Below are 124,284 nucleotides of genomic sequence, written 5' to 3' on the forward strand. Positions count from 1 at the left end.
ACCAATAAAGGAACCATATTGTGAGGGAAGCCAACGCCACATACCACCAGGGGACAGTGCTGGAGAGGAGGTGGCTCAAGCAGCAGTGCAAATGCCCGATGCACTCCGGGACGGTGGCCAGCCGGGAAGGCCCGCCGGGTCCTCTGCCTCGCGCCTTCAGTGGTGAGCCCTCTGCTTTCCTACTGCCCTCACAAAGCCAAGCCCTCCCCCCACTCAGCCCTGGAGAAGTTTTCAGTCCTCTTGTTTATCCTTCAACAATGCATGTTCTAGAGTAGGGATCCTGCACTAGTGCAAAAAAGAAGGACCTGACAAGAGGTGAAGCGCCTTCTCGTATCCCCCGAAGTTCTGACGACACATCAGAAGTGATCGGTTTCTAAGCTGCAAAATTATCTCCTGAAATCTCCCGAATGGAAAATATGTTAGAAACAGACACATGGCTTTAGAGAGAAAATATTTATTCTATTTCTTGAAAAAAAATGTACAAAGCTTAAGAAAAGAGGCATTAGGCTTCTGATACAGTATAAACATAAATGCATCTTGTTTTCTCTGATCACAGGCTGTACAGCTCTCCCGAGCTGGTAACCAAGGCCACCGCACGCTTCCTCCAAATGAGCTTCTGGTTAATACATATGCTTGAAAGAGTTACCGAAGATAGTCTTGAAGTAAAGGTAGAAACTGTGCTGTATAAAAATATATTACTCTATTGGAAACGCTTAGAAATGCAAACTGATAAAATTCCTTTAGAACCAGACCATATTGAAATATTAATAGATGAACTTATAAATTAGATTTCATTTGGGTTTTTATCTTTAGAGAAAAAAAGCACGATCAAACTTTTGGAATGACAGATAATAAAATTGGTACAAACAGAACAACTCCACTCTGAGAAATAAAACCATGATTTTATCCATACAAAAGATGGTAAAAGAATGTTAGTCTCTAAAATAGAACCATTTATGATATGTTAAAATTTGAAAGTGATTTTATATACAGATATAAATATAAGCACATATGTATACAGATATAACACAAACTCTTCACACAGCAAACTCTGATTTGTCCAGAATTCACACCTACAGTAACGACAGCAATTAAAAACATTTCTAAACTGGCTCTCAACACAACACTGACAGTGAGAATTTCATAACAAAATACCAACCTATATGAAATATAACTAGAAAGGCATACTGCAAAGTACGTGGAGAAATTTAAAGTCAAATATTTTAAAGCATTCTTTAAACATACAGTATCTTCTTCCTATGGAAATTGTGATATTATCAAAAAACATTTTTTTTAATTACCATTTGTGCTCTCTCTCTCTTGCTTATGTAATGGCCCAGTCATTTCTCACTGGAACTTCTACAGAAGCTATGCTTTTCTTTTTTTCATTTGTGTTTTGGGGTCAGACTGGGCACTATTCAGGTCTTATTCCTCCTGGCTCTCCACTCAGGAATCATTGCTGGGGGTTCAGGGGTCATTCCAGATGGGTCCTGGGGATTGAACCCAGATTGGGTATTTGCAAGGTAAAAGCACCTTAGGCTGTACTATCGCTCCAGCCCCTACCCATGTTTTTAAAGAGAGAGAGGCCGAAGATGTGGTAAGCAAGTAGAAGCATTTTCTTAGAGGTAAATTTGGATGACAGGTCATACAAGCTAGCAGTACATTTAAACTCCATACAAGCAAAATCTTGTTACCTATTTGGTATAATGAACACAACATAGAATGAATATATTTCTAGTGCGACTAAAGATAATGACTATACATTCTAAATATGGAAAGAGAATATCATGGTAGAGTGCCTTTAAATATTCAGAAAAGCACCTGTCTTTTCCCTTCATTATAATAATCATCATCTAAAAAGCCTATACGCCTTAACAAAGATTGCTTATGAGTACAGCACTCCAGATAAAGAATTAGACAAATACTGTTTTAATTGGACATCTTTAAATCTCATGGCTTTCTCCCCACTATTTCTCAGTACTGGGAGGTTTAATTTCACTTTATTTGAAACATAAATATGTAACCAAGTTTTAAAGCAAATGTTAAAAGCAAATGGTAATAAATTCTATTTGTCTACTGAATGCATAGTTTGGAGTTTCAACATTAAAAAAAGGTCAATTTTTTTTTCTTAATTCTATTACTGAAAAACACCAGGTCTGTAAGTTAGTTGCTATTTAAAAAGGAAGAATTTCATACTATGTCCTGACCGTTAGGAAAATGCTTTGGAGCATGTGGCTGCTTTGTGCTCGTTAGTATACAGATCCTGATATAGGCAGTGGAACAGAGTAGAAGATGCTTGGGAGTCTTTCGTCTGTTCCTGGGGTTTCCGAGGGGACAATACGTCCTTTGGGTGCACTCAGAGCAACAGGCCAGCAGAGAGGGACACGCCAAGCAATGAATAACTAGCACAAGGCAAACATTCCACCAGTGCTGAGGGTTTTCACGTCCCAACAATAATTAAACCAAATCAGCTCATTACGAGACAGAGGTGAAGCCAAGGAGTGACCAGACGGTGCTGTGTGGCCAGCGGGCTGTCTGGCTGGAGGCCGCTGCCCAGCCAGCAGCTCAGAGCGTGAGAGGCCATGCTCAGCTGCTCACGGCTCTCGCTCTCTCTCTCTCTCTCTCTCTCTCTCTCTCTCTCTCTCTCTCTCACGCACACATTCCCTGAGCTCCAGCTTTTAATGTCACACTGTGTATTATCCTCTTGCCAGAAAATTGAGGGGGGGGACATGGGGAGGGGGGAACTTTGAATGACTTAGGACAAAAGAATGACTGGGTTAGTGTGAATTCCTTAAATAAACTATTGTGTGATAGGAGAGGAGGAAAGGAGAGAAATCTTGATTCATGGTGAACTTTAGTTCTGAAGTAGGACACTGCCAATACATTTTAGAGAATACTTCATTTGGGAGTTTAGAGTAGAATTTTGTGGCTAAATAAAGTAATTCTAATACTACTACTTAAATGAACCAAGGGGGCGGTGGGCACTATTCTTGATCAATGGCATTCAGCACTTTTATCCTTTTCAGGAACTGTGCTGGGATAACAGATTGACCTGGTGAAAATCTTCCCTGTTGGAGCGGTGTGGATTGGAATCACCGTGTGACGGAGTAGTGGTGAATACACCACTTGGTTATTTAGGAACCAAGGACTATGGGCTGTGTGTATATTTAAGACTGAAGAAGCTCCTTAGACTCTGCCTCAGCCTTGTGCTAGAAATTCAGCTACACATTATGACACTGTGTTTTAAAGATCAATGACATGAACATTGTTGCAGCTAATCCTCAAAAGCTATTTAATTCTTGAATACATTATTTTCCCGAGAAAGCCCTCTGGATACTATGTGAATTTCAGAAGGAGTAGAACCTCCTAATTTATGGGAAAGGAGACACAGACCTCTGCAGTTGCTGAAGGACAAGCATATATAATGCGAACTCCAAAGAGATGGATGAGGAGGTCCTTGGATTAGTGATTCTAGCTACACTAGGAAAGATGTCTGGAAGACGGACTTTGGGGGGCAATAAGGAAAACAACAAAGCAACTTCTCTGTACTCTGTCCTTTCAGAAATGGAGCTTCTGACTGTGCTGGTGTAACTGCTTCTAACTTGCGTGTGTCAAGAGATTCCTCACCAGGGAACTAAGTAAAAGATGACCTCATAATGCTGTGGTGAGGATAAAGGGAGTTGATATGTATATCCATCACTTTATTTAAATACTGCCACGGCTTAAGAAAGTCTTCCTAAGAAGAAAGAAGCACTTTTCACTCCACAGTTCGTTTTCATTTGACATCTAGGAGTAGGACCAGGAATAAAGTCCGTCTTCCAGACATCTTTCCTAGTTGAGCTAGAGCAACGAATGTGTCATTAACATTCTGAAGCTGTTTTCTCAGCTGTAAAATGCTACTTGTCTCATTTATTGATTACTCTGATGCCCCAATAAGGTGAAATGCAAGAAGGCACGTGGAAGATTTTGTAAAGCACCAGCAGGGCACGGTCCAAAAATGTGGTTCTGGGAACGTAAGTCTGGATCCTCTCAAAAGAACCTTATCACTCAAAATTCCAGGGCTTTACACTTAATCATCTACATATAAAACCTTAGGTATGGTTTTTTATTTTAAAATATCATCCATAATAGTGACATGCTTTACTATAAAACTGTCTTGAATTCCAACTTTAGGCATATTTTTCATAGATACGGGGCCTGAAAAGAAAATGCCATTTCAGTTTATGGAAGGTCGTAAATTCTTACTATCAGTATTACTAAGCCAGTCACCATAGCCATTTTGCTAATTACTAAATGCTTCACAACCCTTTTATTGAAGCCCTGCAGCACATTCCATAAGATGGGAATACCAGTCCCATTTTTTAGGGTGACTGGCAGTCAGGTGACTCCAGCCCACGGTAAAGTGTAAGAGTGAGCCCCTGTACCCAGTAGTTTCTGTCTTTACCAAATCACACACTTAGGAAAACTAATAGGCCAAGAGGATCCAAACTATGTTTTGATCTTTGGTAATAAATGTGACAAGTTTTTATTATACAGTAGGCCTTCAATATTCAATTCATTTTATCATGAAAACAAAAAAACTATCAATTTCGGGGGTCAGAGACAGTACATCAGGTATGATGCTTGCCTTGCGTCGGCCAACTGGGTTCAATTCCCCTGGCAAACCAGATGGTCCCCAAAGCACGCCAGGAGTGATTCCTGAGTGCTGAGACAGGAGTAAGCCCCAAGCATCGCTGGGTGTGATCCACAAACAAAACCCAAGACACCCTGTATTTTGGAGGGTGAGGTTAGGGACTTATTTGGAAAATAACACAATGCTCGTGAAAAAAAAAAAGACCTAGACCTGAGAAACAGAACTAAAATAAGAGCATCTGCAATTAAGCCTGAGACTCTCATTTTTCCAACTGTAGAGTAACTTATCTCAGAGACGCTATTAGTCAAAAGCATATTGACCACGAGAGAAACCTGTCTGAGATGTTTCTGGTTGGTCTTTTCATCTGTGCATGTGTAGATAAGTATATTTACAGACACTTGCCCACACAAATCAAGCTTTGGGGAGACTGTGTTAAGACTACAAGTTTTCTGCAGGCCTAATTATTATTATAAATATATTAACAGAATGGTTAAAGAATTTTGTTTTGGTTATTGAACTTTGCCAAAGGTACAGTTAAGAGTCATTGGAGTACCAGATCTTCCCTTATGAATCGATGAAATATTTGCTTATGACAGCATATCCAAGATAGGTACTTTCAGGGATCAAATCAATCTGAGTATGGATTCTGAAAGAAAATCTCTATTATTTGTGAAATGATTATCACAAAGGTATCATTTTTGTGATATCGTTGGGGGGAAAAAATGACTGCCAAGCCAAGAGGAAAATTTAGAGCCAAGAGTGAAGGTATTATGCAAAAGTGTATATGATAGAACATTACTGGTATTTAGGTGACAGTTATTAAAATCTTTTTTAAACTACCAGGGTCACAATTTATGTAGCACTGTCGTCCTGTTGTTCATCAATTTGTTTGAGCGGGCACCAGTAACGTCTCCATTGTGAGACTTGTTACTGTTTTTGGCATATCGAATACGCCATGAGGAGCTTGCCAGGCTCTGCCATGCAGATGGGATACTCTCGGTAGCTTGCCAAGAGGGATGGAGTAATTGAACCAGGATTGGCCGCGTGCAAGGCTAATGCCCTACCCGCTGTGCTATATCGCTCCAGTCCAATAATTTATGTAAGATAAGTAAAATTTAAACTAACATTACAGAACCAATATCACAGAAATAGAAGGGAAACAAAGATCGAGACTTTACAAAAAAAATAAATAAATAAACTCTAGTCCATATAAATACTTTTAACGTAAAAGCAATACAGACTGGTGATTGGGTAAGAATAAGAATGTTAAAAAGAACTACTTTGATATAGTCAAGAAAACTATAAGGTTTCAACTATCCTAAAACTCTTGTTCAGTCAAAGGGAATGTTATTAGATTCTAAAAAATACTTTTGATATATATAATACATAATGTATCTATATGCATGTTTATATATTAACATATTATCTGGTATTTCTGAATTAGTATGTTAAAACAGTGTAAACTTTTGGAGTCTGGGAAGGTTTAGGATGTTAAATAAAAGATTAAACAAATATTCTCATCCCGTCCAACTGGAAATAAATCAAACTAGATTTAAAGATGACTATGGTATGCTCTCTTCAAAGAGAATATTAATGTTATACAACCTTTTTTTTTCATAGAACATACTTTCCGTTGAGAGAAAAGGCTTATGAGGTAATTACATATAACTTTAAATAGAAATTCTTTCAATTTTACATTAGTGCATCTCTTAAAAGTAGGTTTAGCAGGACACAAATGAAATTGGTCATAAGATATGCATTTTCTTACTTCAGACATTTAGCTAATTCAAATGTAATAAGTATGTCAAATCTATTTTAAAAAATACAAGAGAATGGTAGAGATGATGGTGTTGGAAAATAACACTTGAGATTTAATACTGTGTGTGGAGAATGACTTATACACCAGACTGTCTATAAATATTTATTGGGTAAATAAATATGGTTCACCTGGTGTTTTTAAAATCTTGTATGCTGACTACATGATAAACATGATGAATTAGTTCTAGTCAAAACAAAAAGATGCTTTTTTTTTTTAAAAAAAGAGAAAGTATGACAACAATAAGAGCCATCACTATCTTCTAGTGACTTTTGGGGTGGGGAATAAAGACCCCTCACCCATCCCCACAAATAATATCATCAAATCACTGTATGTTCCAGCCTTAATACTTTAAAGAATACTGTATCAAAATAAATTTCACCTACCAATGGTAGAGAAATGTTCCACACTGAAATTTGAAGGATTTTTTTAATTGTGAATTTTGAAATTTGAAACTTTGAAGGATTAAGGCTTAGATGTGATTGAAAGGAAGAAGGTGGGACCTCCCAGTGGTGCTCGAGATCCCTCAGCCTCCACTGAGCCTGGTGGTCAGGGGTGTTTGTTCGAGCTAGGCTAGCGAGGGTGTGGGCTTTACCTTGCCCCGGGACCCTGCAGGGCGTGGGGAAGCTGTGGAGGGGGAGGGGACTGGGGGATGGGATGGGAGGACACACAAACTTGGAGGTGTTGGGGTGACAGCCCGGCCCCCTAAAGGTGACCTAAAAAAAATCACAATCAATGATTTTGGTTTAAATTCCAAATATGGGAACAACAAAAAGAAACAGAGATCCAGCCAATCCACCCCAAATTCTTACAAGTGAAAAGTCAATTTCTAAGTCAGCACACATGTTCATCGACATCGTTTTCAACAATGAATCCATCACTTGCTAACATCACGGTAATGTGTCCCTGAGTCCCACTGTCCTTGAAAGGCACGATATTTTGGGGGACTCATACATGATTTGGTAAAGACCATTCATTCAGAAAATAGTTAAAACATGAGTCTCTGTGTCCTAAACTCTATCTTTAATTTTTTCCTGTATTGAGTCATAAGGCATTACTAATGGTATGTTAAAATAGCAAATAACTTATCATAAAAATAGACTGAGATTCTCTTTTAAATATACTTAACATTTTTTGAAACTGTTGTTTTTTTTTTTTCCTTTTGGCTTAAAGCAGACCTTGAATGCAAGTGTCCTTCTATCAACATATGGAGTAAATCTTAGGCTAAAATTACTGTGAAATTTATACACTGAAGTGTGATGCTTGCTATTAATAAAAGTAGAAAAAGTGAGGTAAAATATTTGGTATCATTTTTGTTCAGTAATTTCTGTAAATCACAAGGTAATATACACCATAGTTTGTGTGTGTGTGTGTGTGTGTGTGTGTGTGTGTGTGTGTGGGTTAAGTCGTGTGCCAATAGCAGCAGAGATTACGTTAGCACGGTTCAAATGATGGGCAATGACTATCTGGCCCGTGGCCAGGTGAAGGTGTTTGCTTGTAAGAAATAAGCAGATGAGGAGCATGGCTTTATTAGAACCAGCTGCTGGAACTGAGCAACACATTTCTTGGTCCGCAGAAGCAGAGGCGCCGTTTCTTCCCGTCAGTCAGAGGGATGGGAAGTGAGGGTGGAGGCCAGGTGCTGCGGTGGCGGGGCTGCTAGCGAGGCAGCTAAAACGCATACCTGAGCTCTGCGGGGGCCACGCTGCCCTGCTGAGTGTCAGTGATTTGCAGAGGCTGCCGGAACAGGACTGCCTGCATCATGCAGGCGCTGCTGTCCGCGCTGCAGTAGTAGAGAAACACGCTGACCGATAACACAGCCTCCAGGGGCAAGCAGGTGCCAGGGAGCTCCAGGGAGATTGTTGGCTGACGGGAAAGGTCCTCAATTTCCCCGGAAGTCACCTGTCCTTGGAGAAGCCATTCATTGCCTAGGAAGTGAAAATGTATGAAGGCTGTGAAAAACAGGCAGGAGAGGAGAGAACTAGTACGGAGACTCGCTGCCTTCCCCACCAAGTGCTAACTGAACACACTTAGTGCCAGCCTTGTGCTCGGCGTGAAGGACCTGCGCTTCCCACGGCAACGCTCCTGGCCTGATGCTGCGGCAGAGCGGGAACACCTCTCCTTGCCTGAATATTGTCAAGCGTGTAACTGTTTCTCCTGAAATCAAACTGAATATTTAACTAGGATTAAAACTGGGGGAGAGGGCATACCAGGCAGTGCTCAGGGGCTAGTTCCAGTTTGATCCCTGGGTGATGTTCCCGGCAGTTTGAGCAGGGGTGGGGCGGGGGGGGGGGGGAAGAGTCCCTTTGGTGCCCCGGATAGAACCCAGGCTTCCTGTAAGTGAAGCTGTGCTCAGCCTGCTGTGCTCTCTCCGGCCCTGCTATATGTTCTTTTTCCTCTCTTTCTTTCCCATTTCCCTGCTCTACCTTCCCTTCCCTCCCTCCACCCGTCTATAAACCCCTTACTTCTAAAGTTAAAATGAAATCTATTAAATTCTTGAAATCATCCAGCTTTTTCTTTTTTCTTTTTTTCTGGCTGAGTCAACCTTCTCAGAACATCTGCCTCTCTACTAGTCTGCTCCATCTCTCCTTTTATTTATTACCTCTCGTACTCTGTGGTTTAAAGAAGAGTTAGGTTTGGGGAAAATATGTGAAATACGAGTAAGAGGGCGAGAAGCAAGGCTCTAAAGAGCTAAGTGCGGAAAATTTCTGCAGTAATTTTACTTTTCTTCACAGTTCTTGCCTTATTTCTAGGCTAAGAAATATTAATTATTTAATATTTGGTTTTATTACATCACATTTTAGCAGGGAATTTATTCTATTTCAACTCAAAACAGGAAAATAAAAACTATGCAACGTTAATGCTTAATTCTCTATGGAAAACAGAAAGAATTTCCTTTAGAAATAGTTCAGATTCATTACATATGCCAGAATGACTCATCTGTTAATAATTTCTTTGGCTTAAAACCTTTACATGAAAAGGTCATTCTAAGATTTAAAGATTTTTTCCATCTTTAAATAACCAGTCAGGGAGAAATAAACTGTCCTTTAATCACAGGTCGACAAATTGTCCTGATACAATAACTGTCAAAAACCTTGAATTGTTAGGATTCTTCCCTTAAAGTTTATTGGCCCTTATATAAGAAAAAAGGGGGCGGGGGCTGACATCCTCAGCAAATGATAAAACAGCTAAGAATATTCTCTAGCGACAATGTCACTTCTCCTGAATACTATCTGCACTTTGGAGCCCAAAGACTCAACAGACTTAAGTGCTTGAGAGTTGCGTATGTTGATTTGTGAACAGGCAATTTTAAACAATCGAAATGCAATTTTAAAAGTCGATGCCGTTACTTGCACAGAGAAATTAAACCAGCAGTAACATCCCCTGATGTTCTTGGAGGAAAGACCCAGACACCCGCTGCAGTGAAACTCCGGGGACCAGGACTGCCCAGGACCCGAGACTTCTGGCCACGCAGACAGCTCTGCGTGCCTGCCAAGGAACGTGTGGTGCAGCCCTGGGACTGGAGGTGGCTTGGCCACAAGCTCAGTCACCCCAGGGCCGGCCTCGCCCGAGGTCACGCTGGACCCTTGACGTGGACCCTGAGATGGGGCCGCAGTAGCGGAGGCGCTGCCGTGAGAACGAGCGAAGGTGGGGAGGCAGACGATGGGGACCCGGGGAACGTGGCAAGGACAAGCGTGTGAGAGGGAACGAGGAGAAGTCAGGGAGGAAATGGAAGATTGAGTGAGAACATGTGAAAGAGCGTGGGAGACTAGGGGAGGAGATCCCGAAAGACAAGAAGTCGGAATCTCGTCCGGCCACGGATGCCACAATTGAAACTCGTCCACTTTATTAGAGATATTAGAAAGCACTGCTCTAGGGACAGCAGGAAGCCGATTCCCTTTTGAGAACTAATAAAAGAGCTAAGTTCATACTGTGATTCAAACACACACACTTAAAATCTTTACATAATTTACAGTAACTGAATACTTTTGAGAATAGCCTCAAACAGGAAGTACTTTTAGATTAAAAGATGGCAAATTAGTGAGTGAGGACAAAGGCGCTGCTTGGATGCAGCCCATACTAATTCATTTGTATTCAATTACATAGCCTTCAACAATGTTTTATTCTTCTAGTTCAATGGCAAACTTTGAAGCTATGGTCTGGCACCCAGTTTCTTGTAGTAAGCAAGTAATGGGGCTCAAATTCTATGCCTGGCATCTCTAAAGAAGAAAATACAGCTCCAGGCTTAAGAACTGGTAAATCAAGTCTTAATGATACCACTGAAATAAAATAAACAGAAATCGAAAGGTCCTAGGCATTTATTTGATAGATGCCATGTGGAAAAAAGGAAAATGCCACTTAAAAAAAGCTCCAAAGAACCGAACTGGAAAGAGCCAATGTCAGGTTTCTTCAGTAGAAAGACAACAGTGTTTGTTTCATTGTTCTTTAAAAAAATACATGCTGAAAAGAAAAAAGTCAATGTAATTCTTTAGAAAAGAATCTGTGAAATTTATGCCACTTGATTAACGAGGAAGGTGTAGTGGCAAATACAATTAAAACCGAAGTAGGCAACAACCAGGGACGTGGTCCAAGAAAAGGAACTCTCATTCGCTGCTGGTGGCACTGTGAGATGGTTCAGCCTCCGGGGAAGACAGTGTGGGGATGTTTCAAACAATCAAGACTGACGCTTCCACCCCACGCTGAGATTCCACTCCTGGGCATCCCCCTCAAGAACAGAAAACCCTTTACTTGAAGGGACACTCACACAGCAGTGTTCACTGTGGCACTGTTTATAACAGCCAAGACCCGGAAACGAGAGATAAGTGATCAAGAAACCGCAGCCTCTGCCCACCACGGAACACTATGCAGCGAGGAGAAAAGACCAACTTTTGCAGTTTGCTACACCTTAGATGGAGAAGTCAGGCCAAGTGAAGGGAGCCCGGAAGAAAGATAAAACAAGCATCCACGATCCCACTCCTACCCGGAGGATACAGGAACAAAGCGCGGGACTGACAAGCCCCCAAGGGCACAAACCCTGTGACATGACCACCAGACCGGGGGACGGAGGAGGCTAAGGACAGGGGCAGGAAGAGCCCTTGGGAGCACAGAGGGACCAGGGAGCCCGGGGGCCGGCCTCGGTGCGGCAGCAGTGCAAGCGTAAGGCGACGGCAGCGACACTATTGTAAACTCTGAGACCTCAAGCAAAACGATTGGGAAGGGAGGAAAGAAATCTCTGCAGCCTTTTAATTGGGGGGGGGGGTGAGGAGAAGCAATGGACGGTTTGTTTCACCCAATGGAAGCAAGTTAAAGGGGCAATTTCTGGGCTGCACCTGGGAGCATTTCCTTCCTCTGTGAAGAGGTTAAGTGAATGACATTTTCTTCAACCCTTGAAACAACCGAACAAGCAGAACTGGACGGGGACCCCAGATGCTGACCGACGACAGTCTCCGCAAGCCCACACACTGCAGCAGAGAGGAGCTGCCCGGCGGCCAGCCCGCAGGCCTCTCCTGCCACCCGCTCCTCCCTCTTCTTATTAGGCTGCTGCCTTTCTGTGCAAGGGCTGGGGACTGAGCTCCCGGCCTCACACATGCAAGGCAAGTGCTCAACCCCTGAGCTAAGTGCCTGGGCCCTGAGCCTCTCCTTGCTCTTTGGTCCTCCTTCAAGACACCCTCACTCTCTCTCCCTCTCTCCCTCCCTCTTCCTCTCCCCTCTCCCTACACTAATGGGCTTATTTCTGGCTATATGACAAAAACAGAGGTATTCAGGAAGAGCTTCCTGTTTAGACTTCTGAATGACACCCCAGACTCCCTCCTGTCACAGCTGCCCACATGCCGGCAGACCGGCCGTGCCTGGTACTGCCAGCCACCTTCTCTCGGGTTCTGAAAGATCCCCACCCCTACCACCTACCATCGGTTCTTTTCTCTATTGGACCTTGGCCATCAAAGTAACCCATATGCTGGTCTCTCAATTCCATTTTTCTCCTTTTAGCAACTGCTCTATTTTCTCCTTTTAGCTAAACTGAAAGAGTTGTCTCTGCTGTCTTTCGTTCTGCTTCTTATGTTCTATTAAAAAACAAAAAAACCAACAAAAACCAAACCTTAAATAGGTATTTCCGCCATTCCACTCAGCAAGTTCTGGTTGAGGACATCAATGAACAATGCCATTAAATCAATGATGGATTCTTTGTCCTTCTCTTACTTGATCTACCATTAACAACCCGACACAGCTGGGCACTCGTCCCTTAAATACCAGCGCTAAGACATTCCAGGAAAACTATACTATCTTGGCTTTGCTCCTTGCATACTCATTCTCTGGTTTTCATTGCTGGCTCCTCTTCTCTTTGCTCTCTCAACTTGGAGTAATCTATGGCAGATTACTCAAGGTAGAGTCTACAGCCAAGCACAGAAACACATCAAAAGGTTTAGAAACGTTAGTGACACCCAGCTGTGTCATCAGTAGCTTTGCATTTTATATGCCACTAAAAGTAACTTGATTTTCAGGGTAACACAATTCTAGAGATTGTTTGGGATGGAGGAATATAATGGAAAACTTGCTGAACCAAGAACCAGCAGAAAATGGGTTCAAATTCCACTTTTCACTAAACTCAGGATATGCATTTGGGTAAATCACAATCTCTCGGAGTCATTAAATAAAGGGTTTCAAATAGGGTCTTTTGGTCCCTTTGGCTCTAATATTCAAGTTCCAGTCGTTCTGTAACAGCAGCACTCTGCTGCATCCCATACCGAGTGTGTCTAGGGACCCCCAGATTAGCACTGGGGTGACCCACACTGTTCTTTAATAAAACGAGAAAGCATTTCAGAGAGTACAGAGAAGTCAAGTGGGGGCTTAAATCTGCACTAATATATTTTTTTTCCCCACTTAACTTCCTTAAAGTGCTGTCAAGCTACAGAGTAAATACATTACATAACAAATGAGAATAAAGATCAAGAATTTATGGAATTCTAACATAATCTGTCTCATACCTTCGGCGTTCAGAAACCAGGAACTGGGGGCTCCTCCAGTTAGCTTTGTCCCCGGGGGGAGGTCGAGGCTCAGCTTGAGCTGAAGTGTCTGGCCTGGAGATGCAGCCACGGGGGAAAGTGTAACGCTTGGAGCAGATTTAGGTAGTTTGGGTAATGTCTTTGGTTTTTCTACTGCTAACGGGCCATCTACTGTGACGTTTCCGGATTTGAAAACTGGAAGCTAGGAAATTAAAAAAAAAAAGTTTATGAAAACAGAAGTACTTGATAGTAAAGAGAGTTTTTAAAAAGATATGAATAGAAAAGTGAGTTTTGTACCAATGAAACCGAGCTGTCATTCTAGCCTGAATTAAACTACATGGAAATGTCCTCGTGATTATTTTGTGGATTCAGAAAAATTATTTCCTGGGCACAGGTGATACACCAAGATGTGGTCTAAAACTTCTGTTAGAGGACATGCCCTTTTCTTTAAACGCTGACAAGAACATGGACTTAAGCTTCTTTCAAGCATATTTCCCATGGCTCAAGAAAACGTGGCTTCTAAAGCCTCTCTGGGAATTTCATTAGGTAGAAGCTTCACTGTAGGAAACAAAGGCTGCACATCCAGGGCCAGGGGGTGATGAGGGGGCGGTGTTGGGGAACAAGACCCGATCACACAGCAGGAGTCACCGAGTGCGTGGACTTGTGTGCATTTAGAAAGAGATCTCTTCTTTTTCTCCACAAAGTTCAGATTCTCTCTAGCTTCCAGAACCTTCCTTAATTTCTCGCCACCAATGAAAAGCTTTACTGTACAGATAAACCCTCCTGGAAGGAGGCTCTGTAACTCCCTGCTCGACTGTCACCCCAGGGATGCTGGGCCTGGGTATTCCTGCCTTGCTCCGTGGCTGTCAGCATCCCTCTTCAAAGGATACCCTGTAACTAAGATTACTCACCACAGACAGGGTTTTTGTTTCCAAATCCATCACTTTAATCTGGTGGTTGTTGGTGTCTGCTACATACAGTAACTGACCATTCTCTCCAATACATAAGCCTCCAGGCTCATTAAAAGTTGACTCGGTGAAACAGGAGTGGATAATGTTACTGGCCTCTCCAGTTCCTGCTAATGTTGTACAGTTTTTTGTTTTTGGATCCACAACTTTAATCTAAAAGAGAAAGGAAAATGTATATACTTGAAGGTCAATCTTATGTTTGTGCAATGAAAAGTATACTATCAAGTCAGCTAGCAAATTCTGCATTCTTTATCAATCTCATAAAATTAGGCATTTCTGCATTTCTTAAACAACACAAATTCAATTTATAGTCCAAAAGGAAAATAACATATTTTGAGAACTAAAAACTATGTACAATGCTCTCTTAACACCTTTTTCTTCTAGAATCATCTTTGATGACATTACTTATGAAATTAAAATTTAAACTATTTTTCCTTTATGATGGGACACACTTTCACAGCTGAATTTTCTTCTGAAGAGCACCTAACATTGAGAATTTTCTGCTTATGCTGTTAGGCTTAATGATCCCTTGTTGTGTCTCCATCATGCTAACTTTATGATCTCTTGGCACAAAGCATTTTTCCCCACTAATTATTTTTTAAAAAAGAATGCAATCAAATGGGTAGCTTAATAGTCAATGCATTAGAGACAGCATGGAAATGCTTCCTAAAATGGATCTGCAAGCAAGTCATCATAATAGTCAAAAATGTTCGCCTGCTGGTTGACACACTAATTTCTCTATCTGCTTTCCCTTTCATTTACTGAATGTGCAGCTTTGAGAGGTTATAATTCACAATCTGTAGCTACGGTGATTTGAAATTTTTGAATCCTTTGCCCGGCTGACGGTACCACCATCATTTCAGGAGGGAGAAAGCTTCTAGAGAGAGCTGTCAAAGTCTGTTATTCCTCTATTTCAGAGTGGCAGCTGGAGGAGGCTCACAAATTATTTAGCATTTTAAATACACATATGGAAGAAAGGCAGGCTGTCACGTGACTCCGCCAAGACTCACCTTGTGATTATAAGAGTCAGCCACATAAAGCAAATTCCTTTTTTTATCCCAAGTGACTCCAAGTGGGTGCTGAAGCTTGGCATTGATTCCTACTCCATCAACATCACCAAAAGCAAACAGATTCTGAAAAGAAAAAGAAAAGAGTGAAAGAAAGAAAAGAAATAGCATGTATTAGAAATTTTATAGTGTTTTATATGGGTGGAAGATCAAAATTAAATGGCTGTGTATGTGACTAAAGGGGGAAGAGGTGTAATCTTGTAAAATAGGGTTGGGCATTTGATTCAAATTAGGAAAGAAATAACGGCAGTGCTCTAGACCAGCATCAGGTTGTGGTGTTTGGTAGTTGGATTCACAATAATTACACATCTGCTCAGAAACAGGCCAACTCTACTCTACAGCAAACATTGTATTCGCATTCTTCTAATCTCTCGGTAATCAACATTTATCCTCCCCTTTCTCAAAGTCTCAAATGTGAGTGACGGTTAAGACTAAGTACCGTAAATTCATGTTTGCCAGACGGTTCTCTTACTTGGGTTTCTGCCTGTTCCCATTGCCTTTGGGTGGGTTTACTTTGAAATCCAAAGGCGCTCGCTCAGCTCAAAGTTCTGGGCCGTGCCTGTCCCCACAACAGCAAGCTGGCTCGGAGCCTGGGCGTGGGGGGCCAGGAAGGGGGCCCCGTACCATGGGATCGCGCTCTCCGCCCACGAGGTGCCTGACAGCTCCATCCTTCAGGGAGACGGTTCTCACGGTGCTGCTCTCGCTGTCAGCCACAAACAGGCAGCTCCAGGGGTCTTCAGAGGCCAGAGACAGGCCAGAAGGTTGGGCAAAGCCTGCCTTGTGAGGATAGGCGTTGTTTCGATTCTCCTCATTCCCACTTCCAGCAAACCGGAGGCATGTTCCCTTCTTCAAGTCACTAAAAAGGGCAAATTTCACACAGGGAGGCAACGTTGGTCTGATTAAAGCATCGGGGAAATGAACGTCCAGCGTGGTGTTGGCCCTGGTACTCTGTGTTCGGTTTGGTTATTAAACAAGTGAAGGTGAGTGAGGAACCCAAAGGCGACTGCCAAAGGGGCAGGGAAATCTAATGATGGTGACCACTGAACTCGGCCAGTCAGTTCCACTATAGTTTTTCCCACTCATTAATATATTTACTCACTATGTAGAAACCTTTCTACTTTTTTTTTTCCTTTGGCTTGTTTTTGGGCCACACCTGGCTGTGGTCAGGGCTTACTCTAGGCTCTGAGTTCAGGGATCACTCCTGGCGGTACCATATGAGATGCCAGGAATTGAACTCAGGTTAGCCACATGCAAAGTAAGGGCCCTTCCTGCTGTTCTAGCTCTCTGGTCCCCAAACCCTTCTACTTTTTTTGTGGGGGGATAAATGGAAAACTGACACTTCTCAGCAACCAGAAATGAAACCCTGACAGGGCCGGGATGCTTGGAACAGCGCTCATATCACTGATGGGAGAGCTTTTACTTTTTGGGTGTGTGTTAAGATGCCGCGTCAACCTGACCTCTTTTTAGCTGCTGTCTAGGGGATCCAGCTCCCGAGGGGTCCTGTTGCCCAGGCTGCTGCCCTCCGTGCTGGCTATCGCAGCGCCTCCTCCCTGGCCTGGCTCCTGGTCCCATCCCACTGTACACATGGCCAGGAGTCTTTGAAAAACCCCGGAAACAAGCCTCGTCGTGCAACTTCCTAGAAGCATGGAGGATAATGTTCAGATCCCTGCAAATGGTGACCTGACTTCTACTGAGGACAGGAGCGCCCTTACGTGCTTGTCAAGCCTCCACTCTCTCTCCTGCTTATTCCTCGATCAGCCTTTAGGTTCAGAGCTTCTTCCAGGAAGCTTTCCTTCTACCTCAGATCTTAATGGCACTGGGCGACCCTTATTTTCATGAGGAAATTTCTATAAAAGGACGACCGTAGGGGCCCCCTTCCCGCACAGCCCTTATACTGTCCGACAGAGTTCCGACTCTGATCGGATGCTCCCCCGCCCCCCACTGAGGGCAGAACCCCCATCTCTTTCTTTCATTTCTGATTCAGAAAGCTCATCATTTCATTCCCAGCACGGAGCATGCGTAATAAAAATCTGTGAGACAAATGACCACCTGGAATATCTGGGATTTGACACTACAGATGTAACTGCTCCTTTCCACTGGTAAAGGGTAACGGAGATGACACCCATTCCCCGTCTGTGCGGGCTGTTCTGTCTGGTCTCCGGCTGTCCCCCGTTTGCTTATTCTGCAGACACACGGCGCCAGGCACAGGCGCGCAGGAATGACGGGGCAAGGGATTGTCCCTTTGCTGGGCAGGAGGAAGCAGGGATGTCAACAACCAAGGATGCTCACAAAACTGTGGAGCCGTCACAAGGAGGAAAGGGAACGGAGCGCAAGAGCAGACAGAGCGTGGAGAGAGGACCGAGCAGGGAGAGAGAGATCAAAACAACAATGAGGTGTCATCTCACACCACAGAGACTGGCCCACATCCAAAAGAACAAAAGCAACCGGTGTTGGCGTGGATGTGGGGAGAAAGGGACTCTCCTTCACTGCTGGTGGGAATGCCGACTGGTTCAGCCTTTTTGGAAAACAATATGGATGATTCTCGAAAAATTAGAAATTGAGCTCCCGTTTGACCCAGCAATACCACTCCTGGGAATATATCCCGGGGAGGCAAAAAGTTATGGTAGAAATGACATCTGCACTTGTATGTTCATTGCAGCACAGTTTACAATAGCAAAAAATCTGGAAAAAAAAACAGAGTGCCCAAAAACAGATGACTGGTTAAAGAAACTTTGGTATATCTATATAATGGAATACTATGCAGCTGTTAGAAAAGATGAAGTCATGAAATTTGTATATAAGTGGGTCAACATGGAAAGTATGTAAAGTGAAATGAGTCAGAAAGAGAAAGACAGACATATAAAGATCACACTCATCTGTGGAATATAATGTAACAGAATGGAGACTAATACCCAAGAGTAGCAGAGATAAGGACCAGGAGGTCTGCCCCACAGCTTGGAAACTGGCCTCACATGCTGGGGGAAAAGGCAGCTGAAATAGAGAAGGGAACACCAACCAGAGGATGTTGAGAGGACCCATTCGAGTTGAAAGATGTGTGCCGAAAGTAGACTATAGACTGAACGGGACGGCCATTCAATACCTCTATTACAACACCCAAAAGGAGAGAGAACAAAAGGGAATGCCCTGCCGCAGAGGCAGGGTGGGGTGGTGGGGGATGGCGTAGGGGTGGTAGGAGGGATACTGGGAACATTGGTGGAGGAGAACAGGCACTGGCAGAAGGATGGGTAAACAACCACTGTATGACTGAAAGTTTGTAAGTTTGTAACTGTACATCACAGTGATTCACTAATAAAAAATTAAAAAAAAAAAAAGGAAGGGAGGGAGAGAACAAACTGCCCGATGGAGCCAAAACTACAGACGAGCTGCCAGTTCTCCCCGAAGCATCAGGAAGGTCCATGGCAGAGTTTCCCACAGTGGACAAGGCTGCCCCCCGAGGGTGCTGGAACAATGGTGCGGGGTGGCGGCAGGGTGGGGCGTGACAGCAGCTTCAGGTGCAGATGTGGGGGTGAGGGTGGGGTTCTCTTTGTCGGCTGCAAGAAGGTGGATTTCCAAGGAGGCGCTGTGACTTTTTTCCCCCCTGAGAGGATCAGAGGGTGATGTAACTGTGGCACCTCTGACCCACAGCGAAGACGACCAGACCCCGTGGAGAAATGTTTTATCTGGTGCATCCCCACCAGAGGCAGCCAAGTTGCGGACTTGGGTTGTGTTCGTCACACACGTGATTGTTTCTAAGACGGGCTCAGGAGGATGAAAGCAAGGAATCGACTCAGAAGATACCGCGACTCTCCGGGGCAGCTCAGAGGCGGTGGCGGTCCGGGTTCCAGTCTCAGGCCCGAGCACACCGCAGAAGCCCACACGGCACAGCGTGCTCAGCAGGGCCGCGCGGCTGGAACACGTGGCGGGGAGCGGGCACACGGCCTGCTGTGACAGAAGCCCCCGAGACACTCCCTGTTCTCTTTCTGGATGCTCGGTGGGGGACTGCTCTGCCCTGGGTCCTTGATGTGAGGTGTGGCCAGGAGAGCAACTGAGGAAACCCGAAGAGCAGACACTTGAGTCCATTTGGGGTCAGAAGCTTTATGTGGCGGTGAGCAACTTGCCACCTGTTCTCTCTCTCTCTGTCTCTCTGTCTCTCTGTATCTGCCAGGATGTCCGGCAGGGCTCCAGAGGGGAGACCGTTTCCTCAGCTGGCCTGGCAGCGCTGAGTGCCCGTGTGAATCTGCACGAGTGAGTAAGAAACGGTCTTGCTTAAAGTCACTGACAATAATGATTGTACAGGCGGCCAGACCTTGCCCAGACCGGCAAGAGTGTTGCGAGGGCGATGACAATGGGGAAGGGAATTCTGTCAACTCTGGAGGGAGGAGAGAGAGAGAGAGAGAGAGAGAGAGAGAGAGAGAGAGAGAGCAGACAGACAGAGAGACAGACCCCCACTTACTTCTTCTTGGGGAGGCGGCCATCGTCCAGCAGGAGGGCCCAGATCTGATGCGTCCCGGCCATGGCGATCCAGAGAACGTCCTCCTTCTGGGACTCTGAACCTTTGGAGCAAAGAAACCCAGTTATCGTCAGGACGCCTGGCTGGCAGACGCACTCGGACTGCCTCAGGAGCTGCCAGCTAGCGAGGGCGGCAGTAAGTTAATAGGTCGCTGCGGAAAAGAAAATACAGTGTTGAGAGTTGCTTTTGAAACTTTTCCATTTTCCATGCGAAGCGACTACCTTTTTTAGACTTAAACTATTTACTGCCACGATTTCCACAGAAATCTAAAGGACGTCCCTCTGTATCCCTTGGCACAGTATCTTTAAATATTTGGTTTTTTTTTTTTTATGTGACAAGGAGAATGAGCGGGCACACTTCCAAAGAAACTCTGCCTTTTAAATATCTCACACCAACCACCTCAATGGCATGCAGGCTCTTTAAGCAAACAGGGGACTGTCCGATAGCTTAAGAAATGTAGAGTTCCACCATTTGCTTTTAGATTGAGACTCATATCACGTCTTTACTCTTTCCAAAAGATAGAAATGACAAGCAAAAAGGAAAAAAAAAAAAGCTGAGTGCTGTAAATCACAACATAGCAGTTTACTCAAATTTATGATAATTCTTTTTATAGAATAATGTTACAAACTATTACGAAGTGACACTAGGACTTCTCAGATGAATCCTATTGAGATACCAAATTATTTTCATGTCAGCTACTCTAAGGTTACCTTCACACATAAGACATTTTAATTACAAAAATTTGGCCAGGAATATCGTCTGCTCAAAACAAAACTCTGCTAAGGGGATTTTATTTGCATGTTCCTTAAACTCCAGCCATTGGTTTCCAGAGGACGTTTTTCTTCCTTGCCTATGGTCAGGTCCATCCTCCAGAGGCCTCGTGACTTTCCAGGGCCACCAAGGCAGGACACAAAGGACTGGGAAGCTGAGCCCAACAATGACAGAACATCTCTGTCACGTGTCGTCTCTTTCTGCTTTCCTGTCACACCGTGAGGAGAGTCAGTCCATCAGCTCTTCCGCGGGCAAATGTTTTTATGAACGTGAACAGTTATTACAAAGAACATGGGCATCTGGAGAGTCTAGATGACTCTCCAGATTCTGGAAAGCTGAGTCTGCTGAGTCAGGAGCTTTCCAGAATTAGTCTGCCTCGGTTCTGCCCCCGCCATGGGAAGTCAGTATGCCAAGGGCACGTTCGGAAAGCCAGATGAGCGAGGGCTGGCTCCAGGCACCACCCGGAAAGGCTCCCAGGCCCCGCGCCTCCAGCCACAGGGGACGAAGCCCACACTGGCAGAGGACGCGTGTGTGCCGTCCTCTGCGGAGGCAGCTTAGGCAAAGCGGTAGCTCCCCCGCAAGGATGGACGTAGGGCAGGGACGTTTCTGCCATCAAAGCTTTGCTTTGGCACAAGGAGTATGAAGATTAGACATTAAAGTGCAATTGTCAGAAAACGACATTTGAAGACTTCTGCTATGATGAAGGAGAGCTGTACTGGGATATAACTGAGTGAAAGACCAAATCACGTCTCCACCAGCTTGTCCTTTGACTAAACCAGTCCCTGGGGTCAGAGCACCGGCACAGTCAGTAGGGTGCTTGCCGTGCAGGCAGCCAACCCTGGCATCCCATACGGTCCCCTGAGTTCAATCTCCGGCATCCCATATGGTCTCCGAGCACCGCCAGGAGTGATTCCTGAGTGCAGAGCCAGGAGCCACCCCTGAGCATTGCCGGGTGTGGCCCCCAAAGCTAAATAAACCAGTGGAGCTCCCCATGGCCTGACTGCGCAGGCAGCCATTGCTGTGCTGTGGTGAAGGGTGCAGCTCCTTCCCTCAGAGGCCCGGGGAGTTCGGAAAAGCAGAGAGGCAGAGGCGGAGGCAGGTCACAGTCCGGGTGCGTAAGACTCCACGCACCAAGCACCGCCGACCGGGCTGGCCAATGAGCGCGTCTGCCATGTTCAAGGCACTAAGCTAAAAGCACCCGACCAATCCCTTTAATAGCCTAAGCAAGCAGCACGATCGCCCCTATTATGTAACAAGCCTGAATCTCAAAAGAGGCGAAATCATTTACTGAAACGTACACAGCCGCACCTGGCCCAGGGGCCGGGAACGAGGCCAGCCCTGCAGCCAGGCAGTGGTCAGATCTGAGCGAAGGACGCCAGCCAGTAACTGGAGGCTGAGCCTCACCTTCCCCCCACCTGCCTCTGGCCTGAGGCCTCCTGGGCCCTGGCATCAAGGGCCAGCTCACACTCCCAGGTGGGACCAGAAAGAGGGCTCTGACGGGGAGGACGAGGGCTGTCCACACCAGGAGGTGAAGCCGGGCTCCCTCGTCCCGCCCTTCCCTGCAGCCTCTGAAACAGCCGATGGCTGAATAAGCCCTTGCAACTGTTTCCCGGAGTCCCTTACTTTGCCATGTTTGGCTTGGGTCAGCTCATCAACATCTCACGGTGACTTTTATGTTGAGACTCACACAGCAAACACTTTCCTAGTTCTGTGTGCTGGTTCTCAGTGCCGTTCATATGCTCATGCTTATGCTTCTCCACCATCTCAGGGTAGCTCCTATTAGCATCTTCAGTTTAGCAGAGGAGGCGACGCAGTCCCACCACCACTAGGATGTGAAGCTGGCTGACACCCAGAGGCTGTGGCCGCAGAGTGCTTCTAACTGCCGGTCCATCCCATCGTTCCCCACGCCCCGACCCTGCCACATTTCACTAGGGAGGGAGGACTCTGTTCACGCGAATAAACTGGGATTTTAAGAAAGACAAGTCTGGGGCTGGAGCGATAACACAGCAGGTGGGGCATCTGCCTTGCAAGCAGCTGACCCAGGTTCGATTCCCAGCATCCCATATGGTCCCCCGAGCACCGCCAGGAGTAATTCCTGAGATTCCTGAGTGCATGAGCCAGGAGTAACCCCTGTGCATCGCCGGGTGTGACCCAAAAAGAAAAAAAAAAAGAAAAGACAAGTCTGGCACATACAATGTCTATCAAACTAACAACAGAGTGATAATTTATACTGTTCATTCTGAATTTTGAAATCTAAAGCACACAGTTCTATCACAGAGGATAATAGTTTTGTTCCTTCTAAACAAGAATCAGACAATGATAAACATTTAAAATTAGAAGTGCACTTAGTTATCACTGACTTTCAGGAGGCACAAATGAAAAAAGAAAAAACAACACCAACCAAAAAACCAGTGCCAAAAGCACAAAAGATTTTGGAAGCATTTTAAAAAACAAAATCCTCACAATTATCAGTGAGGATTAGTGAAAGAGTTTCAGAAGGCAGGAATAACAACCAGCAAATGAAATATAAAATGAATAAAAAATTACCTGCAATCCAGCTTTTAAATATCGCATTACTTTAAGCTACTATGACCAAAATAAATCCCACTGACTCTTAAGAGCATCTGTGAAATTTTCCATTAGCGTAAATAGTTTTGTTTTATTTTTTTTTCTTACACGATTTCTAACCTTCTGAAGCCTGTTACTCTCAGGGTTCAGGCCTTGGCCTTGCTCGTGGTCACCCAGGTTTGTTCACCACATTAAGGCCCTCTGGACACTGCTAGGTTGGAGCCCTGAGCACACAGCAGGAGTAAGCCCAAGCCCCCAACCAGAAGTAAGTAAATACATACAATAAAACCCAGCCCCAGCCCAATTCTTGATAAACGGAGTCAACCTCCCATAATACTGGCAGCCGCTATAGTTCTCTGCAAGATGACTCACATATAATAAAAAATGAGAAGATGCACATAAAAGTAAGCAAAACCAAGCATACCCTCCAGACATAGCAAACTGCTGAAAACCAAAGGGGAAATCCTGGGGGCAGCTTGCGGGGGCTGGTGAGTGGAGAAAGGGGACACTCTATGGACAAAGCACTGTGGCACTGTAGCACTGTCCTCCCGCTGTTCATCAACTTGCTTCAGTAATGTCTCCATTGTGAGACTTGTTGTTACTGTTTTTGGCATATCGAATACGCCACGAGGAGCTTGCCAGGCTCTGCCATGCGGGCGGGATACTCTCGGTAGCTTGCCGGGCTCTCCAACAGGGATGGAGGAATCAAACCCAGGTCGGCCGTGTGCAAAGTAAATGCCCTACCCACTGTGCTATGGCTCCAGCTCCTATGTACAGAGAATCAGGGGGGAAAAAAAAAAAGAAGAGAGGGACTCCTTTAAAGCACCGAAAACAATCAATCCAGATTTTTATCTGGGAGAGAAAAATGAAACACCCTTTCGTGTGAGTGCTGCGAAGCGAGTCCGTTTGGATCCCACCCCGACAGGCGAGAAAGTGACATGTGAGTCCTCCCGGCAGAAGCTCTGTCATCTCAGACACTCAGAACCCCAAGGAATAGTCACTTTGGAAACTGACCGTTTCTTGTAAAATTACACACACAGACACTACCCAGAATGATGAGCAATTTCATTCCTAGGTATTCCCCTCACCTCCCTGCTTCTTTTTTAAATGCCCATGAAAAAGAAATGCCTCTGTCCCCAGTAAAACATATACGGGATGACTCTGTAAGCTGAAGGAAAGGAGACAGACCTAGGAGGCCATCCCGAGCCCAGGGGTAAGGAACAAAAAGCAGATCCTGGCTGCCGGGGTTGGAGTGGGGGGCGGGAAAGAATTCGGTGGGGTGACTGAGCTATTCTGTCCACACCTTGGATTTGAAGGAGTTACAAGGCTTTGTTTCGCTTATTAAAATTCATAGAACTTGGGGCTGGAGTGATAGCACAGCGGGTAGGGTGTTTGCCTTGCACGAGGCCGACCTGGGTTCGATTCCCAGCATCCCATATGGTCCCTCGAGCACCGCCTGGAGTAATTCCTGAGTGCATGAGCCAGGAGTAAACCCTTTGCATTGCCAGGTGTGACCCAAAAAGAAAAAAAAATTCATAGAACTTAATCCTAGTAAGATTAAAGTTTTCTTTGTGTAAATTTTGAAAATACAATCTTTTTTTTATGCTAACAAAACACATGACCAAATCCTCAAATAAATTACGTATTGTCTTTAGAAGTAAATATTTTATGGTATTTTACAGAGTACTAATGGAAGTCACAGAAGCTCATCACCTAAGCATGTAAGTACCAAGACAGCAGATTATCAGGCTGGCCGGCATTTCAATCACTAAGAGTAGTATAAATCTACCTAAAATGCTGACCAAAGAAGGTTAATGAATTTGGAAACACTATCATTCAAAAAATTTCTTTTTTTTTTTTTAAATAATGATTCTGAATGAGGTAAAGCCTAAGGTACTCTGAAAAAAACAGTGGTTTTTTACTGTTATGATAGAAAAATCTCTCAGGCCATTTATTTCTAGTATTAATGGAATCTGTCAGAGATTTGATACACATCTTAGAAACACAGCTGTACTTCTCAAAAGAATGAATTTATTGGTAGTGAGCAATTGTTTTTAGTGCATCAGAAAGCCTGACCATATTTAGAGTGATAATCCAAAATGAACAAACACGGAACAATCATTTTTGTACAAACTGCTTTATTTTTATGCTTTCATGGCCATAAGGGCATAATTAGACTACTCATTTGTGCAATATGCAATACATGGTTTTGCATATTATACATATAATGAAAACAGGCAGAGGTATTTTAAGTCTGCTTCCCTAATTTCTTCTTGAAGTAGGCTGTTTGTAATCAGTCTACTTGGTCTCTTGGTAGGATAGTCTCTTACTGTTTTTCATTCTCTTTACCTGATCTATTTTCTTTCTAAAATTTAATTTTAATTAAGCAAAGAGAGGCATGTTACATAAGCCTAAACAGGACAAAAGATCCATGTGCACACATGGCCCAGCCCAGGACTGAGAACATTACTTGCATACCTCATGTGTCCCCCTCCCCAACTATCCTTCCTGCCCCCTTTTCTGGAAGGAACCACTCATCTAAAAACTTGTTTTTCTCTCTCTTTTTTTACTCATTAAGTCTACCATTTCTGGAAGACATCCCACTGTATCGTTAGTCTTGCCTGCTCCTGCATGTATTATAAAAGAGATCATACTGGGGTCCGTCTCACGATTTCCTTTTTCCTTTTCTCAGCCAACAGGCGCCTCCAGCTGGCTACAGGGATCTCCAGGGCATGTCACTCACCTCCAAGAACATTTTATTTTTCATTTTTAAAAAATTTTTAATTGTTTTTGCTTTTTTGGGTCACACCCGGCGATGCTCCGGGGTTACTCCTGGCTCTGCACTCAGGAATTAGTCCTGGCGGGGCTCAGGGGATCATATGGGATGCTGGGAATAGAACCCGGGTCAGCCGCGTGCAAGGCAAATGCCCTACCCTGTGTGCTATCACTCCAGCCCCTCCAAAAACATTTTAACACAAAAGGACACCACACCGCCATTTGGGGGGGAGGTTCCCTTCATGTAGCCCCATCCTCTCAACTTCCAAACCATGGTGGAATTTCAGAAATATTCTCTGAAGTACTTTAAGTATTCAAAAACATAAATGTGTAGAGAACTGTTTCTCCCCTTAACTGCTTTTCCCTTCAAGCTCATCCCCACATCTGCTTAAACCATTCGTGTGTATGATGTGATTTAAATATATACAAGCCAAAATTCAAATGAAGGCAAAAAGAGAATTGCTTATAGGAAAACAAAGTTGAATATTTTTGTGAAAGACTCAATAAAGGCAAGCAGCTAAGTCGGATCTGGCATCAGCGTGGGAAGGCAGCTGGGAAGAGGAGGTTAAAATCGGTCTCAGATTTCCTTGCAGGTGTCTTAAAAATCTCTCCACAGTTTAGGGATATGGAAACACCGATTTTCAGTGGTAGGAGAGGACTAAGGACCACTTGAAGTGAATAGTCTCACAACAAAAATTGGCTTAAAATTATATATTCATGGTATGTGGGTATTTTTTTTTGTTTTTGTTTTGCTTTTTGGGTCACACCTGGTGATGCATAGGGCTTGCTCCTGACTCTGCACTCAGGAATTACTCCTGGCAGTGCTCGGGGGACCACACAGGATGCTGGGAATCGAACCTGGGTTGACCATGTGCAAAGCAAACGCCCTACCCACTGTGCTATCCAGCCCCCACCCCCCCACCAGCACCTACCCGCCAACTCCTTAGCATGGCTCAGTTCTCCCGCTGTGTTGCCCTGGGTCCTTTGTTACTAACTTCACATGCCTCTTTTGGAGTGCGGGTTCCATACCCGAAGATTCTCAGGGGTTACTCCTAGCTCTGCACTCAGGAAAGACTCTTGGCGGTGTCTGAAGTACCACATAGGACACCGGGGATCAAACCCAGTTTGGCCGTGTGCCCTGGCCCTTGCTGTGTATCTTGAAGTCCACATATGAGGGAGATCCTTCTGTATCTATCTATCCTGTCTCGCTGCCTGGCTTCACTTGGCATGATATCCTCTAGTTCCATCTATGCTGCTGCAAACTGCCCGAGTTTGTTCTTTCTTAGAGCTGCATTGTATTCCACAACTGCTTGATTCATTCATTGTATTTGGGCATTTGGGCTATTTTCATATCTTGGCTACTGTACTAAGTACGGTGATGAACATAGGTTTGCATAGGTTCCTTTGAATAAATGTGGTTTTGTGAGTGTGTGTGTGTGTGTGTGTGTGTGTGTGTGTTGGGAATAGAAGGTATGATTTTCACAGTTTTAAGCACTGTTACTGCACCACACCCATCATGAATGCCAATCTCTCATGATCCCTAGGTTGTCCCTGCTCCCCATATTCAAATGTCTTAAATTAAAATAATAAGGCATGTTTAAAGGGTTGCAGATTGAACAGCTTTTAAAAATATGAATTACTTATCATATCCAGTCATATCAATAAAGGAGTCTTCATCATCTTTTATTGTCATTTCACAAAGGAGAGAGCTTTCAAAGGCAAAAAACCCTAATTCTATGAATTCAAAACAAGAAAGTTGAAGCAATAGGACTCAGATTAAAAAAAAAAACATATACTACCATTCTAATTTTTCTATTCTGGGTTTTGGGTCACACCTCAAAGTGCTCAGGAGCTATTCCTGGCTCTGTGCCCAGCAGTGACCCCTGGTGGTTATCAGGGGAACTTTGGCAGCACGTTAAGGAAGCACCTTACCTCCTGTATTATCTCTCTTGGTTCCATTCTAATATTTTTTTTAAAAAAAACGAAGTCATGCTCGAACAGGAGGGATAATACAGTGAGTAAGGTGCTTGCCTTGCATATGGATAATCTGGGTTTGATACCAGCACCCCAGATGCTCCCCCAAGTCTTGCCAGAAGTGATCCCTTCAGAAGTAAACTGAATTAAGACTACCTGGGTGTGGCCCTAAAACAAAATTCATGCTACTTGCCCAACAAAAATAAATTAAATTTTAATTAATTAAAATTAATTTAATTTATTTAAATACATTAATAAATGTGTCTCTAAAATTTCCAGCCATCAATACAATCTGATATGATACTCAGCATATCTATCTATATCTATCTCTATATCTATCTCTATATATAGCATTGACACCAGCGCTACAATCTGTGTTAAAGACACTTCAATTTATTTATTTATTGCCTTTTTGCATCACACCTAGCAATGCTCAGGGGTTATTCCTGGCTCTTCACTCAAGAATTACTCTCGGTGGTGCTAGGGGGACTATATGGGATGCCAGGAATTGAACCCAGGTCAGCCGTGTGCGAGGCAAATACTGTGCCATCGCTCTGGCCCTTAAGGACACCTTTACACTACCAGTAAATCACAACAGCAAAACAAGTACCACTGATGAGAACCTGACTAGTTCTATCACATCTTAAATAGAATTTCTGGCGGGTTTAAGAAGTCCATCAAAAAACCTAACCGAGAATGTCTCAGGTACATAACTTGGATCGGTGGTGGAGGGCGTGGACAATCTGATGGAGAGGATGGTGCTGAAATTTTTTAAAAATGTGAAAAAAAAACCCATAAATTTTTCAAAAGAACTAAAAAGCATGCTTAGACCACGGTAGTCATTGTGATTACGGGTCACTTACCCAGTGCTTGCAAGCCATGTTCTCTTGGCCAGCACTTTGAAAGGTGTTGAGCTCAAGTGCGCTCAAGATTACTCCTTGTGCCAAATACCTGGAGGGAAGTTATTTTAACTTGCGAGTTAAATGCAGAGGCGAAAGCTATTAGTGACCTCTGAGGGAGGACTGCTTGTTTCCAAAAACTGTGCTTAATAAAAACACAATCACATCTCAGGCGGCAATCACACCACACCAGGCGGATGTTGAGGGAGTATCTGTCCATACAAGAGTTGCCTTGGATAGCAATTTGGGCGCATTTGCAAGATGAAATAACCAGAAATTCTATGCCAGGGAAATGACAGAAAATATTCAAGCGAGAGAAATATTTATGTATTCTGTGGACATTTAAAGAGCTCCAACTTAGTACAGCAAGCAGCAAAGTGCACACTGTTTTTAAAATAATGTAAATTCTGACATATGTGGCAGATTGAAGTACATACTGTTCTCCATTCTTTCTGCCCATGAAATAGCAGTTTATATCCACACCCTTGCCGTGGCCTCAACACAGCCCAAGTCTATGCATCCGCCCCATGACTCCGGGCTGAGTTATGTGATTTGCTTCAATATTAAGTAGCAGATAAACAGTTATGACTCAAGCAAGAGTTTTAAATGTGTGTGACTGGGCTGACTGCTCCTGATGTTACTACTTTTTGCCAAAAAATTATACCCCAGACAGACACTGGTTCGAGGAGGACGAGAAACAACTGGGGCAGTCTGGGCCCCTCAGAGGGCACAGAAGCCATGGGCACGCATTTTTTTTCTTGCTCCACTTTACTGCTAATGTTTTAGATCAGTCATTTCTCAATTGGGAGTCACATCAGCCCCTCTCAAGTCCTCCAGGATATTTTAAGGGGGCCATACGTGAGGGTCTACAGCAGAGAGGAAGGGACCAATTGGTAGGATGGGAGGTGCACACAAGAGGGCTGTAAGATCAGAAAGGGACCACAGTCAGGAAGAGGTTCAGGAATGTTGTTTTGGACCGCTTTCTCATCTGTAAGATTTACGCTGAAGTGACTCAATGGTTTACCAAAAGCCAAGAAGCAGGAGTGTTAAGACCTGGTGCCGTATTTTTAATCCAAATTACTTAGAATTGCTGGTACAAGGTGACAACAAAGAAAAACTGAACTGTAGTTGGCTCTATTACTGTTTTAAAATTCTCTCTGTGTGATCTACCCCCTTGTTACTGGCAGGGGAGACACAGGGCCTCCTTTCCCTCCCCATTCCATCCTCGTGAGCCACCAAAATAACTCACTTATTGGGACACGAAATTCCAAAAATGGAAATCTCAAAAATAATTTACACAAAGCATCCAAGATACATATACATATATACACACACACACATATATATATGCGTGTGCGTGTGTGTATACATACCTATATATAGTGTAGGAGTCATCTTGTGAATATCAAAGGCTTAATTGCAAAGAAAACATTAATATCTTTAAGATGAATTATAACCAAATGCCTTCTAGCTCAAAAGAAAGCTGTTTCTTTCTAGCTCAAAAGAAAGCTATTTAACGATCTTGGTTCTTATTTATTCTATAAAAATCACCCAGTCTCAGATTCCACTTTAATCTATTTTACTATTTATTTATTCATTAATAATACAAATAACCATCTCAAGGTCATAGAGGAGCAATTGAAAACAAGTGCTCCTGGGTTATCTTTCAGTCAATACCTTAAAGGTAGGCAGTCTCGTCCACAAAGTTTCTTTTTCTAATTGTTTATAAGAAGCTATCATATTTCAAGAAAAAATTTAATAAATGAAAAAAAGCAGCTATTATTTGATTTCCTTTTCAAGTGAGAGGAAGTACAAAGGACCTTTTCAAATAACATTTTCATGAATGAAGGATCTTTTGAGGTTCTGAAGCTGTGTTCTCAGGTGCGTTTGTTGTGGGTTTGGACACGAAGGCCCACTGGACAGTGGTGGAGGGTCCTGGTGTGCTGACGCTGAGTGTGATGCAGTGACACCACGGGCCTGAGCATGAAGAGTGACACTAAAAGTATAATGATTCTGACTGAAGAATATTCAGAACTACATGGACTGTAAGCTGCAAACCAAGATGAAATTCTTAACACTGAGTAATTTATAGCTATTTTGCATATACAGTATATAAAGTTATACATGACAATATAGACTCCTTCTATATGTCATTGCTGCCTTTGTCTTTACATAATTAACAAACCCTAAGCCATAGGTATAAAAGTATAAAATAATTGGAAACATTTAAGTGCCTATCCCAGGGTATTTTAAAAACCTTACTTTTATTTCCTTTTTAAAGTAAATTTTACTTTCTTTTTTTTCTTTTGCTTTTTGGGTCACACCCAGCGATGCTCAGGGGTTACTCCTGGCTTTGCACTCAGGAACTACTCCTGGCGGTGCTTGGGGGACCATATGGGATGCCGGGGGCCGAACCCGGGTCGGCCGCGTGCAAGGCAAACGTCCTACCCGCTGTGCTATCGCTCCGGCCCCTAAATTTTACTTTCTAAAGTAAAATTTTAAAGTAATTTACTTTTTAAAGTAAATTTTACCTTATTATTTACATCATGTTAAAAAAAAAGTAGATCAAAGATTTTAATATAAACCCCGTTTACACGGCTTCTGTAAGAAAACATCGGCAGAGAGCTTCTTGACATCCGCCTTAGAGGGGATATTCTGTAATTTACACCAGATAGCAAAGGTCATAAAAACAAAAGTAAAAAAGTGGAGTTAAGTGGAACTGAAAACTTCTGCCCAGCAAAGGAAACACCAAAAAGAAGCAGCAGCAACTAATAAAGGGGAGAAAATATTTGTAAATTATGTCTCTGATAAAAAAAAATTATGTCTCTGATAAGGGGTTAATACTCCAATATATTAATTGGGTAGCTTTTAATATTAATTATATTATATTATAGCATGATAAAATATAAAATATGTTATAGAATATATTTTTGTTTTTAATTGTTCTAATGGGCTGGAGCAATAGCACAGCGGTTGGGCTTTCGCCTTTCATGCGGCCAACCCGTGTTCGATTCCTCCTCGGAGAGCCCGGCAAGCTACTGAGAGTATGGAGCCCGCACGGCAGAGCCTGGCAGGCTACCCGTGCGTATTGGATATGCCAAAAACAGTAACAATAAGTCTCTCAGTGCGAAACATTACTGGTGCCCGCTCGAACAAATCGATGAGCAACGGGATAACAATGACAGTGAATTGTTCTAATATGAGTTAATTATATATTTATAATTATGTTATAATATATTTAACATAGAAATGTATTAATTACTATTTTGTTACTTATATAATTCAATAGCAAAACCCAAACAATCCAAGTCATAAATGGGACAGATGGTCTGAATAAACATTTTCTCAGTGAAGGCAAACAGCTGGCTGAGAGGTATAGGAAAAGGTGCTAAACCTCAACAGTCATCAGGGAATGCAAATCGCAACCCTGTGAGGTATCACCTCACACCTGTCAGAGCGACTATTACTGGAAAGGAAAACGAGAAATAATATGTGTCAACAAGCACGTGGAGAAAAGGGAACTCTTTCCTCCACCACTGGTGCGGCCACCTGGAAAACTGGTAATTCCTCAAAAATTCCAAAAGGGGCTGTAAGCGGCTCCGTGACAGAGCACAGGCCTTGCTCGTGGCGAGGTCCTGGGTTGGACCTTCAGTATCCACAAAAAACACAAAAAACAGTAAAAAGAGAACCTCAGTAGGACCCAGCAATTTCACTTCCGTGTATTTATACAAGTAAGACAAAAACACCAAGAGCAAAGATCTCTGCACCCCACCAAGCATTACGCCCAGGGTCAGGATATGGACGCACTGTCCATTCGTCTGGATAAAAAAACAACGTGTCATATGGTATACGATGGGACATTACCCATCCGAGTAAATGGAAATCCAGTCATGTGCAGCCAAAGGACTTAGCTTCCAGCTAAGTGAGGTCAGATGAAGACAAATGATCTTATATGTGGAATATCTAAAATGTGCTTTTTCAGCCCTCCCCTGTAAAAAAAAATCAATAAGCCAATTCACCTGAACCCATGAAGTACAGACAGATGGTTCCAAGAGCACAGAAAGGGAGTTGGAATAAAAGAAGGGGATGTAAAAAAATACAAAGTTTCGGGGCAGAGCAATAGGGAGGGCACTTGCCTTGCATCCTCCCGTATGTTCTGCCAATCACCACCAGGAATAACTCCTAAGCACAGTGTGACCCCCCTACTGTGTTCTCCCATCTCTCTCTCTCTCTCTCTCTCTCTCTCTCTCTCTCTCTCTCTCTCTCACACACACACACACACACACACACACACACACAGAAAACAAAATACTAAGGTTTCCACCACAGAATCGACTAGTCATGGGGAAGCCACAGGCCACGTGGGGACTTACAATAATACTGTATGTACAAATAAAATTTCTCATACCTGATGTTCCAAAAACTAGATCCCAAGGGGAACTGATGGGCTGCTGCTGTCCACTGGCTCCGCCTTCTTTATCTGTCCCTTGAATTCCAATGCCAGCTACGGTGCTCACCGTCTCGGTCTCCAGGTCAATCTGAAAAATCATGTTTCATGTCACTTCATACTTTTCCTTTGGAACGTCAAGATTTAGCAGGATACATAGAAAGTATTTGCAACATCAATGTTTTGTAGGGTGTGCACAAGACTCAGGTGTTTTACTTGCCCACCTGTCCACTCTGCCCCATTCCTCTTCCCACACCCTCCTTGTGCCTGTTAGGACTGACCTCACCTTACCCGCAAAAACCCTCACAAATGCACCCATCTGCATAGCACCACTAGTATTCAGATACAGAAACTTTCATCCCATGAAATTCACACATACCTCCATCCAGTCATTACTGGCCCCAGTGGAAAACACTACTTTTCCCCCTTGAAGTTTGATTTCCTGACTTCTGATGAATAACTACGCAGTATGGAATCTTCTGTATGTGAGGTTTCTGTTTTTTAACTTCCCCAGATCTGACTGTGTGTCAGCAACTTCTTTCTTACTGGGTGAACAGCCAATATTCCTCCATAGGGATATACCACAGTTGATTTGTGCATTTTTCTACTGATGGGATCTGAGCTGTTACCATTTGGGGGCCTTTAAAATTACAGATACTAGCAATATTTTTGTTGAATGAAGCCTTGCTGCCAACATGGTTTCATTTCTACACCTGTAGGACTCTAACTAGCTATGGCATAGGGTGGGTATCTAGTTGGTTTGATGAGAAACTTGCCAGACTTTCTCCAGTGCTCTATCATTGCTTGATTACCACTGACAACGCATTATTGTTCAGACTGCTCCACAACCTTATCAACCCATGGTACCATCTCCAGTCTCCAACCATTACAAACACATTTCATTGTAGTCTTCAATTACACTTCCTTTGAAACTCACGGTCTCGTTTTTATGTGCTTATGATAGTTCTCTTGAAAGATGCTCAAAGCCTTTGGTCCATTTCTCAGTAGTGGAAACCTTTCACTTGTAAGCTTATCAATCACTTGTCAGATACGATTTGTGAATTTTTGTGGTTGTTTCCTGACAGTTTGTGGTTTGCTTGTCTTTTCATTTTCTTAACAGCAAATATTGATGAATCTGAGTTTATCTTTATTATTGTTTACTTGTCCCTTTTTTTGTTTGTTTTTGAGCCACACAGGCAGTGCTCACAGGATTCTCCTGGGGTCACTCACCAGAGGGGGATCATATGGGACCAGCGAGTTCTCTCGTTGGCCCTTCCTTAAGAAACCTTTATGCTTCCCCGCAAGTCACAGAAGTATTCTCATTTGTTTTCTTCTAAAATCTTTATGGTTAGTATAGCAGATCGGGCGCAAGTTTTGCACTCAGCCAACTCAGGTTTGATCCCCAGTATCCTATATGGCCCCATGAGCACCACCAGGAAGAATTCCCGAGTGCAGAGCCAGGAGTAAACCATGAGCATCACTGGGTGTCACATAAATAAATAAATAAATAAATAAATAAATAAATAAATAAATAAAATACAAAATCATAAATAAAAGCTTTATGGTCTTTAAAAGTAAAAATATTAAAAATAAAAGATATATGATTTTAGCATTCACATTTCGGTCAGAGGATTATCTTGAACTGATGCTTATGTATTCTGTGAAGCCGGGACGATGCTTTTCCCTGACCCTCAACTAGCTTAGCTCATTGTTTAAATATTATTTGCTAAAATAACTTCCCTTCTTCTTTGATTGCACTAATGTTGCTTTGAAAATCAAAGAACTATAGATAAAAGGTTATCTCCAGATGATTTATATTTTTTACTGGTTATTCACCTATCCTTATTTTAAAAAGTCACTTTCTTGATGATGCGGGCCAAATATAGACTAGAGACTGAATGCAATGGCCACTCAACACCTTTATTGCAAACCACAACACCTAATCAGAGAGAGAGAACAAAAGGGAATACCCTGCCATAGTGGCAGTGTGGGGTGGGGGGAGATGGGACTGGGAAGGGGGGGTGGGATGTTGGGTTTACTGGTGGTGGAGAATGGGCACTGGTGAAGGGATGGGTTATCAAACTTTGTAAGGGAGAAACATGAGCACAAAAATGTATAAATCTGTAACTGTACCCTCACGTTGACTCACTAATTAAAAATAAACTATAAAAAAAAGATAAAAAAAAAAAAATAAAAATAAAAAAAATTTAAAAAAAGTCACTTTCTTGAACAATATAGCATTACAGAGTCTTAAAATCAATAAGCCTTTTAATTTTGTTTTCAGAACATTTTTTTATGCTTTGTTTTGCATCAAGATAAATGGAAACAGCATGAAGTTTCTTAAAATACTGTAATTAGATTATTTAGATTCTTCTGGTCAATATATATATCAAAGAAAGTCTGACTAAATTGCACTGAATCAAGAAATGAATTTGGAGAGAACCGATACATCATGATACTGAGTTTTCCAGTCCAACATTGAATCAAATTTTCACATCAGTGTGCTACAGTTACTAGAGGTCGTGTGTACATTTTGCTATATTTATTACAAGTACTTTATGTGTTTTGTAAACAGAACTCTAATTCCAATGAAAAATTCCTATTTCAAGTTTACCACTATTAGTATATTAAAATGCAAGTGAGGTTTTAATACTGATTTTTGTTCTGCAACCTTCCTAAATTCACTCCCTAGTTCAAGTAGATTTTTTTTCATAGATTTCTTAATATCCTATGTACATGACACATGATTGGTAACAGTTATTCCACTTTCTTACAGCCTGCACGACACCTACTTCTCTTTCTTGCCTTCATTACAATAGTTAGGATGTCAGTACAATGTTGAATAGGCAATGCTAGTGAGGACCCTCCCTTGTTCCTAGTCTTCAAGGAATAGTAGTCAATATTTTATATTAAGTGTGGTTACAGACATTTTGCAGACATCCTTTGTTAAACTGAAGACATCTGCCCTATTTCAAGCCTACTCATCTTATCATGAATAGGTATTAATGTTTTCAAACGCTTTTCTGAGTCTAGTGAAGATTATGTACTCTTTTGCTATGACTAGGATAAATTACATTGATTTCAGCAATATCCTCTTTGCATTTTAAAGAAACTATTAATATTCTAAAGAACACTCATCAATGGAACCTTTTTTTCTTGCTATTACTCCTAATTTTTGTTATCAGAGGCTGGTAAGCAGGGCAGAATGGGAGGCTACCACGTTTTCTGCTTTGTATTTTTTCCTTTGTTTCATGGTTCCAAGGATCAAACCTCAGGGTCTCATTCAAGCCAGGCATGAGCTCTACCTCTGAGCTATGTTCCTAGCCCCTTATTTTCACTGAACTCAGTTTGCAATTAAAATAGCAAAAACTAGAGATGGGAGTCCCTTGAAAGAGAGCTCCCTTGAGAAACGTATTACGGAAACTGGTATGACTGAGAATTCCTTTTGCAAAGAAGCCCATGGCCCCGGCAATGTCACCAGGGAGTTTGAATGAAAAGTCAAATATTCATTTCTATTCCAAAACACAGAAAAAGAATGAAAACAAACTAGCTCATGTGATGAGGTTTGCGTGACCTTGATTATGAAACCAGGTGAAAAGAGCACAAGAAAATAAGAGTGTTTCAACTTATGAAGATATATTTAAAAAAAATTTTTTTTTCACAGGATAATATTGACACCCTGTTTTAGGGGTATTGTCTCAGGCCTCTTCAAAGGGATGTCACCACTCCAGAATTCCCACAAAAGCACTAATATCACTCCATTACCACCCACTGGTCCCCTCCTCCTTTCCCTCCAGTAACTTCAGTTGTGCTGTCAGAATCCGTGGGTTTGTTTTGGGCTGTCAGCCCCTTTGCCTTGCTTCTCTTCCCATTTTTCTCCCGTTTGCAGTGCCAGGTGTTCAAACCCAGGGCCTCACATGAAAGGCAACTATGCACATACTGGTGCACAATTTGCTTCTGGGTAACACATAAAAGTGAAATCATCCGTGGGTGGCAAATAGCAGGATGTAATCCTTTATTATAACCAGATAGTATTTCATTGTGTGTGTGTGTGTGTGTGTGTGTGTGTGTGTGTGTGTGTGCTCTTTCTGCTTATACATTGCTAGACATTTGGACTGTTACCAAATATTGACTGTTGTAAATAGAATCGCAATGAGTTCATAGATTTTTTTCCAAAATCAAATTTCTGATTTAATAATAAACCCACTCATCTATTACAGCTTAGCAAAAATTAACTCAATTATTTTGCAGCTTATCTGTATATCAATTGTTACTTCATCTACTTCCAATTAGATGATGCTACTTTAAATCTTTTTTTAAAACTAATTTCTTTTTCTTTTTCTTTTTTTAAAATTTTATTAAATCACCGTGAGATAGTTACAAGCTTTCATGTTTGGGTTACAATCCCACAATGATCAAACATCCATCCCTCCACCAGTGCACATTCCCCACCACCAATATCCTGGGTATATCCCCCCTTTCCTGGGCTGGAGCGATAGCACAGCAGTTGGGTGTTCACCTTTCACGTGGCCGACCTGTGTTCGATTCCTCTGCCCCTCTCGGAGAGCCCGGCAAGCTACTGAGAGTATAGAGCCCGCACAGCAGAGCCTGGCAAGCTACCCGTGCATATTGGGTATGCCAAAAACAGTAACAATAAGTCTCTCAATGAGAGACGTTACTGGTGCCCGTTCGAACAAATCGATGAGCAACGGGATGACAGTGACAGTGACAGTGACCCCCCCCCATCTCACCCTCCCCCTGCCTCTAAGGCAGACAATATTCCCCATACTCTCTCTCTACTTTTGGGCATTATGGCTTGCAATACAGACACTGAGAGGTCATCATGTTTGGTCCATTGTCTACTTTCAGCATGCATCTCCCATCCCAACTAGTTCCTCCAGCCATCATTTTCTTAGTGATCCCTTCTCTATTCCAGATGCCTTCTCCCTCCACTCATGAAGCAGTCTCTAGCTATGGGGCAATCCCCCTGGCCTTGTATCTACTGTCTTGGGTGTCAGCCTCATGTGACGCTACCCTACACTCCACAAATGAGTACAGACCCTCTATGTCTGTCCCTCTCTTTCTGACTCATTTCACTTAGCATGATACTCTCCATTAAACTAATTTATTTTTCATTGAGTGACTGTGAGATAAACAGTTAGAAAGCTGTTCTTGATCGGGTTTTCACTCATACGATGTTCCAACACCCATCCCTCCACCAGTGGACATTTCCTACCACCAATGTCCCACAGATCACATGGCAGGACCTATTTAAAATTTTTTAAGAGCCTCCATGCTTTTTCCAATGGAGGTTGGACACATTTCTTAACTGTGTCCAGGGCTCCTTCGTCTTCACATGCCCATCGGTAGTTTTGCTTCTGCTCTTTTAATATAGGACATTTTTACAGGTGTGAGGTGGTACCTTATTGTAGTCTGATTCGAATTTCCGTGATTTTGAAAATGAGCACTTTGGTGGGGTGGGGGGAAGGTGGGGGAGAGGAGAGGGGTGCTGGGAAAATGGCTCAAAGATCTGGAGCTCATGTTTTACATGCCCGAGCTCTGAGGTGGATCATAGCACTACATGATCCCCCAAAGCACCAACAGGTGTGGCCCTAAACAAAAACAAACCAAAAAAACCCCAAAACAATCAAACACCACCTTTTTATTCTTGTTTGTTGTCATCTGGATTTCATCTTTGGTGAGATATCTATCTCTTCTGCCATTTTTTAAACTTTTTTTTGTTTTTCGCTATTATTGAGGAAAGTCTATTGATAATTACTTTAAGTATTTTGATATTTTAAACATCAAATATATGTTCATTTTATGTACACACATATCAATGAATATTCTTTATGATGAATTGATTGCCTTAATCCACCCTTTTTCTTGTTACCCTCCCATTTTTTCCCAGCTTGAGGTCTATTTCACCTGATATAAATATAGCTGTCCCTGTCATTCTCAGGTTACCATTTGATTGTCAGAATTCTTTTTCAACCTTGTACTTTAAGCCTAGGTTTATCTTTGGAGCTCAAATTAGAAAGTATAACATTTGTACTATGCATTTAATGGCTTTCACCTCTGTGTATTCTGTGTGTTTTTGAAGTTGTCTATATTCCTTTGTGTTTCTCTTGTCCCTTCTACTTTCATAGCTACCTCTTGAGTGATGTATATTTTTCTATATAATTTAGAAAAATTAAATCCAATGTGACTTTTAAAAATGTTCAGTTAACGGGGCTGGAGCAATAGCACAGTGGGTAGGGCGTTTGCCTTGTACGCAGCCAACTCGGATTCGATTCCCAGCATCCCATATGGTCCCCTAAGCACTTCCAGGGGTAATTCCTGAGTACCAAGCCAGGAGTAACCCCTGTGCATTGCCATGTATGACCCAAAAAGCAAAAAGCAGGAAAAAAAAAAAGTTCAGTTAAGGAAGGTTTATCCCAGGAATAAAAAGATGACTAAACATAAAGTTACCACATGAGAAATCAACCTACTAAGGTAAAAATTATACACTTATATTAATAAATGTAGATTTATATATATATACAGTTTCTATAACAAATTTATAATGCACTGCAGCACTGCTGTCCCATTGTTCACTGATTTGTTCGAGTGGGCACCAGTAAGGTCTCCATTACTGTGAGACTTCTTGTTACTGTTTTTGGCATATTGAATATGCCATGGGTAGCTTGCCAGGCTCTGTCTGCCGTGTGGGGAGGATACTCTCGGTAGCTTGCCAGGCTCTCTGAGAGGGATGGAGGAATCGAACCCGGGTTGGCTGCATGCAATGCAAATGCCTTACCCGCTGTGCTACTGCTCCAGTCCAACCTACTAAGGTAAAAATTATACACTTATATCAATAAATGTAGATTTATATATATATATGCAGTTTCTATAACAAATTTATAATGAAATTAACAAAATTGTAACAGAGTAATTCTTAGTAATGGTACATAGGAAGTTTCTTCATAATTCTTTATTCCCCAAAGCTGGACAAAATATTAAGCCTTGGGGAAAAATTTAGTTATATTTACCCTTAAGATTACAAGCATGATAAGATACCATCACTACTAATGCTTATAAACAATTGAAAATCTGACCAGTACGAAGTATAAAGTATAAAAATAAAGAGGAAAAAGTTAAAATTGTCACTTGCTTTAACTGACACTTACTAGAAATTGAGAAGAAAATTGTAGTTTTTGCAGAAATGACAAGGTAAAGCTAAAATACAGTATTAAAAGGAATGCAGAAGAGCCAAAGCAAGACTGAAAAGCAAGAATATGGAAGAATTCTTACTTCTTGATTATAAAACTTACTAAGTTATAGCAATCAAAACAGTGCGGTACTTATATAAGAAATATATTAAGATCAATGGAATTGACAAAGTGTAGCAATGTCCATGCATTAATAAAATATTAAGGTTATCCAGACTATTCAATGGACAAAGAATGGTTTTTAATAGGTAACTATGTGATATCTGAATGTCCATATGCATTTATGAATTAAGCTAGATATTCCCTTCCTACCACCATATATAAATATCAACCAAAATAGACCCATGACCCACCTTTAAAATCCAGACCTGTGAAACTTTTAAAAGAAAACAGGAATAGATCTTCACGACCTTGGATGCGGCAATGAGTTCTTACACACGACACCAGAAACATAAGCAATGAGAGAAAAACGATAAATTGGGAAACATCAAAGTTTAAAACTTTCGTGCGCTAAGAGACATGACTAAGAAAGGGAAAGGACAGCCAACAGAATGTGAGAAAGCATTTGAAAGTTGTACATCTGATAAGACATTTACGCTGAGAATATAAAAAGATCTCTACTAACCGACTCAGCAGTGAAAAATATAAGCCCAGTTGAAAGAGCGGCGAAGAGGGGCCGGAGAGCTAGCACCGCAGGCGGCTGCTTCTCCTGCCAACTAGCCGACTTGGGTTTCACCCAGGAGGTCCCCCAAGCAGCGCAACTCAAAGGATGCACCCCCGTGATGTGATGTGGCAGCTACGTCCAAGCACCACAACCAAGCAGGCAGTCTCTGGTGAGCTCTGACCCCTAATGTGCGAGCACCGAAACTAAGCTTATGCTCCCACAGCGGGCCTGGGCCCCGGCTACCCCCCAATCAAAGGTCTCCTGGCACCCGTGGTCATCACCAAGGGTAGGGGAAGGGGACATGCTTGCAATTACGCGAAGAAAGAAATGAGACACAAAACACCAGCTATTGTTCACTTCTGCGTGTTCAGAAGAGGCCAACTGATAGAGACAGTGAGGCCAGCTGACAGGGAAGCAGACGGGGCTGCGAGGGAGGACATGGGGAGTAACTGTAACCGGCACGAGGGTTCTTACCGGGAGGAGGAAAATGTTCTATAAGTGACTTACGGCTGTGGCTGTAAAACTTAAGTTTACTAAGAATTCTTGAATTTATGTATTTGAAATGTGTGAACTATGTTATGCAAAATATATCATAATAATGTTTAAAACACACAAAAAAACATATGCTTTACGAGGTCAAATACAAATAAAAAGAAATGAATTAAACATACCGGTATGGCTACATGCAGTCATGTTTGCAGAGGGGGAATGACAGGGAAGATGGGAATAGGGATAAAGAAAAACATATACATTATAAGAGAAAGGAATCACAATTCTGCCTCCTTTTCTATTTCTTAAGACAGTAAAGGTAACCTAGATTTGCGGTGATTATGGCTTTACTTAAAAAGTGTCTGAAATGCAGTCAACACTCCAAAAATCCATTAAGTTCTAACGCAAGAGAAATAATGAATGTTAAAGTACTTCTTGAATGCCTGTAGGCTGCACATCTCGTTATTTCAATAGCTTGTTAATGTTTCTGATCCCATGATGAATTATAGAAGCACAGAACCACAGAAAGATTAAAAAAAAAAAATGGGGCTGGAGTGATAGCACAGCGGGTAGGGCATTTGCCTTGTATGCAGCCAACCCAGGGGCCAACCCAGGTTCGATTTCCAGCATCCCATATGGTCCCTTGCGCAATACCAGGAGTAATTCCTGAGTGCAGAACCAGGAGTAACCCCTGTACATTGCCGGGTGTGACCCAAAAAGCAAAATAAATAAAAAAATAAATAAATATAACAAAAAAATAAATAATGACCTTGTAGGACTAAGAAACAGAAAATCCTCTTTCTGCCATCTTGGGACACGTGGAGGCCAACTAGCCCTCTGACAGACAGAAAGAGCTGGAAGGCCACTGTCCAAGGCCATTTTTGCTGGCTATAGAAAGCAGGACCTCAGGAACCTGGGGGAGCACACAGCTATTTTTAAAACCAAGGTGTTAAAAATAAAAAAAAGGTCTTAGGAACCTGAGACGTGAGCAGGGAAGGTGCTTGCCTTGCCCACCGCGGATCCACATTCAATCCCTGGCACCGCATAGGATCCCCAGAACTCCACCAGTGAGCCCTGAACACAGAGCCAGGAGTAAGACCTGATGGCTGTGACCCCAAAAACCAAAGAACAAATTAAAAAAAAAACACAAAACGGAAGGTGTTTATGTCAAAATAAAATTGAATTTTATCTGGGCAAGAGATGTGTTTACACACACAAAGCAAAGAACAACACAGTGAGTTTTGATGCCAAACCTAACAACCCAAAACCAGAGTAATCAGGTGTGTGTATGGGGGATGGCACGCGGGCTTCCTGGGAAGCCCATGGAAACTTCAAGTGATTAAACGGTTAAAGCAAATTCCAAAGCAATCTTCCTACCAATGCCTTGGGACACAGAATTCATGCAAGGCTGTTTAAACTTAATGAAAAATAAATAGGGTGTAGACATTAAAGAGAAAAATACAGATTTACAAACAATGTGCCAAGAAATCATAAGTTCCGTCAACCCATGTATGAGATCCAAGAGTTCTGTCTAAAACGGGGAAACTGCAGACACCTCCCACCAATGGGGTTGCAAGAGATTAGCTTATCCGTCTCCACAGAGAAAATTCTTAAGACTTTCAAAGAGTAAGTCTGCTTTAATGTATAAAATTACAAAATAATTTTCATATTATGAGGAATAAATACATTAGAAAATGTTTCATTATGTAGACGTTATTTACTTATAAATTCATACAACATTTATCTGGTGAACACATACAAAGAAAGGGCCAGGCAGGCCCCATGCCATTTTAGGAGTAAATTATGGTAATGCTGTATGTTTCTCCTCCTCCTGTATGTCTTAATGTTAGGAAATATTTATTCCTAATATTAGGAAATATCAAATAAACAGACATAATAATTAAACTGAAATAGTGAGGAAAGCAAACTATATCTGAAAGGGTTATGTTTTAGACCAGTGGATTATACCCAGTAATATATTAACCAAAAATATTTTCATCAAAAAGATGAATATATTATTTATAGGTATAAGCGTTTAAAATTTAAAATACTTCTAATTAAAATAAGAAAGCTTTCCAAGATCTGCTTTTCTTAAACGGAGTTGTTACTGACAGGGCAAATAGCTGTAACTATTTAAAGAACCTATAGAAATATAGGTGCTTCTGTAATTTGACACTATGCAGTTATTCATGTAATAAATATGAAAATGGTAAATTAAAGACATAAGATTATGTATGTACAGAATGGTTGCATTTAAAAAAAATTCTAAGATAGTCCTTTAAGATAAATTTATTCACATGAATAGGAAATTTCTAAAAAAGACAAATTTCAGCAAAAGTTGTCTATTTCTGAGAAGCTGAAATAGACGTAATCACAGGCTTTTAACCTTTATGTTTTAACTAACTTTTAAAATCAAAATCTAGTAACTTTTATAACAAAATAAAACCAATTTTTAAGAGTACTTACTATGTTCCAAGCAAAACATATGAGCTGAAGGAAGATGGGAATGACATCATTTTTCAGGCAGAGCCTGGCAAGCTACCCGTGGCATATTCGATATGCCAAAAACAGTAACAAGTCTTACAATGGAGACGTTTCTGGTGCCCGCTCGAGCAAGTCGATGGGCAACGGGATGACAGTGATACAGTGACGGTGAGAAAAAAAAACTGAATTTTAACTGAAAAAGACAGTGTATCACTTCCTAAGTAATCGCTAGGAAAATAACTCAAATGGGAGGTTTTGAGAGCTCAAGCATATGATTGAAAGAAAGCCTCGGGGTGGGCGGGATTACTGCTGGAGAGACAGTACAGGGGCTAAGGCTGCCTTGCATGCAGCCAGCTCTGGTCGAATCCTTGGCATCATATGGTTCCCCAAACACCAGCCCTGAACAGAGCCAGGAGTAGCTTCTGAGCACCCCCAGGTTGCCCCAACCCTCTACTCCTCCAAAAAGTCTTAAAGGGTATATTTTCTGGGACAAATACAAGCTAATGTACAGAAAAACAAGACACTTGTTTGTGCAAAGCAAGTACCCCTGGAAAAAAATCTAAATAAGGATACTTTGAAGTATTTGCTCTCATCTTAAATATTTGATGTTGCAAATAAATATCAGTTATCTTGTTTAGGACTTTTAAAACTTTTCTTGAAATAAAAAAATAAATAAATTACCTTTCTGATTAGGTGGTTTTCAGTATCTGCCACATAGATGACATTCTTCATTATGGCTACACCCTGTGGTGAATTAAAGGCTGATTCTGAAAATATTCCATCTTTTCTTCCAGGGTTGGGTCCTAAAATACAAGGTAGACATAAGACAAGTTTTCTCCTTATGAAAGTATCTCAAGAGTAAATCCAAATAATAACAATGAAATTTGAATTTAAAGCTGGAAAGGAATATAAATGAAAAATACTTCGAATTAAAATAAGAAAGCTTCCCAAGATCTGCCTTTCTTAAAAGTGAGTTGCTATTGACAGGACAAATAGCAGTGGCTAGTGCACCGAAACACAGAGGATATATCAGAAAGAAGAAAATCAACAGCAATTTAAGAACTACTACCTGGGCTAAAAAGTGTTCAAGATAAATTTTACTCTTTCATCATGTATGTGGACAAGTTTTCACAATTTCAGAAGACTTACATTTTTAACAATACAATACATGCCAGGAACCTTTTCATTCGAAAAGCACATGTGCTCACAAAATGGTGCAAACAATTCAGAGGGTTTCGCAGATCCCCAGGGAAGGCCATGCAAGCATTTCTCAAGGATTCATGAGTCCCAGATTAAGGATCCTTAATAGTGAGGCATATTATTTCACTCTGTGATAAAGTTCTGTAATAGCTCATCTAGGGCTGGAGTGACAGCACAGCGGGTAGGGCATTTGCCTTGCATGCTGCTGACCCAGGTTCGATACCTCCACCCCTCTTGGAAAGCCAAGCAAGCTACCAAGAGTATCCCACCCGCAAGGCAGAGCCTCGAAAGGTACCCGTGACATATTCAATATGCCAAAAACAGTAACAAGTCTCACAATGGAGACATTACTGGTGCCCGCTTGAGCAAATCTATGAGCAACGGGATGACAGTGACAATATCTCATATAAATTCAAAGAAAGACAAAGAACAGCCAGTCCAGTGGCCTGGGCTTTTGCAACACATGTGCCGTTTCAGGGGTGAAGACTTCATAGCCTAGCACGGCATCACTTAATCCTGCGACCAAAGGCAAGTCCACAGGGTCCTTGCCTGTGCTGAAGGACGCTGTGCCAGACGTTATCGAGAACACTGGAATGTAGTGGCAGGAACACGAATGCTAGGCTTGCCACACTTGATTCAAATCCCACTTCTGTCTCTTCCTACTGAGCCAGATGATTGGGCAAGTTCTTTGTATTTCAGTTTCCCGTCTGCAAAAGGGAACTAAACATACAACTAACTCACACTAGCACTGTGAGAACTCAGTGAATACAGTGACACTGGTGCTTAGGATAACGCCAGCAAAACACGCACTTCTTTTATTTTTCTTATCCTACTGCTATTAATGTTGGTGGCAATGCTCCCTAAAAGCAAACATGGGGTCACTTCCAATTGGAAAACACGGTGCATGGAACTCCCTCCAGCACACACATGGAAGGTGCGCGTGAGCAGTCTCAGAAGTACAGCCACAGCCCCGCCAGAAATCGGTGCAACTATACCAAGCCAGGTTCTCCTGAGCGCATCTAACTACCGAAGGCTTTTTCTAAATTATAGAATAACCACTAGGTACATCATGAGATAATCATAAAAAATGTATCTGAGAGGGTAGCCTGCTGGTATTTTCAACAGAATATTCACAGAGTGAATATTTGAATATTTAAAAAAATGTCTATTCACAGAATATTCAGAGTATTTGAATATTAAAAACGTCTAATCATTTAAATTCAACTTATTCTGTTCTCAGATCTGCCTATTATAGATGGAAATATCAAATAGTCAAAACAAAATAAGCAGTGTAACAAAGCAGCACTCAGGAACTATAAAAAATTTAAGAGTGAAGGAAATAATATCTTGGTATGCTGAGAGTAGCACCGGGGCTTAGGAATATGATTAATTTATTTGCATTAAGAATGCAGCTATCCCTACATTATTTACTAACGCTGCGTGGGTTACTACTGAAGGACTGTGGAGATAAATTACTCTCCTCTTTGACTAATTCGGATGTTCATTCGGCGAGTAAGCAGGATTAATAAGGGTACTTAATAGATCTTATTACGCCAAATAGGGCCTTTTCAGCATTAAGACCAGAAAGACAGGAACAAAACAAGCGATCCTGGTATGGCCTCACGTTCTGCTGCACCCAGGGGGCCCGACTCGGAAGGACACGGGCATTCTAGTTCTTTCCTTCCCCCACGCAAGAGGCAGAAGGACTGTCTGGACCTGTTGGGGCTGTCAGGACCGCTCTATGGCGTGAGGGGGAAGTTCACAGGCGGCCTGGGTGCCTCGGCGGCCAGGAGCCGTCTTCCGGGTCCTTCTCTCCCCGGGGACGCCAGGCAGCGGCACTGGGGGTCTCCAGGGAGCCGGGGCCCGAGGCACTGAGAGCAGCAGCCGGTCGCTTGCCAAGCTCTCTTCTCAGGCTCTCCCGGGAGGAGAGTTACAGAATGTGCAAATCAGAGGCCGTTTTCATGTCACCTAAACTTCACATTTCCAGGGCAATAGCCTGGTCTTTAAAAATCCGTGTCTCTATTTTGTATGGGAAGTGAATCATAAACGGAAAGTGCCTAAAATTAAAAATGTACATTACATATGAGTGTAAGTAAGGCAGTTTTTTATTTAAAAAAAAACAACAACAACCAAGATTGAAGATAAAACTCTAAAGAAAAATGACAACTTTAAGATGTTCTTCTGATTTGAAAGATACCTGAAGGGGTATTTTTTTTTTAAAGAAGTGTAAAGACATTAATCTAGAGACCACATATTAACAAAAGTAACTTGTGATAAAATTAAAAGTCAATGTACACCGTGCCTCTAGAACTAGCTGTTAACTATCATTTCAACTTGAATATATTTCCTTACACAATATTGTTACTGTCAAACACATTAGGTCTCTGTTAGATAGAAGCATTACCTCCAATGCTGTACTGGATTTGCCCATTCTTCCTGACAACCAAAATTCTATGATGTCCGGTGTCTGCTATTACCAGTCTATCAGAAACATCATCCACGGTCACTTTGCCAGGAAACAACAAGGGTGATGGCGGCAAAGAATCCTTGTAGAGTTTTACTCCAACTTTATGATCTCTGATCTGTCCCCTGTCTTTGTAATACTTCAAAGCAATCGATGCATACAAAAATAATTTGTCTTTGTGCCCTTCTCCAACTAAAGAAAATAACATGTTTCCACGGGGCCCAAGAATGACCAGAGTTGGCCAGCAGGACACTTCCAGCTCTTGCCAGAGGCTGGCATCTGCGTCGTTGACCACAGGGTGGGTGATGTTGTAGCGGAGAACGGCACTCTGAATGTTCTCCAGGACCTTCTCATTTGGAAACTTAGCCGAGTGAACGCCAACGATCAGAAGACCATCTAAACGGGAAAAATTTTAAATTAGATATTACAAAGTACTGAAGTTTGAATATGCTCAATCACACAGTGATATAAACAGCCCGGAGATAATAGAGCAAAACGCAGAACTAAAGAAGTATTTTCAAACACATTTTAAAATGTAAAAAAAACAAACAAAAAAGAGAACAAATCTAAATCTCATGAAAATCTTGGTGACTATGTATAACTGTACGTGATGAAAATCATACGATTATTTTAGGATTAAAGTTTTTGTGTTCTTTAGACAAAGCTGTAAAATGCATCTCCAGAACATGCAGAAATGCGGTAACATTTCCCCATCTGGTGTGTGCCCAGAAAGATACAGAACTGCTTTATGTTGGGATTCAATGTCACGCTATTTTTTAAAAAATGTATCTAACCTACAACACAACCAAAAAAGAGGATGTGACAATATACTTACATTTCTGGAATAAAAAGTCTCTTTAATTGATCTATAATTCCTGCTTATAATTCTAAGGACAAACTTTACTATGGCTGGCAGCAGTGTTGACAATATAAACATTCCTTTTCTAAAAGTTTGTTAAGAAGTGATTATAGAAAAAAACATAGATTCAGAGGGGAAAAGAAATCAAATGGCCCACTAGAGTAGTAAAGGTAATAGTGACAATATAAATATCAAATTTTCAACACTCATCAAAAACTATGTAAGTCAGCGTAAAACCATGTGCACGTGCACGTACACACACACACACACACACACACACACACACACGTACACAGAGGAAACTGCTATGTAGAGCAATGCTCAGAGTCCAGTGGAAATGCTACTGACTTTCTGGTTCAAGGAATTTGGAAAACTGAAACCGTGGATGAAACCCTGAAGGGAAGAAAGAGAGGGTGATTCCCCATTTCTGAGTAAAAAAAACACACACCTCATCTTCACTGCTAAACCACACGTGTGTGAGGCAGACCCAAACTGCTATAGCAAATGCCTCAACAACAGAGAACTGAATGACTGGGATGGCTGCAGGAAGGAGCGACACTCCGGGGAGACGAGGAGAAACGTGGCGGGAACCCTCTGGGCAGAGGACCTGCCTGCACCAAAGCTTCCCACACGCTCCCAGGCACCTCAGCAGATCTCTCCCTAACACAGCTACCACAATGCACAAGTTTGTGACATTCAAAGTCTAGGACACGGTTCCAAATCACCAACACTCACAGGGTACCACCACCAAAATGAAGCAAACGTTTGAGTGAGGAGATGAAGCTCTCCCACTTTAGCTCCTGATTTTATCAAGACTTCAGTCCAGTTTGGAAGTTCCCACATGTCGTCCCCTGTCATTGACCTTGTGCAGTGTGTGGGACAGGGTAAAGGACATAGAAGGAAGAGCTCTCGGCTCACCCCAGTGGCACTATACCAGTGCCACATGCTCACCAACGTGGCAGCTTTCTGCACGCACCGCCGTGGCTGTTTCCACACCTTTCCCATGCGGGAATGGAGATCTCTAATTCCAGAGCTGGCCCTCGTGCCCTCTCTAGAGATCAGGGCAGAAGCAGCCTAGCTCCCACTCATGGGTCCTACCAAGCATCACCTCAGAGCAAACAATTCGGCTATCACCCCAGAAATTCAAAAGAGGGCAAGAACTCTGTCTGGAACAGGGATCAAAGATCAAACTCTATAACCAAAGTGCTCTTACCACTTAGGACGTGGCAGGGGGGATTGGATCTCCTTTGCAAAAACTTGAGGCAGAAGCCAGTCACTGCACATACTTTCCATTAGTTCACATCTTTCCACGTATAAATTTTATTGATTGGTTTTGGGGCCACACCTGGCTCAGGGAGTCACGTGTGGTGCTGGGGATGGAACCAGGGTCTGCTGCATGCAAAACAACTGCTTTAACCTCTGTGCAATCTCTCTGCCTGGGCTGTCACTGACCTCCCCCTACTATCTGCTTTAACACTTGTGCATCCCTTAATGATGGTTAGTAACAACTCCACCACTGTGTGAAGGTCACCGAGCGCAACTTCACAGACCCAGATGAGGCGCTGGGCCCCACTGTTGTCCCTGGGGCCCCCTTTCTCATCCCCTTCTTTCCCTTTCATCTTTCTTTACTGGCATTCTGTCTACTTTTGTCAGACTAGATAATTTTTCATATTATTCTGTGGCCCTGGGTGACAGCTTTATATTCTGCTCCCATTTAGCTAACCTGGAATTGCTTGCGTTATTCTATTCCCTGCCGAGTTCTGGGCTATCCTGGATCACAGAGATATTCTGGGGGGGAAGGGGGGAGGATAGCACAAAAGGAAACCACAGCCCAGGGCAAAAACTACAGAGGTTCAACTTGAACTACAGTCCTCTAATCTCATCTGCTTCTTTGAGCTCCTTTTCATTCCCTAAATTTATTTCTCTAGTTTATCTGTTCCCGTCGGTGAGAATTTAAAAGCACGTCACCACATTTTATGGGAGCGGTAGTGAGGGGAAAGGCACCCCACAGACTGCCAGCCGACGCGCCTCGGCAGCCTCCTGGTGTGGAACTTGGCAACACGCACCGGGACACGACATGCATCTAGCCCTGACCCAGCAATCCCACTCAGACTTTTACTCTGAACATATGCTACCGGTAATTAAAAAAAAAAAATTAAAAAAAAAGAACATGTTATCTACAAGATGAGTCACTGGCTGTAGCTCAGAAATAGTAGGAACAACCCCAGGGCCAAAACACACCAGGAGAAAATAACTAATTATGTCTATCTCATGCAGTATTCCATATAGTTGTTAAAAGCAATCAGAAGTTCTCGATGAACTGACGTAGAGTGACCGCCAAGATATACAGTTCTATATTTTGTTTTAAAAAAGACAAAATGCATAGAAATGCCTGGAATGTTACCTTTTGTGTGAGAGGGGGGAAATGGGAAACAAAAATTAAAGACAGGGATAAAAACCTGAGCCGTGCTGATTGCTATGTGACTCAGAATCTAGGACGGGCCAACTTCACGGACCCAGGGAGGGGAGTGAATATACCTTTCACATAGTTCTGATGCAAACAGATAAAACAGGAAAAAAAATGGGGGTACCTAAAAATATACATAGAAACAAATCTACCTGTACTACAAATAATGAACAGAACTTCATGAGGGTAGGTAAAAGTAGTTTAAGCCCATTTTTTAATTAAGAACACTTAGAAGAACCCAGTAGCTTTGGGTTCCTCAAAACTGTCTCCAATACTCAGGGGCCAGAACCATAGTACAGCAAAGAAGGTGCCTGCTTTGCACGAGGCTGACCCAGGTTTGATTCCTGGCATCCCATATGGTCCCCCATGAACTACCAGGAGTAATTCCTGAGTGCAGAGCTAGAGCATCACTGGGTCTGGAAAAAAAAAAAAAGAAGAAGACAACTCCAATTGTCAAAACATGCATCATACACTACATGAAAATGTTGGCACTAACAGGAGTTTTTCAATACTTGGAAGAAGTGATGCTGATGGGGAAACCGGAACCACGTGAAGGTATTAACACACAGAGAGACCGGGAAGGGAATCCTGGGAGAGAATACCACAGCAGGGGAGACAAGATGGGAGAGACTGAGAAGGCCAAGAGACAGAGAAACAAGGGGTGCATTCAACAAAATGAGAATGGATTCCAGAGAGTGTCAGCAGGGAAGGCACAGAAAGGATTCACGTCTTCATCCTTCATGGCAAGGGTGATACCAAACATGAGAAACAAGCCTCAGAGAGATTTCAAACTACACTCGGGGCCTTCCCCTGCAAAACCCGCCCTCCCTACAGACTCCTGTCAAGGAAGGACAATGTCCCCACTAGACATAAGACAATGAGTAATTCCAGATTAATACTTACAATAATGTATCATATCATTTGTCTGAGCCAGAAAACTCTGTAATAAGGAACCTGCCTCTTCTCATTATCGGCACTTATGTCATCCGTGACTAGATCAGTAAGTGCTGCTGACCTGTGACTAGTTCAAGCTATCAATACATCCCGCAAAGAGCACAAAAACTTCCTCATTCCTTGTCTCTGACATCCATTCTTAACCACCACATTCATTTTTACCGAGAACTTGGATTAATGTTTAAAAACACACAAATCTCGGGCCAAAGAGACAGTACAGCAGGTGAGGAAGCCACCTCCCAGGCGGCTACTGACCCCAGCTCGACCCTTGACCCTTCCTAGTACCACAAGTGGTTTCCCCAAGTCCTGCCAGGAGGGAGCCCTGCGTGTTTCCAGACGTGGGCCAAAACGGAGAAAGAAAAGGAGAAATCGTCAACCTGACCAGGTCACCATCAATCTTGCAGAAAAGCAGCCATCTGGATTTCACTGCGCCTCTTATAAAAACTAAATCTCGTCTCTCCAGCAACTTCTCCCCCCCCTCCAGCCTCCCTTCAACTCCCCTGAGCATGACAGTTCCTCTTCTTTCAAGGCCCTCCCGGTGGTTCCTCGGGGCAAAGTTCTCACTGTTCTCATCCAGTAAAATTACCCTTGTCTTTCAGGTCTCAAGCTCAATTTTTCCTTTTAAGAAAGCTTGGGCCAGAAAGATTTGCCTTGCGCTGGCCCTGGTTTGATCCCCAGCATCACTAGGGACCAGTCCTGGCACCACAAAAGAAACAGCCCCTGAGTATTACTGGATGTGGATGTGAAACCCAACCCAAAAATAAAAGTAGTTCATCCAGGTTGAACATCATTGTTTTGACAATTTTCTGGGAATTGACAATTTTAAAGGAAGTAATTTTCCTTCTTAGCACTAATCAGAAATAACAAAATTATTTTTGTTATTATTTCATTAGAAGCCTTCCCCCTATAAGATTATTAATTCCTATTAATTAATTTAGGAGAATATAAGCTTTCGTGTTCATTAGCACAGTCCGTGGTATGATAGGAAATAAATGGGTAAGATAATGAAGAAGCTACCTGTACAGGATCTAAACTATATCCAGATCATCGAAATCAATGTACACACAAACACCTCTGCCTCCCATTTTTGTGTCAGGAACGTTGGAGAGATTTTCCTACAATGTTCTAGAAAACAGAATCTCATTAGGGTTGGGGGAAGCTCCAAGGGCTGGAGAATATGTAGAACACAGACAGGTCCCGGCTCATCACCAGAACCGACAGTATCCCTGGCACTGGGGGGTCTAGCCCTAGGGGTCCCGAGCACCACTACCAAAAAAATACTCTCACTAATCTGTACTTCTGCCAATCGAAATTCATTACTACCTGGCCAGAAGTCACAGTTTTAGTTACAGCACTATGAAAAAAAGATTTGGATGAAACTAATATTAAGATTGAAGCTTTAAAATAATGAATTTGGGACTGATGACATGACTGCTGAATTCTCCTAGGTCTTCGGGTTGAAATCTCGGGGGCCTTCTTGAGATGGGGTGGCCTAGGGTCCCAACCACTCCTGGCATCCTCTGATACAAGCACCTGGCTTCACAGCTCCACGACTCATCTCAAAGAGATGCCAAGCTGCTGAATCGCCCAGTTCCGGGGACCCTGCAGTGCGCCACGCCTCCTAATTTCACAGCACTAACAGCCCGGCTGGAGCACTGCTAATGAGATGGGAACATTGCGTAGAAACCCACTAAGCTCAAGGAGTAAAAAAAAAAACGCTAACACAGAAGGCTCAATTAGTGCCTAACAGCTCAGTAAATCCGCAGACAATAACTTTAGTAACACCACTGTGAGATATATGCTGTAAAAGGTAATACAAATTATCTTGTGCCTGCTAGTGGGGGCAGGGGGGACAAGGGAGTGGGGGGGAACAGGATTTGGTAGAGAGGAAGGTCACACCCACCGGTGGTGGGACTGGTGCTGGAATGTTCAATACCTGAAACAACCATATCATGAACAACTTTGTACATTGAGTGTTTTAAGTAAGTTTCAAACACAAAAAAATAAATAATAAATGAATGAACTTGTTGCTCAGAAATAATTACTGAAACTATGAATTACAAATTGAAATGGGTCTATGAAATCACTTTACTTTAGTCAGGGGGAGCCACCCGAGGGGTGCTGAGAGGCCCAGGTATCCTGCCTGTGGGTCAGTCAGTGCATATGCCTGAGGATACCTCAAGCCTCGGGTCCTCAGCGGTGAGCGACTCCCTGGGCCTCCTGGAAGGGCTGGGGGCCTCCAGGAAAGGCCTGAGAGGGCCATTCCGGTGGGAGGGAATGCATCCAGGCCCATGGCGAGAGAACAGCAGAACCCAGCAAGTCAAGCCAGCTGGGGAGGCAGAGACAAGGAAGGGAGAAGATGCTGGGAAGGTTTCAGATTTTGTACCAAGAACAGAAATAAGAAAGGACCAAAATCACTGAACAGTACACTGGACACCAGAGGTAAGTCAGAAATCCTTCTCATTTCAAAAAATTGCCATTACCCTGTATCCGGACTGGAGCGATAGCACAGAGGGTAGGGTATTTGCCTTGCACGTGGCCAACCCAGGTTTGATTCCTCCGTCCCTCTTGGAGAGCCGGGCAAGCTCCCACCCGCCCGCACGGCAGAGCCTGGCAAGCTCCCCGTAGCGTATTTGATATACCAAAAGCAGTAACAACAAGTCTCACAATGGACATGTTACTGGTGCCCTCCAGAGCAAATCGATGAGCAACGGGAAGGTAGTGCTACGACAGTGCTACAGTGCCACCCTGTATCCACATTAAACACCCAAAAAGTTTGCCATAAAATGACCAACTTTTAAAAACCGAGTAAGGACATGGATTAATACACTCAGAGAACACTAGCCAAAAGAAAACACATGAGTGGAGTTACTAACTCGGTGGGGCTGACTGCTGCGCATCCAGGCCAGGATCATGGCAGCCTGTGGCACCTGCCGGCCTGAACCAGGCACATCCTGCTTTGCAAGGAACCACGCATGTGAGGCCCCAGGTGACACTGCATGCTGGACTTCCTTTGGCGCTGAGGGAATCTGGTCCCTGATGCCAGGAAGAAGCTCCCAGTCCAAACCCTGGCCACTGAGTCTCTATTGAGCTTTCCTGGGGGCAAGAATTCAGATGTGTTGCCGTTGCTCCCTCCTCGTGGGGGAAAGTTGAGCAGCTGTGGGCGCCAGCGGTGGATGCAACCGGGCCCGGGACGCCTGTGTGTCTTTGCCCTGCCGACTCCGGCCGCTTCGTACTCCCTGCCTCTATGGAGCACGTCACAGTCCCGAAAGAACTCTACTCTGAATCCTGCGAGTCCTCCTAAGGAATTCACCACCCTGGGGAGAGCTGCGGGAACCCTCGCACACAGCAAAATCACATACTGGTTCATTTACCAGCTTATTTTCACTATGAATTCCACATACTTTCTGATCACTCTTAATAAGGTATGAAACAGAAAACTAGCGTATCATACATAACGGGAATTCTGGCATTTACTCAGTAGTATTAGAGCATTTAGATTTATGAAATCCTCATTTAAACACACATTAATGAATATATATCTCACGATCACGGTTTAAAAATATCCCAAGTTTTCCTAATAGATGTTTTCTTTTGAAACAACTGCTTTTTAAAAATCTGAGCATGACCAAAGTAACAGTACAGGTGGCAGGGAGCTTGCTTTGCATGCGGCTGACCGGGGTTCGATACCCAGCATCACATACGGTTTCCCAATCCCCATTAGAAATGATCCCTGGGCACAGAGCCAAGTGGAAACCCTGAGCACAGCCAGATGCGGCCTTCAAACCAAGAATAATTAAAATTTGAGTATAAAACATATTAACACATCTAGCAAAAAGAGGTTAAAATTTTAGAAACAGAAAAGGAAAAGAACGCACTAAGGTATCTGTCAAATCAACATAAATGTACACACGTTAACCTAGGAGCACGGGCACTTGCTTTTAAAATGACTCTCGGGCCATTTGTTACTATTACCTTGTTACTTTCTGCTTTAGACTCTGGCATTTAAATTTCTCTTAAGCTACTGTACAGGAAAGCATGACTTGTCACCATTACAAATTCGGCTTTCAAATCTGTTTTGCCGAGGAAAGAAAGTGAGTTTGAAACTGGGTCTCTTTCAGGGTGCTTTTGAATTAATAAGCACTTTCTCACTCAGCCAACAATTCTGGCTTACTGATAAAATGAACTGAATATTCCATGGAATTTTAAACAGGCTGCCGAATGTCACTTCAAGAATGCAAATCGCACGGTTGCAAGCATGTTCGGAAACATGTCAGGCAGTAAGCAGACAACATGAGAGCAAATTAATTTAGTGACAGCTTACTGACCTTCTTCGAGACTATCTTGGGGTATGCCTGCTTTGGGGAACAGCACTTGAACCTATCTTCTAAGCAATATAAAAATCTATTATTTCTAAGTTATCTGCATTTTCAAATAGCAGCATACTGTCCAGAAAAATGTTTCTTAGAAATTACAACACTGAATCCTCTTACAAGGCATTTTACCTGTCACAAGTCTATCTGTATGTGAAAATAGGTTTGTTTGGTTTTTTTTTGGGTCACAATGTATTTATATTAAAAACACAGCCAATAAACTGGTAAAGAGATTATAAGGGGTCTAAGAAACCATAAAATTTGCTTTCAGTGTAATAGTCATCAATCATATTATCCAAATTTCATCTTTTATTTATTTTTGTTCTGTTTTGGTTTGGGGACGACACAAGGCAATGCTCCAGAATTTCTCTTGGCTCTGCACCCAGGAACCACACTGAGTGGTGCTCAAGAAACTATATGCCAGGTATCAAACCCAAGTCTGCTGTGTGCAAGGCAAGTGCCCTACCCACTGTACTACCTCTCCGGCCCCCAGATTTCATCTTTTAGAATAGGTAACTTTAGGATTCTTTTTCCTTCTTCAAAAATTTACCTTTGGGAGTGGGGTGCGGGGTGCCCAGGCCAGAGGGCACAGGATCATGTGGGAATAGGAGTGGCCCCAGGGATGAAGAAGACCTCTCACTGGCCTCTGTCTAGCAGGACGGATTGAACCCCAGGCCCAGTAAAGCACCAAATTGTCTGCAAGCTCCCAACCCCAGGGTTCCTAACTCAGTCTGTAATACTTTTGGGGGGGCTACACCTGGAACTGCTCAGGGGTTACTCCTGGCTCTGTACTCGGGGATCACTCCGGGTGGGCTCTGGGGCCATTGGGGATGCTGGGGATTGAACCTGAATCAGTCACGTGCATAGCAAGCACCCTCCCCAGTGTACTATCTCTCCCCCCCCCCCCCCGCCACAGCGCTTTTCTAAATAACATATATTATTATTTCATTCTTCTACTAAACTAAAACCAACCTAAAACATTACTATTTTCAATGGAAGGAAAAAAGTCAAAAAAGAGTAAGAATTTTATGTGAAGTCCTTTACAGTGAGGGTCAGACCTCACCTACCTAAAGTCCTTTCCTGTCACTTTTCTGAGGAGTGCTTCACCGTTCCCAAGAGACCTACTTTGCCTCACGCGCCTGCTTCTACCCGTTGCTTCTTCCGTCACCACCCACACCTCTCCCCCATTTTCACTTTCAGCCACAATGATGATTTTCCAAGTTCCTTTTCTGAGGAACGTTTTCCTTGAACTTTCCTCAGGTTCCATATGCTTTTTCATTGGACTGTATCACAGACCTCCTAAGCCCTTAGCAGAATGACCTGCACGCAGGCATGGAGTATTTACTATTGAACAAACTTAGGTCATATCAGGTATGCTTAAAGAGAGATCATAAAGGAGCCAGGGAGACAGTGCAAGGGTAATTGTACTTGCATGCAGCAGCCTCTGGTTCAATCCCAGCACCCCATAGGGTCCCCTCTGTATCACCAAGAGTGACTCTTGAGCACAGAGCCAGGTGAATGCTTGAATACCATTGCGCGTAGCCCCCAAACCAAAAAACAAAGAGTTGATCATGAAAAAAAGCAACTTATGTCCTTATTCTCAAAGAACTATAGACAAAATGTTGGTGCTTGGGGCAAGGGAGATACTATATGGAATAAGGTGCTGCCTTGCCTGCAGCTGACCTCAGTTCTATCGCCAGCACTGCCAATAATTATCCCTGAGCATAACTATGTGTGGCACCACAGCAACTCCAACAAAAATAAGACAAAACAAAACAAAATCCAGAAATATAAGGAATGTTGGTTCTTAAGGAATCGTCATCAAAGTTAACTTCTTATGCAAAGTGGAATTAGAGATTACTTTTAGAATCACTGAAGTCTTGCCAAGTGTTCATTCTCCAATGAGCAAAGGAATCAGCTGCATTTCCAAAGCCTTTTTGCGCAGTCTGTTAGGAATAGATTAAATGACTGATACCTGTATCAGAATACATCTTTTCTAACGCGTGGAGATCAGGCAACAGGTGAATACAGTTTATGCAGCAGTAGGTGAAGAAGTCAAGCACGACCACTTTTCCACATAAATGCTTGTAGACAGAAATGGGCTCTTCCGTATTCAGCCATTCTAAACCTGAAATTACACAAAAACCTATGAGCACGATCAAAGAAAGAAACAAAAAAGAAAATTTATCTAAAACTTTCCAGTAAAAAGTGGCCACTGTTATTCTTACAGAAGGTATAGGGAACGGACAGGAAAGTGCTTTTAAAAGGTACCCTGCAAACAGAAAAGTCTACCAAACTTCCAGAAATTCTGATCTGCATGCAAAAGAAAGGAAAATCAACACAAAATCAAAAACAAAAGGAAATGTCAATTATTAAAAGGCCTGAAGTACATAATTAGGCATAAAGCCACTGAGAAAAGAAGTGGATTTACAAGGGAAAAAAAAAAGATAATGAAGAGAAATTAAAAATGTCTCAGCCAATTTCGCAATTTCACAAGAAAAAGAGCTAAACAGCAAAGTTAGGCAAAATGGCTAAATTATATACTGGAAGTAATATTATAATTAGTATTCTCTTCCCTTAAAGAATAAAATATTAGTATCTCATTAATCTGTATCACTGTATATCAAAATGTGTAACAACTTGACCATAAGTTACAATTTTTAACTATTACATTAGAAAGAAAGATTTTCTTTTCTTTCTTTTTATTTCCCCTGGGTGGGCCACACCCACTGGTGCTCAGTACTTACTCTTGATTCTGTGCTCAGAGATCACTCCTGGAAGGGCTCTGAGGACCCTATGTGGTGCTGGGGGATCCAACACTGGTGTAAATGCAAGGCAAGTGCCTTCCCTGCCACACTCTCTCTCCTGCCCCAAAGAAAGGTTTCTTAAACTGAATAATAAAGTACTCCTCAGCACAATCTGCTCTGACTTGCTTTCACCCCAACTCAGGATGAAATTCCCTTCTTTTACTTGCTGGGGTTCTCTCATACCCCTCATTCTCTTAAATAAAAGTACTGGAGTATAACACCTGGAAGATAATTCATCGCTTGCAGGTAAATATAGTTATTAAACTACTAATTATGTTTTGGAGCAGGTATTTTGAAATACCTTATAGACACAGAAAACAAAAGTTGGTTGGAACAAGGGAGTTACAATAGCTTATGACGAAAACTGCAGCAAAAGCTATACAATCAGTAAAGAGTTAATTTTAAGCCACATATAGTGATTATATAAAACTTATATAAGTTTTGCATATTTTTGCAAATATCTTATGCATATTTCATAATTGTAATGTATGTCTGAATCAGTCTTCTAATTTATTTTCAGTAGTCAAGAGTAACTGAAATAGTGATAGGAGAATAACAGAGAAAGTACAGTAACATCTCAATTGCTACAAGGTCCTACAAGAAAAGTAAATTTTATAATAATAATTACGGCCAGAATTTTAATTACTTATTAGTTTGGGGGCCTCACCCAGCGGTGCTCAGGATACACTACTGACTCAGCTCAGAGATCACTCCTGGTGGTGCTCTCAAGGACCATATGGGATGCTAAGGATCAAAACTGGGTTTGCAGTATGCAAGGCAAATGCCCCACAGGTTCTAACTAATGCTCCAACCCAGCTGTAACATTTAGTGAATTCACTTATGAGCCAAGAACCTTGTATGTACAATAACCCTGAAAAATAAATACTGTTTCCATTTTATAACTGAGAACAGTAAGGTTTGGAGAATTAACTTGCTCAAGCCATGCAACTAACAAATGGGAAAACTGACTTAATCCTAAATGTCTCTGACTTTACTCATTCATTACACCATTCCCCCCATAAGCTTGTATTTCCTCTAGGAAATGAACACAACACAGTTTTTGTGATAGTTACATTTACAATCCCTTGGTTACAGTCTACTGATATACCAAGAGAAATGAATCTCTAGCGTTCTGTCCTTAATAATCAGGTCTAGCTGAAAAAAAAATGAGTATCTCAAGTACTAAAACTATTTTATTTTTCTTATAGGCCACAGAGGTCAATCCTCTTGGTGATAAAATACAATCACCGTAAATACAAACAGAACAAGAAAACAAGAAACTCCGTTCTAAAAGTGGCCATATAACTTCTTACAAAGTTAGTATTGATGCACTTTTCTCTGTAACTGCTTCGTTTCTTTTGCTCATGCACTCAATTCTTTTGCAAGAATCCCAGTCTATCAAAGCAGCTCAAGAGATTTAAAAAAAAAAAAAAAAGCCCCTTTCAAGGCAGGAGGAGCAAAAGGCTGGAAAGATACACCAAGCTCTGATGTCAGGGTTGAGGTTCTGATATCCCTTCCCTGGAGACACTGAGCCGGGGCCCCATCCAACCAATCAACTACACGCGTGGTTTCAGTGTCCTGCCAGGACTGATGCCAACACCACGGGGCAAAACAATGCCAGTCTCAACCAAACAAGGTGAAGTGGTCTCATTTATCACAGCAAGAAGATGTGCTTCACAAACACCACAAATAGCACAGGGACTATCCGTCCCCTCGTGGTTCCAGGCGATCCCAGCGCCGGAATTCAAACTCTAGAGAGGGAACCTCCAGGATCCTGGAGTTTACAATGGCCAGGGGCAGGACTTGGGATGGAAGAAGAGACGGGACAAAGTCAAAGTGCAGGCCAACGTGGGGCTCGCTTAGATCTGACTCGGGCCAAAGTCTTCACCTCCGGGGCAAAGGAGCGGGGAGGGGTGGGGGGTGGGGGGAATAGATCAGTTTCCTCTTCTGTAAAACTGGACCAGAAAAAGAAAAAAAAAACCGCTTCCGGGAGCTGCAGACCCGGTGACACCGGGCCAATCCCCCCCCCCCCCCCCCGGGAGCGTTGAGAACCGCATCTCAAAAGCGATGGGTCCGTGTGGGCCGAGACGCGCCCGGGAAGGACGCGGGGGCCTCCCCACGCTCCGAGCACCGCGGAGGCGAGGACCCTTCCGGCGTGGCCATAAAGGGCCAGTCCCCAGTTCCTGGAATGTCAGCGTCGCGCGCACACGCCCTGCACGGCTGGGGACGCAGAGAGCCCGGCGCGTAGGTGTCCCCCGCGCGCGCGCACACACACTGCCCCCCCACGAACACCGCCCAGCAGGAGAGCCCGAGTCCGCGGGGCGTCCGGCGGGGGCGCGGGGCAGGGGAGGGCCCGGGAGGGGTCCCCACCCCGCGGCCGGCCCCTCACCTTCCGGAAACTCGGGCAGGGCCAGGTCCTGCTCCCAGCCGTCCACCTTCTGCAGGTACTGGTAGACCAGGCGGTCCTGCTCGTCCTGCGTGACGGCGTCGAGCAGCGCGTACTCCAGCGAGGTCTGCGCGGGGAGCAGGCCCGCCAGGCTGCGGCTACGCGCGCCGCCCGCCGCCATGTCCCCCGGCGTCCGGTCCCCCGGGCCGCGCCCTCCCCGCGCACGCCGCCGCCGCCGCCCCCTGCGCCCCCCGCGCCCCGGGAAGCGGGCATGCACACGCCCGCCTGCAAACGCTCCCCGCGCGGGCGCGCGTCCTGCCAGCCCCGGGGCCGCGGCCACCCCGCCCCTCCGCGGGCCGGCGCCGCGCCCAGGCTGGACGTTCGGGGCGGCAGATTCCACAAGCGCCCTCCGGTGTGTTTGTGGGCGGTGGAGGGGGTCCCCGGCTCCCACCTCGCACCCAGATACACGCACACCCTAAGCTTTGGAAATTGGCGGGTCGGAGAACCCAAAAGTAAAAAAATGCAACCGATCCGCGGGAGCGCCCGGGGCGCGCGTGGGGTGACGGTGCCTCCCGAGGCCCGCGGTCGCACGATTCGACACAGGGCGGCGCGGCCCGCCCGCAGGAAGCCGTTCCCGCCAAGACCAGGAAGGTACGGGACGTGAGGGTTGTGCTCCCGGGACAACTCTGGACGCCCGGAGGCCACTCGAGCGGCCGCCTCGCGCCCGCAAGGCGTCACCCCCGCGTGCTGAAAGTGCGGGCGCGAATGCCTCGGCTGCGGGGGAGGGGGGAGGGGACCGGCCGGGGGAATCGGAAGCAGCTGCAGCCCCGAGCCCGGGCGCCAGGGCCAGGTGGCAGCGGAGCATCCCCGGGCTTTCCCGAGGGTGGGGGCCTTGCGCGGGGACCCGGCTGTGCTGGTCGCCCCCCCCCCTCCCGGCTCCCTACTCTGAGCCAATGAAGGCCTCCCGGGTTATCCCCCAAAGGTAGAAGCTGGGGGAGGTGTCAGGGGCAACTCTCCGTGGGTTTGAGGCTGGTGCAGAGCCATCTGGCACTCTCCAGGGCAGACCCCCTTGTAGCCCCCCCTCCTGGGAATGTGGCCCCAGTGCTAGCACGACTTCATATGATTTGACTTGTGTTTGCTCATTGTGCAGTTGGTTTATTGCTGCCGGAGGAGGAGGTTGGACAGACGCCCGAAACTGACGCTGTTGAATATCCAGGAGTCACAGATCAAGGGCGGTTAAGCCTGTTGCAAATCCTGCACCTTTGATTATGGTGGAACTAGTAAAACAAGGTCGCCTCTTAGTGTTTGGACTAACCTGAGGAGCCAATTGCACAGAGACTGGGGATTTGTGAGTTATTTGGGCCATTGTCCAATTGAAAGAGAACTGACATGCGCTTTATAACCTATTTTCAGACTTTGTCTACAGACTACACTCTTAAGACAATACTTCCCGTGAGGGATTGATTTTCAGACTGTTACTTTTTCTTATTTTTTATTTTTATGAATCAAATCGTGGGAAAGATCAGGATTCCACTGAATGAGGTAACAGTCACCATATAAAACTCAAAGGCTTGCCCCCCCGCCCCCCATGGTGGGTCCTCTTAATTTTGTTGTATAAATGGAACAACAATTATTCTCAGCCATCAGGTCTGTAGTTTGTCAATACAATCATTGCGGGAAGTTCAGATTCCAACAGATTAGTGGCATTTTGGTTTTCCTTTCTGTTCTCAACAAAACAATTCCGTTAAAAACGCTTTATAAGAAGTGGACTCAAGAAGATTGGTGCTTTTTTAATGACAAAAAATTATTTTGCCATGTTGGAAGACTCTCCTTCAGAGGAAGAAATCTGGGAATATAAATCCAAAAGAAAACCAAAACCAGTGCACCCAAACAAGAACTCTGGGAAGATCTCAAAATCTGTTGAAAAAGCAACAGATGGGACATACCAATCGAAACGAAAGAGAAATAAAAAAAGGCCGGTAGATGCTCAAGAGACTGTGAAGGTCCCGGAAATGTGCTTGGGAGAGGCGATTAGTGAGAACTCAGTAGTTTCCGGTCAAAATTGTAGTGGTGAAGACAGCATCCCACAGTCCCAGCAGGAGGAGACCACCCCCAGAAAGCACCGTCGGACCCCCAGGAACAAGCAAGCGACACCAAAGAGTCGCCCAGTTTATGATGGATACTGCCCCAACTGCCAGATGCCTTTTTCCTCATTGCTAGGTCAGACACCTCGATGGCATGTTTTTGAGTGTTTGGATTCTCCACCTGCCTCTGACATAGGTAAGATGATAAACAGGTAGTGATCTGAAACCCCGGCATTAACAGTAACATAAATCACTGTGCATCAAACAACAGCTGAGAGGAAAGTAGATCCTACATTTTCAGAAAAAAAAAAATTTAATAGAAAAATAGTATATATGCTCTTCATAGTAACCATAACTCAGAAAAAAAAAGTTTTTACTTTATAGTTTCTCATTTTATTTCTTAAATGATTTAAGTCATTGCTACCTTTATCTGGCAAGAGCTGTAGGTCCACACTCCGTAGGGTTAGGGGGGCTATTCCCAATGTGTTGGGAGGGGTGGGGTGAGTCATTTCCAGTGTTGTTCAGAGTACCCTAGTCCTTAAGATTAAACCCAGGCCTCCTGGTACAAAGCACGCAATCCTTTGAACACTCTCCCTGGCTCTTGGGCCGAAGATCAAAGTGAAGATGCAAAGTCACTTTTTAAAACTTGCATTTGTCTTTCTTGTAAAAGTGTAATAAGTAAAAGCCCTAAGACTTAACTAGCGATTTGCTTTGAAGTGGCTTGAAAATCAGAAAAGTTGAGAGTCCCATTGTGGACAGTTCATATTAAAATGCTATTTTATCTTTTTAAATTAATTAATTTATTTTTAATAGAATCACAGTGATATACACATTCACAAAGTTGTTCATGATTGAATTTCAGTCATATAATGTCCCAACACCCATCCCTTCACCATTGTACTTTTCCTACCGCCAATGGTCCCAGGGTCCCAGTTTCCCTCCTGTCCCCCCACCCTGTCCAACCGCCTGGTCACTATGGTAGGCACTTCTTTCTCTCTCTCTCTCTCTCTCTCTCTCTCTCTCTCTCTCTCTCTCTCTCTCTCTCTCTCTCTCTCTCTCTCTCTCTTATGGTTTGCTATACAGACAATGAAAGGTTATCAGGTATATCCCTTTACCTGTGACTTTCACTGCCCACACACTCTTGTGGCTAGCTTCCAACCATTGACCTGTCTTTTTGACCCCTGTTTACCTTTACCTTGGATACTAGTCTCATCTATCTATCTATCTATCTATCTATCTATATCTATCTATCTATCTATCTATCTATCTATCTATCTGTCTATCTAATATCTCACAAATGAATGTAGTCTAAAATGTTATTTTAGAAGAAACCATCTCTCAGCAATCTTTTTCTCTTCATTTTCCATTGATTGAAGAGATTCTTGTATAGGCTCTTCTTGAACTGCATTCAGGAAGAGACTGTTTTGTAAAGCGGTTTTGTAAAGCGGTTTTAAGTGGCTTTAAGCAAAGAAGCCCTGCAATGTAAAGTCATGTTTTGACAACCTCCAAAGTTAACTTACAAGAGGCTATGCTGAGGTGCTTACAGAACGTTATTGTGAGGGCAGTACCAGTCTTTCTTTATATTGCCTCCCACATCAGCTGCTGAAACTGATGGTGTCAATTTAAAGTCCTGTTAAAGTTACATTTCGTGTAATAAGTGCATTTTAAAGGAACTCATATTTGTGAGTTATTCGTGGAAAAGAAGTGCTATTTTGGGGGGGATGTTTTGAATCAGATCCAAGGCTTTTGTTAATCTTTAAAAGTATTTTATTTTTTCAGAAAAGATTTTGAATTGAGAGCTGGAGCAATAGCACAGTGGGTAGGGCATTTGCCTTGTACATGGCCGACCCGGGTTCGATCCCCAGCATCTTACATGGTCCCCCGAGCACCGGCAGGAGTAATTCCTGAGTGCATGAGCCAGGAATAACCCCTGTGCAACACAGGTGTGACCCAAAAGCAAAAAAAAAAAAAAAAGACTTTGAATTGAGTTAAAAATAATAGTTACACCTTGCAAACCTGTACTGGGTTAGCGTTATTTAATGCTGACATTTTGATAACTACTTAATCTACCTATGGTCTAGTTACTTAAAAAGGGGCTCAAGGCCCCACATCAGGTCGTTTCACTGAATGTCAAGGTTGCAAAAAAAAATATTTAGCCACACTGAAAGACTTGTGAACCTGCAATAACTAAAATTTAATTCAAAACCAATCGAATAACAAATTCGAGAAATGCATGGCCTTGCTCATCCTTCATGTGTTGCATTTCTTGGGCAAAAGGGTGACCAAAAATGTTTAAGATTCCAAGTAGGATTCATAGGCTTTCCACAACGACTTTCCTCTGCGTGTTGGCCAGTGTTCTGAAACCTTAGTCTGGGGTTTGAATCCCTAACACTTTTGTATTTGTTTCGTTTTTTAGAGTGTCCTGATGGCCTTCTGTGTACCTCGACAATCCCTTCTCATTACAAGAGATATACTCACTTCCTGCTGGCTCGAAGCAGGGCCAGTCGAAGTCCTCCCAGCAGCTCCTCGCACCTGGCCACCCTTGCTTCCAACCACACTGACCCGGACTTGCCTTGTAGCTTTGAGGAAAAATGGTCTCTGTGTCAGAAACAAACTGAGGACGTCAAAAACGTCCTAGCTGCTTCCTCAAGGGTGACACCACCGGGCGTGAGATCTCCGTCTGCAGCTGAGAAACTTTCTTCTCTGACAAACAGCCCAAGACCCCAACAGATTCCCCTGTTTACAGAACTTGCTAATAATGACAAACGGAGCGGAGTTGGTTGGCGGCTTGCTGATGAAGTAGACAGCCCACACAACTCACAACAGAGAAATGCACCGTTGCTAGAAAAGGATGTTAGCAACGATGAAATTTCCTATTCGCCTCTTCAAAGTGAGGAGGAAGCCGACGAGATCACTAGGAAGTTGGATGATTCCCAACAGGAACTGTTCTTCACGGAAAGCTCTAAAGATGATGACCTAGAAGATAACGGCTCTCCTTGGCTTAAAAATCTCCCGTGTCCCTTACTGTTGGACCAAGAGAAGAGCCCCCCAGAGGTGAACAGCTTCTTAAATGAGAATGAATGCAATCAGGGCTTGTCTAAATGCAATACTCGAATTGATTCGTCTCCACTTCTTTTCCAAAGTGAGGGTGATGACCCAGCAGAGACGGAAGGGGATTTTCTGTCGTTTCCAGCGGCCTTAGTCAGGGGTCTTAATTCTCAGTATCAAACCACTGGAACAAAAACAGCAGAATTTCCCTCACCTCAATCAAATAAACAGAAACAGGCAATTAGAGAATCAGCTGATGACAATCAGCATTCTCTCCCCTTACTTAAGAGTGAAATGGCCTTTGAAAGCCAGGGAGGAGGGTGTCAGTCTTTCCCTCCAACCCAAAGCAGAATTAGAGAGTCGCCAAGTAAACCCTTCAGTACTAAGAACAGTACTTCAGCATGTTCCTGCAGGAAGGCAGTAGACGGTGTGCAGAATAGGAAAGTCCCAGCCTCAAGTAGAGAGAAACTTCCGAGCACACCTACTGCTTCTAAGTCTCTGCAGATACTGTCCTCTGGTAAGGCAGCAGCAGACCAACCGACTAAGGCGATGAAGCAGATGGATATCGGTGTTTATTTTGGGTTACCACCCAAAAAGAAAGAAGAGCAAGTGCCAGGGGAAAGTGCCTTCGAAGGGAGGAACTCAGATCCAGTGGCGAGTCCGAATGAAAAGAGATCTCGGCAGTACAAGAGGAAAGCAGAAAAATCTTTAAGTGACATAGAGTTTGATGCAAAGAATTTAAATGAGAGTTGCCTGGAATTATCTAATCAGAGACTGCAGCGTCAGAGAAAGAGACGGAAAAAGTCAGATTTGGTACCAGGAAGAGAGAATCAGAAGTCAGATCACCTCATGAACGAGGCAGAATTAGAAGCAGTCAGCTTAGGCAAAGACAAAGTTCAGATAAAATCAACTTGTGGCAGACCACAGAGAAGGAACATGAAAACCGCAGAGTCATATAACACAGGAGAATTAAGAAAAAGAACATGTCCGTTCTATAAGAAAATACCTGGTAAGTTGAACTGTCGATGTTCCATTTAACCGAGTTTTTTAAATGTCGCGGTCATTGCGTCTATTGTGTATGTGAGTACAAAACAATTTTGGGGTTTCCTTTACTCTTCATAATACTTCATTGGCCTATAATACAATGGAGGAGGGGAGGGCGTTTCCCCCTAATTCAGGAAACTCTTACTAATATTTCTGGATGCAGGATATTGTACTAGTTAGGTAGATTACACATTTGACAAAGATCAGTAAAGATCAGCATAATCCGGAAGGAGGTAAGACTCTAATCAAAGGCTTTCCCTGATCACTTTAGAAAAATGCAAAGTGCTGAATAGTTTAGGCGGGGAAGATATTGCAGGTTTTATATGTCATAATCCATGCCAGGTATTGTTCTTAGGCCACAACTGGCAGTGCTCAAGGTTTATTTCTGGCTTTGTGCTCAGGGATCACTCCTGGCAATTCAGGGACCGTATGTGGTACCCAGGATTGATCCTGGGTGGGCTGTGTGTGAGACAAGCCCCTTCACCCTGTCCTGTCTCTCAGGCTCTTCTTTTATTCATTTGTTCATAGAGTAAAGGGTCTGGCTGTCCCCATGACAACTCAGCTCTGAAAATGAGATTAGTTGCTGGGGAGGGGATTGGGAACATCCTGGGATCACTGGGTGTCACCAGGCTTGGGATGTCCTATATTTTAACCATATTAATGAACTTGTGTCTTACCCTTTTCGTGTTGTAGTTTCTCAGAACTTTATAGATGAGTTATAGCTGTCGTGAAATGAATTTTATTAGTGAAGAAACCATTAACTCTTCTCAAGACTGCCCAGATACACTTGGCTTCAGATGTTTTAAATGTTTTTCTATGGTTTGTTCAAAATATTCGTGTAAAGAATAACATTTATATATACTATAGTACTAGTTTTGCTTTCGATAATTATTTTTAATTTTTGCATTTTAAGTGGGCCTAAATAGAATTATCTGTGTTAATAAACCTCTTAAGTTGTGGACTTCTGCTTATTATGTATCACTAGTAACACATCTGGGTTTTTCTTTCATGAATATATTTCAAATCTGTTCCATAATCCCCCCACCCAACCCCACCCCATTACTACTTTTCTAGAAACTTTGAGATAATCATTTTGCTTGTTTCCTTCCCCTGCCTACATCCTTGCCCTCACCCCACTATGAAATACAAAATAATCGCAATTCTTTTTATCCACTCTCCTATTATGGCATGTTAGCAGGCTACCGATCTATGGCAAAATTCACATTATTTATGTCTTCAACCCTTTTTGCCCCCTTGGAAGTATAGCAGTATTTCCCTCCCTACTCCCCAGGGACAGTTTCTGTAGTGTCCCCCCCAAGCCTCTCCAGAAGTGATCCCGGAGTGAAGAGCCAGGAGTAAGCCCTGGGCACCACTGGGTGTGCCCCTCACTCCTTCCCCTCCCCCCCAAAATAACACAACAACAGCAACAATGGCAAACAGAGGGCTGGAGTGATAGCACAGCGGGTAGGGCATTTGCCTTGCACACGGCCGACCCGGGTTCAATCCCCGGCATCCCATATGGTCCCCCAAGCACTGCCAGGAGTAATTCCTGAGTGCAAAGCCAGGAGTAACCCCCTGAGCATCGCTGGGTGTGACCCAAAAAGCAAAAAAAAAAAAAAAAAAAAAAAATGGCAAACAGAGTTAAGTTGAAATTGAGATGTGAAAATGTGAGAGGGGTCTGGAGTTTTCATCAGATTGGCTGTCTTGTCCTTTGCTGGCTGTTGCTCAAGCTGCCAGGCCGTTATTGTCTCTGTAGGAACTGGATTCTCAGTGGACGCCTTTCAATATGGACCGATTGAAGGCTGCACAGCCTATTTTCTCACACACTTTCACTCCGATCACTATGCTGGCTTGTCTAAAGCCTTCACCTTTCCAGTTTATTGCAGCCAGGTAAGTGGCCTCCCCTCTGCATCCCTAATGCACTCCACACTTGCATGGTGCAGTGAGTAAGCGACTGGTTTTGAAAGACTAACTCCAGTGACAGCAAGAGCAGTCATTCTTCTTGAAAAGGTAAAATCAGTTGGATACTCGGAGCCTAAAAGTAATTGAGTCACTGCACGTAGTGACAGTAGGTCTTTGAAATAGGCTTTCTTGTGTGGAAATAATAGATCTAGTGCTGCCGAGTGTACTGGACCTAAGTTTCTTCCAATCCATATTTGTTGAGGATCTCAAAGAGCCTCACACAGAATACTTAACTCCACAATTCCAGAGACTTCAGGGGAAGTCTTTATCAGTTAACAGCACTGAGGGATGGTCTGTGGTGGGAAATGAGAACTGAGAAGAGAATGCTTCACTGTGTCTCGAAGAGGGTCGGGGAAAACTTTGTGGCAGAAGAGATACCTTAAAGTAAGTCCTGAAAGTCAAACATTCTAATGCTTCTCCTGAGGGTTTGGGCTCAGATTCCATTTCATCCTCACAGTGTGCTTGAATTATCTTCTTTGTCTCCGTGGAGATATGCCTCCTATCTCAGAGCAAATGATGGCTGGGCCTGGCTTGAAACAGTTTTGTCCTATTCCAGAAGCACGCAGAGAAAAAGGGAGGAAAATATTCCAAGAGGATGGAGAGATAGTATTGGGGGCACGCACAGGTGACATGCCATGCCAGATGCATTGGGAGAATTCAGAACCGCTAACCAGGAGACAGGAAATGACAGAAAATAATCTTGCAGAATTGACCAGGGCCAGAACTGAGGGTTTTTCTATCGGCTGGAATGAAGGACATCTTAGGTGAGGCACAGGAGACAGTGTCTAAGTAATGGTCTTTTCAGGATGTTCTGAAAGGCTGGCATGAGTATTAGTGAGAGAATAGGTACTCCGTTCTCAGGTTCTATGATGCTCATGATCTAAGCTAGATACAATAGAAGCCGTTAGGATTTTTCTCTGTCAGCCACAAGAACATTCTGTTTTTCAGATAACTGGCAACTTATTGAAGAGCAAACTTCATGTGCAAGAACAATATATCCACGCATTGCCAATGAACACCGAATGTATAGTGAATGGTGTCAGTGTTGTTCTACTTGATGCTAATCAGTAAGTCACTTTAATAATAGCCTTTTACAAGTATGTCAAAGGAAAAAATGCCTTGGCATGGTTACTTAAGAACCTTTCTATTCGAAATAATGTCGAGTCTATTTTCATCATGGGTATTGTTCTGGAGTGTTAAATAATGCTTTTGTCTGATTTTGATATTCATAAAAGATTGGTTTCATGATGTATTCCTCCCCTTTCTCTTTTCTGAAGATTTTGTCGTATTGAATGTGGATATAACTTCCTGGTAAAATCACTGAGATCTGAAGGTTTGAAGTAGGGGGGTAAGGGGATGGTTTTAGACGACAAATACCATTGCTTCCGGTGCCGTGCTGGAATTCATAATGAAAGTTCGGTGTGTCTGTCAGTCATTTCCAGACTCCAGGTGTCAGGCAGTTGACTCGGACCACCTTTAAGTGATGGCTCAGTGGGGCAGGATTTACAAGACCCAGAAAGACTATCGTTATCTTCCTAGCGGGGTAGATTATCTCAGCAAGAGAATGCAGGCTCATGTCAGCAAAGGACAGCAGGACACAGAAGCAAGGACAAAAGGAGAGCCCCCGGACAGGTGTTCAGGGGTCCCCATCAAGTGCTTCTCCCAGCTGCACACAGGAAGGGACGTCACCGGAACTGCACACTGGAGCTTCGCTTTCACTGGTTTTTCTTGCGGGTCGGTCTTTAACGCAGGAAGCGCACGGGACTGACCTCCGTTACTCAAACTCCAGTCCCCTGAGCAAAAGCCAGAGCTTTCACCATAGATAACACTGGTAGCACGAAGATTTTTCTCTGGGAATTCCAGGCTCATCACCTCAGGCTCTTACCAGTAGCTCTGAGGATGGCTCCGAACAGATCTCCCAAAGGCCAACCAGGGCTAGGCTTAAGGAGAGGCCTTTCCCGGGAATGCGGCTGGCTTAAGGAGTCAATCCTTCCCTGCCTTTCTTTTCTTTTTTTCTTTCCCTTTAATTGATGTCAAAGTCCTAACGTTAAAGTGCTATATTGGGGACCACAGTGATAGTGCAGAGGAAGGGCACTTGCCTCGCACACGACCTACAGGGTTTGATCCGTGGCATCCCATATGGTCCCCCAAGCACCGCCAGGAGTAATTCTGGAGTGCAGAGCCAGGAGTAACCCCTCAGCATCGCTGGGCGTGACCCAGAAAGCCACAAACTAAAACCGAAAGTGCTACATTGCCTCTGGAGGATAACGCGCTCTGTGGTCAGCTGACAGAGTGTCCTTTGGATGCTGAAGTAAGCTGCGTTAGGATGGGATATTATGGTGGGATCAAGGGACAGTAGTGGAGGGAAATGGACACTGGTGGGGGGTATGGTGCTGGAATGTCGTCGACATGAAACTTTATCATTGACAGTATTACACAGCTGTAAAGCACAATATTATAAAATTGTCAAGAACAGTGACTTCAAAAAGCTCCTCTGAAATGTTTGTGTTCAGCTGTCCAGGTGCTGTCATGATCCTTTTTCATCTTCCTAATGGCCTTGTCATCTTGCACACGGGGGACTTCAGAGCTGACCCCTCCATGGAACGGTCTCTGCTGGCTACCCAGAAAGTCCACACGCTTTATTTGGATACCACGTAAGCCCTCTTTGTGTGTTCGCTGCCTTTCTGCACTGGCTTAGGAGTTCTTCCTGTGTGTTAGGTAGGGCCTCAGGGGGATGACATATATTGTCAATTATTTTAAGGTTTTTGTAAAGGAAGAAATATACCTAAGAACAGATTTGGGAACCCAGGTCTTAACTGACTGTGGCTCAAAACGTTTTTGATTATCTTTTGAAAGTGGAGTTTATGTAAAAATCTTGTGATTGAAACAAAAAAATTTTGAAAAGATGGGGCAGAGTTTTAGAAGATACCATTTTAGATTATCCTTTCAGAGACCAGCTACTGAGTGTATCCATGGAGAACACAGACTCAAATGTTTTCTGTTTCACAGTATTCAAAATTACTCTGTTCGTTCTCAAAAGATTGTTTGTAAGTGACAGTTTTGAATTTCTCAGTGTTAGAAACATAATGATATAAATCATTGTCTTTTAATTCTATATTTTAAAAATACTTTATCAGTTTGTTAGAAATTCTGTGAACTTTTCAACCTGTTTCAGGAAGTCAATTTAATTGGCTTTTTTTAACCAATTTAATTGGCGTATTTTAGCAAAAGATGATCATATTATTCAGTTTTGAACACGATAGCCAATGTTTCCAATTCTTTTATATGTACTTTAAATCCAAGATAAATTAAGAATGTTTAATAAATATTTTCTGTTTAGTTCTATTTATTTTGCATACAATTCTAATTTCTTTGTGGGTATTTATAGGAGAAAGAACTAAATTTTTTTTCTGTTCTACTGGGAAACCATCAAAAACAATTTTGAAAATTGAAGGGGGAAATATTTCTTTGTACCTTCATCCCTCTCGGAGAGCCTGGCAAGCTACCAAGAGTATCTTGCCCACACGGCAGATCCTGGCAAGCTACCCGTGGAGTATTCAATATGCCAAAAACAGTAACAAGTCTCACAATGGAGACATTACTGGGGCCTGCTCGAGCAAATCAATGAATAACAGAACGGCAGTGCTACAGTACAGTGCAGTTTGTGCCTCACAACCTTTTTAGTAAAAAGTACTTAGTTTTGAGATGGAGAGATAGTACAGTGGGGAGACCACTTGCCTTGCGCAGAGCCTACCTGAGTCCAGTCCCTACCATTCCATATGGTTTCCCAAGCCCCACTAGGACTAACTCCTGAGCATTGCCAGGTATGGCCCAAAAACCAAAAACCAAACAAAAAAAAAAACAAATGAGAGTACTTAGTTTTTGTCTAAATTATATATAGATAATGGTGTCAAGCTTAATTTTTTATTGTGTTTTTATGTGATGTGGGCCCAACTGGCTCTGTTGCCTACTATATATAAAATTATATGTAACTGTCTTCTAGGTGGAAAATATCAAATATTAGCTTTCATTATTTGTTTTTATTTTGGGGCCACATCTCGCGATGGTCAGGGATTACTCCTGATTCTACACTCAGAAATCACTCCAAGTGGTGCTTGGGGGACCACACGGGATGTAGGGGCTCAAACCCAGGTCAACTGCCTGCAGGGCAAGCGCCCTACTCACTGTACTGTCTCTCAGCCCATAAATATTAGATTTTCACTTAAAACTGCTTCACTAGATTCTTGTTGAGTTTTGTTAGTTTTATAATTTTTTTATTAAGATAGTTCTGTATTCCAAAATTAATCCTGATCAGTGGTATTTTCCATAATAATTGGGGCTAAAACAAGTGACATTGATGTTTATAATTCAATAGTTAGTGCATCTGACTGTATAGTTCTGAGAGAAAAAGTTAATTTCTTTTTCTGGTTGTGATCAAAGAAATAGAACGGAAGAGATATATTGAAATATTAGAACATTCCACCAGAAATCATCAGTACCTGGTAGCACATAATGTGAGCACCTCCTGTGAGATATTATCAATGGCATTAATACATCTTGCCACCATTGTGTACAATTCTGCTGGGTTATTTTAAAAATAGCATCTGTCTTAATGCTATTATGCTTAATTCTATGACGTTTTTGTTCTTTCCATATATCCGCCTGACAGCTACTGTAGCCCAGAATACGCCTTTCCCTCTCAGCAAGAGGTTATCCAGTTCGCCATCAACACCGCCTTTGAGACCGTAACTCTAAACCCACGTGTGCTGGTTGTCTGTGGCACTTACTCTATTGGAAAAGAGAAAGTCTTCCTCGGTAGGTGGGAGCTGGATCTAATTCACATTAATATATTATAAAGATTAGCTTCTTTTTTGAATAAAGCCCTCCCAGCTTTTGTACTTGCACTTGATAATTACTTCCTGAAATGGTTGACTTTTACCTTTGAAGCTGAATGGAGATTTCATAGAGTTGGGCTCCCTTCAACTTTGAAAGGCTTCAATTAATGGAGACTTTGATAAGTGTGTTTATTATGGTAGTCTTTATTTTACAAAATTAAATAATTTTAGAATAAAGTTTGTTTATACAGAAAATGTCCGAGCTACCTTAGTATCTTAACAAAGTTTGAAGGCTGATCATGTTATATCACTATATTCTTGATAATAATCAATTGATTAAAGAATAGTTTCTTATTTAGTTTATGTAAATAGTATTGTACTGTTTTGTAAAATACTTTCCATTTTTGTTACATATTATCAAATTTTAAAGATCAGAAGTGATCACCAGAGCTATGGTCTAACTGGTAGGGCCTTTGCACACACTGGTCGCTCTCTCACTCTCTCTCTCTCTCTCTCTCTCTCTCACACACACACACACACACACACACACACACACACTCACTCACACACACACGTGCACACATAGATACATGGTTTCTCTCTCTCTCTCTGTTACTCTCTCTCTCTCTCTCTCACCCCCCTTTCCTCACATAGACACACACACCTGTGCTCGCTCTCTTTACCTCTCCCTCCCTGTTTCCCTCCCCCTCTCCCCCCCTCATACACACACACACACACACACACACACACACACACACACACACACACACACACACCCTGGTCTCCCTGGTCTCCACACATATCCATTTACTTAATCTCTGTCTCACACACACACACCTACACTCTGGGTCTCACACACATACATACACACACCTGGTCTCTTTCTCACAGACTCACACCAGCACCAACAGAGTCACCTGTCTAAACAATCGTAGCAAAGATAAGAGGTGAGAAAGGGGTTAACATTTCCAAACGAGGTTTTTGCTCTTCCTCTACCCTCATTCTGTACATCTTTTGCAGCTTTTCAAGAACTGTATGTTTTAAAATGATTTTTTTTTATTTTTCAAAATTTACACAGCCAACATACCACAGAATTATGCAGCCTTTTTAAGATGACAAGAGTAGAAAGTGATTTCTCTCTTAAAAAGTGATAAAGCTGTAACTTAAAAAAAAATGTAAAACCTATAATCTTGCAATCTTAAACCTCTTTTTTGCCTATAGCCATTGCTGATGTTTTAGGTTCAAAAGTGGGAATGTGCCAAGAAAAGTATAAAACATTACAGTGCCTCAATATACCAGAAATGAATTCCCTCATCACAACTGATATGAGCAGTTCCCTGGTTCACCTTCTCCCAATGATGCATATTAATTTTAAGGTAAGCATCAGGAGTTATCTCTTTTGAGGTTGAACAAGAAACCCAAACCTAACGAATATTAACTAGAATCTCATTCTGTCTGCATTTGAAATTAAGTTGTAGTGAACTTGGCCCTCAAATATCTTTCCAGGGGAATATTTGCTGTTTTTAAGTAAGTGTGTGTGTGTGTGTGTGTGTCTGTGTGTGTGTATGCATGCATGCACACACAAGTGTGTAGTGCATAGTGCGTAGTTGTAAACATTAAATTATATACCTACTGGGAGTTTAAGAACTAGAAAATTGCATGCCAGCTAGCTCTGGTCATTCACACCTGCATTGAAGATCGTTTTTCATTTCTTCCTGAGTGAGTAGGGGGAACAGGCACAGGAATCTTAGGTGTTCTTACTTTTCTTCAGCTCTATTCTTTATTAATATTAATCTTATATTACTGTTAACCCTCATGCTTTGATACATGTTGGGATTTTACTTGTGTGAATTAAATGAAATGACGAGTGTATCCTAAGAAGAAGATCCAGCGATGGTGCTGAGGCATAACCTAAGATGCATTTGCTGCTGAGCGTTATTGCATTGATTCAGATGCTCAGATTTATTCCACTTACTAACTTTTTTGATTCCTAGCAGTGGTATCCATCAAACCTCACCACTCAGAACAGTTCAGCACTTGGATTGCTTTTGTATGTGGGCTGTTGCAAAATTCACTGCCAGTGTACAGGGAAGTGTCAGTATCTTTCTGGATTAGTTTTTTGTGTGTGTTCTTCCAGCAGATACCCAGGAGAGGAATTGCTAGGTCTGTTTTGGAATTTTAAGAAACCTCTTTACTGGTTTTCATAAAGACTGAATCAATTTATCTTCCTTCACATGCCTACCAACTTTTGTGCTCCCATATGGTAGTTTTGATTGGCATTTCCCTGAGAATAAATAATGATGAATATTTTTCTCTTTTTTTATATATATATTTTTTATTGAATCACCATGGGATGCACTTACAAAGTTTTCATAATTGAGTTTCGGTCTTACAATGATCAAACACCCATCCCTCCACCAGTGTACATTTTCCACCACCAATGTCTCCAGTATCCCTCCCCCCACTCTCACCCCACCCCACCCCTGCCTCTATGGCAGACAATGCCCTTCTTACTCTCTCTCTACTTTTGGGCATCATGGTTTGCAACACAGATATTGAGAGGTCATCATGTTTGGTCCTTTATCTACTTTCAGCACACCTCTCCCATCCCACAGTCCCTCAAACCATCATTGACTTAGTGATCCCTCCTCTGTCCCGTGAATGAGGCAGGCTTCCAACTGTGCAGCAATCTTCCTGACCCTTGTCTCTATTGACCTTTGATGTTAGACTCATACTATATTATTTTACATTCCACAAATGAGTGCAGTCATTCTATGTCCGTCTCCTTCTGACTCATTTCGCTTAGTGAAATGGACCTCCATGTCCGTCCACTTATAAGTAAATTTCATGACTTCAGTGATGAGTATTTTTCATATGCCCATTGTCTGTCTTACCTGACTTCTTTGGGAAAGTGTCCTTTCAGTTCTTCTCCCTACTTTTTTGACGGGTTGTTTTTGTGGTTGTTGAGTTTTATGGATTCTATTTCTTAGATATTAGCCCATTGCCTGGTATCTGTACGTGAATATTTCCTGTAGTTTATAAAGACTCCCATTTGTGCCCTGGCACTGCATAAGCCCTCCTGGCGCCCCCCAGCCTCACTCCAAGCATTGCTAGGAGTGGCTCAAAAATTTAAGAGTAAAATAAAATAAAGGGGGCAGAGAGATAGCGGGTAGAGCGTCTTCCTTGCACGCAGCTGATCCAGTTTCGATCCATATGGTCCTTGAGCTCACGAGGAGTGACCCCTGAACACAGCCTGGAGTGAGCCCTTAGCATGGCTGTGTGTAACACGAAAGTTTAAAAATAATAGTAGGAAATAAAATGCATGTCTGTGCAGAGTGTGCTGTGTTTGTTTTGTTTTGTGATTTGGGCCTCCCAAGTAATGCTGGGGTGGGTCTGGGAGTTAGGAACCTCCTGGTTGCTCTGCCAAGCTGTGTAGGCTGATGGCTCAGTGCTGTGGGCCCTGGGATATGGTGCTGTTTGGGCCATACTGGGGGCCCCCAGGCCACACCCCTGGTTTGGAGGGAGAGGCCGAGAGGTATCAGTGATGGAACTGGATCTAGTGCACACTGCGCCTGTGCTCCAGGCCTTTGAGCTCTCTCTAGCCCTCTCTGAAGTCAAAAGCATTTCTTTATGTGAGTCAGTGCTCTATTGTTCCATGTGCGTGGGTCTATATTTGGATTGATGTCTGCCAGTACTAATATTAATGCCTCTGACATCCTAATAGTTTATGTTATTTCCAAATAGTGGTAGCACTTGAAGGGATTATTGTTTTTTGCTTTTTGGGTCACACCCGATAATGCACAGGGGTCACTCCTGGCTCTGCATTCAGGAATTACCCTGGCGGTGCTCAGGGGACCATATGGGATGCTGGGAATCAAACCCAGGTCGGCCCTATGCAAGGCAAATGCTCTACCCGATGTGCTATAGCTCCAGCCCCAAAGGGATTATTGTTTTTTGAAGTAGCTATCTGAATTCTAATTTTTCCATATATAGCTCATGTTTACAGACGCCTTGGGGGGGACACACCCAGAAGTGCTCAGTGCTTACTTACTCTTGGGTCTGTGCTCGGGTATCTCTCCTGGAGGGGCTTGGGGGGACCATATGGAATGCCGGCGATTGAATCTGGGTCAGCTGCATGTAATGAAGCATTCCACCTACCTGCTGTCCTATCTCTTTGGCCCCTGGATATCTCATCTTCCCTTCAGAAAAAAAACAAAACATAAGCTTGTGTGATTTTAGTTGACTACAGGGAAAAATATTTTTATTTCCTAGTCACTTTATGGTTTTGAAATCAGAGCAGTAGTTCAGTTGCCCGCTACTGCTTGCCAAATGAAAATTCCCTCTGACTATGCTGATGTAACATCTTTAATCATTCTGTTTATTTCATATAACCTGTCTTCACCAAACACAAAATAAGTATCTTACTTTCATTTAACAGGGCTTACAGAAACATTTGAAGAGATTTGATGGCAAATATGATCAGATTTTGGCTTTTCGACCAACAGGATGGACACATTCTAATAAGTTAACCAGTATGGCAGATGTTACACCTCAGACCAAAGGAAACATTTCGATATATGGTATAGTGACTCAGTTGTTTACTTGTAATGCGTATAATTGTCATTGTCACTGTCACCCCATCGATTTGCTTGAGTGGGCACCAGTAACGTCTCCATTGTGAGACGTGTTGTTACTGTTTCTGGCATATCAAATACGCCACGGGTAGCTTGCCAGGCTCTGCCGTGCGGACGAGATACTCTCAGTAGCTTGCTGGGATCTCTGAGAGGGGCGGAGGAATCGAACCCGGGTCAGGCTCATGCAAGGCAAACGCCCTACCTGCTGTGCTATCGATCCAGCCTAATTACTTTACTTTAAAAAAAAAAAAGCTTTGTAAAATTAAGATCCAAGAAAGGGGACAGAGAAGCCTTAACAATTCAAGAGTTTCAAATTGCTTCAAGTGCTCCAAAATCATATCTTCAGAGCTTGTAAAGTGATACCAAGGAGAGCAGAGGTGTGGATAGGATGTGGCATACAGGGGGTCTCATGTGTGGGATCACTGGTGTCCAGGGGACTCTGCAGGTCTTCTATTTTATTTTCAACTTTGCTATTGACTCACTGTGAGATAGACCCTTATGAAGCTGTTCATGATCATGATTGGATTTCACTCATGCAGTGTTCCAACACCCACCCCTCCACCAGTGTACATTTCCCAGCACCGTGTCCCAGGCTCCCTCCCATCACCCCCACCCCCTGCCTGCTTTTATGGCAGACACTTTTATTTTCTCTCTCTCTCCTCTCTCTCTCTCTCTCCTCTCTTTCCCTTCTCTCTCTCCTCTCTCTCTCCCCCTCTCTCTTCTCTCTCCCCCCTCTCCCCTCTCTCTCTTCTCTCTCCCCCCTCTCCCCTCTCTCTCTTCTCTCTCCCCCCTCTCCCCTCTCTCTCTCCCCTCTCTCTCTTCTCTCTCCCCCTCTCTCTTCTCTCTCCCCCCTCTCCCCTCTCTCTTCTCTCTCCCCCTCTCTCTTCCCCCTCTCCCCTCTCTCTCTCCCCCACTCCCCTCTCTCTTCTCTCTCCCCTCTCTCTCCTCTCTCTCCCCTCTCTCTCCCCTCTCTCTCCTCTCTCTTTCCCCTTTCTCTCCTTTCTTTCTCTCTCCTCTCCCTCTCTCTCTCCCCTCTCTCTCTCCTCTCTTTCCCCTCTCTTTCCTTTCTCTCTCTCCTCTCTCTCTCTCCTCTCCCCCTTTCTCCTCTCTCTCCCCCCTCTCTCTCCCCTCTCTCTCTCCTTTCTCCTCTCTGTTTCTCTCTCCTCTCTCCTCTCTCTCTCCCCTCTCTCTCCTCTCTCTTTCTCTCTCTCTCTTCTCTCTCTCTCCCCCCTTTCCTCCCCTCCCCCCTGCCTTTTGGGTATTGTGCTTTGCAAAAATGTTACTGAAAGGTTATCAAGAATATCCCTTACCTACTTTTAACCCTCAGATCTTGTCCAGCGTGATCATTCCCAGCTATTATTGCCATACTGGTCTCTTCTCTATCTTACCCACCCTCTGCCCCACACACACTTGTGTCAGCCCTCCTAACTCCTGTTTTCTCTGGCCATGGATAGTATTCTTCTGTGGGTTTTTTTTTTTATATATACCACAAATAAATACTGCAGGTCTTCTTGAAGGGATGTTTGGCCTAATCCTGGATGTGCAATATTCCACTGAACCCTGCGGCTGAAAGGGAGGGATCCTGGGGTCACCAGTGAAGGCCAGAGAGGCAGACCTGGTGGCATTCCCTCTGCTGGAGGAAGTGTGCCAGTGTCCTTAGGAGCCGGCTTATTGTGGCACTTGGCTTTCTAAAGAACCTACGTTACTCATAACAGGACCTTTTCTTCCTATCTCTGTTGTATATGATACACAATAAAGAAGAGAGTTGAATTTGGGGGGGACTTAACTTTGTTTTCTATTTGCTTGGTTTTGTTTGGGGCCACACCTAGTGCACTGGGGCTACTCCCAACTCAGTGCTCAGAGGGGTGCTCCCACTTGTGGGAGAATGCAGTGCCAAGGATTGAATCTCATGCCTCCGCATGGAGAGCTGTGATCCATCCTGTTGAACCATCTCCCAGGTCCCTCTTCTGATTTTTTTTGGGGGGGGACGGATGTATGTGTTGGTGTTTGAGGACTGGAACTCCTTTCTTGTTCTGAAAATGAGTTTCCTGCTTGAAGTGTTCAAATACTAAGGCCGGAGCAATAGCAGAAAGGGCATTTGCCTTGACCACGGATGACTGGGTTGACCCCCGGCACCCCGTAGGGTCCTCTGAGCCTACCAGCAGTGACAGAGCCTGCCTGAGCACAGGAATCAGCCCTGAGTAACTGCCATGTGTGCTTCAAGAGCAAAAATAAATTTTAAAAAATTTTAATAAGAAGGTATTCATGTTTATGTATACTTGGGGATTTTTGAAATCCATAAGTATGTCAAGACCTTTCAGGGAAGAATTATTTTAAGAAGAATAAAAACATTATAAATAAGAGCCTTTTAAAATATATATCTTAGTATTTCCATAAAAAGTAATAGAAATCTTTTGAGTCATTTTATTGCTTTTATTCTTTGTTAACTGTAAAAGGTATTAACAGCTTTTCTCCTGAGAAATTCTATTTCTCAGCACAAGGGAGTTTGACAAATATATCCCAGATTGCTTTTTCTTTGTGCTTTTATTTTGGGCTTGTGCTGTTTTCAAAATTCAATTTTATGTTTAGTAGGTAATATCTTTTTCTTTTGAATCATAGGAATCCCTTACAGTGAACACAGCAGCTACACAGAAATGAAACGTTTTGTTCAGTGGCTGAAGCCGAAGAAAATCATACCGACTGTGAATGTTGGCACCTTTAATTCTAGGAGCACCATGGAGAAATATTTTAGAGAGTGGAAATTGGAAGCTGGCTACTAATGTTAGCTGATCGGACTCTGAAATGGTTTAGTAACTGGTGCAGCTGGTACAGAATAACAGAACTTCGGGAGGTTCTCGTTTGGGTGACTCTCATTCACGTCCGAATGCCACAGTCATAATGCTACGAGACTGGTCTCCCCAGGACCTTTGGCTTCTCCATCCTCCCCATGGGAGCAATTATGTTCTACATCCGGTATTAGAAGAGGAAACAGAGACAGACCAGGGACCAAAAGGATTCACAGTATTGGGTAAATGGGATTCAGAGCATTATAGTATTTGTGATCTTTCAGTAACTTAACATGGGCATATTTTTCATGAATCAAATTTTTATATATTATGTACACTTAAATAAAAATTAATTTTAAACTTGCTGTCATGTCCTTTGGTTTTTTTAGGATAGATTTATGTAGGCATGCAGTTTTGTTTTTTTTTTCATTTCGGTGAAAATAATTTAGTACTTGACTCTGAGAAATATGATTCAGAGAGGTCATACAAGGGCTAATGCACTTGCCTTCCACGTGGCCAGTCAGATTCCATCCCCGGGACCTCATATGGCCCCCCCCCCCAGCACCGCCAGGACTGACCCCAGAGGACAGAGCCAGGAATAAACACTGAGTATTGCTGGGTATGGTCCTAAAGTAAACAAAAAAGATTCAGAGAATCTCTACTATCATCCACTAATAAATAGAAAAAGGTTTGCTGAAAGAGGTTCATCCAGACTGTGTACTCGGAATATCAGAGAATGAAAGGTACAGATTGCAGGGTGTTTTAAAGTGAGATTTTGCTGTGTATGACTATTTGTGACTCTTGATCTGGTTATACTGATTAAAAAACTAATCCAATGTGAAAATTGTAATCCTATGCATATATAAAATTTTTTATAGGGGTTTGAATAAAAAGGTAGATAGCAAAATAAATTATACACATATGTATAATCGTGTATTACCTTTCACAACAAAATTAAAATGTTAGTGTCAGTACTTCCATACAAATTATTTGCAATAACAATTTTAATCACCAGAAGGGTAGTATTTCTATGAAACTTATTTTTGGAAGTTTGGATTTTACTATTTGTAGCAATGACCACATTTAGGGGACTAAAGGTTTTTAGGAGTTTATAATGGTTATAAAACCATTTTTCAAATGTAATGGTTAACTTAGTTTTAATTGTGCTCTATTAATCATCATTGCACATGTTGTGTATCTCATGCATTTCATTTGGGTTTGGTGTTTGAAACTTTATAAATAATATTTTGGAGGGTAGGGAAAGAATTTCATTGGGAACTAGGCAACAGGATGGAAGATGGAAAACCCATGTCCTCAGTAACCATCTTTTCTGTCGTCTGAAGACGTGATTTTTTCTTAATAGGGAAAAAAGAACAGGGAAACACATTTTTAGAACAGAAAGGTTGCAGGCGGGTTCCAGAGCGGTCACTATTCTTGTGGTCCCCACGGCACACTCAATGCTCTCAGTAAATTAGAAGCAAAGACTCCGGAACGAGGCTTCTCCCTTTCTTTTTTTTTTTTCTTTTTGGGTCACACCTAGCTATGCACAGGGGTTACTCCTGGCTCTACACTTAGGAATTACTCCTGGCAGTGCTCCAGGGACCATATGGGATGCTGGGAATCGAACTTGGGTCGGCCGCATGCAAGGCAAACGCCCTACCCGCTATGCTATTGCTCCAGCCCCACTTCTCCCTTCCTTACCCCAGGCTTTGGGAGAACAGAATGGCAACTGTCCCTGTCTAGAAGGACTTACAGGTTTTTCTCCACTACACACACACACACACACACACACACACACACACACACACACACACACACACACACTTAAAACACCATGGTTTACAAAGTTGTTCGTGATGATTTATTCACAAGCATTCAGTATTCCAACACCAACCCCACCACCACTGTCACCTCCCCTCTCTTGTCTCCAACTTTCCCAGCAACCCTTCCAAGCCTCCCCCCATAGCAGGCCCACAATAATTTATTTTATGTGGCTTGTTACCAACAAATTGCTAACAATGATAAAAAGAAATATTTCCTTTGGAGAAAATTAGTCAAAATGGTCGTTTCTCACCAGGGAGGCATTAAGTGCTTCTCTGAGGGATTACTAAAATGTGGCAGGTTAAGCCTGCTATGTGACTCCTTAATTGAGATTGATTGACTCCTCTGTCACATTCCATCCAATCAGCTGTGCTACTACTGGATTGTCTGTGTGGTAGAGTTTGGAGATGACACGTGGCTGTGCACTCTGGGAAGTCCAGAATTTTTTGTTTTGTTTTATTTTTTGTTTGTTTGTTTTTGGATCACACCTGGCGATGCTCAGGGGTTACTCCTGGCTCTGCACTCAGGAATTACTCCTGGCGGTGCTCAGGGGACCATACGGGATGGTGGGAATCGAACCCAGGTCCGCCGCCGCATGCAAGACACACGCCCTACCCACTGTACTATTGCTCCAGCCCCATGTCCAGAATTTTTAACTGGGTGGTACAGCTGGAGTTAAATTTTTGAGTGAGCAGCATCTTTGGGGTGTGGATGTAACTGCCAGGGATTCCTGAAGCACAGGGATGTGACGGGGAGGTAGCCCATTCTGACTCTGAGAAAGCCGGGAGATTTCAGTCACAAAGACGCACACACCTGAATTATCAGCAGGTTAATTTCTCCGTGAGGCTGGGTCCCAAGATGATGAAGTCTGACTGGAGGCATGGCAGCAATTTTGGAGGGTGAGGGTGAGCAGCTGCTGGGCTCCATCTGGGCAGGTCCTGATTCTATGCTCAGGAGTGACCCCTGGTGGTGCTCAGGGGTCCACATGCAGTGCTGGGCATAGAGCAAGGGTCCGCTGCATGCAAGGCAAATGCCTTAATCCCTGTACTATCTCTCTGGCCACTTTATTTTTTTTTTCGTTTATTTATTTATTAGTTTTTATTTTTTTTATTGAATCGCCATGAAAAAAGTTACAAAGTTTTCAGGTTTAAGTCTCAGTCATGCAATGATCAAACACCCATCCTTCCACCAGTGCACATGTTCCACCACCAAGAACCCCGGTATACCTCCCACACCATCCCCCCACCCTCTGTCTGTGTGGCTGATGATTTTCATTTTACTCTCTCTTTACTTTGATTACATTCACTATTTCAACAGAAAACTCACTATTATTATTTGGAGTTTTCCACAACAATCAGACCTGCTGGAAAGGCATCATTTGATCATTTGTTTTCCATTGCTGAGAATGAAGAGCATAGAAGGTTTTGGATTTCTGGTATTTTAGTAATTAAGTCCAGAGAAATTTCTGCCAGAAGTCGCATCACTGCAAGCTCATACCTCTGTCTAGTGGGCTCTAAAAGATGGCAGTCACCACACCGCCGCCAAAAGGAAAGGCCAAGAGAGAAAAACCTTTCCCGTCCCAGGGCGGCATGGGGCTGTAGCTTAGTTCACAGTCTAGAGGCATTTCTGCAAGAAGCCGCTGGGTGCCGAAAGCAGTTAGTGGGCCTCCAGGATCATGGTCATTCAAACACAGGAGAGCCATTCAGGTGGGGCAGCTCGGGGTCTCGTCTGGGAGGAAAACGGCGCCGGTACCGCCCCCCATCCCGAGATCTCCTGCACGCCCCATCACTGCAAGCTCTTACCTCTTCTCTGGCCACTTTAATCAAAACTGAGAATTTTTAAATTTGAGGCAAGTCATCATACATTTATATATTGGGAATAAAATCATAGTGGGGTATGTAAGTCGACAGATACTGATATGCATACATCCATATATATAAATAATAAATGTGCTTTATGTATTAGAGCATGACCAGAAAACTGGACTAAGTCTTGACCCTTGAGAAACACATTTGCTTATGGGGAATCTATGAAGAATTGATATTTTATAACTAGGTCCTTGACTTAGAGTAGACTTAGTTTTTCTCATTTGGCCTACCACCCCCTTTTCGGGTTAAAAATAAATCACTTTGCACTCTTTTGGAAATCTCCCTTCTTTAAGAAAAGAAACGCTTTAGACTCCTATCCCCTATGGTAGCTGTGATTTATCTCCCCACCTCAAACTGTCAGTATCCCTTGGGGACAGTGTTTCAAATTTTGGGAAAGAGTGCTTATAGGAACTCAGTATTTCTCTAGACTAGGTAAAAGCTACTATGAGTATGTGCATCTTAAGAAAGATCAAGTGGGAATCATCAGAGAGATGCAGATCAAAACAACTTTGAGATACCACCTCACACCACAGAGACTAGCACACATCCAAAAGAACAAAAGCAACCGCTGTTGGAGAGGATGTGGGGAGAAAGGGACCCTTCTTCACTGCTGGTGGGAATGCCGACTGGTTCAGCCCTTCTGGAAAACAATTTGGACGACTCTCAAAAAATTAGATATTGAATTCCCATTTGACCCAGCAATACCACTGCTGGGAATATATCCCAGAGAGGCAAAAAAGTACAATCGAAACAACATCTGCACATGTATGTTCATCGCAGCACTGTTTACAATAGCCAGAATCTGGAAAAAACCCGAATGCCCCAGAACGGATGACTGGTTGAGGAAACTTTGGTACATCTATACAATGGAATACTATGCAGCTGTTAGAAAAAAGGAGGTCAAGAATTTTGTAGTCAAGTGGATGGGCATGAAAAGTTTCATGCTGAGTGAAATGAGTCAGAAAGAGAGAGACAGACATAGAAAGATTGCACTCATCTATGGTATATAGAATAACAGAGTGGGAGACTAACACTCAAGAACTGTAGAAATAAGTACCAGGAGGTTGACTCCATGGCTTCGAGGCTGGCCTCACGTTCCGGGGAAAGGTCAACTCAGAGAAGCGATCACCAACTACATTGTAGTCGAAGGCCATGTGGGGGAAGGGAGTTGCGGGCTGAATGAGGGCTAGAGACTGAGCACAGCGGCCACTCAACACCTTTATTGCAAACCACAACAGCTAATTAGAGAGAGAAAACAGAAGGGAATGCCTTGCCACAGTGGCAGGGTGGGGTGGGGGGGAGATGGGATTGGGGAGGGTGGGAGGGACACTGGGTTTACGGGTGGTGGAGAATGGGCACCGGTGAAGGGATGGGTTCCAAACTTTGTATGAGGGAAGTATAAGCACAAAAGTGTATAAATCTGTAACTGTACCCTCACGGTGATTCTCTAATTAAAAATAAATAAATTTAAAAAAAAAAAGAAAGATCAAGTGGGGTAGGAGGAGTTACATGAGTTGGTGAAACAGATTTGGAAATAAAGCAGTATATAAATAATTCATCACTAAAAAGCAATGAAACTATCTTTTAAGATGAATTTATATAAAACTATAAGTGCTATTCTTACATGTTTGGATGATATTTTATGGTTGAAGTCTCCACTTTTTTTTTATAATTTATTTATTTTTAATTAGAGAATCACCGTGAGGGTACAGTTACAGATTTATACACTTTTGTGCTTATACTTCCCTCATACAAAGTTCGGGAACCCATCCCTTCACCAGTGCCCATTCTCCACCACCCGTAAACCCGGCGTCCCTCCCACCCTCCCCACTCCCATCTCCCCCCCACCCCACCCTGCCACTGTGGCAGGGCATTCCCTTCTGTTCTCTCTCTCTAATTAGCTGTTGTGGTTTGCAATAAAGGTGCACTCATCTATGGTATATAGAATATCAGAGTGGGAGACTAATACCCAAGAACCGTAGAAATAAGTACCAGGAGGTTGACCCCATGGCTTCGCGGCTGGCCTCACGTTCCGGGGAAAGGGCAACTCAGAGAAGCGATCACCAACTACATTGTAGTTGAAGGCCATGTGGGGGAAGGGAGTTGCGGGCTGAATGAGGGCTAGAGACTGAGCACAGCGGCCACTCAACACCTTTATTGAAGTCTCCACTTTTAAACCGAATTATTAAATCTCAGTTGATTACTTTGAGATTTAACAACTTCCATAAACACTACTTTTCTTTGTCCTGGACATAACCGTTTTTGTTTTTCCTTTTTTTTTGCGTGAAAGGAAGTTTGGTAAATTCAAACTCATTATCTGTGTAAGCCCTTCTGTTATTTCAAAATGGAAAGCAAGAGTGTAAGATCATAAAATGGCATCAAAGCAGGGCTCTAGTGCACAATTAGATAATGTTATTAAACTGCTTTTTAAAGTGTGTTTAAAAGAAGCATTGCAAACTTCCTGCTGAGGCTCTGAGCTCTGATTACATATCACATGGGATAAGCAGATAAAATTGTAAGTGAACTAAAGAAACAGAGTCTGGAAAAGGAATAAACGTTACATGTCCTTGTTTTCCTAATTCAGCCCATTTTTGAAATTAGTGTTTGTATCCCTGAAAAGAGTGTCAGAAGTCTGGTATTTTGGTGGTTTTATTTTTTTAAGTGACTTACTGAGATATGGTTCTTACTGAGACATGGTGCCTCTACTTTGTAATTCACCCATGCATTTCAACAGGGATTTCAACAGGGAACGTGGTTTAACAGTCAAGCGTGTGCCTTGCTTGTAGGAGAACTGGGTTTGATCTCCAGCCTCACACACAAAAAATAAAAATGTCAGTGTACTAGTCAGTGACTCCTTTTGGTTCTTGGTTTTGGCTGTTTTGGGTCACTCCTGGCGATGTTCAGAGGAGTTACTTCTGGCCCCTGGAACTCAGGAATTACTCTTGGCTGTGCTCTGTGGAGCATATGGGATGTCGGCCGCCTGCAAAGCAAACATCCTACCCTCTGTACCATCACTCCAGCCCCTAGTCAGTGGTTTTTACTATCCTTACAGAGATGCGCAGCTATTATTACAATCTAATTTTTCAAATTTTATTGAAACATCATGATTTACAAAGTTGTTCATAATACAGTCATTTTGGGCTTTTTATGTTCCAGCACCAATAAAACCATCTGAGGGCCTTTTCTTCCACCGTTGTCCCTATTTTCCCAACCAACCTCTAAGCCTGCCCCCTTAGCAGGCACAGTCATTTGTCTTATATTGCTTGTTACAATCAAGCGGCTAAAGGAATTATCAAAAATACCTCAGTAAAAAAAAGTTTGTGAAAACTGATATATCTCACGATGGGGTTGTTAACTCTTTGAGCATTTACTAAGCTGCTTGTCACTAGTTGAGCCTGCTTGTCACTAGTGTTTTTTGTTCGTTTGTTGAAATCAGTTGGCTTCTATGTTGCTTTCTCATCTAATGGTGTGCTCCTACTGGAATTCAGTACTATGGAATTTGTGGATGTCCAGAAACCTCAGGATCTGTAGAACTGGGATGAGTCAGAAGAGGTTCTTAGTGAAGCCGTGGAGTTAGGCTGTGGGCCGTTGGCATGGTGGCAGCAATGGCATGTGGGGGTGGGGGTGGCTACTGAGGCTTCAGCAGGGTGGGGGCTCAGACTACCCCTCCTCCCAAGGGTGCCCCAGAGTTTTCAGTGAGGGGTAGAAGGGATGGCGTATTTATGAATTTTGGCTGCTTTGCTTGCATCTTCTCGGTGGTTTAGTTGGTGACTCTGAAAAGCAGGGTCAGTTGGTCAGTCAATTAAATAAAATTCTTTATTTAATTCTTTGGGTTTTATTGTGGGGGCTGGGGGAGCCATATGTAGCAGAACTCGAAGCTTACTCCTGGCTCTGCATTCAGAGACACTCCTGGTAGTGCCTCATGGTCCATATGTGATGCCAGGGATCAAACCTGGGTCAACCTTATCCAATGCAAATGCCTTCTCCCTTGTCTCTATATCCTTCACCCCTCGTCTCCAGCACCCCATCTTTATAAAGACCTATTCTATATATTTCGTGTTATAGTGTCTTCTCTTGTGTGCTTGTTCATCTAATGTAATATTTTCAAGGTTTATTCATGCTGTAGCAAGTACCAATACTTCATGCCTTTTCATCTGTAGGTCGATACGATGTTTTTTTCCACTTTACCAACTTTATGAAAATGATGTTCATATACAACTTTCTGGATGGATATGTACTTTCCTTTCTCATGGGCACTCCGGCCTAGAGGCTAGGTCCCCAGCATTTTGATGAATGTCAAATCATTTTCCAAAGTGCTGCAAGTTTAGAGTCCCACAAGAAATGTATAGGATCCAGCCCTCTGCATCCTCAGCACTAGTGGTTCTCTTCTGCTATCTAGATGACAGCTATTTTTTTAGTGGACTGTGTCTAATTGTGGGTTATAGTTGCATTTCTGTAATGATGAATGATGCTAAGCATCTTTTCATTAACCCTGGTAGGAAGACACTGTGTAGAACACTCCATCAAATGGGTGTTCCAGAATGTATTATTTAAACTAAGGAAGGTGGTTTATATATCGACTTTGACTTTGGTTTGTTAGAAGATGGCATTTAATAATGACATACTACAATTTTGATCTGACAAGAATGATTTGAATCAACAAAAGGACAAATTGAAAATGTAGCAGCTCTCCAGGAGCCATTAAATACTGGATGCTATGCAGGTAAGACAGATTAAACTCCTCCAGCTTGCAGAAAGGAAGCAAAATGATGGTGGTAATTATAAGTTAGAAAGGAAGGCTTGAGATAAGAGGGCTTTAAATATCAGGAGAGCTAAACCAGCTGATCTTGAATAAGCACTGCCGTTTATAAAAAGGTCCACAATATTGATAGAAAGCTATGAATGTAAATCTTTAACCAGTTCTTTAAGTTTGAAATTGCAGCATGCTATTTTGGTCCTCTCTGAAAGCCAAATCACAAAATGAAATAACGTATTTGGATCTGGTTTAACCCTAAGTGTAATTCCTGTTTTGTAAAACTACATTATAAAAAAACATTGTGTTTTAAACACCTCAGCCATTCACATGCCATGAGAATAATTATTCATGAAACTTAATTTTAGACTGTTGACATTTATCTAAGAATTCCATATTTTTAGGGTGTGTTCTAGTAATTCATTCCTAGACATTATCTTTTTAAAAAAATTTTAAATTTTATTGAATCACCATGAGATAGTTACAAGCTTTCATGTTTGGGTTACAATCTCACAATGATCAAACACTCATCCCTCCACCAGTGCACATTCCCCATCACCAATATCCCTCGTATACTCCCCCTTCCCACCCTCCCCCTGCCTCTGTGGCAGACAATATTCCCATACTCTCTCTCTACTTTTGGACATTATAGCTTGCAACACAGACACTGAGAGGTCATCGTGTTTGGTCCATTATCTACTTTCGGCATGCATCTCCCATCCCAACTGGTTCCTCCAGCCATCATTTTCTTAGTGATCCTTTCTCTATTTCATCTGCCTTCTCCCCTCTGCTCATGAAGCAGTCTTCCAGCTATGGGGCAATCCCCCTGGCCCTTGTATCTACTGTCCTTGGGTGTCAGCCTCATGTGATGTTATTTTATACTCCACAAATAAGTGCAGTCCCTCTATGTCTGTCCCTCTCTTTCTGACTCACTTCACCCAGCATGATACTCTCCATGTGTATCCATTTATAAGCAAATTTCATTACTTCATCTCTCCTAACAGCTGCATAGCATTCCATTGTGTAGATGTACCAAAGTTTCTTTAACCAGTCATCTGTTTTAGGGCACTCAGGTTGTTTCCAGATTTTGGCTATTGTGAACAGTGCTGCAATAAATATTTAGGTACAGATGTCATTTCTACTGTGCTTTTTTGCATCCTCGGGATATATTCCCAGAAGTGGTACAGATGGAAGGGTCATATGGAAGCTCAATTTCTAGTTTTTGAAGGACTGTCCATGTTGTTTTTCAGAAAGGCTGAACCACTCAGCATTCCCACCAACAGTGAAGGAGCGTCCTTTTTTCCCTACATCCACGCCAGCACTGGTTGCTTTTGTTCTTTTGAATGTGTGCCAGTCTCTGTGGTGTGAGATGATATCTCATGGTTGTTTTGATTTGCATCTCCCTGATGACTAGCGATGTGGAGCATTTTTTCATGTGCCTTTTGGCCATTTATATTTCTTTTTTGAGGAAACTTCTGTTCATTTCTTCTCCCCATATTTTAATGGGGTTGGAGGTTTTTTTTCTTATACAATTCTACTAGTGTATTGTATATCTTTGATATTAATCCCTTGTCAGATGGGTATTGGGTAAATATTCTTTCTCATTCTGTGGGCTCTTTCTGTATTTTGGTCACTGTAAAGCAGAAGTAACTAAAACAGCATAGTATTGGGATAAAAACAGACCTACAGACCAATGGAACAGAGTTGAACATCCTGTCACAGACTCCCAAATATATGGCCACTTAATCTTTGACAAAGGAGCAAGAAATGCAAAGTGGAACAAGGAAAGCCTCTTCAACAAGTGGTGCTGGGAAAACTGGATAGCTACCTGCAAAAAAAATGAACTCTGACCTCTGTCCAATGCCAGGCACAAAAGTCAGATCAAAGTGGATTAAATACCTCAATATTAGACATGAATCTATAAGGTTCATAGAAGAAAATGTAGGCATAACTCTCCATGACATTGAAGCTAAAAGCATCTTTAAGGACGAAACAGCACTGACCAAGCAAGTGGAAGCAAACAAACAAATGGGACTACATCAAACTAAGATGTAGTTTGAAACCTTTTTTGTTTGCTTTTTATTTTTGTCTTTGGGTCACAGCTGGAGATGCTCAGGGCTTAATTCTGGCTCTGTGCTCAGAAATCACTCATGGTGGGGCTTGGAGGACCATCCGGGGCACCAAGGATCAAACCTGGGTTGGCCAAGTACCAGACAAGCACCTTACCTGCTACACCATCACTGTGACCCAGCATTGGCATTTTAAACAAGTGTATGACAAGTGAACAGATGAGAGGAGTCAGGACTCCTGAAAAATTCAGCATAAAGTTCATTTTTGTCACTGCTTGAAATTTCTGGACAAGAGGAAACAGATGGGTTTGATTACATTATCCTCACTTTGCCCAACAAACAGTTGAAGAAAACACGCAATGCCCTTTCACTGCATGTCTGCTTTTAGCCTGAGATAGGTGGGTGATAGGAACAGTACTAGCCTGTTCCAGCTGCTCGTGAGAAAAGCTTACAACTTTTTAAATAGAGTTTGAGAAGTTGATTTGAATTCTCAGTGGATGACTTAATGCATTCATCCCGGAAACACTGACAGGACACAAGTCTTGGCTGAGACAGTGACTACTGGGCAGAGGAAGGACTTGGATTCCTTCAGGAAGTCTTCAGGGACCAGGGAGAGTGGAATTCCGAGGTTGAGTAATCCAATTCAAATGAAAACAAAGTGGGGGTTATGTCTACAACTTTTTAATAAATGAGTCCAGGGAGATGGCTTAATGGGCTGAGCACATATTTTGTATGTGGGAGGCCTTGTTCCATTCTGGCACCACTAGAACTCCTGAGCACCACCTGGAGAAATTTTCCCCAAACCCTGAGCACTGTAAGGTGTGGGTCAACCACAAAAACAACAAAACAAACAAACAAAAAATGGTCGTGACTTCTAGCTTCCTCTCAAAGAAGAGTTGGATAGGTAGGGTCCATATATCCAAAAAATATGCTATGTCCACAAAAGTAGTTCAGGGAATAAACAGAGCTGCCAATGCAACAGAAAAGGAGCCTGTCTTTAGCAGGCTAGTGGAATGTTCGCTAAGTGAGAAATCATGACCCACGATCGGGAGACAGGATGGTGTGGCAGGCCAGTGTCCAGCTTGGAGGTGAAGGACAAGGAACACGAGAGCACAGGAACCTCACCAACTCAGGGCCCCTCCTGGCACTCAGCCCCATGTCAGAGAAAGCAAAGACACATCGGAAGCCATCTGAGTCTGCTGCAGTCTCACAAAAATGTCAGGAGGGCTGTCTAACATTTTACGCATAATATCAAGGAAAAGTATCACAAAGCACAGAATAGTTGAGCTAAAATGTTCATGCAACTTCAACGAAATTAGTAGAGTGATCATGCCTATTTTTTCTTCTATTTTTTCCCAGATGTTATAATGGAATTGATTCATAAAAGCCAGTTCATTAGTGGATAAGATATTTCAACAGGAAACTTCTGAAAGGTAGGAAAAGGCAAGCTGGACAGGATAGATAATTTGATGGATGAGTTGGTGGAGAATCTGGGCTGAACTGAATGTGTGTCTTTGTGTATATATTTGTCATCAATTATACAAGTGAAAAAGCAGAGGCTATTAATTAGAGACAAACTCAGAGCTATACAAACAAGGAAATACATACAGAGAACATTACTTGGTTCTGTAATACACCAACATTTACATACTCGTGTGAGAGATTCATGAGTTCATTAATAAAAATAGTGATAGACGCCTATCAGGGAACGGATAAAGGAAGGTATGAGAGGATGGGCGGATCCATTCCCTGCTGAAAACTAGCCTGTGACTAAGCAAAGTACCTTCTCTTCTGCTTACATACTCTTGACCAGACCTTGATATACACAGAGAAAATTGAAATGTGCTAGAATTCCTGTCCTGAGCAGCCAAGAACAGAACTGAAATTCTGTTGCTGTGGAAGAGAGGCAAGTGGATATCAGACTATAGAACCATCTTATTCTCTGGCCAAAGAATCCTTTACTCAGAGAAAAAAAAATGAAAAGCAAAGACCTTGTGGAAGAAAAGATCCATAGTCGATTCCTTTGAGACTCCTTTAAATACACCCATGAATACTATTTGACTTTGTCCTGTATTCGTTAAAGTCATTTTCTTTTGCAATAGCAAAAAAAAGAGGAAGTTTAATTTATTCTAACTGGGCCCCAGTAAGCAGCGGCTCTGGTGCAAGTTACCTGTGATCTACAGAAAGCGGGGAATGAAGGTTGGGGGCTCAGAAGTCTGACCATACTCTGGGTGCGAGATGAATTGTTCTCTGAGCAGTTAGGAGCTGCTTGGAGGGCCAAGGAAGACCCCCGATGGTCTGGACCCTGGGTGTTGACTCACCTGCAGGCACTCAGTCTATGAAAGACCTTCCAGGACTAAGATCTTGGCCCTCCCAGGTTTGAGAGTCCCCCATGTAAATAAAGGTGGAGTCATGAGTCTGAAAAGGAATGCTGCATCTGTACAGAGTTTATACGGTGAGAGGTGACAGGACTTCTGAGCAGCTCCTGCATTGAATGGCATCTGGCTGCTGGAGAGATTCAAAAAGGAACAACCAGAGAGGCAGGAGAGAAAATCTAGTGTCACAGAGGCTGCCAGTAGAGCCTAGGATCCCTTCTGGAAGTCCAAAGATTTCCAGTGGTCTCCAATGGTCTCCAATGGTATGAAAAGCCAGTGGTGCCCAGATTGGTGGGGATGATCTCTTAGGAGCAATCAGCCATCCAGGGTGACTGGGTTCGGCTGAGATCGATGGCCGTCTCTTGCCTGCCCCTCCCCACACACACACACACACACACACACACACTCTCTCTCTTTCTGTCTGATTGCCTCTCTGAATTCGGACCTGAGACTAAACTGTCACCTTCTTATCAGGGGTCCAGGGAGCAGCTTGGCAGCAGGGAAGTTTTTCCACTGGGTCACATTCTCAGTCAGCACTCCAGCACGGTGCTGCCAGGGACTTGTTTGTGCCCGAGCTGAATGAGGCTCCTGAGAAACTTGTCCTCCAGTACATGGTTTCCCCAGCCGGAGGATTCCTTCCACCATGGTTTCATCTCTCTCTTTCCTGGGATGGTTGAACGGACACAAATACACACACACACACACACACACACACACACACACACACACACACACACACACACGCACTTTCAGAGGATGGTCGTGGATTTTATGACTTGAAAAATGATCCTGCCATCCTTGTCCTGATTGTTGATCAACATTTGGATTGCGTATTATTCCAAGTTTTCTTGGCTAAGGCTATTCTCTGCACATGCTTATTTCTTGAATATAGCCTTTTCCACCCTCTTTCTTCTTCTGTCAAGCCTGCCTTTCCCCTCCTTCTGTAGCTTCCTTCTTCCCTCCCTCCATCCCTCCTGACCTCCATCCCTCCTGCCCTCCCTCCATCCCTTCCTTCCTTCCTCCCTCCCTTCCTCCCTCCCTCCCTCTCTCCTTCCTTCCTTCCTTCCTTCCTTCCTTCCTTCCTTCCTTCCTTCCTTCCTTCCTTCCTTCCTTCCTTCCTTCCTTCCTTCCTTCTTTCCTTCCTTCCTTCCTTCCTTCCTTCCTTTTTCCTTCCTTCCTTCCTTCCTTCCTTCCTTCCTTTCTTCCTTCCTTCCTTCCTTCCTTCCTTCCTTCCTTCCTTCCTTCCTTCCTTCCTTCCTTCCTTCCTTCCTTCTTTCCTTCCTTCCTTCCTTCCTTCCTTTTTCCTTCCTTCCTTCCTTCCTTCCTTCCTTTCTTCCTTCCTTCCTTCCTTCCTTCCTTCCTTCCTTCCTTCCTTCCTTCCTTCCTTCCTTCCTTCCTTCCTCCCTCCCTCCCTCACAGTTCCATAACATTAATACTTTTCCTTTACAGTGAATCAGCAACCAGTTTTTTGCTTCTTCTCAAATATAAACTCTCTCTCCATCATCTTTCTCATTTTCCCTTTTATGATATTTCTCTTTATAATAACTCTTGAAGGCAAGAAAGGATTTGGCCATTTAGAGAGTACTATTAGGGCATGGCTCACTTTTTCTGGCAGAGTGTACTGTGTGCAAGCAAAGTGTCTCCAATCACGCATCACTGGTTTAATCATCAAAACATTCCTTCAGAAGACACGTTACTGAGCCCTTCTGGATGTCACATCTGGGCTGTTGATTCCAAGAGAAAACGAGGAGCCTAGTTAGCTAGTCAACACTCTGTGATGAAGGAGAAACCTTGGGAAGACACTTGATGAGATGTAACTGCACCCTTGGAACAGCGTGTAGAGAAGCTGTGGCAGAGGTCCACAGCAGATGGTGGTCTCTGCTGTAGCAGCCCAGACAAGAGCCTGTAAGGTGGTGGGTGGCAAGCTTGCCCCCACTTGAAGCGAAGAACATGAGTTGCTCAAGCACCTTAGCTCCCCATGTGGCTCACTGCTGATGAAAACCTATTTTAATTGCAGTGGCCCCCACTCCAATCAAAATCTTCCAGAGAAAGAGGAGAATTTTTCCAGTTCCAATTATATGTGGCAAAATCCGCTAAGCGAGCTGGAACTCTCACACCTTTTGAAGACAATCAGAGGGTGGGTAGTGAATTCTGCGGAAACCTCCGCTCTGGCCATCATGCAGCAGTGAATTTCGGGTTCTTTGAGGAAAGATGTTCTGTGGCAGCGGTAGCAGTGAAGATGTTGGCTCAGTGTCCAAATACTGAATTAGACTGGGTCCCCACACTCATGTGTGATCTTGTGAGAGGTCACTTTCACGTTTTGTGGAAAAGGGCTTGGATATGAAGACGAGCGGTCAAGCCAAGGGTCATGGTGGATCAGTTCTGTTCTAGGGCAGATGGGAAAATGTCTGGAGGGTATTTTCTTGCTGATTTAGGGCTTAATATTTATTAAAATGTTTTCTCTTATATATAAATAGCAGAAATCCCTCCAGCTTAGGTGTGGAAGGAAGCGTAGAGCAAAGAATGAATTAGTCCCTGATAGGGATATTCCCTGAAATTATTGTATCAGCTGTAAAGTGGGGCCAAGTGCCACTAACAAGGGAACAACCCATCAGGAGGTGAACCAATGAGAGGGTGAGCAGAGCACTGCCATTCTCGAGCATCCTTGGGGCATATTTGAGCGCACAGAAGTAAAACCAACCCCCAATGCGATTATTCATTTTGATGAGCACTGTCGCTACCTGTGATTGGTAAGGCCTATGGAATACATCAGTAGCTAAATAAGGGTTTTGATTTCAGAGCTGAAGTTTCTAGATTTCAGCTTAGTGATGGGATGTGTTAGGTCTTTGGCAAATCTCTGGGACCTCTTTGGTACGTTCACGAGCTGCTCATTCTCTGCGGATTCTGCTTCTCAACTGCATGGAGAAGACAGAGAGCCTGGGACGTGCCAATGAAAGGGATGTATTTGCAGATTTGTGGTGGCTTTGGGGAGAGTTGGACATTAAAACATAGAGGTTGAGTAAGAACTGCTCATTTTCTACTTCCCAGAGGGCTTTGTCCCAGCCCTTCCTAAATTCTCAGGCTCCCTTGTCTCCAGGGCCTTAACAGAGGGAGGACCCCAGGTGGAAAGCAGACCAATCCCCTATTAGACAACCTAAGATGTGGGCCCTGGTAAGGTGCCAATGTTACTTTGAGGGAAGAAGAGAGCAGATGTTCTCTTTCCTCTCTTTGGATTAGCTGTGTAGACAGCCAGGAGGATGGAGAGGAGCAGGCAAGGCTTAACTCCCCACTGTCCCAATTATTCAACCCTTTTTTTGCAACTCTCCCATCCTGACCATTCAGTGTTGGAAAGATAATATGCATTTCCTTTTAATTCATCCCAAAGCTGTCCACGAAAACATTTTCCATCATTTCCTGGCTTGGTGAGAGAGGATGTTATTAACCGACTGCCACGTTACTGGTCTGATTACAGTGTCAGGTCTCACGGGGCAGCTGGTCAGCTTCATGATAAAGGAATGAAAGACGTTGCTTGTAAAAAGCTGCATCTGTGTTAGCACCCTCTTAAATTTGTCTTGTTGCCCTCACATTTCCCAACCGCTTCTGCAAAACTCTGCTCCATTTCTGGGCTGCAAGTTGCCCTGGGGACTGAACTTGATAATCAACTCTTAGAGGTTTCCACCCTCCACCTACCCCCACATCCCAGCATCTGAGCCCTGTAAAATGACAGTGAATTTGCTGGGACAGGAGACATTGGGGACTGTTGTCACAGGGTCTGTGGGGTGTTGAAATGGGGTGGGGGAGAACCTCTCCCTTATTAGGGTTTGAGCCATGATCTTCCCACCACTTTACAAAATCATGCTTTTCATAGTCATCTTGGAAATAAAAAAAGGCAATGACAGGACTCTCACGTCATGCCAAGACTCTGGAGACTGTGACCTGTTTCTGACTCTCGTTCCTGGGTTCCGCTAGCAGTTGATGCTGAACTAATTCTATCTTCTAAAAATAGGTACCAGCAAACTTCGTATCAGCTTCTTAGAGGAGAAAAATTATCTAGTGGTAAATCATACAGGAAAAGGAGGATGAGGGTGGAAGTAGGGAGGAAGGGAAGAGGATGGAGGAAGAAACGATGAGGAGGAAAGAGAAGAGGAAAGGAAAGAGGAAGAAAGAAGGGGGGAACAGAGGAAGGGGATGGAGAAAAGGGCCATTGTTTGAAACAAAGCCTTTGCCTTATTTCTCCCCGGCACCCAGAAACTTTCCACTGCAGAATGTTCAGTTCCTCACAGAAGGACTTTTGTCTTCCTGGGCTCCTTTCTGAGCTCAGACAGAGCTTGCTCCAGAAGATGGCTCAGTAATGGTGAGAAGCCCAAATAGCTCCTCTTTGTTGCATTTATCAGCATGGTCTGTGGGCCTTTCTCAGAATGAATGAGGGTCTTAATTAACATTTTTTTAAATAACAACAAGAAAATCTGGAACGACAACAAATCAGCCAAACCAAAACTACAAAACTAACTCCTAGATTTGGTGAAAATTACCGGGGTTAGTAGAGGGGAAGGAAGATGGTTGTAAGGGGTGAGTAGAAGGGTCTCTTTGGTGGTGGATGGTGAGTGGAACTTTGGTGGTGGGTGTGGTGAGTCCTATTCAGAGAGAGGAATAAGCCATCTGCAGGGCTTTGCTGTTGTATTTTAGGGAAGGAGGGAGGTCCCCAGATGAGCCTCGACACCAGAATTCGTGCATCACTCCATAGAACTTGGAGCTCTGTTTCTTTTCCCATAAAAAATAAAAATCAAATCAAATTTAACAGTTTTTTTAGCACTTGAATCATCGGCCAAGGAATGTGGGTGTTGCTATGTTCCAAGCATCCTGAAACATTACAGAAATATGTGTGTACAAATATTGAACGAGGAAACAGTTGTTGCATTCTGTGACATACAGTCAAAGATCCCAAAAGCTACCAGCACAATAGGTCGCTAAAGACCAAGATTCAGACACCTCATCTGCTGCTAGCTGAGGAATGTAAGTAAGCATACGGGAGAAGAGGGAAGCCATGAAAGCAGGCATTGACTAAGGAAGGTTCTAGCAAACGAAGTAGGGGGAATTCTTGCATGGCTGTCTACCCACCAGGTTGTAAGCCCATCTACCACCTCATCATCCACAGTACACATGTTCTGAGTGCAAAACACAGATGACTGTTCAAAGGACCATAATCAGAGACAGAAAACATGGGCTTATCACTAGACGGACAAACCACCTCACTAGGTCTCTGCATGCATGTCAGCTACCAAAACATGAACATAAGTGACCAGCATGGTGAGGGAGAGGTGGAGCACAGGGGGAAGGTCATCTAAGTGGTAATAGAGAAAACTTGGGTACATCTGAACACCTGGTACTGAGAATAGCAGACCAGCACAGCTGAACAAGCCACAGTGAAAGCAACCCCTTCCCCATCCCTAACACTTCCCATTTTACATCCTCTCATGACTCATCTGCATTTTTCATGGAGAGGAATAAAGTGAAAAAATTTCTATATGTAATTAAATTGAATTTTAAAAGTATCACTTACAATGAAATCCTCAACCTCATTTGGGTGAAGAACTGGAATTTCCAAGAAGAAGGCAGTTAATAAGTGTTTGCTTTGGGGGTGCTGAAGAGATAGTAAGGGGTTAAGGCACTTGCCTTGCATGTGGCCTGGCCCAGTTTGATTCCCAACACCATATGGTCCCCCAAGCATCCTCCAAGCACTCCTGGGCGCGGTCCCCAAATACAGAGCACCACTAGGTATGATACTTCTCCCCCCAGATATAGACCTCCTTGATCCCACAACGCTAACCCTGCAAAATTGATTTTTGGTAGTTAGAGTCATTTATTTTTTCTTTCTGAGCAGTAACCCACTTCGAATGGATTGAGTGAAGTTTCGTGGAGCAATGAATTACATAGAAAATGTTCTCTGCAAACAATTAATATACTCTTAAAATTAGAGTATTTCAACTTCAGATCATTTATTAGATTGTATTAGGATTAATTGTGGAGGTAGTTCAGTGGTAGAGTATATGACCGGTGTGTGTAAGACCCCGGGTTCAAGTCCCAGCACCCTCTCTTCCAATAATAAAATAAAATAAAACGTTCAAGACTTTATTCTAGTACAGGTGCCTCAGAGGTCATTTCTACTGAACAGAACATCCTTCTGTTCCGAGAAGTATCATCCTTATACCCTGATCTTTAATAAAGTTCCCAGATTTTCTTCTGGTCTGGATGTATTTTATTTTAGCACTATGGGTCTGAATTTATTCAGATGCTGGTTGTAGATATTTGTTCCATCTATATGTGAGATTTGACTTTTCACACAATTAGCTTTTGACTCCTGAAAACCCATTATTGGGAAAAGGAAACATACCCAGGTTGGAAAAACAACCTTCACTGACCTCAAAGAAAATATTAACTGCCCTCCTAACTATTACCAGCAGGGCCTGGTGCCAGCACACTCATGCTGGGCTTCATCATGAGGACAGGATTGCCATTCTGTCTAAATGTCTTTACTACCTGAGATTACTGGCCCTGAGTCAAGCATTATATCTAAGTTGGGTATTTAACTTGGAGAACTTCAAGTGCCAATGGCCTGAAATCAGGTCATTTCATGAGGCTTTCTTGTACAATCATCTCTCAGTTCTTGGACTTGGTCACTGTCACCGTCATCCCTTTGTTCATCAATTTGCTCGAGCGGGCACCAGTAACATCTCCATTGTGAGACTTGTTACTGTTTTTGACATATCAAATATGCCATGGGTAGCTTGCCAGACTCTACTCTTCGGGCGAGATACTCTCGGTAGCTTGCCAGGCTCTCTGAGAGAGACGGAGGAATCGAACCCAGGTTGGCTGCATGCAAGGCAAACAACCTACCTACTGTGCTATCGCTCCAGTCCCTTTACAATACTAGCCAGGTGTGGATTTAACCCCAGTAGAAGAGATATACTTTCTCCATACCTTTGAATAAAGAAGTAGTGAGTGTTTTTGCTATTTAGAACAACTGGGGTCTTACTTGTGATGAAGGAGATTAAAAGAGGCTGATCTGTAGTACAAGCCCTACTTCAATTCCCAAGGACTCATGGTTTGGTATGGGTTTGACAAGTTTGATCAGCCACGTTTTGGCTCAAAATTCTGAGAATACAAAGGAAAGCCTGGGCTTTCTCAGATTGAAGTAAATGATGAGCTGTAATCTCCATTATGCTTGTTTGGTGCTTTATGATTTATAAATCCCCATTTTGCTCATCTCACTTACCCTAATCCAGACCATTATAGTGTGTTTTGATGTCCAGAAAGCCTGAATACACTCAGATTTGGGTAAATCAATTTGTTTTGTTTCAAGAACCAGGTCTGGGCAAGATAGAAAAATTCCTGTAGACAAGTAGGTAAAGGGCATATAAGACCCCTCCCATTTCTTTTCCAGACCCTTCTACTTCCTCACTCGCCATGCTATTACTTCTTTCCTGGATTGACCTTGACATATAACCCAAGGTCATTCTATCCTGGGGGGACTTGGTGGTCAAGGGCAGCCTTTAAGACCCACTTGGACTTCTGTGAACTTTTAGATGCCTCTTACTTATTCACTCAATTAATCTGTGTCCAGTGTCCTAGGCTCAAGTCATTGATTTGCTACTGAGTTAGCTTATACAAGGCTTTGGACTTTCTGGAGTCTTTCAATCTCCTTGTGACTGTTCTAAACTTCAGTCCTTCATGAATCATCCAGGATCTTTGAGTGGCTGATGTCAAAGAGTTGAGGCAGAGCATGAAACAATTCTCCTGGGGTCTGCCCATCGCTCACTCTAGTGCCATGGTGGGCCTTAGTGTAGTGACAGCATATAAGCAAGAGAAAATTTGATCAGACTCAGGCCATGTGGCATGAAATGCCCAAGCAGATGACTGCTGAGGCTTACAAAGTTGATTGCAATGCTTGACAATAACAGTGAGCGTAGCTGTAAACAAAACTGTGGGCTCTTGGGAGGCCAAATATCATCCATAGTCTTTTGCAATTGTTGGAGTCAAGACAGACATCTGCAAATTGCAGATATTTACATAGATGGAATACAGTACTCTTAAGGGATTAGATAACATCTTAGGAAAAATGAAATGTCCAGTCACCAAATTGTAAGTTTAATTCTAGCCAGAGTCTTTATTAAGTCTTTGGGGGCAAGAGGATATGGGAATATAAACATTTTTTAAAACTCAGTGATTCTCCACAAGTCTGAAACGCAGAGGTTTCTCCTAATTGTTAAGAAAAGAGTGTTCTATTTTAGTCACATCCAAGTAATTTTAGTTGTATTATAAACTTCTAATTAGCTATTGCTTGAGAGACCTCCCCTCCTTAAAAAAAAAAAAAACAAAACAAAAAACCAAAGTACATATAGGCATTTGGAACACTGAAGACATTTGGGTGTCTATTCTCAAACCAGAGTTGATAATGAGTCAGGGTCTTTGCTGGACCACAGTCTTTAGCAGAAGTCTGTAGAGGGGCAGGTTTAAGAAAGGATTATGGGCTGGAGCAATAGTATAGTGGGTAGGGAGTTTGCCTTGCATGCATCCAACCCAGGTTTGATTCTCAGCACCTGCTATGCTCTCCTAAGTTCAACAAGAGTGATCCCTAGTTCAGAGCCAGGAGTAAGCCCTGTGCATCACTGGGTGTGGCCCCCAGCCCTCCACCTTCCCCCAAAAAGGCAGAGGGGAAATGAATTGTTAGGTTGTGTGTGACACCTCCCCTTCAAAAACTCCAAATAAAAAGTGTTATTGCAGGATCGAGCTCAAATCCTAGTATCATGGTTTTGGTCCCTACTGCCATGTAGGGCGTTTGCCTTGCATGCGGCCAACCCGGGTTCGATTCCTCTATCCCTCTCCGAGAGGCTGGCAAGCTACCTGGAGTATCCCGCCTGCATGGCAGAGCCTGGCAAGGTCCCCGTGGCGATTTGATATGCCAAAAACAGTAACAAGAAGTCTCACAATGGAGATGTTACTGGTGCTCGAGCAAATCAATGAACAACGGGACGACAGTGCTACAGTGCTACTGCCAAAATTTAAATCCCATCTTACCAACGAGGAACTGAGATTTAGAGAGATGGGTCTTCTTAAGGTCATATTGTCATAGTATTAAGATTCTATAGTATTAAGATTCCACATTTGGTTGGAAATTCCATGGTTCTTAGGTCTGTCATCTTCCAGAACTTGAACCTAGGATCTAGGTTCTCAGCATTATCTTGGATAGTACTGTGGATAAGACACTTGCCTTACTTGTGTTGGACCCAAGTTCAATCCTGGCACCCTATTTGTTACTCCAAGACCCACTACTGGTGATCCATGAGTACAGAGCCAAGAACAATTACTAAGCATAACCAGATGTGGCCCCCAAACTCTAAGATAAATAAATGAATAAATAAATAAATTAAATAAACTTCATGGTTCTTTCTAATGTCATGATAATTGGAAGCATAGACATAAGCATATGTAGAGGCATATTTCTCCTCATAACTTTGCATTTGGGTGGGCAAAGAAGTTGTTGAGAAAGGAAATGCTTTCATTCTGGGATTCCTTCTCCCCCTCCCCTTAATACCTACGCCTTACCGTTATTTCCAAGGCTTCCATATACTTGATAACGATGTTTGCCAAATATCGGACCCAAGTATAAGTTTCAGGGAAAACCCAAATATGTAAGCTGGAGAACAATTTTCTTTCACCTTTCCCCCTCTTTCTGTTTTATTTTGTTTTGGACCCGCACTGGTGATGCTCAGGGATCACTCCTGGCAGGCTTGGGGAGCCATACGGGGTGCCAAGTATTAAACCCGGGCAAGCAAGTGCCCTATTCGCCTGTCTGCTACTTTCTCTCTCTGTCTCTCTCTCTGTCTCTCTCTCTGTCTCTGTCTCTCTCTCTGTTTCTATCTCTCTCTCTGTCTCTGTCTCTGTCTGTCTCTCTCTCTGTCTCTCTCTGTTTCTCTCTCTTTCCCCAGCATCGAGAATAATTTTCAAGACATCCTATCTAATAAGATTCCCTTTGGTGTCTTTTTATGAGCATTTACTGAGCTTCTGAATTAGGATTGGCATCTGTCCTGGTTTTAATTTCTCGTCACTGCCCCCTGCTGTTAGCATACCAGCATTGTCATCTTCCAGAACTTGAACCTAGGATTTAGGTTTTCAGCATTAAGTTGTGAGACAATGGGCTGGAAAGATAGTACAGGGGATAAGTATTTGCGTAGTTTATGGTTGTGACCATCACAACCCTGGTTCAAGTTTTGGTACTGCTGCATGAGGCCCTCCCAAATAAAAACTAAATTCTCTGGGGTGTAGATCAGTGATGATCAACTCTGGTTGTTTATTAGGACCGGATGAGAAATTTTCAAACATATTAATGCCAAAACCCCATTCCCAGAGATTCTGATGACTTGGCAACGGAGTGGCCTGTGCATTTTGAAAAACTAACCAATGAATTCTAAGATCCAACCAGGTTTGAAAATCTCTGACCCAATCAACCATAAGTTGATAGGTTGAGTAATATAATCATAAGAAATATGCATGAATTTTTCATCTAAATTATTCCTACCCCCTTTCCAACACATTTCAAGACTATGATTTTTATGTATTAAGAAAAATTAAAATAAATTATTTTGTCTGCCAACATTCAGGATTCCCCTCATAACTAAATAGGAATCCAGCCTAAAATAAGTCAGATTTATCATCTTATCACATTTCATATCATAAGCTATGGTATAAACAATACTATAAATAAAATGATTTATGAAAAATCTATAGGAAAGTCAGCCTGAATTTTCTACCAACGTTCCTATAAACTTAGCTTTTCCTTATCACATGAGCTTCAGATACCAGAGGCTTTCTTTACTATTTTAATCAGACAGATTGAAAAGGCAATTTATTTGAGATCCAATTTTTGTCTAGTCAGGAGGAAAATTGAGTGCTTGTAAGAGAAAACTAATAAGCTTCGAGCGTTCATACCACATCATGTATAAACACTATGGAGTATCACAAATTACCCATGGGTGGGAATACGGTCAATTTCCATGGAAGTAAATTTAAGTCATCCGAAGAACATCTATGAGGATGAGTAAATGTTTATTCTGTGTTCACAGGAAGTATTCCATTCCAGTGTTTCTCTACACGCTAGTTAACCCGATCTCAAATATCTCAAAGGGCAATGTGGCATGCTCATACCAGAGATCGTCCTTACTGCTGGAGCACTTTACACCTTTGGGGGCAGAATGTGAGAATCTGTTTTGTTGTGGGGCCACATCTGGTAGCCAGAGTGACTCTCACTAGTGCTTGGGGGCTAGGCACTCCCAGGGGTGGAATTTGGGCTTAGGCATATACAAGAATTGTGTTCTGCCACCTTTCGGCCACCCAGAGCCCCAAGGTCTTCATCTTCAACCATCAACCATTCAGTAATTACTCTGGCCTCACCGAACTCCCTGCTATTGGGGGTACTATACTATTTTATGCCTCACTCTTGGAGGGGGGCGGGAATCAAAACCAAACCAAGTACCAAAACATCCATCCGATATTATCTGGGTCGTAGGCATTTTCTCAGCTGAAAAAAAAATTAAGAACTCAGACAAAATTCACAGTCATATTTCCCCAGCAAATGGGGAGAGTTTTTATATTATATTAGCATCCATATAAATTTATATTGGAAAAAAGTATTTTCGGTCATATCCAGAGGGGCTCGGGGGCTCAGGAATGTCCTAGATCTGTACTCAGGAGTGCCCCAGAGATGCTCAGGGCACTGGATGTGGAGCCAGAGATTCGAACTTGCATCTGTGGGGTGTAAGGCAAGGGCCTTAACCTCTCTACTGTCTCTCTGACCCTGCAAAAATATCTTTATATAATAGAATGTAGCCCATTCCTTAAGAAGATGAATCTGAACTTTTTACTGAACTTAAAAGAGTTCCAATAAATATAGCCTTTCAGAAAAATAAGCAAATTTGAAAGCAGCATAGTAAATTCAGTTGTTTTTAGCCTTACTGCCTGGTTTCAACTTGATTCAAGTTCTGAAAATATTGTGCAATTATTTATTTTCTTGGCTGAAGAAATAAGTTACAAAACCATGGAAATACTTTGAAAACAACTCACTCACACAGTCTCTTCACCCTTGTTTTATCGGGAGGATTAGATGATAATTCTGTGTATTTTCCAATATTGTCATTTAGAATTTAGCCAAGATTTCAATTCTAATCATTCAGGACATTTTTAGGGCAGGTAATGTGATTTTTAAATTTCTGTTAAAATCATTGTGTACATTTCAGTACCATTTTGTTTGGAAAATACATAGCCAGTTCCAAATTCCTGAGATTAGTGTCAGTATCAAAATGCTATCACTGAAATGAGTTCCTCCACCTGGTTCTATTTAGAACGAACTAGGATTACTCACAGGAAATCAGAATATTTGATTTAAACATCATAAAATTAGGAGAGAAGGTTCATTTTGGGGTAGTCCAATTGTAGTATAAAATGGGGGACTGGTAAGGACTGGAAAACTTGTCTCTGACCTACAGGTATCCAGTCAGGCTGGACAGAGAGTACAGTGGAGAGGGTATTTACCTTGCATATGGCTGGCCCAGATCCTCGGCACCTCATTTGGTTCCCTGAGCCCCACTGGAGTGGTCCCTGAGCACAGACTCAGGAGTAAGTCCTGAGCACTGTCAGGTGAGCCCCCAGAACGAAATAAAACAAAACCCCCAAAAGTTGTGCAGAGAGTAAGTGGTGAAGGTTGGACCTGTGGAATCCAACCATTGAATTCATTAGTGATATTACCCTCTAATTAGGGATTTCTTTTCTGTTGTTGTTGGGAAGGGGGGAAGTAGTGTACCCAGTGGTGCTCGGTGCTTATTTCTGACTCAGGAGTGACTCGTGACCATGCTCTGGAGACCTTATGCAGTGCCAGGATCGACAGCATATAAGGCAAACGCCTTCCCCTGTGCAACCTCTCTGACTCCTTTAATAATACATAATAATAAATGGAAACCTGTAGAGTCTTTCTTTAAAAGCCATTTTCTTGCTTTCCCCCAAAGGCTCTTATACCTACAAGCCATTGCTAGGAAATCCCTGCCCTGATGACCTTACAGAAACGCCAGAAAATTATGAAGTGAAAAATATTTAAGTTCTTCGGCAAGATACTCTTGTGGGGCTGCTATTTCTCAGGACATAAACAAATCCTGGCTGAAAGAGATGACACTTGTGGGAAGGAGAAACACAGGAGTGCAGGGCAGCAGGGGTCACAATCCTGCAAAGCCTGAGGTGTCAGGAATAACAGCAAATTTCTGGAAGCATTTTGACACTGGCAGTGCTTTCAGTGTGGAGTGCGAATTTAATTTAGACATTGATTAAAAATATATGTATTTTTATAGTCTATTATTCTATATTCCACAGATGAGTGCAATCTTTCTATGTCTGTCTCTCTCTTTCTGACTCATTTCACTTAGCATGATACTTTCCATGTTGATCCACTTATATGCAAACGTCATGACCTCATTTTTTCTAACAGCTGCATAGTATTCCATTGTATAGATGTACCAGAGTTTCTTCAACCAGTCATCTGTTCTAGGGCACTCGGGTTTTTTCCAGATTCTGGCTATTGTAAACAGTGCTGCGGTGAACTTATATATAAGTGCATATGTCACTTCGACTATACTTTTTGGCTTTTCTGGGAATATTCCCAGCAGTGGTATTGCTGGGTCAAATGGGAGCTCAACCTCTAGTTTTTTGAGAATCGTCCATACTGTTTTCCAAAAGGGCTGAACTAGCCGGCATTCCCACCAGCAGTGTAGAAGGGTCCCTTTCTCCCCACATCCTCTCGAATAGTAGAAATAAGTACCAGGAGATTGTTTCCATGGCTTGGAGGCTGGTCTCTCATTCTGGGTAACTCAGGGAAGGGACCACCAAGTAAAATGTGGTTGGAGGTCATGTGGGGGAAGGGTGATGCGGGCTGAATACAAACTAGAGACTGAACACAATGGCCACTCAACACCTTTATTGCAAACCACAACACCTAATCAGAGAGAGAGAACAAAAGGGAATTCCCTGCCATAGTGGCAGGGTGGGGTGGGGGGAGACGGGACTGGGGAGGGTGGGAGGGATGTTGGGTTTACTGATGGTGGAGAATGGGCACTGGTGAAGGGATGGGTTATCGAACTTTGTATGGGGGAAACATGAGCACAAAGATGTATGGATCTGTAACTGTACCCTCACGATGACTCTCTAATTAAAAATAAACTAATAAAAAAATTTTATAATTCATAGTGATCATAAGGAGTGACTTAGCTGAATTATGAAAATGACAATATTATAAGTAACACCATTGCCTTTCAAAATAACTCTCGGAAAATGTTCATGTGGCATAATAGAAAAGCATAATGTAGGTGTTTCTAAACAGGCTTTAAGATGTATTTTAGAATTCAGTCTAAATAAACTGAAATGTATGGTAACTACTAAAAAAAATAATATATGTATTTGCTCAATAGCTCAATTAGGCTTACTTTTTTGTCTACCACTAATTTTTAATAGTATAATTTTTAGTTTTTCTTTATTTTGTTATTATTTTTAATTGAATCACCGTGAGATACACAGTTATAAAATTGTTCATGATTGATTTTCATACAATGTTCCAACACCCCTAAGGGGAATATAATTAAATAGCACCCGTTATGGACAGGCTTTAGAAAGATGGGTTTTTAACCTAGATGTCAGTCAATAAAAACATTTCTAAGAGTTGATGGTCTCTATCAATCATTACCATTTCTGTGTTGGAGGAGGATTTTACCAAAACGGAAGCTGTATGCAGGTAGCCATTTTGACCTATGGCCCTGCTGTTTTAATAATAAGATGGGCTCTGTGAATATCTGTTGAACCAGTGATTTTTTTTTTTTTACTTTTCTTAAGTAAATTATACTGGCTATCGGGGAGCTAGAGTTAGAAACTGGGAGGATTTACCCAGATTTAAGATCATTTAATACTTGGATCTTATGCCTACTCTTAGGTAGAGACTTGCCATTAATCTGAGAATAAGGAAAATATTTGGACTTTCTATTGCTCTGCATCTTCCAAATCTTCAGCCTGTGTGTATGTAGTCTCATGATCATTCGGACAAGTTACAAGCCCAGAGATAACAATAGAAGGAAGGGTTGTATTTCATCCATCTCCATAGCTATCGGGTATCCTGCACGCTGAGGCTACAGCATTGGGTTATGAAGCTTGTGTTTTGTGGTTGTTTTTATTTTTTACTTTGGGTCATACGTGGTGGTGCTCAGGGGTTACTCCTGACACAGTGCTGCTCCTGGTGGTGCTTGGGTGCTCCCTTCTTCGCCTCCCCCCTCCTCCCCTCACCTCCAGCCTGCAAAGTGTGCACACCCGACCTTTGAGCTCTCTCCTGGCCCATAATTTCAGTTTTAACTAGAGTCTTCTATTTTTCTTGGCAAATGTTAATCTGAGTAAGAATCGACATAAGGCCTGAACACACAGACATATTGTTATTTCAGTCCCATGGCAATGATTAAGTTGAGTTTTATTTCCAGCCCTGGAATGAAAACGCAGTTAACATATGGGGAAATGCTACACAATTCCTCTCCACCTGCCACTCAGCTTCAAAGAAAGTGTTAGCTGTTTGATTTTTCCATGTGGTTTTACAACGGATTCACGTTGGATGAAGATATTTTGGTTAAGAATCTCAACACAAAGCCCCCTTCTGGATTAACGAGGTTCACGTAAGCTCAGAAGCCAGCCCGACTTTGGCTGAGTTCTCGCGTGCAGGCGTGGGGGTGGGGGTGGGGATGCCCCAGGATAGCGCACTACCCCACCTTCTGTTCACACATCTACGCTGAGGGAATGCAGCCATTGTTAGCAAACGCAGATTTCCAACATGCGTTGTTTGCTGCCTTTCCAAATGGGAAGCTTCCTAGCTAGAGTTCTGGGATCCAGAATTTTTCCATCTGAAAAAGGTTTATGCTTTGGCTAGGTGTTGGTCTGGATCTTCAAAGACGCCCATCCCCCTCAAAGTCAACACCTCATGAACTAGCCCTTGGGTCTCCGGGTGAGGGCTCCTACAAGAGTACTGGCTACACCACCCTAGGAGGCGTCTGTGAGCCATGAAGTTGGGGAACAGCAGGCTGAGTGTCTGTCACTGTGGAAGGCAAAATGCAGGTTATCTGCTTCGCACAGTGGTGATCACCCGTAGAATGGGTCTTTTTGCTAAACTGTTGGTAAACGTAAGGAAACTTTAAGAAGTTAGACTGAAACAAAAGATCTTGAGGAACTATTTTTTTCCTAAACAGTCCTCGGGAAGTCTGTATTTTTTTTTAAATTTATTTTAAAAACATGTTTAATTTTATTGAAGAACCAGGGTTTACAAAATATTGATAGTTGAGTTTTAGTCTAAATGATGTTCTAGCACCAAACCCAACATTGGTGCCAATTCCCCTCCACCTGTCTTCCCAGCTTCCTTCATGACCCCCAGCCTGCCACCTCTAAATATGCCACAGATATATTTACAGCCATGCTCAAGACCCCTCTCCACACGTTTGGATGAACCTCACGCATGAAGGAACCAGCAGAGAAACCCAGGTGTGCGGGAACCGGGGCTGAGATCTCCAAGCCTGCTCAGACCGGGACTGGGCCTCTTTCGACCAGATCCCTCATTTTCCAGTAGCTAGGCGGTTACACCCAGAAACTGCCCCCAGGCGCTGTGTAATCCCATCAAGGGCCAACATCCAGAGACTATAAAACCAAGCCTCTTTGCAGCTGTGCGACATCTTATAGCCTTTTTCTCCCTGGCAAGCTACCGAGAGTTTCCTGCCCACATAGAAAGGCCTAGCAAACTCCCCGTGGCTTATTCATATGCCAAAACCAGTAACAGTGATGGATCTCATTCCCTTGACCCTGAAAGAGCTTCCAATGAGGCACCATTGGGAAGGACGAGTAAAGAGAGGTTTCTAAAATCTCAGGGCTAGGACGAATGGAGACGTTACTGAGACTACTTGAGAAAACCAATGATCAACAGGATGATAATGATGATGATGATGATGATGATGATGATGATGATGATGATGATTTTTAATTGAATCGCTATGAGATGCATAGTTGCAAAGTTGTTCACAATTGACTTTCAGTCATACAATGACCAACACCCATCCCTTCACAAGTGTACATTTCCCACCACCAATGTTCCCAGTTTCCCTCCTGCCTCCACCCCCTAGAAGGCACATTTTAAAGTAAATTGGACCTCATACTTTCAGTATTATTATTATTATTTTTTTTTTGCTTTTTGGGTCACACCTGGCGATGCACAGGGGTTACTCCTGGTTCTACACTCAGGAATTACTCCTGGCGGTGCTCAGGGGACCATATGGGATGCTGGGATTCGAACCCGGGTCGGCCGCGTGCAAGGCAAACGCCCTACCTGCTGTGCTATCGCTCCAGCCCCTACTTTCAGTATTATTGAATCTGTGATTTGGATATATGCTACACCACTCCCCTTCTGCTCCCCATTATTGATGAACCCAAGGCCCTTGACCCCTGTGCCTCCTCCTCCCTACCCCCCCCACAACACATACACACACACACACACACACACACACACACACACGGGAAGTGTGTTTTCTTAGAGTCCTTTGTGTGACTGCCATCTCTGAGATCGAATTAAGGAAATAAGTCTGCTTATTCATTGACCAGTCAGTCTCTCATTATTCTTTCAGCAGGAAATAGTAGATAAACTATTTAGTGAAAAGGTTATTTGATATTCACTTTAAAAGAAGAAAAGGGAATTCCCAAAAGGGAAGTAAAGTAGAACCTGGAAACCACCTTGATGTTAAACTGACATCAAGATATAACAAAACAAAACAGAACAACTTTGACCTTGGCAACAATGTGATCACTGTATCACTATCACTGTTATCCTGTTGCTTAACGATTTGTTCAAGTGGGCACCGGTCACATGATAAATGCCCTAAAAAGGGCCTAATGGAATGACTTGAATATGCAGTTCCACCAAGGTTAGGGCAAGTTTTAGGAGTTACGGGAAATACCTTACGATTATCATTTTTTTTGAGAGGATGGGAGGGAGGGGGCATACCTCTTAGTAGTCAGGGAGTCATGTGGCACCGGGGATCATGGGGAGATATCTTTCAGACAGCTTATCACTTTGGAGGGATTGGGGGGCAAGTTTGGGCCATACGTGGCTGTGATCCCTCAGGGTTTGTTCCCTGCTCTCTGTTCAGGAATCACTCCTGGTGCTGCTGGTTGACCATATATGGTGTCAGGAATCATACAAAGGATCAGCAAGGCACAAGGCAAGAGGCTAACAGCCTGTACTATCTCTTTGGCTCCAAGGGAGCTTAATATTTAATAGGGAAAAGTAGTTCACATAGACTGATAGCTCCGTGACAACAGACACTGCTTGGCTTTCATCCTCCTCCTCCAAAGTCTGACTCTGTCTCCCACTTAGTCAAGGGCTGGGGAGTCAATTCCCCAGATTCTACATACATGAAGAGGGTGGATAGAGGGATTTGGGGGTGACATCCAGTGGAGGTGATTGGGGGATCATATTGTGGTGCTGGGGATAGAATTGAGGTTGACCACCTGCAAACCCCTGTGCCATCTGTCTAGTACTTGGATCTACATATAACTTAGTTACTGTGTAACCCTGAGCACATCACCTCACCTCTATGGCCATTCTTTCCCCTTCAGTAAAATGGACACAAATCAAGAAGCTAGTCTTAAAAGACTGAAGTCATGCTTGGAACACTTCCTTTTGTAAATACATATAAGTGGTCATATTCATAACCTTTATGCGCAGTGGTCTTTTCACTGTCACGCTTATTTCAAACATTTTTTTCCCTCCCTTTGCTCAATCTGCTCTCCAGCTTGTCTTTCCAAATGCCATCCATCGTTTCAGTCCCAATTTAAGCCCCATCTGTTCCAAGAAGCCTTCTTTGAGAACATTAGCCTTGTTGCATGTTCTCTTTCTTGAACTGTTGTAGCATGTACTGTTTATATGGTAGATTTTAGCTCTTAAATACCTTCTCTGTTACACAATACTTGTTTCATAGTAATTAGTTGCATCTCCCGGGATAGATTTAGAATGCTGGAACTGAGGGGTACCAGGCCTCCTAAAAATGAGCTGATCGGGGGCTAGAGAGATCGTATAGCAGGTCAAGGTGCTTGCCTTGTACACAACCAACTCGGGTTTGATTCTGGCATCCCCCTATGGTCTGCCAGGAGAGGAGTGATTCCTGAACACAGAGCCAGGAGTAACTCCTTAGCATTGATGGGTATTGTCCCTCCCCAAAACAAAACAAAAATAGATGGCAAGTTACACCAAAAGGTAGTATTGGTTCCCATAGCATCAGATGAATCAGGCAGTGACTACAGATGCAATAACTGAGGTGTGAGAGGTGATAAGAATGGTGCAGGCCCAAGGTCAAACACCAACTAAAAGTGCAAGGTCCACACTTGGCGACAGACTCACGAGCTTCAGAGCCAGGCCACTTGTGTTTGAGTCCATGGCCTTGGCACAATGACCTCCCTGAGTCTCATTTTCCTTATCTGTTAAATAAGCATCTTCATGAAGTGACATTGAGAGTAAGTGGAATAATGTGTCTAAAATTCCTAGTGCCACACCTAGTATTTCTAGACAGGTGCCTCACCACCATCCATAAACCGAAAGGTTCCCTTTCTGTTTCTTTTTACATTTTTAAACTTATCTTTCCCCTTTTTCTATTAATTTTTTTTTCAGTCAGCATGAGATTACAAAGTTATTCATGATTGGATTTTAGGCATACACTGCTTCAACCCCAATCCCTTCAGCAGTGTCCACTTCTCTCCACTGATTTCTCACACTCCCCTAATTTGCCTCCTGTCCATCAGTTTGCCTCTACAAGGGGCACTTTTTAAAAAATATAGAAGTTTTTGCATTGTGTTTTGCAGCACTGTTGCTGATAGGGTTTCATATAAAACACTTGACTACCTTTCAGCACAACTTCCGGCTTCCTGTTGATCTTCCATCCACCATAGTCATTGCCCCCTCCCGGACCTGTCCCCCAACCCCTCAAGTGGCATGTTTCCTGTTGACTAAGGAGGCTTCAAGATATCTCCCTTTTTCTTTTTTCTTTTCTTTTTTTCTTTTGCCTTTTGGGTCACACCTGGCTCTGCACTCAGGAATTACCCCTGGAGGTGCTCAGGGGACCATCTGGGATGCTGGGAATTGAACCCAGGTTGGCTGCATGCAAGGCAAACCGCCCTACCTGCTGTGCTATCACTCCACCCCCCCTATTTTTTTTTTTTTAGGATAAGAAGGTATCTGCAACAACTTCCACTTCCCAAGGCCTTTTAAAGCAACATTGAATGAAATATGCATTGGCTCAAAAACAAAGACAAGGAGTTTCGTGAACGACATAGGTTAGAACTGACTTGACTATTTCTAGAGCCTCTGAGCTGCATAGCCCTAACAACTCATCTTCTTCTCTTTAACCAAGTGGACAGCTGGTGTATGGTGGGTGCGATAGCTTCACTGTGTGGAAGGCTTTTCCAATACAGCTATCAACTCCTTCTTCACTTTAATTCCACATGTACAGTATTAAGATGTTAAGCACTCTTACAGACTCTGAAATATAAAAGTGACCGAAGTGTGCTGTTGCTTGCAGAAAATCTACAGACCTTATGTGGATATGATTAGATTGACAAACGCTCTTAATTGATTCCCATTATGCAGAGAGAAAATGAAAAGAAAGAGATGCAAAAACATGGATGGGATCTTCAATGCTGCCAGGGAAGGGAAAGCAAAGAGAGGTGGGGAGAGTGGATTCTGAGTTAGACCAGTGTCTGCCAAGTTGGTCACTGTCACTGTCATCCCGTTGCTATTTGATTTGCTTGAGCGGGCACCAGTAACATCTCCATTGTGAGACTTGTTACTGTTTTTGGCATAGCAAATACACCACAGGTAGCTTGCCAGGCTCTGTTGTGCGGGAGAGAGAGATACCCTCAGTAGATTGCCGGGCTCTCCGAGAGGGAAGGAGGAATCGAACTTGGGTTGGCCACATGCAAGGCTAACGCCCTACCCGTTGCACTATCCCTCCAGCCTGCCAAGTTGGTAGATACTTTTTAATAAAGTCTTTACAGCACTCACACGCTTTAAAACTTATTTTTCCCTTCATTCTTGTAGAGAGTTAAACCAGGTCATTCTGAAAACTCTCTTAATAATCTGGATGGTTGTCTTCGCTCTCACATTCAACCAATTAGGAGAGAAAGATTGCATCGGAGTGGAAGGTTATGACTATGACAATGTTTTGAAGCTCATGAATAATGGGCGAATGCTGAGCAGGCAGCCTAACACCATATGAAGAGAAGCATCTTTCCTGAACTGATGGGACGCTAGCATCCAGTCTATTTTTAGAGCTCGGTAAATAAATACTGCATTAAACCGTTGACAACACTGCTTAATAAATCCTCAACCCGGCTCAGGCTTGGCTTATGGAAGCAGAGAGGATTCCTGGCCGCGTCCTCTGCGGTTTCACCCACTCTGTTTGCAAGTGTGAGATATTAATTAAAGAAGTGCTGGATCACAGCATCCACGCTGAACCAAGCTGACAGCATCTTGCTGGCCATCTGTAATTGGTGCAGATTTAGGAAGAAATTCTCCCTAAATCACCCTCCTTTTTAGTTCAAGCTCATTTGTCAGTGGCAGTTCTCCTAACTGGATGCTCGCGCCATGGGCCTTGTAGGTACTTTGCAAAATCTTTTAGTTAGTTACAGTAATACATTTTATTTTGCTTTGGGAGCCACACCTGACAGCAGTCAGGGCTGACTCCTGGCTTTGTGCTCAGGAATCACTTCTGGTAGGGTTCAGGGGACCACTATACCCCAGTCAGCCATGTGGAGGCAAGCATCCTACCTGCTCTACTGTCTCCCTGGCCCTACAGTATTCAATTTTTCATAACAAGATAATGGCTTTGCAAGAAAGCTATGAAAGTGTAGCACTGAATGAACATATAAAGCAAAAGACGTTTGATCAAATCACTCCCTTTTATTTTCTTTTGGTGTATAAGAAAATCCTGCCAGTTTCACATATGGCTGAATGTGCAAAAAGAGCAATTATGGCGTGTTTGGTTTTGTTGTTGTTGTTGTTGTTGTTGTTAGCAGTTCCCATAAAGAGGCTTTGGGGGTGAAATAGAATGCCTGGTCACTGCTACCAATATCAATAGCTACTTAGCACCTCTTGCCCTTGTAGGCATTTGTAATGCCCTCTTTTGGGGGAGGGCTGCACACCGCTCTGCTCAGGTCTTACTTCCTGTTCTGTGCTCAGGAATGACTCCTGGGGGACTCTTGGCACCGTATGTGGGCTCGAACAGAGGTTGGCCACACGCAAGGCAAATACCCTCCCTGCTGTACTATCACTCCAGCCCCTGAGTGCTCTCCTTTTGCATCATTCTACTTTAAGTAAGATTCATGCGGTCATTTAGACACTAATATGACTCTTTAAATGGGATTTCTGCTTTTTGAGGTACTTTCTTCAGAAAGTTTTCATTGGTTCACAATGCTATATAAGTTTTATGAGTGTAGCTTCACCCTGGACATGTAGACATACCATATATTTCCACCACGGTAGTTCTAGAGTCACCCACCAGCACTAATGGACACTCTTAACCCATCCTACCTCGTCTTCTCTTCCCCCCCACTATGGGAAAAGTCATATTTTTCTCAGTCTAGAAGTTATTTTGTTGCGTTTTATTAGTTTGCTTTCTTTATTTATATTTTTTAAAAATAAAAACATTTATTTATATTACACACGTGTGAAAACAGCTGATATTTGTTACACTTTCTGAGTTAATTATTTTGCTTTCCTCATTTTTTCTAGATCCAGGTTGTCTTGAAAGACCAGGTTTTTATCTTTGTCTATCAGCAGTCTTGCACTAACCACAGTCTTCCACTAGACCACAGCTTCTTTGTCCAGTTATCCTTCATGCCTAGTTGTCGTAGTTGGCTGTTCATGTTTTAGCAACTGCAAATAAGGCTGCCATGAGCTCAAAGGTGCAGATATCTTACAAAATGAGTGTTTTCATTGTTGTTGGACAAATATACTGATACAATTGTTAGATTACATGGTGTTTCTATTCCTTCAGGAATATTTTAAATTTTGATAGTAATAGCAATGAAAACCTGTCATGGAGTTAAAAACAATTATTAATCTGCTCTTCAAATGTTTCTGAGACAGGAATACTCTTACCATCTGCACATGAAATAATATCCCCATGAAAATTACTTAGTCAGGTTGGTCTGTTTCCTTAACCAACTACAAGGGAAATCTGTCTCCAGGTCTGGAGAGATACCTACCTCAGTTTATAGTCTATGAGGCAATGTTTCTTTTATGCTTTTATTGAGATAGAGTTTGTAATGAAATACCGTTTCAGATATATAATGGTTTTAAAAAATCCACTGAATTAAATAGCTATAACTATCATCAATTTCAAAACATTTTACTACCCTTGCTCTAAGAAATCCCGTTCCCATTGGCAGTTATACCCCATCCTGGCCCTCTTACCCCCTAACAGCAATTCATCTGCTTTACATATCTATGATATTGCCTCCCATGAACCCTTCTATTAACAAAATCATCTGATACGTGACCTTTTGCATCTTACAATTATCATAAAACCCCCAAGGTCATTCAAGTTCTATTAGTTAATAAGACTTTCTTCCCATTTATGGCCAAATGATATTCTCTTGTATAGCTAGATCACATCTTATCCATCCCTCACTGGACTGACAATTCCATTTTATAAGCATGACTAATGCTGCTATAAATTCACATGGATAAGGAATATATGTAAACATGTATTTAATTCAATATAATTTTTTGCCGGTAAGAAAAGTTACCACCTTTATCATAAAATAGTTTATCTCCTTCCTGAGATATGTTTTTTACATTAATATCACTAGTTCTTGCCACAGTGCCCTGAACTTAAGAGATACTCGAACAGTGTTGCCAGAGGGAGTTCAAAGGCTTGCATTGGCGGGAGGTTAGGTGGCTTAGGCGACCTTGAAGATGCTGTTTTGGTCATGGCATCTTTATTCTGGTGCCTGTGATTTGAGCTTCTGGACTTTTCAAAAACACAAGTGAATTCCATGTAAAATTCCACCCCTTGGGCACAGATTCTCTCTCTCTCTCTTTCTCTCTCTCTTGTACACACACATATACACACTCTCTGTCATTCCCTTTCTCTCACACACACTCTCTCACTCTCTCTGTCTCTGTTTCTGTCTCTGTCTCTGTCTCTCTCACATACACACACATACACACACACACACTCCCTCTCACTCTCTCTGTCATTCTTTCTCACTCTCACACATACACTCTCTCACTCTCTCTCTCTCACCCCCATATAGTTTTTCCTGATTCAAACTAACTAGATAAGCCTAGTCTTAATTCTGTCCTTTGCCTCCACATAGTGGAGTTGTCAGGATCGCCTGGGTCTTTACACTTGCCTAAGATGTAAGTGTAAAAGTGCCTTTCACTTTTAGATCACTGGACTGTCTTCTGGGTTTAATTCTGCCTTTAATTGTTTCTCTTGTACTCCAGTGTCTTTTAACATGAGATTTAGGATAATCCAACTTGTCTTGCCATTGTCTATGGATATGTATCTGTAATATTCCCATTTGCTAAAGTGGATTCTTTCTTTCTTCCTCTTTTCCCACCCAGAGGGCTAACCCAATGCCTTTGCCTTTGAAATTGTGCAGCTATTCTTTTTTAAAAAAAAAATATTGAATCACTGTGAGATAGTTACAAGCTTTCATGTTTGGGTCATAATCACACAATGATCAAACACCCATCCACCAGTGCACATTCCCCACCACCAATATCCCTGGTTATACCCCCCTTTCCCGCCCTCCCCTTGCCTCCCTAGCAGACAATATTCTGCATACTCTCTCTCTACTTTTTTTGGGCATTATGATTGCAACACAGACACTGAGAGGTCATCATGTTTGGTCCATTATCTACTTTTGACACACATCTCCCATCCCGACTGATTCTTCCAGCCATCATTTTCTTAGTGATCCCTTCTCTATTCCATCTGCCTTCTCCCCCTCCACTCATGAGTTAGGCTTCCAGCTAGGGGGCAATCCTCCTGGCCCTTGTATCTACTGTCCTTGGGTGTCAGCCTCATGTGATGTTATTCTATGCTCCACAAATGAGTGCAGTTCTTCTATGTCTGTCCCTCTCTTTCTGACTCATTTCACTTAGCATGATACTCTCCATGTATCTTATACATATCCATTTATAAGCAAATTTCATGACTTCATCTCTCCTAACAGTGTGCAGCTATTTTTTGTTAGCTGGAATGTGGTGTGGAGCTAGGTGGCCATCTAGAAGCAGGGATGTCAAACACGATAATGAGTCATTACAGGAGCCTCTGCAGACTCCCTCCTGGTTCCTGGAACATAAGGTGGGGATTTCTGGGCCACCGGCCAGAGATAAATGACTCTGACTGAAATCAGAGCTATATGAGAAAATGAGTCATTCTGCACAGCCACTATCTTCACTGGGAGGGAGTGTTCCATGTTCATCCCTCTTGCATCCCTGCCCCGTGAATGCTCCTTTTCCAGAACTCAGGTCATGTAGAGTTTGGCTTGTGGCATCTGAGCCAACTTGTCTCTGGCTCTATTCTCTGGCTCTATCACAATTTAGCCTTAAGCAAGTTATCTAGCATCTATGTGGGTTTGCTTTACCTTCCAAACATGGGGTTAGTAATGGTTCTAACAAGGCCATGGTTGTCTTTGTCTGCTCTGGCTCACCAAATGCCATGGTTAGCAATCCATGTCACTGAGTCTTCCCCTTGCTGAACTGCTATAACTCCAACCAGTTTATTATTATTTTTGAGGGATGTCGGGAGTTGGGCCATACCAAGCAGTGCCAAAGACTTACTCCTATCTCTGGACTCAGTGATCACTCCTGACAGTGTTCAGGAAACCACATGGACTGCCAGGATTGAGCCCAGGTTGGCCATATGCAAGGCAAGTGACCTATTTTCTGTACTATCTCTGCCCCTATCTGAGTTTTCCTATAGATAATTCCTCTCGGCACCTTCTTATAAGATAATTTATCATCTCTTATAAAATAATTCTTCTTAGTCCCAATTATTTTTCTGGTGAGTTCACATATCTAGAACACACAAGGAACCCAAAGGCGAACAGCCAATGACAGGTTTAGCACCATCACCCTTGAGATAACCAACCTCTCAAAATCAATTCACAGAACCACTGCAGTGAAAATGGCTTTATTCAAGAAACCTTTTGTGTTTTCATTCAGAGTCTATTAACTCTTACTTTGTAGACCCCTATCTATTTCCCTCATCCATAGCATGAACAAGGCTGTCCAGGACTATTCATTTGGGGGCACATAGTCTTCCACATCTCCATCCTCCTGAGGAACACAGTGAAATGATGCCCAGGACAATGAACTTGAGTAGGAAGAGCTTAAGAAGGCAAAAATGAGTTTACCAGTTTTAAGGAGATTATGGTAAACATAATTTTTCAATTCAACTTACAGAAGAGTAATTTCTTTAATGGCATCGATAAGGTGATATTGTAAGTTATTTTCTCTCTTAAGCTCTTATTAAAACATTTTAGAACTTATGTATCTTTTGTCCCTTCCAAAATTTCCAAGTGAAAAATCAACTTTTCCAGAGAAGCCCATTAAATATTGAGAAAATAGCTTATATTAGAAAGGCTCACAGCTTTGTTTTCAAGTTAATTGGACTTGGAACCGTTTAAAAAATATGTCATCAGAATCACTGATGTGAATATTTTATTTGAAAACAACAAAATAGAATAAAGCTGATGAATTAGTATTTAACACACAACTTAGCAATTTACTCTGTCAACATATGATTAATGAGTATTTCTCATGAGCTGTACACTGTATTTACATGTTAAGAATATGGCAGTCAATAAGGCAGATGTAAATTAGTCCCTTCTTTGGAGTTTAACATTCTAGCAAAGTGTTTTCCACAAGAACTTTCTGGATTAAGAATATGTCCAATATCTTACCGCTCTCCACCGAGATGCACGTTTGTGCAGTCGCTCAGCTGCTGATCGACCATGATCCAGAGGCCAGCTAGACTACTTTTGGGACCAGCAGCTGCTTGCAGAAATGTCTCTAGACTGTGAAGTAAGCCATAACCCCATGCTGCCCCAGGAAGGGAAATGATGCAATTTCTAACATAAAACTCCTGGACTAAGTTACTAAAATACAGAAATCCCAAACCGCAAATCACAATAGTGGCCGAGTGACTTCATATCTCTTCATTCTCAGCAATGGAAAACTAATTATCAAATGCTTCCTTTTCAGCAGGGCTTTTTTAAGGGAGGCAACTCCAACAACAATAGTGAGTTTTGTGTTGAAATATGGAATGTAATCAAGGTAAATAGAAAGTGAAGTGAAATTTATCAGCCACACAGGCGAGGGTGGGGGGAGTGGAGGTGGGAGGTATACTGGGGTTTTTGGTGGTGGAATATGTGCACTGGTGAAGGGACGGGTGTTCGAGCATTATATAACTGAAACATAAGCCTGAAAGCTTTGTAACTTTCCACATGGTGATTTATAAAATAAATACATTATAAAAAAAGGAATATGTTCAATATCTGTGCTAATGCTGTAGCCATATGGTCCCAGGACTATTGCATCTACAACTAAAACACCAAAATGAAAATATTCATTTTTTAATACAAAAAAGCGACACTGGCGATACAATTCTAGAGTTGATTTGCTTAGATAACAAATCCCCAATATTAAAATCAATAAGTTTAAGAATCAATTTTTTGGTGAAAATAAATTGTTCTATCTCACCACAAGGTTGTTAAGTCCTTGTCTGAGGACTTACTAAACTTTTGCTAGTTGAGCCTTCTGTGTTATTGCTTTTGTTTCTTGAACTTAGTTGGCTTCTATGTTACTTTCCCATTTAATATGGTGTGCTCCTTCAGGATTTCAGTACTGAGGTCCAGTGACTTCAGGGTCTATGGTCTGGGCCAATGAGTTGGCATGGCAGAAGCTGTGAGAGGTGGGCGTGGATTCCGGGGCTTCTGGAAGTATGAGGGTTGGGGGCTAGGCTGCCTGTCCTCACTCCAGAATTCTCAGCCTGAACACATGGGTACCTGAACATTTTCACAGTTTTGTGTCTCCACAAAGAGTGTTAGTGAAGCAATGAAGTTGAGCTATTGGTGTGGCTGCAGTGATGGGGCATGATGTGGCTGTGGGGCCTCAGCAGGACAAGGATTTGGTCCTCCTCCCTTCTAAAGGCATCCCAGAGTTCTCGGCGAGGGGAGAACAATGTGTCCATGAATTTAGTAGCTTGACTCACATCTCCTCAGAGATTTAGTCTCGAATCGGTAAAGTGGGGCCTATGGGTGAGTCTCCATGGCAGTGACTCCAAACATTCCTTTTAATTAAAACTTAAAGTTTAAAATGAGTCTACATGGCAAGAGGCTACTGAATTGAACCATGCCCCTCTGAAGTGTACTGTGCATACTTCCCTGGGGCTCCCCTCCCTGGAATCGGGCTGGAATGGATGGCAAGGGCAGCTGGGGAAGGGGGGAGGTTGTGGCTAGCATGACACATCCAGGACAGATGTGGCTGAGGTTCTAGGTGGGGGCGGGGGGAGGGCAGGGGTGTGTGCCTGCCCTGAGACTTGGAGCAGGATTCTCCTCACCAAAACCCCACTGGATTCTGCAGTAGGCAGAACATTCTGGGATTCGGAGAGCACCATGGCAGGCCGGTGGCACTGAGTGTGGGATAGCAGAGAGAGGAAGGCTGGGAGCTGGGTGTTCTGTGGGCACTTCTGAGCTCTTTAGTAGCCAGAGAAAGGATCCGATGGACGATGGACGCCTAGCTTGCAGGCTCCCCTTAGACTCAGCAAAGCACTAAAGCCCTGGTCACTGGTTTGCTGAGTACCTCACTTTAGCATCGATGGCCACTTCAGGGTAGCAAAATTGGGATGGGGTGGGGGCAGGATCTTGGGGCTTCATAGCTAGGCATCATCTTCCACCCTTATATTGTTAGTTGCAGGACTGTTCATGTTGAGGTTTATGTACATTTTGTTCACCTAGTCTCTTATTGCTGGTAGCTTTAAAAAATTCAGTTATTCATTTCCCACATATATATCTACATTCTAATAAAAAAATTTTCCATGCTTATTGT

General features: G+C 42.9%; 2 protein-coding genes across 4 annotated transcripts; one reads left to right on the forward strand and one right to left on the reverse strand.

The window, feature by feature from the left end:
• Positions 1 to 438: 438 nt before the first annotated feature.
• NHLRC2 (NHL repeat containing 2) lies at positions 439 to 62,104 on the reverse strand. The gene is made up of 11 exons (XM_055119223.1): positions 61,788 to 62,104; positions 58,567 to 58,719; positions 47,879 to 48,334; positions 44,956 to 45,077; positions 33,388 to 33,517; positions 19,936 to 20,035; positions 16,107 to 16,338; positions 15,426 to 15,548; positions 14,359 to 14,568; positions 13,430 to 13,649; positions 439 to 8,374 (listed from the first exon to the last, which is right to left on the reverse strand). The coding sequence occupies exons 1-11, from the start codon at positions 61,963 to 61,965 to the stop codon at positions 8,118 to 8,120; spliced, it is 2,181 nt and encodes a 726-aa protein (XP_054975198.1). The 5' UTR covers positions 61,966 to 62,104; the 3' UTR covers positions 439 to 8,117.
• Positions 62,105 to 62,243: 139 nt separating this feature from the next.
• DCLRE1A (DNA cross-link repair 1A) lies at positions 62,244 to 82,542 on the forward strand. 3 transcript variants are annotated; one of them, XM_055119034.1, is made up of 10 exons: positions 62,244 to 62,435; positions 62,935 to 64,064; positions 66,285 to 67,925; positions 69,717 to 69,850; positions 70,871 to 70,989; positions 72,436 to 72,576; positions 74,592 to 74,737; positions 75,979 to 76,133; positions 79,196 to 79,337; positions 82,011 to 82,542. In XM_055119034.1, exons 2-10 carry the CDS (start codon positions 63,578 to 63,580, stop codon positions 82,169 to 82,171), a joined length of 3,126 nt encoding a protein of 1,041 aa, XP_054975009.1. In that variant the 5' UTR covers positions 62,244 to 62,435; positions 62,935 to 63,577; the 3' UTR covers positions 82,172 to 82,542. The 3 variants fall into 3 exon arrangements, with proteins under 3 accessions (XP_054975009.1, XP_054975010.1, XP_054975008.1); XM_055119035.1 differs by lacking the exon at positions 62,244 to 62,435 and adding an exon at positions 62,618 to 62,766; XM_055119033.1 differs by lacking the exon at positions 62,244 to 62,435 and having other exon boundaries at positions 62,637 to 64,064.
• The last annotated feature ends 41,742 nt before the right edge of the window (positions 82,543 to 124,284 follow it).

The sequence above is a fragment of the Sorex araneus genome, chromosome 11 (genome assembly GCF_027595985.1).
Source record: "Sorex araneus isolate mSorAra2 chromosome 11, mSorAra2.pri, whole genome shotgun sequence".
Classification (NCBI taxonomy): domain Eukaryota; kingdom Metazoa; phylum Chordata; class Mammalia; order Eulipotyphla; family Soricidae; genus Sorex; species Sorex araneus.

Bases quoted from the DNA above. Each gene is read 5' to 3' on its own strand.
- NHLRC2 (XM_055119223.1), bottom strand. From the start codon at position 61,965: ATGGCGGCGGGCGGCGCGCGTAGCCGCAGCCTGGCGGGCCTGCTCCCC. The intron at 58,720-61,787 runs GTGAGGGGCCGG...GTGTAATTTCAG, and splicing joins CCTGCCCGAGTTTCCGGAAG to GTTTAGAATGGCTGAATACG. The intron at 16,339-19,935 runs GTAAGTGGGGGT...TGCCCTTTTTAG, and splicing joins GGCCGCCTCCCCAAGAAGAA to TGACTTGAAGAAGGGAACAT.
- DCLRE1A (XM_055119034.1), top strand. From the start codon at position 63,578: ATGACAAAAAATTATTTTGCCATGTTGGAAGACTCTCCTTCAGAGGAA. The intron at 67,926-69,716 runs GTAAGTTGAACT...TTGTCTCTGTAG, and splicing joins GTTCTATAAGAAAATACCTG to GAACTGGATTCTCAGTGGAC. The intron at 76,134-79,195 runs GTAAGCATCAGG...TTCATTTAACAG, and splicing joins TGATGCATATTAATTTTAAG to GGCTTACAGAAACATTTGAA.